This window comes from Salmo salar, chromosome ssa02 (assembly GCF_905237065.1).
Source record: "Salmo salar chromosome ssa02, Ssal_v3.1, whole genome shotgun sequence".
Lineage (NCBI taxonomy): Eukaryota > Metazoa > Chordata > Actinopteri > Salmoniformes > Salmonidae > Salmo > Salmo salar.
Genome location: NC_059443.1, coordinates 46,530,424 through 46,674,602, shown reverse-complemented (window position 1 = coordinate 46,674,602; position 144,179 = coordinate 46,530,424). Strand labels below are relative to the sequence as shown.

Genomic DNA, 144,179 nt, shown 5'->3' with positions numbered 1-144,179 from the left:
TCATGTTACAATCACCTCCAGGCTTTGGACCCTAATCGCATCGATATGGGAGGAGGGGTCCTAGATCTGCACAGTCATGCTCTGGCAGTTGGTCCCACCCAACCAGCCCAGAAATCACAGGGTAGACTTCTTTTCTCCATTGACACGAAGTAGAATATACACTACCGTTCAAAAGTTTGGGATCACTTAGAAATGTCCTTGTTTTTGAAAGAAAAGCAAATTTTTTGTCCATTAAAATAACATCAAATTGATCAGAAATATGGTGTGGACATTGTTAATGTTGTAAATGACTGTTGTAGGTGTACAGAGGCCCATTATCAGCAACCATCACTCCTGTGTTCCAATGGCACGTTGTGTTAGCTAATCCAAGTTGATCATTTTAAAAGGCTAATTGATCATTAGAAAACCCTTTTGCAATTATGTTAGCACAGCTGAAAACTGTTGTCCTGATTAAAGAAGCAATAAAACTGTCCTTTAGACTAGTTGAGTATCTGGAGCGTCAGCATTTGTGGGTTTGATTAGAGGCTCAAAATGGCAAGAAACAAAGAACTTTCTTCTGAAACTCATCAGTCTATTCTTGTTCTGAGAAATGAAGGCTATTCCATGCGAAAAATTGCTAAGAAGCTGAAGATCTCGTACAACACTGTGTACTACTCCCTTCACAGAACAGCACAAACTGGCTCTAACCCGAATAGAAAGAGGAGTGGGAGGTCCCGGTGCACAACTGAGCAAGAGGACAAGTACATTAGAGTGTCTAGTTTGAGAAACTAAATAAGTTTCTAAACACTTCTACATGAATGTGGATGCTACCATAATTACAGATAATCCTGAATGAATCGTGAATAATGATGAGTGAGAAAGTTAGACGCACAAATATCATACTCCCACCAAAAATGCTAACCTCCCCATGTTATTGTAATGGTGAGAGGTTACCATGTCTTGGGGGTATGATATTTGTGCGTTTGTAACTTTGTCAGTCATCATTATTCATGATTCATTCAGGATTATTCATAATCATGGTAGCATCCACATTAATGTAGAAGTGGGAGGCCCCGGTGCACAACTGAGCAAGAGGACAAGTACATTAGAGTGTCAAGTTTGAGAAACAGACGCTTCACAAGTCCTCAACTGGCAGCTTCATTAAATAGTACCCGCAAAACACCAGTCTCAACGTCAGCAGTGAAGAGGCGACTTCTAGGCAAAGTTGCAAAGAAAAATCTCAGACTGGCCAATAAGAAGAAAAGATTAAGAAAGGCAAAAGACACAGACACTGGACAGAGGAACTCTGCCTAGAAGGCCAGCATCCCAGAGATGCCTCTTCACTATTGACGTTGAGACTGGTGAGGGAGCACCCCCCTATCCACATCGAAGGGACAGCAGTGGAGAAGGTGGAAAGTTTAAGTTCCTCAGCATACACATCACAGACAAACTGAAATGGTCCACTCACACAGACAATGTGGTGAAGATGGCGCAACAGTGCCTCTTCAACCTCAGGAGGCTGAAGAAATTTGGCTTGTTACCCAAAACCCTGACAAACGTTTACAGATTCACAAATCGAGAGCATCCTGTCGGGCTGTATCACAGCCTGGTACGGCAACCGCATCGCCCTCAACCGCAAGGCTCTCCAGAGGGTGGTGCGGTCTGCACAACGCAACACCGGGGGCAAACTACCTGCCCTCCATGACACCTACAGCAGCCGATGTCACAGGAAGGCCAAAAAGATCATCAAGGACAACAACCACCTGAGCCACTGCCTGTTCACACCGCTACCATCCAGAAGGCGAGGTCAGTAGAGGTGCATCAAAGCTGGGACCAAGAGACTGAAAAACAGCTTCTATCTCAAGGCCATCAGACTGCTAAACAGCAACCACTAACTCAGAGAGGCTGCTGCCTACATTGAAATCCAGTCACTGGCCACTTAAATTTTTTTTCATCACTAGTCACTTTAAACAATGCCACTTTAAATAATGGCACTTTAATAATGTTATATCTTACATTACTCATATCATATGTATATACTGTATTTTATACCATCTATTGCACCTTGTCTATGCCACTCAGCCATCGCTCATCCATATATTTATATGTACATATTCTCATTCACCGCTTTAGATTTCTGTGTATTAGGTAGTTGTTGGGAAATTGTCAGATTACTTGTTAGATATTACTGTACTGTCAGAACTAGAAGCGCAAGCATTTCGCCACACTCGCATTAACATCTGCTAACCATGTGTATGTGACCAATAATATTTGATTTGATTCAATTTGACATTGATGCGGCTGGCTTCCGGGTTAAGCGAGCAGTGCGTCAAGAAGCAGTGCTGTTTGGCAGGGTCATATTTCGGAGGACACATGGCTCTCGACCTTCGCCTCTCCCGAGTCCATAGGGCAGTTCCAGAGATGAGACAAGATCGTAACTACCAATTGGATATTTTATTTAACTAGGCAAGTCAGTTAAGAACAAATTGTTATTTACAATGATGGCTTACCCCGGGCCAAAAACGAACCCGGACGACGCTGGGCCAATTGTGCGGATATCACGAAACTGGGGAGAAAAATGTGTCACTGATCCCCCCCGGTACTGCTGCTCATTCTGTTCACCAGTTCCAGAGGTCGACATCACCGGCCTTCTAGGCTGCACTGAACTGTCATTACGCACACCTGGTTCCAATTCCTCACTGATTGTGTTTGTATGAATGTGTCCTTTGTTTCCCCATTGGGCTGTTGATTATTGTTCCCATGTCCGTTGGACGTGTGAGTACCTATGCGTTGTCGCAGCCTGTGCTGCGTGTTTTGTGCATTGTGTATTATGGGTCTCGTCCCGTGTCGTTCTACGAGGTTTATCTTCGCTCTTTTGTTTGGGTACATCCCAGTGTTTTGTATACGTGTTTGTTTTATGTGTATTAAAAACCCAGATGACGTATTCCTGCGGCTGTCTCCAAACACTTTACTCCAGCGTGACAAAAGGGGGTAAAAGTAAAAAAATATATTATAAAAATTGACACTACATTATTTACCATTCATTTCTATTGGGCACCAAATCTTCTGAAACACAACCAAAACATAAGCAAATGCATCCAAGCTTGATGTAGTCATTGCATGCTATGAATATGGGACCAAATACTTAAATTCTTACTACTTTAATACACAAGTGAATTTGTCCCAATACTTTTGCTCCCCTAAAATGGCGGGACTATACAAGAAGTGCTGTAATCTCAAAATGGTTCCCCCGATATGTATGAGAATACCCTCTAATTAAAGCTGCCAGTCTGCACTTTAAACTCATAGTAATTGTCTGACTTCAAATCCAAACATTTGGAGTATACAGCCAACAGAAGAGAAAATGCAAAACTGTCCCAATAGTTACGGAGGGCACTGTAAATATGACAATTTTGATTTCCCTTTCTCACGATCATTAGGCAGTTTAGGTTTATGATAGTTTGTGTCTGAGGAAGTGCATGACAGAGCCTGAGTCTGCGAGACAGCGTAGAGACTAGACGTGTGTGTGTGTGAGACAAAGACATGGTGTGTTATGGTGTTTTGTGTACATGGCAGTCCCACAGGAAACTCTAAACAGAGGTCTTTCTCATACAATACAAGCACAGGCCAGTGTTCCCCTGGGAGTCCACCAGCCTCACATACCCCTCCACCTCTTCCACCAGGAACTCCCCCTTCACATACACACATATGCGTACGCACATACACGACAGGAGGTTGGTGGCACCTTAATTGGGGAGGACGGGCTCATGGTAAAGGCTGGAGCAGAATAAGTGCAATTGTATCAAAAACATCAAACCCATGGTTTACATGGGTTTGATGCCATTTGTGCCGTTCCAACTATTATTATGAGCCTTCCTCCCCTCAGCAGCCTCCACTGACATACACACATGCGCGCGCACACACACACACACACAGCGTGCCCCTCTCCTTCACACGCAGCTGTCCACAATGCCCTCCCTCTGTTTATTCATCTCGACCCTGCCACTGATACCCATCTCATTCTATATCAAATTCACCAACTCACTCACTCACTCACTCTTCCCCTGAAAAACTGTTTTCCTTGTCTTCTATTCTTCCATTCTTTTCATTCTGTATCCTGAGTGGAATAATTTGGTTTGGAAAAATTCTTAGACAAGTAGTGGCCCTGAGAAAACTGATCTCTATTCATGCACATAGGCATACTCCTGATGACAATTGACATTGAATCCAAACAAACATATACAGTACCAGTCTTCTTCAAAGTTGCCACCCTTTGCCTTGATGACAGCTTTGCACACTTTTGGCATTCTCTCAACCAGCTTCATCTGGAATGCTTTTCCAACAGTCTCGAAGGAGTTCCCACATATGCTGAGCACTTATTGGCTGCTTTTCCATCACTCTGCGGTCCAACTCATCCCAAACCATCTCAATTGAGTTGAGGTCGGGTGATTATGGAGGCTAGGTCATCTGATGCAGCACTCCATTACTCTCCTTCTTGGTCAAATAGCCCTTACACAGCCTGGAGGTGTGTTGGGTCATTATCCTGTTGAAAAACAAATGATAGTCCCACTAAACACAAACCAGATGGGATGGCGTATTGCTGCAGAATGCTGTGGTAGCCATGCTGGTTAAGTGTGCCTTGAATTCTAAATAAATCACTGACAGTGTCACCAGCCAAGCACCATCACACCTCCTACTCCATGCTTTACAGTGGGAACGACACATGCAGAGATCATCCGTTCACCTACTCTGCATCTCACAAAGACATGGTGGTTGGAACCATAAATCTAAAATTCAGACCAAGGACAGATTTCCAACAGTCTAATGTCCATTGCTCGTGTTTCTTGGCCCAAGCAAGTCTCTTCCTCTTATTGGTGTCCTTTAGTAGTGGTTTCTTTGCAGCAATTTGACCATGAAGGCCTGATTCACACAGTCACCTCTGAACAGTTGATGTTGAGATGTGTCTGTTACTTGAACTATGTGAAGCATTTATTTGGGCTGCAATTTCTGAGGCTGGTAACTAATGAACGTATTATCTGTAGCAAAGGTAACTCTGGGTCTTCCTTTCCTGTCTTCCTTTCCTCATGAGAATTTTCTGGATTGATTGACCATGTCATAAAGTAATGATGACTGTCATTTCTCTTTGCCATAATTTGGATTTGGTCTTTAACCAAATAGGGCTATCTTCTGTATACCACCCCTACCTTGTCACAAAACAACTGATTGGCTCAAACACATTAAGAAAGAAATTCCACAGATGCATTCCAGATGACTCCTAATGAAGCTGGTTGAGAGAATGCCAAGAGTGTGCAAAGCTGTCATCGAGGCAAAGGTTGGCTACTTTGAAGAATCTCAAATATAAAATAGGTTTTGATTTGTTGAACACTTTTTTTGGTTACTACATGATTCCAGGTGTGTTATTTAATAGTTTTGGTGTCTTCACTATTATTCTACAATTTAGAAAATAGTAAAAATATAGAAAAACCTTTGATTTAGTATGTGTCCAAACTTTTGACTGCTACCGTGTATATATATCTATATATTTGTTTTTATACAACGTCATGAAATGAATGTCAATGACCGTAACTTGATAGCCTAATCAAAATGATAGTGTACATCAAGGGACATGATCATGTAGTTGCATCAACACCCAACCTAGTCAAAACCATCAGGACGCTCAGCAGTTTGTACAGTATGTGAATGAGTAAATTATGAAAAAAACAGTATGATCGTATTTATGCTTATGGGGTTTCACTGGTCTTTATAAATGTATGCAGTGTTATCACTATTTTCTCAACAAACAAAAAAACATACAGAATGCTATAAGGCAACCAAAGCAACATGATCACCTATGTCAAGTACTCCCAAACTGGGGTACGTGTTCAAATAAAAAAAACATTTTTTAAAATGTATTTATTATTTTTTATATATTTTTTATTCACATTTTCAAACAGTCCATTTATATTTTCCAGCGGGGCTATACATTTGGGTGATTAAAAAAATAAAATCTCACCTGAGTAGCCTCATTTCCCTGCCAAAAATAAAATTAAACCATCTATTGTTCAGTGAAATAACAACACAATGCCAAATACAGGTAGCCTAGTCAAATAATTAACATCCAATCACATTAACTCTCTCGCGGGAATTACACTAACGGTCCGTATGTAGCCAAGCGTAGCTGCTGCGCATTCCATTTGCCTTGAAAATTGATAAATGGTTAAAAAATAAGGCCCGTATTCATAGAGACACATACCCGCTCTACAAGTAATACCGCTACTACAAGCAGTTCTACACCTGCACCTGTCGATGACACAAGTTGTTCTGCTTCCACGAGCACATCCAATGCTAGCATCAGTAATTCTACATTTGTTGGTAGCCCAGCTAGCATGGACACTGACAGTTGTGAATCTGATGCAGCCTGAAGAGCTACTGCCCACTTACCAGGGAAAGCACCGAACAACAGACAAGGACATTGGACCATCGAAGAGGCGCAAGTATGATGAAAACTACATTGATTTGGGGTTCACTTATATTGGGAGTAGTGCCTTTCCTCAGCCACAGTGTGTTATATGTGCAAAAGTATTATCTCACAACTCGATGAAACCTTCACTCTTGCGCAGACATTTAGAAACAAAACATGCCCATTTTAAAAATTAGCCACAGGAGTTGTTTGAGTCCAGAATTAAGACGACTTTCGAGTAGTAAGACATGTATAAAAGCAACAGATACCATTAATAAGAAGGGGCTATAAGTGTCTTATATGGTGAGCTACCGAGTGGCTAGGACAGGCAAGCCCCATACTATTGTGGAGGACCTAATTCTTCCTGCTGCCTCGGATATGATTAGGACATAGCTGGGGGAAAAGGCCAAAAAAAACTATACAGACAATGACTTCATCAAACAACACTGTTTCACAAAGCATCAGTGACATGGCAGGAGATGTTTTGAAACAATTACTGCTTCGCATACAAGCCAATGAATTCTATGCATTACAGCTGGATGAGTAAACACACATGGCGGGCCTGGCACAGCTCCTGGTATATGTCTGTTACGTTTATGGGGGGTCAATTAAGGAAGACATCCTCTCCTACAAACCACTGGAAACCAGGACAACAGCAGTGGATATTTTTTAAGTATTGGACAGCTTTGTGACATCAAATGGACTTTGGTGGTCAAGATGTGTTGGTATCTGTACTGATGGTGCAAAAGCCATGACAGGAAGACATAGTGGAGTTGTAATGCGCGTGCAAGCAGTTGCTCCCGACGCCACTTGGGTACACTCCACTTAGGTACACTGCAGCATCCACCGAGAGGCTCTTGCTGCCAAGGGAATGCTTGACAGCTTGAAATACATTTTGGACACTACAGTGAAAATGGTTAACTTTGTTAAAGCAAGGCCCCTGAACTCTTGTGTATTTTATGCACTCTGCAATGATATGGGCAGCGACAATGTAACGCTTTTACAACATACTAGAAGTGCGCTGGTTAACAAGGGGCAAAGTATTGACACTTTTTCTTTAATTGAGAGATAAGCTTAAAGTTTTCTTTACTGACGATCATTTTCACTTGTCTGTCTGCTTGCACGACGACTAGTTTCTCACACGACTGGCCTATCTAGGTGATGTTTCTTCTCACCTGAATGATCTGATTCTAGGATTACAGGGACTCTCCGAACCTATATTCAATGTGCGGTACAAAATTGAGGCTATGATTAAGAAGTTGGAGCTCTTCTCTGTCTGCATTAACAAGGACAACACACAGGTCTTTCCATCATTGTATGATTTTTTGGTGAGCAAATGAACCCAACCTTACGGACAATGTCAAATGTGATATAGCGAAGCACCTGAGTGAGTTGGGTGCGCAATTACGCAGGTACTTTCCCGAAACGGTTGTCACAAACAACTGGATTCGTTAACCCTTTCATGCCCTGCCTCCAGTTCACTTACCGATATCTGAACAAGAGAGCCTCATCGAAATTACAACAAGCGGTTCTGTGAAAATGTAATTTAATCAGAAGCCACTGCCAGATTTCTGGATTGGGCTGTGCTCAGAGTATCCTGCCTTGGCAAATCGAGCTGTTAAGACACCGATGCCCTTTGCAACCACGTACCTATGTGAGAGTCGATTCTCGGCCCTCACTAGCATGAAACTAAATACAGACACAGACTGTGTATGGAAAAAGACACTCTCTCCAATACAACCCAACATTGCAGAGTTATGTGCATCCTTTCAAGCACACCCTTCTCATGAACAATTGTTGATGAACAAATAAGGTTTTAAATGTCAGATGGCTAAGTAAAGAGCAAAATTATTGATTATTATTATATTATAATTTGTGCCCTGGTCCTATATGAGCTCTTTGTCACAACCCACGAGCCGGGTTGTGACAAACTCACACTCATTCTTATGTTTAATAAATGTATCGTAAAGTGTGTGTGTGGCAGGCTTACAATGAAGACAAAAAAAAAAACATTTCAGAGTGCGCTGACCCTGGTGCTAGAGGGGGTACGCAGCTGGAGGTTGAATGTTTGAAGGGGTATGGAACTATAAAACGTTTCGGAACCACGGACCTATGTTATTTACATTGTCTCCATTAGGATATCTGTCTCATCCAAGCAATATTCCCACATTTGGCTAATCTCTACCAGCTGTATTATACCATGCTCTCTTTTTCGTCGGACTTCCCAGGAGGTTCACAAAGTGACACTAAGCATTATCACCTCTCCCGCACCTGGTCTTCTCTATAAATCACTTTTATAGGTGGGATTCCCCATAATGGGTTAGACTGCCTTCAAATAGATTCCTCTCTCAGTTATTGTCTTTTCAAATTGTGTTTATAAGTTTCGTGCTGCAACAATCAATAAATGGCAATCTATCCAATCCATAATACTGTTAATAGCTGTCTCGTTTGGAGTATTTTATCAATCATTGACAAAGTAACAATAAAAGCAAGCCATCCTGCATCCTTCGGCCTATAAACACCTTCCTTTGCCACAAACACACACACAGAAGGGAAATTGAAAGTCTGCTATTGAACCCTGGCAATATCAGTGCCCATCCGCATCCTCAGAGACACAATAACTGGAAGTGATTAACAAGGTCTGTGACAGCCATCCCTTCACTGGAAACGCTGCAATTCCTTCTAGAACAACATGCCTCTTTCAAACCAGAGGATGTGGGAGTGACAACTAAAGACTCCTCCTGAAACTATTATGTTCCAGGAAAAAGCTGGATACAAAGCCATAAAGCTCGAAAAGGTGGAGTCTCACTTGTGCTCAACTAAGTTGTTTCTGTTTGGAAAAAAACAATAGCAGTGAAGTGTTTAGGCAGGCAGAGGCATTTGTACTCACATCAAATATGCAATTCACCCCATGGTTGGGGTGAACCATGATACTATATGGGAGAGAATTCAGATGCTGTGGGGCTCTAGGCTAGATTGGATTGTTCCCGCTTCCTAATATGTGTTACATACCAGAAGAATCCCATTCATAAACAAGCTTGAGGATAAACATTTCCATGTGAATCTAATCTTTGATAAACCTCAGGTAATTCTATAAGGGACATCTTCATGACAATACAGCTAGCACATAGCCTATAATACAGCATCTTAACAATCTTCTTTCTATATGTGTGTATAGAACACGTGGAAAGCAGCTGGGGCATCATCATTTATTTGTATTTTTTTTATTTAACCTTTATTTAACTAGGCAAGTCAGCTAAGGACAAATTCTTATTTACAATGACGGCCTACCCCAGCCAAACCCAGTGTCACGGGCGTCGTATGGATTTGACAAAAATGCAGCGGGAGTGTGTATACTCATCATTTTTTTATTAGGCAGAAAGAAGGAAAACCAAAACAAAAACACGCGTACACAAAAACAACGCCGATAAACAGTCCTGTAAGGCTTACAGCTATACAAGGAACAACTACCCACAAAATCCCATAGAAAAAACACCCCTCTTAAATAGGACCTTCAATTAGAAGCAACTAGGAGCAGCTGCTTCCAATTGAAGGTCAACCCAACAAACACCACATAGAAATAGACATACTAGAACTAACATAGAAATAGACTAACAAGAACATAACCCAACAAACCCAGAAAAACTTTAAACAAACACACCCCTGCCACGTCCTGATCAAACTACAATAACAAATAACCCCTTATACTGGTCAGGACGTGACACCCAGACAACGCTGGGTCAATTGTGTGGGACTCCCAATCACAGCCGGGTGTGATACAGCCTATATTTGAACCAGGTTACTGTATTGACGCCTTTTGCACTGAGATGCAGTGCCTTAGACCGCTGCGCCACTCGGGAGCCCAAGGAAAACCTTCTCTATCGTCTTGTAATTAATGTTCTTTGGGAATGTGTAAATATAGTTGCTCGCTCTTTTAGACAATTACGCAGAACGTAGACGGCGGATGTCAGCAAAAATGTTCGTGCTCAGGGACTCGAGAGATGACCTTCGGAGTTTTATGTCCCCTCCTTTTCCCCACAACAGAGATTAGTTTATGTTGTCATTAGTTCCTGCCTATTTCCAGGGACTTGGGAGTTGGGATACTTTGGAATCATGCGGGAACTCAAGCCTTCAATTTTCTCCTCCATAACTAGCTTTCAAGATGCACATAACGTTCTGAGAACCATTATGTTGCTTAGAGGTTGGTGAGAGTGTGGTTGTCCTATGGTTATTTTGCATACAACCTTTCCACAACGTTCTGGGAATGGTTCAGGATAGTTGCTTGACTTTGGAATTTACATTTACGGAACTTGACAAAATAACAATTTTCTTGGTATTTCATTATCAACAGAACGTATCCTAAACGTTCAAACACAGTTACATATAATTACATTTTTGATAATATTCTAGGAACGTTTTCCAACTGGTTTGACATTGGGAATGTTCTCAAATAGTTCAGAGAATGTTAAGAACCAACATTCTTCTGTGGGAATTTTAGTACTTCAGCATAACATTTTCTGCAGGTTTCCTCATGGTTCTATTTAAAGTCATGTTCTCAGAACGTTAAGAAAACTTTCCATATAAACCACAAGAAAACATTAGTAAAGTTCAAAGAACGTTCTAAGAATGTTAGAGAGTGAACGTTATTTATAATAAGGGTTACATGGAGGAAATCGGACATCTCTGAAATGAAAATGGATGGCCTTCACTTCAGTAAAATACATTTGACCTAAACCCTCCCTGAACGCTTGAAAAACAACAACTATACCCAAAATAAGAATTATCACAAAGTGGATAGCAAAGAATGTGTTTACCATTTACCCCCACAGACCAGAGCCTTAGATATGCAGTTTTAGAAACTGTTCTTCGTCCTGTAAGGATTACATAGCTCTGCAGGAATTTTGATAGCACACAGGGCTGTGGGCCAGAAGGTTGTTGGTTCGCAGACCACCGTGGACAAGAGTAGGCGTGGAAAGATCTCCTTTATAGTAAAATAATTGCATGAGTCTATCATCGTATTTGCAGGTCCAAGAAAAAAATTGCCCTTTATAAACATTTCATGCCATTCTACGTAATTTTACATATTAGCGGAATCTTTTTTTACCACACAAATTAACGAAATTACAGGCTAAGAATGGACAGAGAGATAGGCCTATGTGTTCATCTTATCATATTTCTCCAATGCCAAATTAGCAACAAAACTGTCAGTGTTCACAAATAGTTAAATCTGAGACGTAATTAGGAATCAGAGCATGATACTGTACTTTCAAAGGTTTGGCCTACTGACGCATAAAAAAGTACAGTGCATTCGGAAAGTATTCAGACCCCTTCCCTTTTTCCACATTTTGTGACGTTACAGCCTTATTCTAAAATTGACTACATTTTAAACAAAAATCAAAAATCTACACACAATACCCCATAATGACAAATGTGAAAACAGGTTTTTAGCAATTTAGGCAAATATATTACAAATAAAACAAAGTATTCAGACTCTTTGCTATGAGACTCGAAATTGAGCTCAGGTGCATCCTGTTTCCATTGATCATCCTTGAGATGCTTCTACAACTTGGTTGGAGTACACCTGTGGTAAATTCACTTGATTGGACATGATTTGGAAAAGAACACACCGGTCTATATAAGGTCCCACGTTTGACAGTGCATGTCAGAGCAAAAACCAAGCCATGAGGCCGAAGGAATTGTCCGTAGAGCTCTGAGAAAGGATACCCTTCCCCACAGATCTGGGGAAGGGTATCAAAATATTTCTCCAGCATTGAAGGTCTCCAAGAACACAATGGCCTTCATCAATCTTAAATGGAAGAAATTTAGAACCACCAAGACTCTTCGAGCTGGCTGCCCGGCCCAACTAAACAATCGGGGGAGAAGGGCTTTGGTCAGGGAGGTGACCAAGATCCCAGTGGTCACTGACAGAGCTCTGGAGTTCCTCTGTAGAGATGGAAGAAGCTTCCCAAAAGGACAACAATCTCTGCAGCACTCCATCAATCAGGCCTTTATGGTAGAGTGGCCAGACAGAAGTCACTCCTCAGTAAAACGCACATGACAGCCCGCTTGGAGTTTGCCAAAACGCGCCCAAAGACTCTCATACCATGAGAAACAAGATTCTTTGGTCTGATGAAACCAAGATTGAACTTTTTGGCCGGGATTCCAAGCGTCACGTCTGGAGAAAACCTGGCACCATTCCTATGGTGAAGCATGGTGGAGGCAGTATTATGCTGTGGGGATGTTTTTCAGTGGCAGGTACTGGTAGACTAGTCAGGATCGAGGGAGAGATGAACGGAGCAACGTACAGAGAGATCCTTGATGAAAACCTGCTCCAGAGCACTCAGGACCTCAGACTGGGGCGAAAGTTCACCTTCCAACAGGAAGCACACAGCCAAATACAGGTGAGCCAAGCTTGTAGAGGATTATACCCAAGAAGACTCGAGGCTGCCAAAGGTGCTTTAACAAAGTACTGAGTAAAGTAAAGTGTCTGAATACTTGTGTTTTATTTGTAATACATTTGCAAAAATATCTAAAACCTTGTGACACTGCCCTGGATTACTGACCTCTGCCTGCCCTGACCCCGAGCCTGCCTGCCGTTCTGTACCTTTCGGACTCTGCTCTGGATTACTGACCTCTGCCTGCCCTTGACCTGTCGTTTGCCTACCCCCCGTTTGTTCCCCCACGTTTGTTCTTTGAACTGTTTGCATCTGGGTGTTATCCTGAGGTCTGGTAGTACGAACTGGCCATGACTGACCCAGCAGACTCGGACCAGCTCCGCAACGCCATCTCCTCCCAAGGAGCCACCATTGGGAGACACAAGGAGTTACTCCATGGTCTTATTTGTCGGATCCCAGACCTTGGTAGAACACCATGACTGTGCCTTGAATATATTGCTGGAGCAAATCTGCAGATTATCTGTGAGGCCGCCAGCCACAAGAGTAGCTTCCCAGCCCCCCAGTAACACTGCTGTTAGCAGTGCATCTCTCCAGGCCACCCCGGCTTCCCGAGAACTCTGCTTACCTCCTCTGGAATGCGTCGCTGAAGGGTCAGGAACCTGTTGTGCGTGTCTCTCCCAGTGTTCCCTCATCTTCAAGCTGCAGCCCTCGTCCTTCCCCTCGGACGGCTCGAAGATAGCGTATCTCATAACGCTAATGTCCGGGAGGGCTCTCGCCAGGGCAACTGTGGTGTGGGAACAACAATCTGCTGTGTGTTTCAGCCTGGAGGAGTTTGTGGTGAAAAAGGTTTTCGATTCTCTGTTGTCCGGGAAAGAGGCTGCCCAGAAGTTACTCCAGCTTCGCCAAGACTCCCGCAGTGTGGCGGACTATGTGGTTGATTTCCGCACACTGGCTGCCGAGTGTGCCTGGAACCCGGAATCACTGTTCGACACATTCCTTCATGGATTATCGGAGGAGGTTAAGGATGAACTCACAGCCTGGGAGCTGCCTACGGATCTCGATTCGCTCATCGCCTTGACCATCTGGATCAGTAACATAGGAGGGAGAGGAGGTCTGATTCCGGTCCCAATCGCTCGCCCAAGGATTCCACCTTGCCGCCGAGGAACTCTGGAAGTCTCCGGTGTCTAAGTCCGCGAGAGGATCCGAGCTTACCCGTGTTCCCCCGAGAATCTGAGGTCTGCCGACTCGCCTTTTTTGGAGAGCTAGGCTGTCTCCAGCCAAACATTTACACAGACTTAACACCCAGAGTTGTCTGTATTGCGGAACTGCCGGTCATTACGTGTCTACCTGTCCTTTAGAGACCAGGCTCATAAGTAGGTACAAGTACTCTGGTGGGCCATACGAAGAGGTTTTCTTCCCTTACTCACACCCTTCTCCATGCCATCCTGCTCTCTCTGCTTTCTGCTCTCTCTGGGTTCTCATTGACTCTGGGGCCAATGAGAGTTTCATGGACGCCACCCTGGTGTCTGAGCTGGGCATCCCCACTCAGCCCCTCTCCAGTCCCCTGGATGTTAGAGCACTGGATGGGCGCTCTATAGGCAGGGTTACCCACAATACTACTCTATCCACCTGCGTGTGTCCGGGAACCACAGTGAGTCTATACAGTTTATGCTCATCAAGTCTCCTCAGGTTACAGTGGTATTGGAGTTTTGGCTCCAGCAACACAATCCCCTTAACAACTGACTGCTGGTGCTATCGTGGGCTGGAGCCCGTTCTTACATGCACATTGTCTGAAGTCGGCACAGCCTGCCCCGGGACTTCTTTGTGTGGGCTCAGAAGATGCCTCAGACCTTTATGCTGTTCCCGAGGAGTACCAGGATCTCCAGGAGGTTTTCAGCAAGGCCCGGGCCACTTCATTTCCTCTGCATCGACCCTATGACTGCAGGATTGACCTTCTTCCGGGCACTACACCACCCGGGGGATGTTCTCTATTCACTGTTGGGTATGGAGACCAAGGCTATGGAGACGTATATCGAGGACTCCCTGGCTGCAGGGGTAATCCGTCCTTCTGCCTCCCCCGCAGGAGTAGGGTTATTTTTTGTGGAGAAAGACAAAACTCTGCGACCGTGCATCGACTAACAGGGCCTCAATGACATCACCAATAAGAGCCGCTACCCGCTACCACCTTTCGAGCCGGTCCAGAGGGCCACTAAGTTAGACCTGCATAAGGCCTACACCTGGTACGGATACAGGAAGGTGACGAGTGGACACTATGAATACATGGTGATGCCATTCGGTTTAACCAATGCTCCTGCTGTGTTCCAGGCCCTGGTTAATGACGTTCTCCGGGATATGTTCATCTACCTCAACGACATCCTTGTCTTTTCCTGCTCGGCTCAAGAACAAGTTCTCCACGTCCGACAAGTCCTCTGGCATCTCCTGGAGAACCAGCTGTTTGTCAAAGCCAAAAAATGTGAGTTCCATCGCTCCACCATCTCATCCCTTGGAGACATCATCACTGCTGGGAATGTGCAGATGGATCCAGGAAAGGTGATAGCGGTTGTGGATTGGCCCCAACCCACGTCCAGAGTGCAGCTGCAACTATTCTTACGATTTGCCAATTTCTATTGCCATTTTATCCGGAGTTACAGCAACCCTGGCTTCCCGCCTTTCATCACTCACCTCTCCCAAGGTCCCATTCACATGGTCCCCAGTTGCTGACCGGGCGTTCGTGAACCTTATGCACCGTTTCACCACAGCTCCTAATTTGATCCATCCGGACACGTCCCATCAGTTCGTGGAGGAGGTAGAAGCTTCGTACTGTCCCAGCATTCTGCCTTGGTCCTTAAGCTGCATCCCTGTGCCGCCTTCTCCCATCGCCTTAATGCCACAGAGAGGAATTAGGATGTGGGGAATTAAGAACTACTCGCGGTGAAGACGGCCTTGGAGGAGTGGAGACATTGGTTAGAGGGGGCGGAACTTCCATTCGTAGTGTGGACGTATCACAAGAACATACAATATCTCCGCACCACCAAGCATCTCAACTCCAGGCAAGCACGATGGGCCCTGTTGTTCACCCGGTTCAACTTCACCATCTCCTACTGCCCGATGTCTAAGAATGTTAAGCCAGACCCGCTTTCACGCCACTACTGCCAGCTTCCACACCCTCGAACCCAGAGACCATTTCTCCTACCTCGTGCCTGGTGGCTACCCTCGCCCTCGCCTTGACCTGTCGTTTGCCTGCCCACTGCTTTTGTAATGAACTATTGTTTCTTCGAACTGTCTGCATCTGGGTCTTATCCTGAGGTCTGATAGTCTGAATAGTTTCCAAATGCACTGTAAGCTTTAACTGCTGGCTACTCTTCTTCCGTGGCTTAACCCAATGAGAGAAGGTCACAAGCGTTTCTCTACAATCTGGGTTTAAACAGTGAATAGCTTAATCAATTGATAGCGACAGAATTTAATTATTTTCCAAGCAAAGTCAGCCTCTGAATGTCAAAGAAACAAACAGTGATATCTCCATATGCATCGGAGTCACGTCTTTCCCGGGTATTACAGCTTGTTTCTATCATAAAGTATTGTGGACCCAAGGGCTGTTATAGGTCACTTCATATAATCAGATCCATTTTATTTATTTTTTAATCTTAAGCTAAAAAGGGATAGGCCTGTGCTTCTTTTATAAAAGGTAGGCCTATGGCATACCCTCATACCCCCTCAGTTTGAGTCTTGGTTTCAACTTAACAGCTGTTAAAGGACACAGAGGTAGGCTATTTAAAGAGTGCATGGTGTGTGGAGGAATTGACCAACAAATCTATGGATATAGCAGCCTACAGCCTAATTTCTGTCAAACAGGTAGGCCTACCTCTTATTTCTTAAATAGGAAGAAATAGGCTCCAACACAAAGCCCTCTTGTTAAAATGAAGACGGTTTAAATGAATTATGCCTACTCGAATTTGCCTACTTTCAGCTCCATGACCTGTTCATTTCCGATTGATTGTGCCGTGGCTGCTGCTTCAAGTTTTAGCCCCACAATGTTTCTCGAGTCTGGCTTATTGTAAGATCAATAACTCTGATAAATACATCATGGGCAAGAAACATATTGTTTTTATTAAAATAAATTACAGTAGTAGCAAGCTATCAAAGTTGACCTCAGGTCCTCCTCATCTTCACACTCTCCTTCTCAAACTGAACAGAACATATGCTATAGACTAGGCCTAATCAACAACAAGAACAAAGAAACCTTTGACTCTCCTATTGAACTGCCACGTAGCCCTACACAGAGACTATTGCAAATCTGTCAAGGCAGCAGCTACTCTTCCAGGGGTCCAGCGAAATTAAGTCAGTTTATACAATAACATTATTCACAGATTTCACAACACACTGTGTGCCCTCAGGCTCCTACTCCACAACTACCACATACACTACCGTTCAAAAGTTTGGGGTCACTTAGAAATGTCCTTGTTTTCCACAAAAACATAAATGAAATTAGTTGCAAAATGAATAGGAAATATATTCAAGACGTTGACAAGGTTATAAAAAAAATTATGATTTTTAATTGAAATAAAACTTTGCTTTCGTCAAAGAATCCTCCATTTGCAGCAATTACAGCCTTGCAGACCTTTGGCATTCTAGTTGTCAATTTGTTGAGGTAATCTGAAGAGATTTCACCCTATGCATCCTGAAGCACCTCCCACAAGTTGGATTGGCTTGATGGGCACTTCTTACATACCATATGGTCAAGCTGCTCCCACAACAGCTCAATAGGGTTGAGATCCGGTGACAGTGATGGCCACTCCATTATAGAAAGAATACCAGCTGACTACTGCTTCCCTAAATACAGTTGAAGTCAGAAATGTACATACACCTTAGCCAAATACATTTAAACTCAGTTTCACAATTCCTGACATTTAATCCTAGTAAAAATTCCCTGTCTTAGGTCAGAATAATAGTAGAGAGAATGATTTATTTCAGCTTTTATTTCTTTCATCACATTCCCAGTGGGTCAGAAGTTTACATGTACTCAATTAGTATTTGGTAGCTGTAACAGATTTCGTCGTCTGAAGAAGATGAATCATCGGACCAAAACGCAGCGTGGTAAGTTTTCATGCTTATTTTAATAACTGAACACTAAAACAAAAAATAAAGAGAATACTGAAACAGTTCCGTAAGGTGCAAACACTAAACAGAAATTAACTACCCACAAAAACCCTGTGGGAAAAGGCTTCCTAAGTATGGTTCCCAATCAGAGACAACGATAGACAGCTGTCCCTGATTGAGAACCATACCCGGCCAAAACAAAGAAATACACAAAACATAGAAAAGGGCACATAGAATGCCCACCCTAGTCACACCCTGGCCTAACCAAAATAGAGAACAAAAACCTCTATGGCCAGGGCGTGACAGTAGCATTGCCTTTAAATTGTTTAACTTAGGTCAAACATTTCAGGTAGCCTTCCACAAGCTTCCCACAATAAGTTTGGGGAATTTTGGCCTATTCCTCCTGACAGAGCTGGTGTAACTGAGTCAGGTTTGTAGGCCTCCTTGCTCGCACACACTTTTTCAGTTCTGCCCACAAATTTTCTATAGGATTGAGGTCAGGGCTTTGTGATGACCACTCCAATACCTTGACTTTGTTGTCCTTAAAACTTCTTCAGGATTGGTGGGTCCCCTGTCGGACGGTTGAGCTAACGTAGGCTAATGTGATTAGCGTGAGGTTATAACTAACAAGAACATTTCCCAGGACATAGACATATCTGATATTGGCAGAAAGCTTAAATTCTTGTTACTCTAACTGCACTGTCCAATTTACAGTAGCTATTACAGTGAAATAATACCATGCAATTGTTTGAGGAGAGTGCACAGTTTTGAACATGAAAAGTTATTAATAAACAAATTAGGTACATTTGGGCAGTCTTGATACAAAATGTTGAACAGAAATGCAATGGTTCATTGAATCAGACTAAAACTGTGCACATACACTGCTGCCATCTATAGGCCAATATCTAAATTGCACCTGGGCTGGAATAATACATTATGGCCTTTCTCTTGCATTTCGAAGATGGTACAAAAGAAATTGTTCTTTTTTTCTTTGTATTATCTTTTACCAGATCTAATGTGTTATTCTCCTACATTCCTTTCACATTTACACAAACTTCAAAGTGTTTCCTTTCAAATGGTACCAAGAAAATGCATATCCTTGCTTCAGGGCCTGCGCTACAGGCAGTTAGATTTGGATATAATTTTAGGTGAAAATTGAAAAAGGGGCCGATCCTTTAAGTTAAGAGTTTGAAGGCTCTCTTGTTGCATCTTTCCGTCTAAATTAATACTGTATTATCATGACTCAATTCCTAAAAGATCAGCTTAATTTTAAATATGACCTACTATAAACGCTTTGACCACAATGTTCTGTCCAATTGACCATGTGTAAAATCTGGACCATCCCAAATGGAAAAGAATCATGAAAATCAAATAAGAATCTTGTATGGAAGAAGATTATTTGTACAAAAATCTAATAAGATTTTGGATGTTTTTCCTTATTTGTCAGTGGTGTATTTTATTTGTATATGTGTTAACTTGTGCCTTATGACATACACCATTGAATACATGATTAATGTGAATTTCCTACAAAGACATGATATGACATTTGAGACAAATATGAATTATATTAGTCATCTATGAATAGTGTATGTTCTGATAATGTAACCTTTACAAAATAACTGCTTTCCTTATACTGTCCTACCAAGCAAAAAGGCAGTAATTGCTCATAGCGTGGAACTGAGAAAAATGGCTTATTTACCTTGGTTTCACAGTAACTTTATGCAGTTACTGCTAACATGACCCCCATTTTCTTCAAAACAATAGAGGCAGGATACTTGTCCACATGATTAAGCATGTATTTAATGTAGCAAAAATGACTAACTCATTTTTCGACCAAATTAGCAGTTACTGCCTTTTTGCTTGGTAGGGCAGTATAGGTTTCACATGTTTTTTTATATGTTGACTTATAAAAAAACAGACAATTACTCAAAGATAAATACCATTTTTGTATATACATTTTCATGTATGAGTTTCCATGGTTAAGGCTGGGCAGCATCTCCTAATGGACAGTTGTTTTATCTACAGCTATTCCTTTGGTCTCCTATCCAGGGTTTTAACCAAGCCCAGCCTTGCTTAGCTTTGCTCTTTGTCAGTACCAATGTGCTATCGTGAGAATGATTGTTGAGAGATGTCCACTTATTAACTAAATAGATTCACTGCTGCTATCAAAGTCATTCCTCCTTCACCCCCCCTCCTCTCCTCTCTCCTCCTCCCCCTCGTCTTCTCTCCTCCTCTCCTTTTGCCTTCCTCTGTCCTTCTTTCCTCTCCTCCACCACCTCGTCTCCCTTCTACAGTGCCTTCGGAAAGTATTCAGACCTCGACTTTTTCCACATTTTGTTACGTTACAGCCTTATTCTAAAATGTATTAAATAAAAAATAAATCCTCATTAATCTACGCATAATACCCCATAATGACAAAGAGAAAACTGGTTCAGACATTTTTGCAAATTAATAAAAAATATAAAACAGAAATACCTTCACGTAAGTATTCATACCCTTTGCTATGAGACTCGAAATTGAGCTCAGGTGCATCCTGTTTCCATTGATCACCCTTGATGTTTCTACACCATGATTGGAGTCCACATGTAGTAAATTCACTTGATTGGACATGATTTGGAAAGGCACACAACTGTCTAAATGTTGACAGTGCATGTCAGAGCAAAACCCAAGCCATGAGATCGAAGGAATTGTCCGTAGAGCTCCGAGATAGGATTGTGTTGAGGCACAGATCTGGGGAAGGGTACCAAAAAATATCTGCAGCATTGAAGGCCTCCAAGAACACAGTGGCCTCCATCATTCTTAAATGGAAGTTTGGAACCACCAAGACTCTTCCCAGAGCTGGCCGCCCGGCCAAACTGAGCAATTGGGGGAGAAGGGCCTTGGTCAGGGAGGTGACCAAAAACCCGATGGTCACTCTGACAGAGCGCCAGAGTTCCTCTGTGGTGATGGGAGAACCTTCCAGAAGGACAACCATCTCTGCAGCACTCTACCAATCAGGCCTTTATGGTAGAGTGGCCAGACGGAAGCCCCTCCTCAGTAAAAGGCACATGACAGCCCGCTTGGAGTTTGCCAAAAGGCCCCTAAAGACTCTCAGACTGTGGAAACAAGATTCTCTGATCTCTGGTCTGAGGAAACCAAGACTGAACTCTTTGGCCTGAATGCCAAGAGTCACATATGGAGGAAACCTGGCACCATCCCTATGGTAAAGCATAGTGGTGGAAGCATCATGCTGTGGGGATGTTTTTAAGTGGCAGGGACTGGGAGACTAGTCAGGATCGAGGAAAGATGAACGGAGCAAAGTAAGAGAGATCCTTGATGAAAACCTGCTCCAGAACCTCAGACTCGGGCGAAGGTTCACCTTCCAATAGGACAACGACCCTAAGCACACAGCCAAGACAATGCAGGAGTGATTTCCGGACAAGTCTCTGAATGTCCTTGAGTGGCCCAGCCAGAGCCCGATCAAACATCTCTGGAGAGACCTGAAAATAGCTGTGCAGCAACACTCCCCATCCAACCTGACAGAGTTTGAGAGGCTCTGCAGAGAAGAATTGGAGAAACTTCCCAAATAAATTTGTGCCAAGACTGTAATCGCTGCCAACGGTGCTTCAACAAAGTACGGAATAAAGGGTAAAGGGTCTGAATACTTACGTAAATGTGATATATATAAATGGAAATATATATATAAAAGCTGTTTTTGCTTTGTCATTATGGGGTATTGTGTGTAGATTGGTGAGGGGAAAAAAACAATTTAATCCATGTTAGAATAATGCTGTAATGTAACAAAATGTGGAACAAGTCATGGGGTCTGAATACTTTCAGTATGCACTGTTTTTGATGAGACCTTAGAAGGCTTAGCTTACATGTCTCATGTATCTTTTTTATATAATATATGCAACATTTATGCTGTGTCTAAATGTTATGTCAGACATTACAACTGTATTTGCTGCTATATGTATTGCTTACAAGTTCCAGGTAGAAGGGCTCCCGAGTGGCGCAGTGGTCTAAGGCACTGCATCTCAGTGCAAGAGGTGTCACTGCAGTCCCTGGTTTGAATCCAGGCTGAATCACATCTTGTCATGATTGAGAGTCCCATAGGGTGGCACACAATTGGCCCAGTGTCGCTGGGGTAGGCTGTCATTGTAAATAAGAATTTGTTCTTAGCTGACTTGCCTAGTTAAATAAATATATAAGAAGGTTGTTCTCTACCTTTTTTGTGTATTTTAACTGTTGCTTGTATTCTATAATGTGTAAATTGTGAAATGCAGGACTCCCTTGTAATAGAGACCATGGGGACTACCTGTTGGGACTACCTGTTGAAATAAAGGTAAAATATGGGATGTTTATTTTAGTTGACATTCTAAACAAATGGCTACCAATGACTGACTCTTTCTCGCGTAGGAGCATTGGGCCAGTAACTGGTAGGTTGCTGGATCAAATCCCCGAGCCAACAAGGTAAAAATCTTTTGTTTTGCCCTTGAGCATGGCAGTTAACCCCCAACAACAATTGCTCCCCGGGCGCCGATGATGTCGATTAAAGCTGTATGTCCACCAGATGCGCATACGTTTTCCTGTATGTTGTTTTTGCCAGATGTCTAGTCCGCATTTTCCGTACTTGAAGCACAATTGCTTCGCAAGGCTGCAGAATATTTCTGCTAAAAATTATGAATGGAGACACATTGCCAAACAATTGGATTACCTGGTCAGTTGAATGTGAAATAATTAACTGGGAAGTGGAAGCTTACATAAAGTGTCCACTATATATACACAAAAGTATGTATGTATACACCCATTCAAAATAGTGGACACTGCTATTTCAGCCCCACCCATTGCTGACAGGTGTATAAAATCGAGCACACAGCCATGCAATCGCCATAGACAAACATTGGCAGTAGAATGGCCTTACTGGAGAGCTCTGTGGCTTTCAACGTGGCACCATCATAGAATGCCAGCTTTCTAACAAGTCAGTTCGTCACATTTCTGTCCTACTAGAGCTGCCCCGATCAACTGTAAGTGCTGTTATTGTGAAGTGGAAATGTCTAGGAACAACAACTGCTCAGCCCGCGGTAGGCCACACAAGTTCACAGAACAGGACTGCGGAGTGCTGTAACGCAAACGTGTAAAAATTGTCTGTCCTCGGTTGCAAAACTCACAGGCAAGTTCCAAACTGCCTCTGGAAGCAACTTCAGCACAAGATCTGTTCGTCAGGAGCTTCATGAAATGGGTTTCCATGGCCAAGTAACCGCACACAAACCAAAGATCACCATGAGCAATGCCATCCGTAGGGTGGAGTGGTGTAAAGCTTGCCCCCATTGGACTCTGGAGCAGTGGAAACACATTTTCTGGAGTTTAAAAATATATATATTTAACTAGGCAGGTCAGTTAAGAATAAATTCTTCTTCACAATGACGGCCTACACCGGCCAAACCTGGGCCAATTGTGCGCCGCCCTACTCACAATCACAGCCGGATGTGATAAAGCCTGGATTCAAACAAGGGACTGTAGTGACATTTTTTGCACTGATATGCATTGCCATAGACCGCTGTGCCACTCGGGAGTGATGAATCACGCTTCACCATCTGGCAGTCCGATGGACAAATCTGGGTTTGGCAGATGCCAACTGCAAAGTTTGGTGGAGGAGGAATAATGTTCTGGGCTATTTTTCATGGTTCGGGCTAGACCCCTTAGCTCCAGGGAAGGGAAATCTTAACGCTACTGCATACATTGACATTCTAGACAATTCTGTACTTCCAACTTTGTGGGAACAGTTTGAGGAAGGCCTTTTCCTGTTTCAGCATGACAATGCCACCGTGCACAAAATGAGGTCCATACAGAAATGATTTGTCGAGATCGGTGTGGAAGAATTTGATTGGCCTGCACAGAGCCCTGACCTCAACCCCATCGAACACCTTTGGGATGAATTGGAATACCGACTGCAAGCCAGGCCTAATCGCCCAACATCAGTGCCCGACCTCACTAATGCTCATGGCTGAATGGAAGCATGTCCCCGCAGCAATGTTCCAACATCTAGTGGAAAGCCTTCCCAGAAAAGTGGAGGCTGTTATAGCAGCAATGGGGGGGACCAACTCCATATTAATGCCCATGATTTTGGAATGAGATGTTTGACGAGCAGGTGTCCACAAACTTTTGATCATGTAGTGCATCTAGCAAAGTGGTTAGCTTTGTAGTTAGATAGCTAGTAAAGCAACACTCAAGTTGAAAATATTAAACGCATGCGGTACACAGAAAACACCGCAGCGTTGCGGACTGCTCCATTGACAATAAATGACTCCCGCCGGAACGCAGAGTTTGAGTTATCTGGTGGACACGAGGCTTAAGGCAATCCCCCGCAACCCTGACTCAGAGGGGTTGGGTTAAATGCGGAAGACACATTTCGGATTTAATGCATTCAGTTATGCAACTGACTAGGTATCCCCCCTTTCCCTTTCTCTCTCATACAGACGCTGTTGACAATTTAATAAAGCTAGACTTTGTCAACCGTATCTCTCCCACAGCTTCCTAGCCAAAATGACAAGAGTGTGGGTGAGTGGAAAAACAGGAAGTGGATGAGACGCTGGTGGGCAGACTGCGTTCCCGTTTTGCCACCTGGAGACAGACACGTACTCATCAGGACATTGCTCAACACACAACCCATGGTGCAAGCTAGATAGCCTCCCCCCAGTCAGGAAGACAGCCTGGCTGTTTCCTGTTAGTACTGGTACAGGCTGGCTGTCAGCTCACATGTGGTATTGCTGTACTGTACCTGGTGGCAGGTAGCCTAGTGGTTAGAGCATTGGGCCAGTAACTGAAAGGGTGCTGGATCGACTCCCCAAGTGGACAAGGTAAAAAGCTGTCGTCCTGCCCCTGAGCATGGCAGTTAACCATCTGTTCCCTGGGTGCCGCGGATGTCGATTATGGCAGCTCCCTGCACCTCTCTGATTCAGAGGGGTTAGGTTAAATGCAGAAGACACATTTCAATTGAATGCATTCAGTTGTATAACTGACTAGATTTACCATATGAGGCAGCTATTGACCAAGATATGAAGCTCCTTGTCAGTCGTACATATTAAACCATATCTCTTTGTTAACCAGGATGAAGAATGCAGAATTAGCAGCATGTACAGTGTATTTACACATTTACACAGTGTATTTACACAGCATATCCTCAAGTTATAATTGGATTGTGTATAATTTTGTAAATAAAATGAGTAATAGTGAACGTGTTTAACATTCTCGTAGTACACACACACACAAAGTGGGCGGCTGAACTGTCAGCAGTCGGGTGCTTCGGGAGACATTTGAATTCCCAGAAATCCTGTAGTATGTAGATGTCCGATGGAGATCTACCCTGAGCAAATAGCGTGTGATGCAAAACATCGGCTGCTCTATGTAGGTCATATAAAGCGGTGTAGCTACTAGCTAGGATGTCTAAATTACACTCCCACTATTGTAAATAGCTACAAAAACAAGAGCTGTTTTCAATGCAGGAAAACCCAAGTAATTCCCTTTGTAGTGAGTTAACATAAATTGAGTTAGTGCCCTCAGCGAGTGATATCCCAGCTCACGAGGGAGAATGTACTGGTGTATGTAAGTTGCTGAGCTGTTCAAAAGGCTGCCATGTCGTGATTCACTGACTTTCTTGTTTATGACCATAGATTTATACTGAAGTAGTGAGTAAGGCCCCCCTAACACAGATGTAACAGATCTGTTTACACTCAGTCAGAAAGAGTAGAGCGGAGCAGGAGTGGGGGTGGGGGCAGAGGAGGAGGGTTGGTGTCAGTGGGTGCTTTGGCCCCCTTGGCTCCTCCTGACATCTGTGAGTCAATTAGCTGACTGGAGAGAAAACATCCCTGCCCCCTCCACCAAACAACCCTCGGCCAGGCAACAGCCCCAGCCTGCTATCCATACTGAATTTGAATGCAGCCTGCCTGGTGAGAGGTTGGTGGGGGAGGGGTGCTAGTCAGAGCGAGGGGTGGTGGGGGTGAGGAGGTTGGATGTCAAGAATGTGGCTCATGGTCTGTCTTTTGTATTAGACTGGTGCACAACGGGCTGGTCTGCTACACTCTTAGAAAAAAAGGTGCTATCTAGAACCAAAGAGGGTTCTTCGGCTGTCCCCATAAGAGAACCCTTTGAAGAAACCCTTTTGGTTCCCAGGTAGAACTCTTTCCACAGAGGGTTCTACATGGAACCCAAAAGGGTTATTCTATGGGGACAGCCTCAGAACCCTTTTGGAAACCTTTATTCTACAGTAGCTTACCACAGCTCCCCACTGACTCCTATGTAAAAACCAAAAGGCCCTTTTGCTAGCTACCTTTCTAAAGTAACACACAATGTATAAACAGGATGAACAAATTAACCCACCCACAACATATTGATGAAGTCCACTCTTTCTGTTCCTCTATTTATTTTAGCTCTCTTTCTGGCTCACCTCTCAAAATACTGTACATTCACTTTGCTTATCTTTTCCTTCTTCCCCCCGGATGGTGCGTGCCACATTCCCTTCACCGTCCGTCTCCGATGATCTCCTCCTTATCCTTGGGCTAATGCTATGGAACTATGCTTCAGTCACATCGCTAATTATTTAAGCGCCACCACCTCATTAACAGTGTTGGGAGATAATAAATGTTTATGGGCCATTCTTCACGTAGACCGCCATTCATGTCCCTCAGCCCTCCTCCTGCCTGCCTCACGCTCTATCTCCGTTTGTCCACCCTGGTCTCTCTCCCCCTCGGTCTCCTGGTTTCGTCAGGTTTCTGGCTTTTATTAGGGATCGGCGTCCCATCAACGGGACAGTTGTAAATCATGCAGCGCCTTGTCACGATCACAGATTTTAGAGAAACAACAAATATCGGTACATATAAGTGTCTTAGATCAGCTGAAAGCTTAAATTCTTGTTAATATAACTGCACTTTCCAATTTACAGTAGCTATTACTGCGAGAAAAAAATGCCATGCTATTGTTTGAGTAGAGCTCCTAACAACAAAACACTTTTTTTCATCGCAATAGGTTTGATAAATTCACCTCTGAAGGTGAAATGTGTACTTACATTCTGAAATCTTGCTCCGATTTATCATCCAAAGGGTCCCGGAGATAACATGAAGTGTCATTTTGTTAGATAAAAATCATTTTTCATATCCTAAAAAGGTCCATATAGCATGCACGATCGATTTTGTATTTCCACTCGTTCAATTTGCAAAGAAAGAAATCTGTGAAAATCTAACCCTAAACGTTGTTTCAACCAGTCATGTATTCCTCAGAGGTCCTAGAATGTAACTTAGTATATCCTATAGGACACCAACTGTGGTCAGAGAGCAACGCCTTCATGGCACGCCGATCTTCACTTGATCAACTCTAACTTTGTCAAATAAGCACCATTTTTAAGAACAAATTCTTATTTTCAATGATGGCCTAGGAACAGTGGGTTAACTGCCTTGTTCGGGGGCAGAACAACAGATTTTTACCTTGTCAGCTCAGGGACTTGATCTTGCAACCTTTCTACCTTAGCCCAATCGGGGTCAAACAAAGTTAGCTCGATAGCCAATGAGCTGGGCTTTATGGTAGTATCCGGAAACCCTGCATCTGTCGAAAAATGTAGCTGCTAACCTTGGGCGACAGCATGACTTTTCCTTTTGGACAAAAATTATAAGAATATTCAGAGTTATGAAAACTGGTTGTTTTGCAAATTTTGAACTTATAATATGGCTACTAATACTGTCCAAAATCTAAATCAAAGTCCAAGTATACAGATTTGACAATATTCTTGCAGAATAATGTAATATGAATGCAAATGTCTCCTTCACAATTTTCACAAATGTACCTGGGTGACTTCACACTAAATGTCATGTAGTTCGCTCATACTTCAAGTTATCCATCTGAAGCTTTGCACATACACTGCTGTCATCTTGTGGACACTATCGGAATTACAACCAGAGTGAAGGCTAGAAGGGGGTAGAAAAAAAAGATGACGGTAAAAAAAAAAAAAAAGTAGTTCTTTATTTTCTTCTACCAGATCTATTGTGTTATTCTCCTACATTCAATTCACATTTCCACAAGCCTCAGTGTTTCCTTTCAAATGGTACCAAGAATATGCATATCCCTGCTTCAGGGCCTGAGCTACAGGCAGTTAGATTTGGGTATGTAATTTTAGGCTTAAATTGAAAAAAAGGGGGCTATCCCAACTGAATATGAGGACTGTGGAAATGCTGCAGCTGGATGCCGAGCAGGAAATGCAGTGAAGACCGAGAGATACTGTAGGGAACACAAAAATACAATGTTGTGTGGATTGTGGAAATGTCTTCACTACATTATCGGGAGAAAAATGTATGACTCTAGCCACCTTTATACCTGGTTCTAATATGCGTCTTTGTCCTGTGTCCTCATTCTGATTGTGCCTACATTTTTAGGCAGGTGTAGACGATTAAGAGACACACTGAACTGATTTAGATCAGATCTTACAAGTGTAAACAGGCAAGATCAGGACAAGATAAGGATGAAGGACGCATGTTAGCAACAGGTGTAAACAGGGCTAGAGCGATGGTGTCTTTTAAACTGAGCCGAGTGACAATAGGAGAGTGACCGGGAAAACTGGTCACAGATACAATGCACATTCAGAAACAGTAACTCATCACTAGACAGAATGAAACCGGCAGGCATTGATCATTAATTATTTTTTAAATGATTCAGCGTTGATATATATTCTAGGATAGACCTGTTCATTTACAACAGATATCCAATGCCTCAAATAAATCATCTAATTCAGTATCAGGCTTTCCTTACTGACCAGGGCTGTCCCATTGCATAAGGATGGGAGACAGGCGCAAGAATACGTAATGGGGTTTTTAAATTGTTGACCCAAAACAAAAGAGCGAGGTGTAAATCTGTAAAATAATAACAAGTGCACAAAAATACACGTAACACCAAAAACAAAACAGCACAGGTACTCACAAGACCAACGGACATAGGACAATGATCAACAGAGTGCACATATATAAACATACTAATCAGGGAGAATGGGAACCAGGTGTGCGTAATGAGACAAGACAGTGCAGGGTTGGTGGTGATGATCCAGTTCAGTGACAACTAGAAGGCCGGTGATGTAGACCTCCAGAGCTGGTGAACGGAATGAGCAGCAGTACCGGGGGAATCCGTGACAAGGGCACTGTTTTCATTTAGGGATGGAGGCCAGCCTGTAGTATTGATCTCTGGGATTGGCTCATACCCTTTAGCTATTGAGATTGGCTTGATCGATCACACTGCCTACAGAATTCATAAATAAACACAACCTTCATGGCTGAGGTATGGACAGTGTTGGTAAGAACACTGGACTGACATTAGATTAGATTGATATCTCTTATTCTATTCCATGGCGTTTTTTCTATTTACAACTTATATGAATTATTATGAGCTACATAAATCAAACAATGCACCTCAACCACTCAGTCAAACTTGTTTGTTTGATGGGGGTAGTAATGTTGAGAATGCTGCTCATGGGGCTTTCTAGACTATGGTAAGAGATTATAGAACTGAATGAAAACATGCCAAACGTGTGTCCCTAATCAAGGGAAGCTTAGCAGGTTTCCCCCTATCCAAATTTCCCTCACCCACCCCACCACAGTGCTCAAGGCAGGCCCTCCCATCCCCCACCCATCCCCCACCCCCCAGCCTTGATTTAGCCAAACTGCACCCTCAGAGCTGTCTCACTGTACACAACACTCACTTCTGATTGGGCGCTGGGTCCAAGAGGATACCTTGAGTGTATTTATAGACGTCTCTCATTTACCAGAACAATAACAATTCCCCAACCACACCACCACCCCCAAATGAAGAAAGCGCGAGCATAGCCTGGATGTACAGTACTTTTACTTTTGGGTTGTTGTTGAATTGCGGAAGCATGGAATTTTGGGGAAAATTAAGTTCACTTTTCTAGATTCATATTTATTTAAATGTGTTTGGGTAGATTCTAAATAAACTAATATGGCAGCTTAATGACTTTAAAATGTGCTTACCATTATGATAACATTGTGCCACCGAGTAGTAACACCAATGACGGGAACACCAATGACAAATTTGAGGTCATTTAGGATTTTCTTACACGGAGATAAGAATCTCCATATGTTCAAATCTAAGGTTAAAAATAAGTTACAATAATTCACTAAAGTCATATGACTAATCATTTTGATAAGAATGTAATTTCACTTAATTTAAAATGACTAAAACCAAGACACCTTTTATTTAGACACACCAAATTATCAATGGAACCCTCAAATTTATGACATACTAAAAATGTGTGATTAGCTAATATTTTTTTATTTAATATAGATCCCTCACCCGATAACAGTTTTCCACTGGAGGGAATGCTCAAGGTCCATGTATATATTTGTAATTTGTGATTTTCAAAGCAGTAGGGATACATATTATATTTGTATTTTAGTAGCCTTCTTAGGTTTTTTTTATCAGTACAATATATGTGTCACGCCCTGGCCATAGAGAGGGTTTTATTCTCTATTTTGGTTAGGCCAGGGTGGGCATTCTATGTCCTTTTTTCTATGTTTTGTATTTCTTTGTTTTGACCGGGTATGGTTCTCAATCAGGGACAGCTGTATATCGTTGTCTCTGATTGGGAGCCATACATAGGCAGCCTGTTTTCCTTTGGGTTTTGTGGGTGGTTACTTTCTGTTTAGTTCATGTCCCTGACAGAACTGTTTAGCTGCCGTTTGTTTTCTTGAAAGTGTTCTATTAAAAGTTAATGATGAGCACTCACCACGCTGCGCCTTGGTCTACTCCTTTCGACGGCCGTTACAATATGAAATACTTTCGAGCATTCAAAGTAATAGATATGTCTAAATCCCCAAGACATTGCACTACAACTCTACTCATCACTACAGTGGCAAGCCAATTTGCTTGTCCTTAGTACTTTTAACAATACATTTAGGTAAAGTTTTGCAGTATGAAGGAGTTTTATTATGTTTTATCATTGATAAACAGTTAAATATAATCCAAAACATCTATGATATATACCTCTGTGTAATTTTTAAGTGTTTTTCCGAGGGAGGCAAATGCCACCGCAATTCAAGAATGAACCTTTCACAACCTGTAGAAAACACAACAGGAGATTTGAACACAAGACAATAAATATAAGACTATAGCTGTAGGATAATTATTGGTCATCTGGCTAGATCTATACTCTCCCAGCTATGTTTTTAGATGAAGTTAGTGTGATAGCACATGTTGAAAGGGAACAAAAAAATAATGTGGTATCACCTGTGTTTATCCAGATACCCATTATCCAGAATTAACCCATTTACTCAATTCACTCTCAACAATTCACAATTCAAAAATTAACTGTCTAACAATTCACTCTTCTGTGCTTTGTCAATATCTTTAACAGGTGTGCAATTAAATAAAAACAGTGGTACTGGTACAGTTTGATGAATAACCCCACAGTGTATTGTGTGTACCCTGATCAGGCGTGACCCGGTTTCTGGGCATTACAGACAATCCCATTGAAAGAAGTGGCCTTTCAGGTTGAAGCATGTGCAAGCTTTTTCCTAACCACTCCACCATATTGCTTGCTATGATAGCACAAGCTCTCCCAACCAACCATAAGGTTCAATGCTACAGCTCCTGAGCAACCATACCGCTCAATGCTAGCGCTCATTACCGGGCGGAGAGAGCGAGTGTGTGAGAATTAAGGTTGAACTACCTGTTCCTAGATCAGTGTCCACTGGCCAGCTGATTAGCTCATGCTGTGGTGCGGCATAGTTTCCCATCAGGCTTCCTGTCTAATCCCCTGCTTCACTGTAAACACGAGGAAACTCACACAGACTGAGCCCATGAAACCAAGCACTGGGAGTCAGTTAGTTACTGTGGAGTAGATTCATTCAGGCAAGGCCTTGTCCGCTCTGTCAGCTGTTCAATGTCAGATTCAAACTCAAGCAATCAAGGATTCAGGGTCAAAGCTATATCGTTATTCAGATGAAACACGTCAAAATATCAGGAGAACAATTGGTATTGTATGGGGAGGCAGGTAGCCTAGTGATCAGAGCGTTGGGCCAGTAACCGAAAGATTGCTGGATTGAATCACCAAGCTGACAAGGTAAAAATCTGTCCTTCTGCCCTGAACAAGGCAGTTAACCCACTGTTCCCCGGTAGGCAGTCTTTGTAAATAAGAATATGTTCTTAACTGACTTGCCAAAAAAAAAACACTCTTAAAATCGAGAATCCACAGATGTAACATAAAAAATCAAATCAAATCTTACTGGTCACATACACATATTAAGCAGATGTTATTGCAGGTGTAGCCAAATGCTTGTGTTACTAGCTCCAACCGTGCAGTAGTATCTAACAATTCACAACAATACACACAAATCTAAAAGTAAAAGAATGGAATTAAGAAATACATAAATATTAGGACGAGCAATGATGAGTGGCATTGACTAAAATACAGTAGAATAGAATACATTATATACATATGAGATGAGTAAAGCAGTATGTAAATATTATTAAAGTGACTAGTGTTCCATTATCAAAGTGGCCAGTGATTCCATGTCAATGTATATAGAGCAGCAGCCTCTAAGGTGCAGGGTTTAGCAGCCGGGTGGTAGCCGGCTAGTGATGGCTATTTAACAGTCTGATGGCCTTGAGATAGAAGCTGTTTCTCAGTCTCTCGGTCCCAGCTTTGATGCACCTGTACTGACATCACCTTCTGGATGATAGCGGGGTGAACAGGCCGTGGCTCGGGTGGTTGATGTCCTTGATGATCTTTTTGGCCTTCCTGTGACATCGGGTGCTGTAGGTGTCCTGGAGGGCAGGCAGTGTGCCCCCGGTGATTCGTTAGGCAGACCATACCACCCTCTGGAGAGCCCTGTGGTTGAGGGCGGTGCAGTTGCTGTACCAGGCGGTGATACAGCCTGACAGGATGCCCTCAATTGTGCATATGTAAAAGTTTCTGAGGTTCTTAGGGGCCAGGCCGAATTTGCGCCTTCTTCACCACACTGTTTAGATTGTCAGTGATGTGTATGCCGAGGAACTTGAAGTTTTCCACCTTCTCCACTGCGGTCCCGTCGATGTGGATAGGGGCGTGCTCCCTCTACAGTTTCCTGAAATCCACGATCAGCTCCTTTGTTTTGTTGATGTTGAGGGAGAGGTTATTTTCCTGGCACCACTCCGCCAGGGCCATCACCTCCTCCCTGTAGGCTGTCTCGTCATTGTTGGTAATTAAATCAAATCAAATTGTATTTGTTACATGCGCTGAATACAACAGTGACATGTTTACAAAACCTTAACCAACAATGCAGTTTTAAGAAAATACCTAAAAAGATAAGAAATAAAAGTAACAAATAATTAAAGAGCAGCAGTAAAATAACAATAGCTAGACTATATACGGGGTACTGGTACAGAGTCAATGTGCGGGGGCACCGGTTAGTCAAGGTAATTGAGGTAATATGTACATGTAGGTAGAGTTATTAAAGTGACTTTGCATAAATAATAAACAGAGAGTAGCAGCAGCCTTAAAGAGGGGGATCAATGCAAATAGTCTGGGTAGCCATTTGATTAGATGTTCAGGAGTCTTATGGCTTGGGGGTAGAAGCTGTTTAGAAGCCTCTTGGACCTAGACTTGGCACTCCAATACCGCTTGCCGTGCAGTAGCAGAGAGAACAGTCTATGACTAGGGTGAATGGAGTCTTTGACAATTTTTAGGGCCTTCCTCTGACACTGCCTGGTATAGAGGTCCTGGGTGGCAGGAAGCTTGGCCCCAGTGATGTACTGGGCCGTACACACTACCCTCTGTTGTGACTTGCGGTTGGAGGCCGAGCAGTTGCCATACCAGGCAGTGATGCAACCAGTCAGGATGCTCTCTATGGTGCAGCTGTAGAACCTTTTGAGGATCTGAGGACCCATGTCAAGTCTTTTCAGTATCCTGAGGGGGAATAGGTTTTGTCGTGCTCTCTCCTGAGGGGGAATAGGTTTTGTTGTGCCCTTTTCACGACTGTCTTGGTGTGCTTGGACCATGTTAGTTTGTTGGTGATATGGACACCAAGGAACTTGACACTCAACCTGCTCCACTACAACCCTGTCAATGAGAATGGGGGCGTGCTCGGTCCTCCTTTTCCTGTAGTCCACAATCATCTTGTCTTGATCACGTTGACGGAGAGGTTGTTGTCCTTGCACCACACGGCCAGGTCTCTGACCTCCTCCCTATAGGCTGTCTTGTTGTTGTCGGTGATCAGGCCTACCACTGTTGTGTCGTCTGCAAACTTGATGAATGAGTTGGAGGCGTGTGTGGCCACGCAGTCATGGGTGAACAGGGAGTACAGGAGAGGGCTGAGCACGTACCCCTGTGGGGCCCCTGTGTTGACGATCAGCGAAGTGGAGGTGTTGTTTCCTACCTTCACCAAAAGTTTCAGTTTTAACACCTGTAACAAAGGTAGTTATAATGCCTGTAACAAGAGAGTGCTCTGCTTTGTTGTATGTAGTCATCTGATTGCAGCGCCCTCTCGGGCCAATAAGTGACATGGCTGGCTGTTAAGCAATATCCAACCACACACATTGTCACGGCTGTGAATGACTCATGATCTACATTGTGAACAACTGTCTCATCATTCTGGACTGCTGACCCTGTTCCTCAGAAAGCAGATCACTTGTGTAAGGTGGCCTTATTGCACTATGTGTCCGTCACCATGATAATATTAATTATGGCACAGTAGAAAAACATTTTGCAACGGAAATTGAAAATGAGTGTTTCTCATTGGACAAGTTCAGGTATTCTCTCCCGGATGAAGTTTTCTTCTGTTTGGTGGATAATGAATATGACCAAGGGCTTGGGAAAAGAAGTGGTGGTATAAGTACTGATGTATGACAAGGGAGAAAGTTTATTGAGCTGCTCAAAAAGTATCCACATTTGCTATTGTAGGAAAGTGTCACGGTTGTCGTCGGTGAAGGAGGACCAATACGCAGCAGGTACGTGTATGCTCATCTTGAGAATTTATTAACTTCAAAAAATGAACGTACAAAATCACAAAACAAAAAGAACGAACGAACAACTACAAACAGTCTGGCTAGCATAGGCTCAACACAGAACAATCACCCACCAATAACACATACAAACACACCCTAATATATGGGACTCTCAATCAAAGGCAGATAGACAACACCTGCCTTCAACTGAGAGTCCCAACCCCAATCAACCAAACATAGAAACACACACACTAGACTAACCATAGAATTAACTAAACATAAACCAAAACCCGGAAATACTAAATCAAACACCCTTTACACAAACACACCACCCCGAACCACATAAAACAAATACCCCCTGCCACGCCCTGACCAAACTACAAAACAATTAACCTTATATACTGGCCAGGACATGACAGTACCCCCCCCTTAAAGGTGCTACCCCAGAAGCACCTTAACAAAAAATAACCCCAAGCAACACCAACAAAAAGTCCCCTTTTCTAAAGGGAGGGAAGGGAGGGTGGCTGCCGTCAACGACGGCACTGTGCGACACCCCCCCTCCCCAACCCACCTATTTCTGGAGGTGGCTCTGGTTCCGGCCGTTCCAGGCTGTCGGGCCACTCTGGCATCGCCGAGGGGCAGTCGGGCCAGTCTGGCATCGCCGGGGGACAGTCTGGGCAGTCTGGCAGTTCGGGACAGTCTGGGCAGTCTGGCCACTCCGGCAGTTCAGGGCAGTCTGGCCACTCCGGCAGTTCAGGGCAGTCTGGCCACTCCGGCAGTTCAGCGCAGTCTGGCCACTCCGGCAGTTCAGCGCAGTCTGGCCACTCCGGCAGTTCAGCGTAGTCTGGCCACTCCGGCAGTTCAGCGCAGTCTGACCACTCCGGCGACTGTTGACTGACGGGCAGCTCCGACGACTGTTGACTGACGGGCAGCTCCGACGACTGTTGACTGACGGGCAGCTCCGACGACTGTTGACTGACGGGCAGCTCCGACGACTGTTGACTGACGGGCAGCTCCGACGACTGTTGACTGGCGGGCAGCTCCGACGACTGTTGACTGGCCGGCAGCTCCGACGACTGTTGACTGGCGGGCAGCTCCGACGACTGTTGACTGGCGGGCAGCTCTGATGATGACTGTTGACTGGCGGGCAGCTCTGATGATGACTGTTGACTGGCGGGCAGCTCTGATGATGACTGTTGACTGGCGAGGCTGGGTTTACGCACTTGCAGTTTAGTGCGGGGAGCGGGAACAGGACGAGTCGGACTGGGTGGACGCACTTCCGGGTCCGCACGAGAGACAGGAGCTGGAAACCCAGGGCTATGGAGGCGCACAGCCGGTCTAGATCTTACCTCCTGCACAACCCGCCTTGGCTGGATGGAACTAGTAGCCCTGTACGAGCGGGGTGCTCGTACAGGGCAGACTGGGCTGTGCAGGGGCCTGATGGTAGCCGTGCGTAGAGCGGGAGTTGGGTAGCCTGGTCCTCGGAGGCGTACCGGCGACCAGATGCGCTGCGCAGGCATCCTCCTACCAGGCTGGATGCCCGCCCTAGCACGGCACCTGCGAGGGGCTGGAATAACTCGCACCGGACTGTGCGTGCGTATGGGTGAGATAGTGCGCTTCTCAGCAAAACATAGCGCTCTCCACCCCATACGCTCCTCCATATAACCACGGGTAGCTGGCTTCCGGCTCTTCTTACGCCTAGCCAAACTACCCGTGTGCCCCCCCCAAAAATTTTCTTGGGGGTGCCTCTCGTGCTTCTCCATCAGCGCGTCCACTCTGGCCTCGTACCACCGCCTCTCTGCCTTGGCTGCCTCAATTTCCCACTGCGGGCGGCGATAATCCCCAGCCTGATGCCAGGGTCCGGCCCCGTCCAGAACTTCCTCCCAAGTCCACTTCTCCCGCCAGTCCAACTCGAACTCTGTCTGCTCCTTCCTCTGCTGCTTGGTCCTTTGGTGGTGGGTGAAGGAGGACCAATACGCAGCAGGTACGTGTATGCTCATCTTGAGAATTTATTAACTTCAAAAAATGAACGTACAAAATCACAAAACAAAAAGAACGAACGAACAACTACAAACAGTCTGGCTAGCATAGGCTCAACACAGAACAATCACCCACCAATAACACATACAAACACACCCTAATATATGGGACTCTCAATCAAAGGCAGATAGACAACACCTGCCTTCAACTGAGAGTCCCAACCCCAATCAACCAAACATAGAAACACACACACTAGACTAACCATAGAATTAACTAAACATAAACCAAAACCCGGAAATACTAAATCAAACACCCTTTACACAAACACACCACCCCGAACCACATAAAACAAATACCCCCTGCCACGCCCTGACCAAACTACAAAACAATTAACCTTATATACTGGCCAGGACATGACAGTACCCCCCCCTTAAAGGTGCTACCCCAGAAGCACCTTAACAAAAAATAACCCCAAGCAACACCAACAAAAAGTCCCCTTTTCTAAAGGGAGGGAAGGGAGGGTGGCTGCCGTCAACGACGGCACTGTGCGACACCCCCCCGCCCCAACCCACCTATTTCTGGAGGTGGCTCTGGTTCCTGCCGTTCCAGGCTGTCGGGCCACTCTGGCATCGCCGAGGGGCAGTCGGGCCAGTCTGGCATCGCCGGGGGACAGTCTGGGCAGTCTGGCAGTTCGGGACAGTCTGGGCAGTCTGGCAGTTCGGGACAGTCTGGGCAGTCTGGCAATTCGGGACAGTCTGGGCAGTCTGGCAATTCGGGACAGTCTGGGCAGTCTGGCAATTCGGGACAGTCTGGGCAGTCTGGCAATTCGGGACAGTCTGGCCACTCGGGCCACTCCGGCAGTTCAGGGCAGTCTGGCCACTCCGGCAGTTCAGGGCAGTCTTGCCACTCCGGCAGTTCAGGGCAGTCTGGCCACTCCGGCAGTTCAGGGCAGTCTGGCCACTCCGGCAGTTCAGGGCAGTCTGGCCACTCCGGCAGTTCAGGGCAGTCTGGCCACTCCGGCAGTTCAGCGCAGTCTGGCCACTCTGGCAGTTCAGCGCAGTCTGACCACTCCGGCGACTGTTGACTGACGGGCAGCTCCGACGACTGTTGACTGACGGGCAGCTCCGACGACTGTTGACTGACGGGCAGCTCCGACGACTGTTGACTGACGGGCAGCTCCGACGACTGTTGACTGACGGGCAGCTCCGACGACTGTTGACTGACGGGCAGCTCCGACGACTGTTGACTGGCGGGCAGCTCCGACGACTGTTGACTGGCGGGCAGCTCCGACGACTGTTGACTGGCGGGCAGCTCCGACGACTGTTGACTGGCGGGCAGCTCCGACGACTGTTGACTGGCGGGCAGCTCTGATGATGACTGTTGACTGGCGGGCAGCTCTGATGATGACTGTTGACTGGCGAGGCTGGGTTTACGCACTTGCAGTTTAGTGCGGGAGCGGGAACAGGACGAGTCGGACTGGGTGGACGCACTTCCGGGTCCGCACGAGAGACAGGAGCTGGAAACCCAGGGCTATGGAGGCGCACAGCCGGTCTAGATCTTACCTCCTGCACAACCCGCCTTGGCTGGATGGAACTAGTAGCCCTGTACGAGCGGGGTGCTCGTACAGGGCAGACTGGGCTGTGCAGGGGCCTGATGGTAGCCGTTCGTAGAGCGGGAGTTGGGTAGCCTGGTCCTCGGAGGCGTACCGGAGACCAGATGCGCTGCGCAGGCATCCTCCTACCAGGCTGGATGCCCGCCCTAGCACGGCACCTGCGAGGGGCTGGAATAACTCGCACCGGACTGTGCGTGCGTATGGGTGAGATAGTGCGCTTCTCAGCGAAACATAGCGCTCTCCACCCCATACGCTCCTCCATATAACCACGGGTAGCTGGCTTCCGGCTCTTCTTACGCCTAGCCAAACTACCCGTGTGCCCCCCCCCCCAAAATTTTCTTGGGGGTGCCTCTCGTGCTTCTCCATCAGCGCGTCCACTCTGGCCTCGTACCACCGCCTCTCTGCCTTGGCTGCCTCAATTTCCCACTGCGGGCGGCGATAATCCCCAGCCTGATGCCAGGGTCCGGCCCCGTCCAGAACTTCCTCCCAAGTCCACTTCTCCCGCCAGTCCAACTCGAACTCCGTCTGCTCCTTCCTCTGCTGCTTGGTCCTTTGGTGGTGGGTGAAGGAGGACCAATACGCAGCAGGTACGTGTATGCTCATCTTGAGAATTTATTAACTTCAAAAAATGAACGTACAAAATCACAAAACAAAAAGAACGAACGAACAACTACAAACAGTCTGGCTAGCATAGGCTCAACACAGAACAATCACCCACCAATAACACATACAAACACACCCTAATATATGGGACTCTCAATCAAAGGCAGATAGACAACACCTGCCTTCAACTGAGAGTCCCAACCCCAATCAACCAAACATAGAAACACACACACTAGACTAACCATAGAATTAACTAAACATAAACCAAAACCCGGAAATACTAAATCAAACACCCTTTACACAAACACACCACCCCGAACCACATAAAATAAATACCCCCTGCCACGCCCTGACCAAACTACAAAACAATTAACCTTATATACTGGCCAGGACGTGACAGAAAGAGGAACTAAAGGAGAGTGGAGATCACACAGCATAACAATGTCTTCAGCAGTGTTGGGGAGTAGTAAACTACAGTCGTGGCCAAAGGTTTTGAGAATGACACAAATATTCATTTTCACAAAGTCTGCTGCCTCAGTTTGTATGATGGCAATTTGCATATACTCCAGAATGTTATGAGGAGCGATCAGATGAATTGCAATTAATTGCAAAGTCCCTCTTTGCAATGCAAATAAACTGAATCCCCTAAAAACATTTACACTGCATTTCAGCCCTGCCACAAAAGGACCAGCTGACATCATTTCAGTGATTCTCTCGTTAACACAGGTGTGAGTGTTGACGAGGACAAGGCTGGAGATCACTCTGTCATGCTGATTGAGTTCGAATAACAGACTGGAAGCTTCAAAAGGAGGGTGGTGCTTGGAATCATTGTTCTTCCTCTGTCAATCATGGTTACCTGCAAGGAAACACGTGCAGTCATCATTGCTTTGCACAAAAATGGCTTCACAGGCAAGGATATTGCTGCCAGTAAGATTGCACCTAATCAACCATCTATCGGATCATCAAGAACTTCAAGGAGAGTGGTTCAATTGTTGTTAAGAAGGCTTCAGGGTGCCCAAGAAAGTCCAGCAAGCGCCAGGACTGTCTCCTAAAGTTGATTCAGCTGCAGGATCGGGGCACCACCAGTACAGAGCTTGCTCAGGAATGGCAGCAGGCAGGTGTGAGTGCATCTGCACGCACAGTGAGGTGAAGACTTTTGGAGGATTGCTTGGTGTCAAGAAGGACAGCAAAGAAGCCACTTCTCTCCAGGAAAAACATCAGGGACAGACTGATATTCTGCAAAAGGTACAGGGATTGGACTGCTCAGGACTGGGGTAAAGTCATTTTCTCTGATGAATCCCCTTTCCGATTGTTTAGGGCATCCGGAAAGAATCTTGTCCGGAGAAGACGAGGTGAGCGCTACCATCAGTCCTGTGTCATGCCAACAGTAAAGCATCCTGAGACCATTCATGTGTGGGGTTGCTTCTCAGCCAAGGGAGTGGGCTCACTCACAATTCTGCCTAAGAACACAGCCATGAATAAAGAATGGTACCAACACATCCTCCGAGAGCAACTTCTCCCAACCATTCAGGAACAGTTTGGTGACGAACAATGCCTTTTCCAGCATGATGGAGCACCTTGCCATAAGGCAAAAGTGATAACTAAGTGGCTCGGGGAACGAAACATTGATATTTTGGGTCCATGGCCAGGAAACTCCCCAGACCTTAATCCCATTGAGAACTTGTGGTCAATCCTCAAGAGGCGGGTGGACAAACAAAACCCACAAATTCTGACAAACTCCAAGCATTGATTATGCAAAAATGGGCTGCCATCAGTCAGTATGTGGCCCTGAAGTTAATTGACAGCATGCCAGGGTAGATTGCAGAGGTCTTGAAAAATAAGGGCCAACACTGCAAATATTGACTCTTAGCATCAACTTCATGTAATTGTCAATAAAAGCCTTTGAAACTTATGAAATGCTTGTAATTATACTTAAGTATTCCATAGTAACACCACACAAAAATATCTAAAGACACTGAAGCAGCAAACTTTGTGTAAATTAATATTTGTGTCATTGTCAAAACCTTTGGCCACGACTGTACATATAGTTCAACTAGTAATTTAACTACATTTTTCTGTAGCTTGGTGGTAGTTGAACTACATTAAAATCTTGGTCGTTTTTTTCAATAGTTAATTCATTACTTTTTTTACCATGTAGCTAACTACTGGAACTCAAAAATATCAAAAATAATAATAATAACAACAAAAACACAAGAGACAAAGCTACCTACTGGGCACAGATGTCAATTCAACGTTTGTTCAATGTAATTTAATTGAGATGACGTGGAAACAATGTTGATTCAACCAATGTGTGCCCAGTGGGTAAGTACACATGGGGGTTACGCAAATTCAAAGGACACAAATGTAAGAAAGGTACCATCCTGTAGGTTTTTGCTCCAACCCTAATATAGCTCACCTGATTCTAATAATTAGCTGGTTGATAATCAAAATCGGGTTAGTTACAACTGGGGTTTTAGCAAAAACCTACAGGGGGTTTACTCCTCAGGAACAGGGTTGGAGAGCCCTGATATAAATTGACTGTGAAGGATGCCCTTCCATGAAATTATATTAGATGAAGCAAGTATGGAAAGGATTTGATTGTCCTCATACTCAAGCTTTGGATTGCTTTTCCAGTCCAGCAAGCATCAGAAAACCAGTTTTGGCATGCGAGGTAATGAACACCACTAAAGCTTACATCTTTCCCAAACAAACAATGACATGCTTAGACAGGCACGCACACACACACACACACACACACACACACACACACACACACACACACACACACACACACACACACACACACACACACACACACACACACACACACACACACACACACACACACACACAGTGGAGGCTGCTGAGGGGAGGACGATTCAGAATAATGTCTGGAACGGAGCAAATGGAATGGCATCAAACACATGGAACGCATGTGTTTACTGTATCTGATACCATTCCACCCATTCTACTCCAGGCAGTACCACAAGCCTGTCCTCCCCAATTAAGTTGCCACCAACCTCCTGTGACACATAGACACAGATAAAATAAATAAATATTTGCTACATTGCTGAGGGCATGCTCATTGGAAGCTCCTCCCCCATCCCTTAGGCCACAGTTTACAAGGGGAGGGAAGGAAAGACCAGTGGAGAAACATACAAAAATTGCCCAAATTATGTTCTGAGATACCTGTGACACAAAACTGCTGTATATGTATATCCTATAGTCTACGACATGCCTCAAATGTTGGAGACAAGCAATATAGAGGATGTATTCTAATTTATATAGACCAACCATACTCTCCTTTGCATTATAATATTTATTTAACTAGGTAAGTCAGTTAAGAACAAATTCTTATTTACAGACGGCCTACCCTGGCCAAACCCTAACCCGGACAACGCTGGGCCAATTGTGCGCCGCCCTATGGGACTCCCAATCACAGCCGGTTGTGATACAGCCTGGAATCAAACCAGGGTCTGTAGTGACGCCTCTAGCACTGAGATGTAGTGCCTTAGACCGCTGCGCCACTCTGGAGCCCTATGACTAATGTATACAAAGATAGTCAGATTGCATTCTGCACTAGATCAAAACAGAGTGGGCAGTGCAGATTTGATTGGTGTATTCATATCATAGACCTGAATAGGGCACTAACCAATTCTGATGCAAATTTGGGCAAAAGTTTAGGCCCTGCCAGAAAACAAAGACTAGGCAATGCACATGTGAATGTAAAAAAACATGTACATCTACACATGTACATTTGTTTCAGACAGCTATTGCCATGTTGAATGGGGACAGTTAGTAAACAGAAAAAGCCATGTGGATTCTCTATAAAGCCTAACAGACAGGATTTGTGAGTTTTTCAAAGTCCACACACCTGAGGCCAAAAGTCATAAGCACCTGCTTAAAGTGACAATGACAAAGGCAAGCGTTAGGCAAGGGTTCACCCACAAAAGATGTGCTCTACACTAGTGGTTCCCAAACTTTTTAATAGTCTCGTACCCCTTCAAACATTCAACGTCCAGCTGCGTACCCCTTCTAGCACCAGGGTCAGCGTACTCTCAAAAGTAGTTTTTTTTGTCATCATTGTAAGCCTGCCATACACACACCTTACGATACATTCATTAAACATAGGAATGAGTGTGAGTTTGTCACAACCCGGCTCGTGGGAAGTGACAAAGAGCTCTTATAGGACCAGGGCACAAATAATAATATAATAATAATCAATAATTTAGCTTTTTATTTAGCCATCTTCCATATAAAACTTTATTTGTTCATCAAAAATTGTGAATAACTCACAACAGGTTAATGAGAAGGGTGTGCTTGAAAGGATCCACATAACTCTGCAATGTTGGGTTGTATTGGAGAGAGTCTCAGTCTTAAATAATTTCCCACACACAGTCTGTGCCTGTATTTAGTTTTCATGCTAGTGAGGGCCGAGAATCCACTCTCACATAGGTATGTGGTTGCAAAGGGCATCGGTGTTTTAACAGTGCGATTTGCCAAGGCAGGATACTCTGAGCGCAGCCCAATCCAGAAATCTGGCAGTGGCTTCTGATTAAATTCAATTTTCACAGAACCACTTGTTGCAATTTCGATGAGGCTCACTTGTTCAGATGAGGCTCTCTTGTTCAGATATCGGTAAGTGGACTGGAGGCAGGGCATGAAAGGGATAACGAATCCAGTTGTTTGTGTCATCCGTTTCGGGAAAGTACCTGCCTAATTGCGCACCCAACTCACTCAGGTGCTTCGCTATATCACATTTGACATTGTCCGTAAGCTTGTGTTCATTTGCACACAAAAAAATCATACAACGGTGGAAAGACCTGTCTGTTGTCCTTGTTAATGCAGACAGAGAAGAGCTCCAACTTCTTAATCATAGCCTCAATTTTGTCCCGCACAATGAATATAGTTGCGGTGAGTCCCTGTAATTCTAGATTCAGAACATTCAGGCGAGAAAAAACATCACCCAGATAAGCCAGTCGTGTGAGAAACTCGTCATCGTGCAAGCGTTCAGACAAGTGAAAATGATGGTCAGTAAAGAAAACTTTAAGCTCATCTCTCCATTCAAAAAAACATGTCAATACTTTGCCACTTGATAACCAGCACACTTCTTCTGTAATGTTGTAAAAGCGTTACATGGTCACTGCCCATATCATTGCATAGTGCAGAAAATACACAAGAGTTCAGGGGTCTTGCTTTAACAAAGTTAACCATTTTCACTGTTGTGGCCAAAACGTCTTTCAAGCTGTCAGACATTATCTTTGGCAGCAAGAGCGTCTCAGTGGATGCTGCAGTGTACCCAAGTGGCGTCGGGAGCAACTGCTTGCACGCGCGTTACCACTCCACTATGTCTCCCTGTCATGGCTTTGCGCCATCAGTACAAACACATCTTGACCACCAAAGTCCATTTGATGCCACAAAGCTGTCCAGTACTTAAAAAAATCCATTCCTGTTGTCCTGGTTTCCATAAGAGGAAGTCTTCCTTAATTGACCCCCCATAAACGTATCAGACATATACCAGGAGCTGTGCCAGATCCGCCACGTCTGTTTACTCATCCAGCTGTAACACATAGAAAATCACTGGCTTGTATGCGAAGCAGTATTTGTTTCAAAACATCTCCTGCCATGTCACTGATGCTTCGTGAAACAGTGTTGTTTGATGAAGGCATTGTCTGTATAGTTTTGTTGGCCTTTTCCCACAGCATTGTCCCAACGATATCCGTGGCAGCAGGAATAATTAAATCCTCCACAATAGTATGGGGCTTGCCTGTCCTAGCCACTCGGTAGCTCACAATATAAGACGCTTCTAGCCCCTTATTAATGGTATCTGTTGCTATTATACATGTCTTACTACTCGAAAGTCATCTTAATTCTCGCTCAAAAAACTCCTGTGGTTTATTTTTCAAATGGGCATCTTTTGCACATATAACACACTTTGGCTGAGGAAAGGCACTACTCACAATATAAGTGAACCCCAAATCAATGTAGTTCATATTTGCGCCTCTTCGATGGTCCAATGTCCTTGTCTGTTGTTCGGTGCTTTCCCTGGTAAGTGGGCAGTAGCTCTTCGGCTGCATCAGATTCACAACTGTCAGTGTCCATGCTAGCTGGGCTAACAACAAATGTAGAATTACTGATGCTAGCATTGGATGTGCTCGTGGAAGCAGAACAACTTGTGTCGTCGACAGGTACAGGTGTATTACTGCCGGTAGTAGCAGTACTACCAGTAGAGTTGGTATGTGTCTCTACTTTTTTAACCATTTATACATTTTTGAGCAAACGGAATGAGCAGCATCTGTGTTTGGCTGCATACAGACCGTTAGTGGAATTCCCGCGAGAGAGTAACGGTTAATGTGATTGGATGTTAATTATTTGACTAGGCTACCTGTATTTGACATTGTGTTGTTATTTCGCTGAACACTAGATGGTTTCATTTTATTTTTGGCAGTGAAACGAGGCTACTTAGGCGAGAAAAAAAACTTACACAAATGTATAGCCCTTTGGAAAATATAAATGGACTGTTTGAAAATGTGAAGAATTGTTTTTTTTACGAAAATATATATTTTTTTACGTGAATCATTTTCATTTGGTGTACCTCCAACGGCATAACCAGGGGTACGCATACCCCAGTTTGGGAATACCTGCTTTACACAATGGGTTGCTCAAAATACTAAGTTGTTTTCATTCAATTGCAATTGCAGGCTAGGGTCCTTGTGGTGAAAGGAGATCTGAGGCACGTGCATCTGCAGTCAGAGCACACTATCACAACAGCCACTGCAGCCAGTGGCCTAGAATAGCACAGGCATTCCACTGCCCCTCCCCGTCCACACTCAGGCAATGCACAGCAGACTGGTGTGTCACATGGACTCTCAGTGATCTTCGAGATGAAACACACACACACACACAGACACACACACACATGCATACACACTCATGCACTCACTCACACACTCCAGTAGGTATAGACAAATAGACACACACACCACCTACCTATATATTATAATTAAACATTTCCCACTGTAACTCTTATGAATTACATAGTATTTGTGTGTTAAACCAAAACCCAGCAACATCTTAGCAACAAGATATTTTTATTATAACACATTGTTGTCCACATTCATCAAAGAAAGGGAGAAACCATAGCGATAGGCTCCAGAGTGGTGCAGCAGTCTTAGGCACTGCATCTCAGTGCAAGAGGTGTCACTGCAATCCCTGGTTCGAATCCAGGCTGTATCACATCTGGCCGTGATTGGGAGTCCCATAGGGTGGCACACAATTGGCCCAATGTAGTACTGGTTTGGCTGGGGTAGGCTGTCATTGTAAATAAGAATTTGTTCTTAACTGACTTGCCTAGTTAAATAAAAAGTTGACTACTTTAAAATGGCAGAAGCATGGACGTCCTCAATGGCATTGCCCATACTAAAACTGGCCTCTGTCATTCTCTATGGGAGAATCCTTGATTATTAAAAAAATACAGAGGGGGTATTCAAATTGGCTAGTGTGTCACAGTACGCCACTCCTTTTTTCTATGCACATGCACAACTATATTAAGTAGAGACCAATCGGAACAAAGGAGAGGCAACAGTAGCTCCACCTCTCCCTCCCCCCATGCCTTCCCCCAGAGTTTTTTTTAGATGTATAATCCCTGAGTTGACCCAGAAAATAGGCAGTTGTTTCAAGATCTGATGCGGCAATCTGTGCATCGGCCCTGCTTGAGCATGAAGCGTAACCCTGTGGAATACATACTGTAATCTGAAGACACCTCGCTTTGCAGTGCAAAACTAAAATAAAACGTAGCAGTAGCAAAATCCCTGAACTTTAATCCGAGTAGATACGGGTACGTGTTTGTTTTAATGCATTTATTGTAGAATTCGCTGTCTGGCGTTTGTGTGAAGGTCTTGGGGTTGCTGATCCATTGTTTGCCTTTTCGTTGTTTTTAGGAGTATGGGAATAATTAATCGGCAATGCAATTGTAGGCTAGACATATTTGACTGAAATAAAATAGTGGTGTGTATTAACAAAGGGAGGCGGTCGTAGACGTTATGGATGTTATGAATTGAATTTGGGAAGCAATCCTAAATGTTAACAACCATATAATATAGGCTACAGCTGTTGGAGAATGCATAATGCCAATGTATCGCCTCTTTGTTGCAACGTGCATAAAATAACCGAGCTGGTTTCATTGTGTTTGATGTGCACTGTGGAGGGAATATAAACCAAATTATAGTTAATGCATCATCACTAACCGAGACGCATTTTATAATCTATTAAATCAATCGAATATCCAGTTGTAAAGGTAACAAGGTTGATAGTTAGCCTACCTGTGTTTCAATCGGCAAGGCACAAAGGAGTATTTGCAGTGACACTGAGGAAGACATGGAAAGGCTTTCTAGTGTTAGCGAAAAGAGCACAAACCCAGCGGTTCTTGAATAGGACGCGTCTCCTGTGGTTTCACTCTGCCAGTTTAGGACATTGTTGGCTACATTCTTCCAGGAAATAATATTGCGTAATAATGTTTGAGAAATATATCGAAATAAATTGTCTTCTGCCAAATCAACCCGTTTTTCTACATGAACTGCCATAAACTGCTTTTATGCATCCAAACAGACAGGTTCCTCTAGTGCAGCCAAGTCATATGTCCATGGCATGTCACCTATTCACTAATTGGTTTCAATCGTGCCAAATGTAGGCTACTGCATGCTCATTGAACTTCTACCTACCTACATGAGGGGTTGAAAATCAACTGCATCGCTTTAACTGTGTTTCCTCTATGCTCAAAGACAGGAGCCATGGCGGATCATCTAATGATGCCCATGAACCACAGCTCTGTGGGTGGGGGCCTCCACGGCTACAGAATGGGCATGAACGGAGGCCTGCAGGCAGGCCACCAGCAGCACGTAGTGCCTCAGCCTGGCATCCGAGCCCTGCCCAATGGCCAGATGATGCACTACGGCGGGGGACCTCAGCAGCAGGCCACTATGGAGGTGGCCATGAGGCAGCGGCAGGGCATGGTGGGGCCCGTGAACGGACAGCTCAACGGGGCTCAGATGGGCCACCACCAGATGACGTCTGGTAACATAATGTACAACAACGGGCAGGCCCAGCAGCAACACCACCCCCAGCACCATCACATGAGCCAGCAACAGCAGGTCCAGCAGCACCCGCAGCAACAACAGCAGTATATGAATGGTGGTCTCACGTCCCAGCAGCTCATGGCCAGCATGCATCTGCAAAAACTCAACACCCAGTATCACGGACATCCACTGGGGCCCATGAACAGCAACCACATGGGCAACGGGGCAGCCCAGTACCGCATTGGCCCGGCCCAGCTGGCTAACATGCAGCAGATGGCCGGGCCAGCACTGGCCTTGAATGGCATGGACGCAGACATGATTGACGAGGAGGTTTTGACGTCCCTGGTCATGGAGCTGGGCCTGGACCGCGTTCAGGAGCTGCCCGAACTCTTCCTGGGCCAGAACGAGTTTGACTTCATCTCAGACTTTGTGAGCAAACAGCTGCCCAGCACCGTCAGCTGCTGAGTGAGAGAGGACCTGAGTCAATGATGCTGTGAAAGGGCCTGGAAGGGTGGAGAGATTGGAAAGTCTTGAGTAGAGTGTTGCCCACTGGAGACAACTCCGCTTTTTGTGTTGTGCCTTTCACTGTAACTGTGCTAGTTCGCCGTGAAAGGCAGAGAAGAGTGAGCGAGAGACGCTGGTCTGGATAACCACAGTGCTATGGTGTCATTTGTGAAGTGACCAGAGGTGTGGTTCTGTGTTGGGTCGCAGCTCACCTGTATAGGGACATCGTCCTCCCGCATCTCTTCCCTCCAGAGATGAATGTAAACAAAACTGCTAAATTTGAGAAACGACTCTGAACAATGTTAAGACACTTGCCTCCTACCTTGGACTCAATGGCAGTTTAGTAGTAAGATGTATTTATTTATTACTCTCTCAGAGAAATTAATATAGAACAAACCAGAGACCGACAGATCTTCCAGAGAGAGGATCAGGTGCTTTTGGTGTTTTGGGTAAGATCAGGGGAAGTAAACCCCTCAAATTCATTTTTGATCTTCCAAGAGCTTGGATTTCTCTCCAAGAATGGAGATTGCAGTACAAGTAGAATGTAATTTTATGGATTTAAATGGAAGTCCATCATAATTGAATAGCTCACTTTTGGCAAGTATTGCTTTTAGCTGCGATGTTCCCAAACCTACTGCTTGTACTGTATAAATCTGTGTTACTACAGGAAAGTCTATGTAAGATGTAGAACTGCCTTAATTATGCCAATTTATTATTAATTTCTTTACTTTATTTGTGTTTTTTTTTCTTCCCTTTGCGGTCAAGACGGGGGGGATAAAGGGGTTTTGAGGATCAATAAAAATGGCCTGGATATAAGTGTGGCCTGCTTTTACATTCATTGCACAACTCCCTCAGCAGAGGAGAGCATTAAAGGTAACCTGGGGGCTAAAGGGAATATGCCACTTCAGGGCTTTCCAGCCTGCAGGGTCCAGGATATTAAATAACTTAATACTGAATTCATTTATCTCAAAGGTGTCCCTGTTTCTTAGGAATATCTTTATTTCCTTCAAGGTATGCACAGTCTTATGATGACTGAGACATTTACTGCTGTAAGCAGCAAATTGCCTTCAATCCTGTAATGGAAAATTATGACTGGTGTGTTAAAATCAAACTCAAAGGTGCACTGCTATCCACCAAAAAGCTGCATTTTTAAGCTGAATTCTTGACCTTTGATATGGAGAAGGACCCACATTGTGGTTTTAGTCATTGCATTCCTGATCATCCTGACTCCATTAATAAAAATCGATTGAGGAATGAATTTCCTGGTTCCTAGAAGTTACCATAACTCATATCTGTTGCTGGGTAAAAAAGTAGGTGAGATCTAGGCATGTGTATGGCGGGGGAGGTGGAGCGAGCCAGGGTTAATCTACGCTTAACTTGATGGGGGTTTAACTGAATTCATCCCATGTAAATTACTACCCCACGGGCAAAGAGAAGTATGGCACACCTTTAGTGACAGAGAATGCACTTAATGGGTGGTTGGGGAAGCAAAATGAATATAGGTTTGTGCCAAAAACAAATGAAATATACAAGCATGGCTTCCTTAAAGAAAATCTGTATATATATCCCATGCCTTTTGCAATGTTATAGCCACCTGATATCAATTCTAATGAGTTTCTTAGTATTCTATGGGGTTGGAATTTGCTTTTTGCCTCAGAGCATGGAATGCTTGATTGATGTCATGTTATGGGAATATCACCTCCACATCTAACAGTTAAAGGTGCGTTATGCAGAAATCGCTCTGCCATTTCCTGGTTGCTAAAACTCATAGTTGGCCTAATTTCAGTTAGTGACAAAATAAGCTAGTATAGTGTAGTGTCATTGTACCATCAAAGCTGCTGTGAAATATATTTTATATAACCAAAAATATTGTTTCAGCTGTTTGAAGATGGTGTACAAAACTGAAAGTAAAAGACGCAAAAACTAAACGGGAAGAACGGGAAGCGCACAAAGAGCAGATATACTGCTTCTTAGACTTGCTTTCCAGTAGAATGATAATCTATAACTCACATGTATATGTGCATTTGGTCAGGTTGCCCAAAAAGTTACATATTGCCAGTTTAAGATATTTTTTTGCAACTTGATGAGTAACAAGTCCTCGTTTTTGTCTAACTCATTCTAAAAGAGATATCTATTTTCAGTAGTTCAATTGTGTAGAACAAGTCAGCCCTTACTGTCAAATTGAAACATGGAATCAACTGGTGGCTTGCTCTAAATGAAACTCACTTGATCTTAATGTAACTTACATTTGTGTTTGCCAAACACAACAACTCTAGATTCAGCCAAGGGCATGTGGGTTTTACTTGGGTTGTCATGAGAAAGGCTGGGGCATAAGCTACAATTGTGCTGCCCCTCATGGCACCATCCATAGTAATGGTTGCAGGGTCCCTGCCCAGTCTACAGGGTCTTCCTGGAAACTGCCAGGACAGTGCAGGTTGTGCTGAGGCAGGAGGACTAACTGGCAAAACACTGGCTCCACACACTATCTGAAAACACTGCATTGATGGTTTCTTAAGCATTGTTCATCCAGAGTTAAATGGGATTCTGTCCCAAATGCCCCTGTTTGCTCACTCAATCCCTTGTTATGTTTGTTACCTACAGAGGGGCCAGTCTAGACATAGGTTAATCGGGGTGTGACTGGAAGACGTTTACAGTTAGCCAGTCTGTTTCTGTTTTTCTCTTTCTCTCAGACAAGGCAGCCCACCCACAACAACTGCTAGCTACGCAACTTGTCTTCTTCTTGTGTCGGCTTGCTGTTTTCTCTTATGTCAAAGCTCAAAACCCACATGGAGAGAAAGACCAATAGAAACAAAATTCTGCATATAAACACCAAGGAAATTCTCCAATGTGAAAAAAAGTTACATTAAAATCTACTTCTTGAAATTAAGTGGACAGACTTTTTGGTGCATGGGGATTTCTCTGTGGGATTTACCCCTAAGAGGCCCTAGGATTCCTGACAAAGACCACCCCTAAACAATGTTCAGCACCCTCACTTGGGCAGACGGATCACACTGTTGCGTATGGAAACAAGTATAGTGCTAATATTCCTCTCATTCTCTGTTAAACATGGTCCATTCTACACAAGCCTATCCATTTGTATCTCTAACAGCTCCTAGCTTCAGCACCCCCACACTGGGGCTGAAAGATCACTATGGCTGAAATATCAGATTGTTACATCTAGAAATATATTCCAAAGTGTCAATATTCTTCTCATTCTTTGTTACACCTGGTCCATTCTACACAAGCCTATCTTGAACAGCTCCTAGCTTCAGCACCCCCACACTGGGGCTGAGAGATCAGATTGTTGCATCTGGAAATATATTGCATAATGTTAATATTCCTCTCATTCTCTGTTACACATGGTAGTCAATTCTATATACACTTTACATGTCTACCTCCTGAACAGGCCCAAGCGTTCTATTTCCAGGTACTACAGCTGGTGTCGAGGCTTCCCATGAGCTCAGTGTAATCTCAGGGCCCTGCACCAATGAGGGCACAGTGGCCATTCCTAGTCACGCATGGGCTGTGGTCCCCACCCCCAACCCCTCTCTGATAAAGCAAGCTGTCCAGGCCTGCAGGCTGATCAAACATGCTAACTGGATAGTATTTTGCTATGAATTATCTGTCTCATAAAGTGCTAGCAATTCTGTGCAAAAAGTTTTTTGTCATATTTTTGAAATCATTGCATTGGCTCTCGTCTATACGCCCTTATTTGCAGTTGCATCTCATTCTGTAGGCTATTCCCTTTGTAAATATGACATTGAGTAAGCTTCTCTCTGTCCCACTAAAATATCCTATTCAGGGATTTCAATGATGTAGTAGTGATTGGACCGTTGTACTACAATGTTCTACATTACATTCTTACATAACACTATCCAAACATAAATTAGTTGTGGGACTAGTGCCCATTGTTACTATATGACTATATAATCACTATATTATTCAGAAAAAAGTTGACCCTAAAGTTTGTAGTTTAGTTGATTATTTGATGACTAAGTAGAAGCCTCACGGGAAATAGGACAGAACAAACAGGATCAGCTGCTGAGTTATTTATTGATAGCAAGGGGCAGGTTCCTGAAAGCCTGGTTGAATGTGGGAGATTGCATTATCCCGCATGCCTGCATTCTGACTATTTGCAGAGAATGGTTGTTTTAGGGTTGTTTTAGGACCTAAATCTGACTTTACCTATCTCCATCTACAAGGTAAATAAACAAACTGCAGCTTCACTGGTGTGAGATAATTCAGAGGACATCAAATGAAATTGTATTTGTCACATGCTTCTTACGAACAGGTGTAGACTTCTAGTGAAATGCTTGTAAGTCGCTCTGGATAAGAGCGTCTGCTAAATGACGTAAATGTAAAATGTTATTTACGGACACTTCCCAACAATGCAGAGATTTTTTGTGTTACATAATAGAACAATAATAACATGAGGAATAAATACACAATGAGTAGTGATAACTTGGCTATATACACGGGGTACCAATACCGAGTCTATGAGCAGGGTTACAAGGTAATTGAGGTAGATATGTACACATAGGTAGCAATAAAGTGAATAGGCAAAAGGATACATAATAAGCAGTAACAGCAGCATACAGTGCATTCGGAAAAGTATTGAGAAACCTTCCGTTTTTCCACATTTTGTTACATTACCGGCTTATTCTAAAATGTATTAAATACATTTTTCATCAATCTACACACACTACTCCATAGTGAATCAAAAAAATCAATTTTAGAATAAGGCTAACGTAACAAAATGCGTGAAAAAGTCATGGGGTCTGAATACTTTTCCGAATGTGATGAGTCAAAAGAGTGCAAAAAGGGTCAATGCAGATAGTCCGGGTAGCTATTGGTTAACTATTTACTGTAACTAACTACATAGAAGTCTTATGGCTTGGGGGTAGAAGCTGTTCAGGGTCCTATTGGTTCTAGACTTGGTACATTGGTGCCGCTTGCCAGGCGGAAGCAGAGAGAACATTCTATGACTTGGGTGGCTGGAGTCTGACAATTTTTACGGCCTTCTTCTGACACCGCCTGGTATAGAGGTCCTGCATGGCAGGGAGCCCATTACTTGCAATGCTCATGCTTTGAAATCCACCCCATCACGCTCCACGCAGTATTCTTGTTCATGTTTCTATACTTTTACAGCAATGTTTACACTGACTGAGGAAGCCATGTGAGCGTGTTTGTATGTGTGTGTGAGAGATTTTCTTTTCCCCTTGAGAGATAATACCCTTGCTGACATGTGACCGATCAGCCACGTTCCTGCAACCATTGCTGCAACATTTCCTGACATTAGCCGGCACCATCTGCAGAGACCGGGGGGTGCTGAGACGGGGCTTTTCAGCTACGATCGTCTCACAAACAAGGTCGCAGGAGACCAAGGAGAGGGCTGCTCTCCATTCAGCATGCATACCAAGACCTGAGGCAATTAGAGAAGGACCCTACAGCACATCCATTCTGCTGACAGCGAAAGCATTCTGGGAATTCGGGAATTCGGGTACACCAGAGAGGTAAGAGGTGGCCTGAACACTTTATCCCTTTGGTCAACCTCTGGCTGTGTTCACACCTGTCTCGCTACAGCACCTGGCTAGAACCACTGCCCTCAACCTGGACTTAGGGGTAAACGTAACATAGTAAACAAAAATCCAGAACTATTAGTATGATATGTTACGTTTGGTATGGTATGTATTACTTTTTGAATGTCCACCATCCATTTCGTATGAAATGTTACGAATTACAATTTGTATGATACACTACATGACCAAAATTATGTGGACATCTGCTCGTCGAACATCTCATTCCAAAATCATGGGTATTAATATGGAGGTGGTCCCCCCTTTGCTGCTATAACAGCCTCCACTCTTCTGGGAAGGCTTTCCACTAGATGTTGGAATATTGCTGCGGGGACTTACTTCCATTCAGCCACAAGAGCAGTGAGGTCGAGCACTGATGTTGAGCGATTAGGCCTGACTCGCAGTCAGTGTTTGAATTCATCCCAAAGGTGTTTGATGGTGTTGAGGTCAGGGCTCTGTGCAAGGAATTCAAGTTATTCCACACCAATCTCGACAAAGCATTTATGTATGCACCGTGCTTTGTGTACATTTGTGTGCATTGTCATGCTGAAACAGGAAAGGGATGTCCCCAAACTGTTGCCACAAAGTTGAAAGCACAGAATTGTCTAGAATGTCATTGTATGCTGTAGCATTAAGATTTCCCTTCACTGGAACTAAGGGGCTTATTCCTCCACCAAACTTTAGAGTTGGCACTATGCATTCGGGCAGGTAGCGTTCTCCTGGCATCCGCCAAACCCAGATTCGTCCATCGGACTGCCAAGTAGTGGAGCGTGATTCATCACTCCAGAGAATACTTTTCCACTGTTCCAGAGTCCAATGGCGACGATCTTTACACCACTCCAGCCGACGCCTGGCATTGCACATGGTGATCTTAGGCATGTGTGTGGCTCCTCGGCCATGGAAACCCATTTCATTAAGCTCCAGACAAACAGTTATTGTGCTAATGTTGCTTCCAGAGGCAGTTTGTAACTCGGTAGTGAGTGTTGCAACCGAGGACAGACGATTGTTACTCGCTTCAGCACTTGGCGGTCCCGTTCTGTGAGCTTGTGTAGCCTACCACTTCGCAGCTGAGCTGTTGTTCCTCCTAGACATTTCCACTTCGCAATAACAACACTTACAGTTGACCAGGGCAGAAATTCTAAGAACTGACTTGTTGGAAAGGTGGCATCCTAAGACGGTGCCATGTTGAAAGTCACTGAGCTCTTCAGTAAGGCTATTCTCCTGCCAATGTTGTCTATGGAGATTGCATGGCTGTGTGCTCGACTTTATACACCTGTCAGCAACGGGTGTGGCTGAAATAGCCAAATCCACTCATTTTAAGGGATCAAATCAAATCAAATCAAATTGTATTTGTCACATGCTCCAAATACAACAGGTGTAGACCTTACTGTGAAATAATTACAAGCCCTTAATCAAGAAATAGAGTTAAGAAAATATTTACTAAATAAACTAAAGTAAAAAAACGAAATCAATGTGCGGGGGTACATGTCAATGTGATTAATTGTTCAGTCGTCTTATGGCTTGGGGGTAGAAGATGTTAAGGAGCCTTTTGGTCCTAGACTTGGCACTCCGGTACTGCTTGCCGTGCAGAAGCAGAAACAGTTTATGACTTGGGCGACTGGAGTCTTTGACCATTTTTTGGGCCTTCCTCTGACACCGCCTAGAATATACAGTACCAGTCAAAAGTTTGGACACATCTACTCATTCAAGGGTCTTTCTTAATTGTTACTATTTTCTACATTGTGGAATAATAGTGAAGACATCAAAACTATGAAATAACACATATGGAATCATGTAGTAACCAAAAAAGTGTGAGATTCTTCAAAGTAGCCACCCTTTGCCTTGATGACAGCATTGCATACTCTTGGAATTATCTCAACCAGCTTCACCTGGAATGATTTTCCAACAGTCTTGAAGGAGTTCCCACATATGCTGAGCACTTGTTGGATGATTTTCCTTCACTCTGTGGTCCAACTCATCCCAAACCATCTCAATTGGGTTGAGGTTGGGTGATTGTAGAGGCCAGGTCATCTGATGCAGTACTCCATCACTCTCCTTCTTAGTCAAATAGCCCTTACACAGCTTGGAGGTGTGTTGGGTCATTGTCCTGTTGAAAAATAAATTATAGTCCCACTAAGCGCAAACCAGATGGGATAGCGTATCACTGCAGAATGCTGTGGTAGCCATGCTGGTTAAGTGTGCCTTGAATTCTAAATAAATCACAGAGACTGTCACCAGCAAAGCACCCCAACACCATCACACCTCTCAAATTTGGACTCATCAGACCAAAGGACAGATTTCCACCAGTCTAATGTCCATTGCTCGTGTTTCTTGGCCCAATCAGGTATCTCCTTCTTCTTTAGTAGTGGTTTCTTTGCAGCAATTTGACCATGACGGCCTGATTCTCGCAGTCTTGTCTGAACAGTTGATGTTGAGATGTGTCTGTTACTTGAACTCTGTGAAGCATTTATTTGGGCTGCAATCTGAGGTGCAGTTAACTCTAATGAATGTATTCTCTGCAGCAGAGGTAACTCTGGTTCTTCCTTTCCTGTGGCGGTCCTCATGAGAGCCAGTTTCATCATAGAGCTTGATGGTTTTTGCGACTGCACTTGAAGAAACTTTAAAAGTTCTTGAAATATTCCTGGATTGACTGACCTTCATGTCTTGAAGTAATGATGGACTGTCGTTTGTCTTTACTTATTTGAGTTGTTCTTGCTGTAATATGGACTTGTTTTTTTACCAAATAGGGCTATCTACTGTATACCACCCCTACCTTGTCACAACACAACTGATTGGCTCAAACGCATTATAAAGGAAAGAAATTCCACAAATTAACTTTTAACAAGGCACACCTGTTAATTGAAATGCATTCTAGGTGACTACCTCATGAAGCTGGTTGAGAGAATGCCAAGAGTGTGCAAAGCTGTCATCCAGATGGCTACTTTGAAGATTATATTTTGATTTGTTTAACACTTTTTTGGTTACCACATGATTCCATATGTGTTATTTCATAGTTGATGTCTTCACTATTATTCTACAATGTAGAAAATAGTAAAAATAAAGAAAAACCCTTGAATGAGTAGGCGTGTCCAAACTTTTGACTGGTACTGTAGGTCCTGGATGTCAGTAACCTTGGCCCCAGTGATGTACTGGGCCATACGCACAACGCCCTATAGCGATGCAGCAGAATACCACCCTTAGGTATCATCTGGAGGAACTCCAGAACAGCTATCACGGGACGACCGAATCAAGCAACCTAGCTCACATCCGGAGCTCAGGGAACGAGGGAATGTAGACGACAGGGGATTTCAGCATTTTCCTCTTGGCCATTCGGCCCACAGTGACATGGCACCTCCCTGCCAACACAACCACAGCTTGACTTTTCCTCTTGGCCTTTCGGCCCACAATTCCCCACGTGAGGGTGCCAATGCTCCCTGCGCACTTGGTGGTGATCGCCTTGACAAAATCGTCAAAAACTTCCACCACTTTGACCCCGTTCCAGGAAAGCCAAACAACATTCTTAGCAGACATAGAGGATGGCTAACCAAACGCTACGAATGCCAACAGGCTCTACCTGTTGAAGCGAACATCCAACAGACACGTGACAAGGTTCATCCGTCTACAAGAGCAACACGTGCAAAATGACTACGCTAAACTTGCCAAGGTTTTGAAAATAGAATTCAGTGGTTCTGCGACTCGCAAACACAACAGCTCATTAGCTAACAATATCAAACAAGCTCGAAATGAACACCCACAAGCCTACTATCATAGGCTTCGTTCAGCTTACTTTGTCATGCTCACTTAAACAGCAATAGTAGACCTATTAGGATTCAAACTGTTTCTGTCAAACATGTCTCCCAACTTCATCAACTACTTGGGCCCTACTGCCCACGTTGGTTTGTCGATCTCGACACTCCGAGAGCTTGCAAGCACTGCTTTTGAAGCATCAAAAGCAAGCCGGGCTAAAAGCCCAGACAGCTCGATTTTCCATCACTCAAATTGGAAGGTGCCGCATCAGGGACAAGTGCGGTGAAAGATGACGCACAAAGGGGGTGGCTTCCAAGTAACCACCTCACCGATAACCACCGCAGTAACAATGAAGCTATGATGAACGTCCCCAACCTAACAGGTCAACAGCCTCTGGCATGTCAGAACAATGTAGGTTAGGGCCTGAATTTTTTTTCCGGACATGTTCATGAAAAAGTGCTGAAAAATATGTTTCAAATTCATGACCCAGAAACGGTGTCTCCCGTCATGCTGTACTAGAATTATTTCACAGTTTCTGGGTCACAAATTTGAAACATATAACATTCACATTACCCCCGCCCTCACTCAAATCCCTGTCCAGGGACCGCTCGTTCTAGACACAAGCCCGCAGGGTTTGCCTACAGACTTTGATACGGATGTGGAGATGCACAAGGTAAGCAGCGTTGCAACAAATGATTCCTCTCCCATTGTGATAGAGGACACACTGGGTCACGAAGGTGGGTTATCTGTCTTGAAAATCGACACAGATAACAAACTGCTCCATTCTTCCAACCCACTCCACTTTGTTGGGGATATGACGAGAAAAACCAACTCGAACAGGCTATACATTAGCGCAGTCTTGGAGGACTGTTTGACCTGTGATGCTCTGATAGATTCGGGTTCAACAATTTCCCTCATATCTGAAACTTTGCTGGGTGAACTAAAAAGGACAGTGGACCCAGCAAAACGTTGGTTGAAAACGGAATGTTGCGATACGAATCTTCAGTTTCACTCAAGCTACCGCGCCCCTAACCAAGCGTTTCCTGCTTAAACTCAACTTCGAAAGCGTGTCACTGATCCGCCCTGTGTACGTGACTAGCATTGACACTGAAAGGATGCTGATTGGGAAGGTGTAATTGACCGTTTGGTACCCCAAATGGATTGGAAAAGTAACCAAATCTGGTCACAAATAACTATGCCAACTCCGTTGACTTCACAGCATTCTTCCAAGGCTACACGCCATACATTGAGCAACGATGTGGGTTCGACGTCAGCAACTGATGCAACCCTGGTGAACTTGGTCACGAGTCCGCCATTGGTGGCAAATGACAAGGTGACAAGTTCAACTTGCGGAAAAATCCGCAATCAGTTTGAAAATGTTCAACGCAATTTCAAAAACGGCTAACTGCCATCCCCTTTTTCCTGAAAACGTTCAGATTTCCACTGGGAACGACTCCCCAGACAACACTCACCGCTATAGGGGTGTGTGCGCTATCAATCTGCATTGGAACCAAGGAAGTATCTCACTACCAACTGGCTGTCGCCGACCTCCCACATACAGTCTATGTGGGAGCGGACATTTTGGTAAGATTGGGTGTTAAACTTGATACCATACACCAAGTTCTTTGGTCTTTGGTGCAGCCAGACCAACATGCCTTGTCTTTCGACCCGGTGCGAATGGCATCTGGGCAGCCTATTCCTGAAGCTTGCAAGGTGATAACTGAATCCACCATGGTGATTCCGGCAAGAACCACAAAGGTTTCTGTAAGACTGAAACTGACGCCCGGCTACCGGATGGAAGGCACCACTGCGTTCTTCCAACCCTCTCCGTGACTATTTGACTTGGGGCTATCAATGGCAACCCGCTATTGGAACTAAATGCTAGATCCACTTACCTCCTGGTACATAATCTGACTCATGCAGATATTTTAATTCATAGGCACACTCAGCTAGAAACATTGATTGATTACTCCTTCCATCAACGAGATGGACCACATTCTTACCCAACTCGGGACGGCAGGGGCCATCATGAAGTTTGGCCATCATGAAGGGCAATGGTGCAGGACCAAGGTAAACTACGTTGGGCTTCTGGTGGGTGCTGAGGGAATCCTGCCACAGTCTAACAGAATCCAAGCAGTCCACAACATCAAAACACCTACAAACCTTCATGAGATGCGTAGTTTCTTGGGAGTATGTAATTACTCGATTCAATTCATCAAAAACTATGTCGACTTGTCAAAGCCTTTGACCTGTCTTCTTCACAAAGACACCCCATTAGTTTGGGATGTCACTCACGACGAAGCTGTGGCTTCCTTGAAAAAACCTGCTTTGCGAGGTACCCTGCCTGGTGTACCCCAACAAAGACAAGATGTTATTTTTGGAAGTCAGTTTCTCAGAGCACTGCCTTAGTGCTGGGTTGTACGAAAAATATGACAAAGACAAATGTGTGGTTGCTTACGCGAGCGAAAACACTCAACCCTGCTGAACACAAGTACTCAGAATGTGAAAAAGCGCTGCTGTCGACAGTCTGGGCGGTCAACCACTTCACCAGTTATGTCGGCGGACAAATGGTGATCATAGAAACATCACCAGCCTGTGACTTTTCTGAAAAGCCAACAAATCCGTGAGGGTGCTGAACACAACAGCAGAATAGCAGCTTGGCTGATGACACTGCAGAGCCATGATGTAGTAGTCAACTACGCAAAACCGAAAAACCTGCCTTTGTGCAGGGCTTTGCAAGTGAAACTGACTTCGCAACACCCCCGTGTAACGTAGCTCCGCCATTGCCTTCAAACCATCACTACTTTGAAGAGAACGTGTGTCTTGGCATGCCGATGGCATTTGTGAATGGCTGTTCTTACCGCCATCTAGACCACTTGCAAGCTGGTGTGAGATTGGTATGGCACAATGACATTCCATGCAAACCACTTCAATTTCAGCTAGGAAACAAGACCAGCCAGTTCGCAGAAGTGGCGGGTGTGCTTATCACACTGTAAACGGCAGTGAAACACGACTTGTCAGAACTTGCAATCTGCACCGACTCAGACTACGCCAGACTCACCTTCTTACGCCACTTACCGTTATGGAAACAAAAGCACATGACTACTTCAAGTGGCAAAGAAGTGAAAAACAAAGAGTTCATTCTAACTTGCGAAGACCTCATCACCAAATATGGCATACAGGTGTATTGGAAGAAAGTCAAGGGACACTCCAAATCACCTGGTCGTGACAGATTTGGCAATGACCATGTCAACAGCATGGCGAAATCTGGTGCAATTCACGGCACCCCTTGGGTGTTCGATGCTCGACACGCAAAAATCACATGGTATCTGAAGTAACGCGTAGCCATGTAGCACCGCGGGAAACATCTTCGCATGAACATAATGTGTTGCTAACTCATTCATTCATGAATGGTGACCTGGTAGCAATGCAACACCAAGATGAGTCCCTTGCCACTTTGATAGCTTTCCTGTCTGATCCTGTCAATCACCCAGTGTCCGAACTGGCTTTGGCTGCTTCACACGACCTGTGTTCGCTGTACGCAACTAAACAGCACCTCACACTTGTAGATGACCTACTGGTTTATGTTTCAGAAACCGACGCCACATGATGGTGGGTGGTTCCTAAAACACAAGGGTGTGTCTTACCCCTGGAGCTCGATATAGATCGACTGGGTCGGCCCAGTTGCCAGGTCGGCCAAAGGCAACAAGTATCCCCTCACAGTGACTTGGGCAATCACAAAGTGGGTGGAGTGCCTGCCCCCAACCAATGACACAGCGGAAACCACGGCCGTTCTTTTGCTCAACCACGTTTTCAGTTGTTTCGGCCTGCCAGGAGAAACCATGGACAGCGACAGAGGAACCCACTTTGAGAGGCTCCTGGGAGGCTCCTGCCCTGGCGTGGGACTGTACGCCTTGCCTGGAAGCTCCACACCATTGACCCCCGTTGGAGGCTCCGGAACGTTGACCGTCGCAGGAGGTTCCGGAACGTTGACCGTCGCAGGAGGTTCCGGAACGTTGACCGTCGCAGGAGGTTCCGGAATGTTGACCGTCGCAGGAGGTTCCGGAACGTTGACCGTCGCAGGAGGTTCCGGACTGTGGACCGTCGCAGGAGGTTCCGGACTGTGGACCCTCGTCGGTAGCTCTGGACTGGGGACCGTCGCCGGAGGCTCGGGACTGAGGGGGACGCACTTCAGGGTGAGTGCGAGGAGCAGGCACAGGACGTACCGGACTGGGGAGGCACACTGGAGGCCTGATGCATGGAGCCGGCACAGGTTGCACCGGACTGGTGACACGCTCTTCAGGGCGAGTGCGGGGACCAGGCACAGGACGTACCGGACTGTGGAGGCATACTGGAGGTCTGGTGCATAGAGCCGGCACAAATTGTCCCGGACAGATGACAAACTACGCACGGCGAGGGCGGGGAGCTGGCACAGGACGTACTGGGCTGTGGAGGCGCACTGGAGGCCAGATGCGTGAAACCGGTGCAGATGACACCAGACTGGTGTCACGCTCTTCAGCACGCCCACGCTGCAGCTCTCTCATCGCCACCACCTCTCTCCGGAATCTTTCATCAAGTTCCTCCTCCGACTCCCTGACGGTCTGTGGCTCATTCCTCGGCTCCGCCGACCACCCCGTGTGCCCCCCCCACTCCCCCAAAAATTGGGTTTTCTTTTGGGCTGTCTTTGTGGCCGCGAACCCCGGCGTAGTCGCTGTCCTCCCTTCTCTCCTTGCGTCTGCTTCGCCGGCAGGCTTTCGTATCTTGCCAAGCTTTCCTCCCAAGTCCAGGATATTCTCTCCTCGATCTCCTCGTAAGTCAGGAGGCCATCTCCTCCTGGGCACACTGCTTGGTCCTGTTGTAGTGGGATCTTCTGTCACGGTTGTGTGGAGAGACGGACCAAGGCGCAGCGTGCTCTGAGTTCCACATCTTTATTTTTGTGAAACTTACAAAACAAAAAGGAAACAAACAACGAACCGTAACATAAGAGGTATAGCATACACTAACTCAAAATAAGATCCCACAAAGACCAGTGGGGAAATGGCTGCCTAAATATGATCCCCAATCAGAGACAACGATAAACAGCTGCCTCTGATTAGGAACCATAGCAGGCCAACATAGAAATAAACACACTAGATCACCCACCCTAGTCACACCCAGACCTAACCAAAATAGAGAATAAAAAGGCTCTCTATGGTCAGGGCGTGACACAAATGACACTTCCACTGCATCTTCTGTACCAACCGGGAGATGTCGCCGCAGCCACCGCATACACGGCTCATCAATACGTGACAGAGTTGCGAAACCACCTCCAGACTACCTTTGCGTACGCTCAAGGAAAGTTGGAGAGAAGTGCAGAAGGTGACAAGACCTATTACGACAAAAAGGTCTCACACCAGGTGTTCAAGGTCGGGGATAAGGTGTGGTACTACCTATACACCAAACCCACAGGCGTTGCGACAAAGTTCCTACCCCACTGGATGGGGCCACATAAGATTCTGGTGAAGCTGTCACCTGTAGCTCATCAAATTAGAATCAGCAAAGGTCGACAAAACACCACATTAAAGTAGGTCCACAGGAACCAAATCAAGTTGTACACCCCCATGGGAATGGAAGGGGTGCTAGCCAGCACCGAATAGACAGAAACCTAGTCAGAGGTACTATGAAAATTCTTCAGTAGCCTCAGCTTATCCCTTCTAGGAGATCAGTACATTGCACCGAACATCTTTTCTTCTCTTCCCAGCTACAAGATATACGTGTTGTCACTATTGATATTGTCCTGCGCTGTGCTATCCAAAATAGGAAAATCAGAAAAATTGTTGTCAAAACATTTTCAGAAGGCGCCAGAAAGCGGAATGACGTCTCTGCAGTCTCTGGGCGAAAAAAAGCAGGAGTTTTTGTGACACTGGAGTGCGCATGCACGAGACGACTCCATGTTTTTCTTTCAGTCTATGAATGAATATAACGTCGCCCGGTTGGAATATTATCGCTATTTTACGAGAAAAATAGCATAAAAATTGATTTTAAACAGCGTTTGACATGCTTCGAAGTACAGTAATGGAATATTTTGACATTTTTTGTCACAAAATGTGCCCATGCGTTACCCTTCGGATACTGACATGAACGCACGAACAAAACGTAGCTATTTGGATATAACTATGGATTATTTCGAACCAAAACAACATTTGTTGTTTAAGTAGAAGTCCTGGGAGTGCATTCTGACGAAGAACAGCGAAGGTAATCCAATTTTTCCTATAGTAAATCTTAGTTTGGTGAGCACCAAACTTGGTGGGTGTCAAATTAGCTAGCCTGTGATGGCCGAGCTATCTACTCAGAATATTGCAAAATGTGCTTTCGCCGAAAAGCTATTTTAGAATCTGACACCGCGATTGCATAAAGGAGTTCTGTATCTATAATTCTTAAAATAATTGTTATGTTTTTTGTAAACGTTTATCGTGAGTAATTTAGTAAATTCACCGGAAGTTTGCGGTGGGTAGCTAGTTCTGAACATCACATGCTAATGTAAAAAGCTGGTTTTTGATATAAATATGAACTTGATTGAACAAAACATGCATGTATTGTATAACATAATGTCCTAGGAGTGTCATCTGATGAAGATCATCAAAGGTTAGTGCTGCATTTAGCTGTGGTTTTGGTTTTTGTGACATATATGCTTGCTTTGAAAATGGCTGTGTGATTTATTTTTGGCAGGGTACTCTCCTGACATAATCTAATGTTTTGCTTTCGCTGTAAAGCCTTTTTGAAATCGGACAATGTGGTTAGATTAATGAGAGTCTTGTCATTAAAATGGTGTAAAATAGTCATATGTTTGAGAAATGGAAGTTATAGCACTTTTAAGGTATTTGTATTTCGTGCCACGCTCTACCATTGCGGAACGTCTGTCCCTAAGCACACAGCTAGACACTGCCCATATGTTGTCCCAACTCCAAAAGTTCACAGTCACCCAGTCAGAACTAGCAGAGCTCAGGCAAGAAAAACGATTCGTCGGGCCTCTACTCTCGATAGGTGCAACCGTAGGGTCACTATTTGCCCTGGGTACCACTGCCGTCAACGCAGTCAGTCTAGCCACAGTCAAGAAAAATGTTTGGGAGATTACTGAAGAGATGCCACTTATCCAGCAACAGATGAAAGCACAGGCACTCAGGTTGCAACATGTGGGAAAGTCTCTCCAGGACACTATTCTGGTGGTAAACACACATGCTACTCTCCTGAACAAAACCCTCCCGTCTGTAGGAAAGCTAGTAGAGGTCATGAACCATGACTATGCCCATGTCCAATTGGTTCGATTGTTATTGGAAGATTTTCTCTGTGAAGTTAGCTCTTCTGTGGACCACTTGGCCATGAATAGAATCCCCTCACATATAGTGCCCCTCTCAATGGTGCACGACATATTGACCTCAGCTACTACAACCACGATAAGGTCGATACAGTCACATTTGGCCTATAGTCTGGGGTCGGCAATCCCAATACACATTGATGTTGATCGTAATGAAGTGGGATTTTTACTGACGCTGCCGGTTGTTGAACTGGAGAATATCTATAGATTGAAAACGGTTCTAAATGTAGGATTTTGGCGCGACAGTACCCATGTGAAAATCGCCACACCCCCAGTCGTAGCTTTTCAGGAAAACAATCCAGATTTCTATCTCACCCCTAACCTGTTAATGTGTACTCTAACCAAAGACGTCCACTACCTCTGTCCTAGCAAACCGTTCATCGGGATAACACTGAGCGTCTTTGTGGTCTTAAACCTATCACCAGCGAAGAACGCTGTAGAGCCAAACTAACCGCAAGGGATGGGGCCACCACCACACAAGGTGGTAGGGAATCGAGGGTTGGTTAACACACCGTTCGCGTCTGCCACTATGACTTACGAATGCCATGACTCAACCAAACAATTGAACTTCCCCAACCAGACTGTTTTTGTTAAGGTACCAGAGGGGGCGATTATCCACATAGACGACCACGCTCTATACCAACTTCCCGGAGACATGATAGACACAGAGATTGAAATGCCTGATGCTTTTGCTAAGCGTTCCTTTGAGTTACCACAAGCCATTCAAAACCAAATCCACTATGATGGACTGTTGATCTTCGCTTTTAATTAGTTAGTTAGTTGACCCAACTGACTACAAAGCAAAAGATTGGTCTGTCACCCGCTCTTGGACGGTGCCGGACAGTATCCTGACTGTTACCATGATCCTTTGTCTTATTTCCCTTGGTGTTTGCACCTACGACGTACACAGGCGCACACGTGCAATGGAAGACCTAATGAGGTCTTATACTAGGATCACCCGTGGGACAGAAGCGATCCCGATTTTCGGAAAGTTGGCAATATATCCTGAAACCACATCAGTGGGTCCATCCCCAGCCTCCTCTCCCGAATTCGCTAGGTCAGCCCTGTAACGCCCCTAATGTAAGCTTTGTCATTCAGGGTGCCATTTTTCCAAGTGCCTTAACTACCCACCTTCAAGTAGGATCGCCCCAGACATGACATTAGAGACAATGCCATGATAGAGTCAATTAGCCAAGACCTTGGACATATAAAGAACATAGTCCAAATGAGCTGAGTGTGGTAGCTATATTTTGTATATCTTTTGTTTTTATTCATTTTTGTTTAATTTCCTTTGACACTTAGGAAGTGATAGAGCCATAGGCAAGCTCCCCATACAACCACCAGTTAGAGCCATGACGCCGCTCATTTGGGGAAGAAATGTAATGATGTATTGCCTGAGTGTTGTGCGTTATTAACGTCTGCCCAAGTTACTGCCTAGATCCACTAGCCGGGACAACCGGACGATGGGCCGGAACACAGAGCCACCACCGGACCTCCCATGTCCATTCTGGTGGTGATCTGCAGCTTTCAGACATCATACCAGGGTAAACCACCAGGGGGGAACTGCTACGATGATCCACAAACCAGGACATCCGATGGTGGTGGGTTGCAACATGCAGACTCCTTCCAAGTTTAACCCACCAGAGGGGGACTGTCATGACTGGCCTGTTCGGGTCAGGTTACCGTGGACAACACTCCTACAAGAGACATCTCTCACACCCGCCAGAGGGGGAGAGATCGAGAGGTGTTTTTTCTTTTGACACCTCATGTCACTGTAAATCTTAAGGCAGCAGACAAAATCCCTTTGTCCTCTCACTGTGGAGGAATGGAATGTATGATGGGCCTATGGAGAACCTACCTCAGAACAGTAACATGCAATAAATGGACTTTGGGACAATAGGTTTCATCAGCCAAAATGGTAGTAATGACGATAGATGGAATATGAAAATGAATGTCATTTTTGTTATACTATTAAAAGTTAAATAACGACGCTATTAACGAAAACATTGTAACTTGAAGAGTTTTCATAATATGTACCCGATGTTTGCATACTGTACGTTGTGTGGAAAATGTTCAGATCAAAGAGAATGTTTTTGTAAAGATGAAATGTTAAGTTTGTTGTCTAAATTGGATCGGAGTAAAATCTAGACCTTGCCTTGTAACTAGTTATGCCCAGAGAACTTGCCCTAAAGGCAGAAACGCCCATTTCTGACCTGAGGGTATAAAACATGTGAGTTAAGAATTAACATATCAGACTAGGTGTTGGAGGCTATTTAGTAAATGACATTGCCAAAGTCGAGGATCGGTAAGATGGTAGGTTTTACGAGGGTATGTTTGGCAGCATGAGTGAAGGATGCTTTGTTGCGAAATAGGAAGCCAATTCTAGATTTAACTTTGGATTGGAGATGTTTTATGTGAGTCTAGAAGGAGAGTTTACAGTCTAACCAGACACCTAGGTATTTGTAGTTGTCCACATATTCTAAGTCAGAACCGTCCAGAGTAGTGATGCTGGACAGGCGGGCAGGTGCAGGCAGCGATTGGTTGAAGAGCATGCATTTAGTTTTACTTGTATTTAAGAGCAGTTGGAGGCCACGGAAGGAGAGTTGTATGGCATTGAAGCTCGTCTGGAGGGTTGTTAACACAGTGTCCAAAGAAGGGCCAGAAGTATACAGAATGGTGTCGTCTGCATAGAGGTGGATTCGAGACTCACCAGCAGCAAGAGCGACATCATTGATATATACAGAGAAGAGAGTCGGCCCAAGAACTGAACCCTGTGGCACCCCCATAGAGACTGCCAGAGGCCCGGACAACAGGCCCTCAGATTTGACACACTGAACTCTGTCGGAGAAGTAGTTGGTGAACCAGTCGAGGCAATCATTTGAGAAACTATGGCTGTTGAGTCTGCCGATGAGGATGTGGTGATTGACAGAGTCGAAAGCCTTGGCCAGGTCAATGAATATGGCTGCACAGTACTGTTTCTTATCGATGGCGGTTAAGATATCGTTTAGGACCTTGAGCGTGGCTGAGGTGCACCCATGACCAGCTCTGAAACCAGATTGCATAGCGCAGAAGGTACGGTGGGTTTCGAAATGGTCGGTGATCTGTTTGTTAACTTGGCTTTCAAAGACCTTAGAAAGGCAGGGTAGGATAGATATAGGTGTGTAGCAGTTAGGGTCAAGAGTGTCCCCCCCTTTGAAGAGGGGGATGACCGCAGCTGCTTTCCAATCTTTGGGAATCTCAGACGACACAAAAGAGAGGTTGAACAGGCTAGTAATAGGAGTTGCAACAATTTCGGCAGATAGAAAGAATGGGTCCATATTGTCTAGCCCGGCTGATTTGTGGGGGTCCAGATTTTGCAGCTCTTTCAGAACATCAGCTGACTGGATTTGGTAGAAGGAGAAATGGGGAAGGCTTGGGCGAGTTGCTGTGGGGGGTGCAGTGCTGTTGACCGGGGTAGGGGTGGCCAGGTGGAAAGCATGGCCAGCCGTAGAAAAATGCTTATTGAAATTCTCAATTATAGTGGATTTATCGGTGGTGACAGAGTTTCCTATCCTCAGTGCAGTGGGCAGCTGGGAGGAGGTGCTCTTATTCTCCATGGACTTTACAATGTCCCAGAACATTGTTGAGTTTGTGTTGCAGGAAGCAAATTTCTGCTTGAAAAAGCTAGCCTTGGCTTTTCTAACTGCCAGTGTATATTGGTTTCTAACTTCCCTAAAAATTAGCATATCACGGGGGCTGTTCGATGCTAATGCAGAACGCCACAGGATGTTTTTGTGTTGGTTAAGGGCAGTCAGGTCTGGAGAGAACCAAGGGCTATATCTGTTCCTGGTTCTAAATTTCTTGAATGGGGATGCTTATTTAAGATGGTGAGGAAGGCATTTTTTTTTAAATAACCAGGCATCCTCTACTGACGGGATGAGGTCGATATCCTTCCAGGATACCCGGGCCAGGTCGATTAGAAAGGCCTGCTCGCTGAAGTGTTTCAAGGAGTGTTTGATAGTGATGAGTGGAGGTCGTTTGACCTCTGACCCATTACAGATGCAGGCAATCAGGCAGTGATCGCTGAGATCTTGGTTGAAAACAGTAGAGGTGTATTTAGAGGGCAAGTTGGTTAGGATGATATCTATGAGGGTGCCCGTGTTTACAGCATTGGGGTTGTACCTGGTAGGTTCATTGATCATTTGTGTGAGATTGAGGGCATCAAGCTTAGATTGTAGGATGGCTGGGGTGTTAAGTATGTCACAATTTAGGTCACCTAGCAGCACGTGCTCTGAAGATAGATCGGGGGCAATTAGTTCACATATGGTATCCAGAGCACAGCTGGGGGCAGAGGGTGGTCTATAGCAGGCGGCAACGGTGAGAGACTTGTTTTTAGAGAGGTGGATTTTTAAAAGTAGAAGTTCAAATTGTTTGGGTGTAGACCTGGATAGTAGGCCAGAACTCTGCAGGCATATTAATTTAATTAATTTAATCATGTAATTATAAACAGTCAATCATTCGATGAACAGCAGTCGTCACATTAATCAATCCAACGTCACGACAATGGTCTATTTGCATATAGGCATCTTGCAGCTCTGATTGTTTATGCCGCACAGGTCTGTGTGGAGCATGGGCTGAGTAGTGTGTGTCAATGCAATAGAATCCTACTCTGATGTGTTCTGAATCCGTTTTCAATGTCTGGAAAATACGTATTTTTAATGTTTGGAAATACATATTTTCATCAGAACTGAAAATTAACCTGATTTCAACGTCTAGAAAATATGTCTAAAATACATATTTTCAATGTCATTTTGCTCAATGGGTAGAGAATTTCCTAGTCGGGTCTTTCCTACAAGTCTCTGGCATCCCTACTAGAATATCACCACCAGTTAGCTAAACCTGTGGGCATTCTGTTAACGCCATGGTCTCTGCTCACCTCCCTGTCAGCAGTTTAAACCTGACTCACTCATGTTTGTTCAGTGTTTGTGAAACTCACATGATGTGAGCACCACATAAAGAGCAAGGAGCTGGGAGGTCTATAAATAGCTATTTTTTTAAATGAATGACACTGTGGCTACTATTAGACATCAACAAACATAGCCTATAACCTTGGATGGGCCCTGACCATAAGTCATAAGCGTCTTGCACACAGGCACAAGTTTAACTGACACACACGCATATACACACACCTCCCTAATCGGCACTGATCAGTGGGTTTGGTCAATTAACCCTCACATGAACTTTCCTGTTTTTGCTGTGAGGATGTGGTTACATCCGCACTTTTAATGCTTCTGCTGCAATCAATACACGTCACGCACACAGGCCTAACTCTCATTCACACTTTAATTCATTGGAATAATTATCACTTTAAATCAATATCACTTTCCTAGTAAGCTATTTTGTCAGAGAAACATGAAAATAATAGGCTAACTTTGATGTAAGCATTGTTCAATGTAAGCATTGCTTTGGAGAATCTAGCTCACCAGTCAGAAAAGGTACTAAATTCAATAAGCACCCAGGTGTTACGCAACATATGGGCTAATTAAGTTGTAGCATCAATTGGGACACCTCAAAGGCAAAAACCGTATGCAAATAGTATGTCCTCTGCAAATAACATGATTGTGAGTTAATTGTGACTGACTCATGGCAGAACATGTGCCTGAGCCTCAAGGAGACAGGACTAAATCTAGATGGATGGAGCTCACCTGCCCTCTGTTGGTCAACTGTCGTTCATCTAAAATTTCCTGGAGCAATAAAGACTATGATTTCAATATTTACTCAATCTTGAGCCACTATACCAAAACTGAAAATGTTCAAAAAACAATTACTGCATAACTCATGCTATTCACTCATCTTGAGACTTTGGCCTAGATTCAATCAGATCAAGCGTTAATGTCGATAACCAAGGTGTAACTGTGTTGGAGATGTCAAATCGGTGAGCAGCTGTTCTTGATCATTTTCATGAAGCCACACCCGTCCCACTTGTGTTAGAAGTTCAGAACGAGAAAATGTGGGCTATATAGAAATTACACTCCAAATGAAAATCATTAAACAAAATGAGGACTTCTATCAGCCTAATCGAGGTGTAAATTACATCTCACATTCCAGTGTTTGAACTTGTAAACAAGGCTTCATAAGATTTATCTTAATGGCAATATCTGCTTTCGGTATGTGGATTTGACAACTAACACAGTTCGACCACCCAAACACCGCTATGTGGATGTCAGCTAAATAACTTCATGCTATGCCCATACTGTTTACAAATTAAGAAAAGTATGACTGACAGATAAACAGTTATATCTTTATTGAACATTAATACGTATGATAAAGCTCTCAATGTATGAACTCTAATAATATAGTATAAAAATTAAAAAAGTACAAATAACAGTCATTGTAAACATCCATAACAAGATAAAAGCAACAGTTTATCATGTCAGTATTTCTTCAGCACAGTATAGAGTGTTTTAATAACGTAGTGTCATACTGTTTGAAAACCATGCCTCCAAACAAAAATAAATTCAGAACAAATCCCAAACAGCTGGGAGAAACCTCGTTTTTTTTCTGGAATGAATTACACTGAACAAAAATATAAACGCAATGTGCAACAATTTCAAAGACTTTACTAAGTTAAAGTTCATATACAGAAAAGCCCTAATCTATGGATTTCACGACTGGCAATACAGATATGCATATGTTGGTCACAGATATCTTTAAAAGAAAGTAGGGGCGTGGATCAGAAAACCAGTCAGTATCTGGTGTGACCACCATTTGCCTCATCTCTTTCGCAAAGAGTTGATCAGGCTGTTGATTAAGGCCTGTGGAATGTTGTCCCACTCTTCAATGGCTGTGCGAAGTTGCTGGATATTTGTGGGAACTGGAACACGCTGTCGTACACGTCAATTCAGAGCATCCCAAACATGCTCAATGGGTGAAATGTCTGGTGAGTATGCAGGCCATGGAAGAACTGGGACATTTTCATCTTCCAGGAACTGTGTACATAACCTTGCGACATGGGGCCCTGCATTATCATGCTGAAACATGAGGTGATGACAGCGGATGAATGGCACGACAATGGGCCTCAGGATCTCGTCATGGTAAAATGCAATTGTGTTTGTTGTCCATAGCTTATGCCTGCCCATACCATAACCCCACTGCTACCATGGGGCACTCTGTTCACATTGACATCAGCAAACTGCTCGCCCACACAACACCATACACGCTATCTGCCCGGTACAGTTGAAACCCGGGATTCATCTGTGAAGTGCACACTTCTCCAGCGTGCTACTGGCCATCGAAGGTGAGCATTTGCCTACTGAAGTCGGATACGGCGCCGAACTGCTGTCAGGTCAAGACACTGGTGAGGACGATGAGCACAAAGATGAGCTTCCCTGAGACGGTTTCTGACAGTTTGTGCAGAAATTCACAGTAAACCCACAGTTTCATCAACTGTCCGGGTGGCTGGTCTCAAACGATCCCACAGGTGAAGAAGCCAGATGTGGATGTCCTGGGCTGGCGTGGTTACACGTGGTCTGCGGTTGTGAGGCCGGTTGGAAGTACTGCCAAATTCTCTAAAATGACGTTGGAGGCGGCGTATGGTAGACAAATGAACATTCAATTCTCTGGCAACAGCTCTGGTGGACATTCCTGCAGACAGCATGCCAATTGAATGCTCCCTCAAAACTTGAGACATCTATGGCAAAACAGCACATTTTAGAGTGGCCTTTTATTGTAAACCAGCACAAGGTGCACCTGTGTAATGATCATGCTGTTTAATCAGCTTCTTGATATGCCACACCTGTCCAAGTGGATGGATTATCTTGGCAAATGAAAAATGCTCACTAACAAGGATGTAAACAAATTTGTGCACAACATTTGAGAGAAATTAGCTTTTTGTGCGTATGGAACATTTGTGATCTTTTATTTCAGTTCATAAAACATGGGACCAACACTTTACATGTTGCATTTATATTTTTGTTCAGTATACTTATTTCATACAAAACAGCCAAAATGGCTTAATGCAAGTCCATATTTTCAGGGGGGTACAATTTTTTTTTTTACTTGATCAAACAAAAACAAAGAGATCAAAAACAATGTAATAAAAACTCTGGCCTAAAATGGCCATTACAGTAAAAAATGGCTACATACAGGGAGGGCATCATTGGTAGAGGTTGTTGTAAGAGAATATGGAATAGAAGAACAGGCAAGTAACATGATGGATGACGAGGAGATGTGGGCGAGTCAGTCAGTCTGCATATCCAATGCTGCTTACATTTAAAATGTAAATAAGAGAAGTTCGCCACAGGGCTTCTTAGATGCGGCAGAGAAAGAGTGGGATATATGACACCAGGTATCATAGCCTAGTGGCGGATGCGACGTGATGGTTAGTCCAGTAGTATGCAGTGCATTATATCCTGTAGAGGGGAGGGGGGGTGAGTAGTAGTAGTAGGGTTGCGGGGTGGGGGGAGCTCAATTAGGGCGTCCATGTTTGAGCTTGTCGATGTGGAATGTGAGTTTTAGGGCAGGCCCGAGCTTCAAGCCCATGTATTTCATCATCATGTCGCTGCGTAGTAACAACAGGGCTTTGCCATCAATCTCCTGCAACACATAGGAGCGGGATAACATTTTAATTTGCTATGAAGGTTATAAACTCAACAAAACACTTAAGAATTAAAAAATCCTTCCACTAAAAACAATGGCAAAACATACAGTGCATTCGGAAAGTACTCACACCCCTTGACCTTTTCCACATTTTGTTATGTTACAGCCTTATTCTAAAAGGGATTAAATAATTTGTTTCACTCATCAATGTACACACAATACCCCATAACGACAAAGTGAAAACAGTTTTTTATAAACGTTTGCAAATGTATTAAAAACCAAAACAGAAATACCTTATTTACATAAGTATTCAGACCCTTTGCAATGAGACTCGAAATTGAGCTCAGGTGCATCCTGTTTCCATTGATTTTCCTTGATGTTTCTACAACTTCATTGGAGTCGACCGGTGGTAAATTCTATTGATTGGACATGATTTGGAAAGGCACACACCTGTCTATATAAGGTCCCACAGTTGACAGTGCATGTCAGAGCAAAAACCAAGCCATGAGGTCAAAGGAATTGTCTGTAGAGCTCCGAGACAGGATTGTGTCAAGGCACAGATCTGGGGACGACTACCAAAAGAATTCTGCAGGATGAAGGTCCCCAAGAACACAGTGGCCTCCGTCATTCTTAAATGAAAGAAGTTTGGAACCACCAAGACTCAGGAGTGGCTTCGACACAAGTCTCAATGTCCTTGAGCGGCCCAGCAAGAGCCCGGACTTGAACCCAATCAAATATCTCTGGAGAGATCTGAAAATAGCTGTGCAGCGACACTCCCCATCCAACCTGACAGAGCTTGAGAGGATCTGCAGAGAAGAATGGGAGAAACTCCCTAAATACAGGTGTGTCAAGCTTGTAGCGTTATACCCAAGAAGACTCAAGTGTGTAATTGCTGCCAAAGGTGCTTCAACAAAGTACTGAGTAAAGGGTCTGAATACTTATGTAAATGTGATAGTTTTTTTTATTTTTTATAACTTTGCAAAATGTTTATAAAAACCTGTTTTTGCTTTGTCATTATGGGGTATTGTGTGTAGATTGAAAAAAAATACAAATAATGTTTTAATACATTTTAGAATAAAGCTGTAATGTCATAAAATGTGGAAAAAGTCAAGGGGTGTGAATACCTTCCGAATGCACTGTAAGTGTCCCTCTATGCTGAGTGTTCTGTCAGGCTGATACGTACATAGAGATACAATAGAATAGTACTGTTCTATTAAATTCTGTAGATACGTACGTGTTTTCTGAAGAGATCTGCGTGGGGGGCCAGTAGGGGGTCTATGTCTCTGATGAACTGCATGACGTCCTTCACCGTCCACAGGTTGGGGTCCTGGCCACTGAAACGCTCAGAGCCTGTCGGATGGCGGGTCAGAGTAGAGATACAGAGGAACTTTAGTCACCAATCACCAGTGGGGTTTGTTATTATGGGATGACGAGCAACTCCATCTAAAGTGTTACCGTAAAGCCATACACAATCCATCAATTAGCTTGGCTAAAAATGAAATGAAATCCAATGGACAATATCATTTTTGCCTTTAATGACATGCATTCCATTAAAGATAATCCTCTACCTGAAGAGCTGAGATGCAGCAACTTGGTGGGGGACCGCAGGCCCAGAGGCTGCCCTGTCGAGCCCGGGGACAGGGGGCTCTTTTTTAAGTGCTCCGAACCCCCTACACCGTTCACCATGAGGAAGGGCTCACCTGGAACAACATGGACAGGAGAGTCAATCACTACGCCCAAGTGACACACCTGTAGCTTAACTGTAGTCAAAAAGTTTGCTTAGTGGGACATTACTGACTACACCTTGGGCTGTTGCGGTGACCGTATTACCGCCACACCGGCAGTCTTGAGTTAAAATTCCATGCGACTGTTGAGTCATGGTAATCTCATCTTATGCACTCTGGACATGCTTTGGCAATACCCAAATTGCTAATGACCATCAGGTCCTAATGGCCTGGAACTCAGGGCTCTATTGTCCCTCTAACCACTCTGACATCAATGCAAGTGTTATTGAAAATCACTTATCAAAACAGTATTGTGCTTTTAAAACTCACCTCAATGTGATGATCAATTTGAAGAAAGAAGTTCAACAGCAGGTTGAAACTGAGTGTAAAACATGGTTGTTGTGGATGTTGTTTCAAAGCCTAACACAACGAAATGGACAGTGCTTCTAAGGTGATGATTCATTCAAAACACCAATACGCATACATTTATGAGCCCGAAAAATACCCGAATTAAAATTACGATTGTGCTGTTACACAATACATAGCCTACCACATAATGCACATGGCAAAAAAACATAAAACAAAACTGATTTAAGATGTCTGTGGTACATAATTGGTCAAGCCTATACAAATTTGAGTAATCGCCATTGAGTGTGGACTGTATTATTATGCATGCTGGATAGACTGGTTACCTTATGCTACACTCCAAAATGTCTATCCATGAGTCTGGAAGAGAACATAGAGCCCAAGGCGATGCAGCTGGTTGTGCAGGGCGGCTTACAGATAAGCCTACAATTATAGTGAATTTATATTTGATTTTGAATAGCCAGTTAATAGGAAAATTGTATTTTAATATTTTCATAATTAATTGGGTGACATTACCTTTCACTATACAGACTACCTCACCACCATGCGCTTCCATCGCCTCTCTCTCCTTTATTCCTTTCTCGAGTGTGCAGAGGGGCTGTCAACAGTTTAGTGAAATATGTTTTGTTGTGAAAACATGTTACCATCGATTGAAAAACGTATTGGCGGGAAAGTGCACGGCCTCCATTCGAGTGCATGCAGATGACATGTATTTTTTCCCCTCCCCATTTGATAATGAGCCATTCTAAATCTAAACAAATTGTAAGGTTTATATCATTCACAACTAAGTTGCCAAATAACTCTAAACCTAGCGTATAGGACCTGTTCCAAATGATCACTTTTACACTCAACATAACCACTTCATATGCGCACTCGCTCTGGTAAGGGAAAAATATCCTTTCTATTTTATTCAGCTAAGTTCAATTATATAAAATCATATAATATAACATAATGGCACGGGACTTATAAGCATATCTTGTCAGCGAAATGAACAAGACTACAGCCTATGGCATGGAGCATAGCCAGATAACATACAGTATGCCAACTCACATTCTGTTCTTCTGAAATACATTTTCTTCATATCATGTTTCTTTAGACCTGACTAAAATAAATAATGAATTTGTGATGGTGTATATTAAATAAAATATACACCATCACAATAAATCCATTATAGTCAAGTCTAAAGAAACATGATTTGAAGAAAATGTATTTCAGAAGAACAGAATACGAGTTGGCATACTGTATGTTATCTGGCTATGCTCCATACCATAGGCTGTAGGCTTGTTCACTTAGCTGACAAGATACAAGCTGCTGATGAGCGTGCCTTTGGGACAACTACATTTAAAAAAGTCTAATCTTAGACTTTTTAAAATGTAGATGTTCCAAAGGCGTGCGCATTAGCAGCTTGTATGTGGCTTGTATGCAATTTGTATTTGTGGAGGCCTGGAAATGCTAAACGTGTTTCTGTTAATTAACGGTCACTTACCGTGAGACCGGCAGACTTTTGCATTACAAAAACCCGGCTGATCTCCAGTCCTAGCTACACACTAAAATAACAGTTTTTGTTTGTACACAAATGTTTTTCCATTAGAGGTGCATGTTTCTATTTTTATCAATCAAGTTATTTTAAATGAAGCGTTAAGGATTTCCTAAGGAGCTGTACCTTCCGAGGAGAGGCAGAGGTTTTTGGCCAGCTTGTGGGGGAGGGGGCTGTAGTAGGAGTCTTGAAGGAACCGCTTGGAGCCTCTGCCTGGACCCGTTGTGAGGCCCTCCCTAAAACTTCTCCTTTCTGGAGAGAGTCGTAATAGAAAAGAAAAACAGTGAGGAGTGAAAAGCAAATACCTACATACTTGACTCAAATCGACACTGTTGCAATGGTGAAAAGGCCAAAAAGAAACAGACAACCCTTTTCTGTCCTGAACCAACAGTAAAGTCAAGGTTATGCCCCAGTACAGTGTGTGTGCTGACCTGGGTAGGCGTGGCTGTCATAATGCAGGCCCCCTCGGGGGACGGGCTGGCTGCCAAACAGAGGGTCACAGTAGAGGTTGTGACAGAGTTTCTCCAGGAAGCGCAGGACGTACGTGACGCTGTTGACTGTGGGCAGGGTGAGGGTATGGTGCTGCTGGTCAAAGTGGGCTGCATGGGACACAGAGGGCAAGGGTTCGGCTCAGACAGCCAATTCCTCACATTTAGCAGCAATGCCAAGTGAATAGGAGATATAGAGCTTTGGTTTGATCAATTTCAGGAAAAAAGGAACTACCAGTCTGTTTTAACAACTGGTCCTGATGTAGTGCACAGGGAGGCTTGAAATAAATGAAGGAAATGCAAAGACTCTTTGATTATCTCTATAACTAAACTTCTAATAAAGCTTATAGAGAGCATAGCCCATACAGAAAGCAGGTACCAGTCCTTACCTGATATGACCTCTCCTCCGTGACCTGGCTTGAGGCAGGAGAAGACAGAGCTCTGATTGTGGGCACAGTCCACACAGGCCTGGACACACTGCTGTAGCACCGAGGAAACCCGGCCTGGACCAAAGTGGTCAGGCAGCTGCTGCACCCGCCGCCCGTCCAAGTGGGGTCCCACCTTCCCATACTTGTTCAGGTATACACATACTGTGGGACATGTAGGTAGATGCAGGGAGTCACGCACACAAACATAGAGGCATCTAACATTCAGCATGTATACCACTCTGGCTGAAAAAGGCAGATTTGATTTAATGCTCCAAACATATTTAACAATATTACATTTTCATCAACTCACAAGAATGTCCGAGGGCATTCAAGTATTCATAATAAAAGTTGCATTGCGCTCCACAGAAATCCATATGAGTGTTAATTGTAGTGATGAAGTACTACTTTGTGCGTGTGTACCTGTTGCAGCATGCAAGGCGGCGCTGGGGATTGTGGCGTTGTCCAGGGGCACCGTGCTGGTGTCTGGCTCTGGCATACTGCTGTTGGGGGAAACGGGCACAGGGTTGGGCACCACCCGCGGTTTTCTCTGTTTACACAGACACACACACATATATATATACACACAACGTTTAGTGGGGTGGTATGCGCTCATCCATAAAAATAAAATAACTTGTCCCAGGTGCTGGATTAGTTACATTGTACCTAAAAAAATAGAATTGTGTGTGTGTGGTTACCTTGCTGCCAGGCTTGGGTCCTCTCTTTTTGGGGATCTTGATGGACTCCACTTGACCCTCCTGCAGGGCCATCCTCTGGGACCAGTTGGCTGGCAGCCTCCCTCTGGGCCGGGACATGGGTCGCCCTGGGCCTGCCATGGCACCCTCCAGCCAGCCTGCTCTCTTCGCCCAGCCCAACTAAACACAGAGGAGGAGTGAGAGGACAATGTTAGGCTTAGGTCAACCACTCTAGATATCAATTGGAGGGCAAACATGACCTTTCTCAGTAGCAGTGGAATTAGAATATAAGTTAATTCTTGACCAATAAGGTCGTTATTATAAAATAGTTTTTGGGTGCTGCGACACAGGATGTAACAACCAACCCTACCCCACCCACCCTTCCCAACCATGACTCCCCAACCCGGGTCCTTGGTCTGTACCTTACTCCCCGGTTTGGGGCCTCTCTTCTTGGGGACCTTGATATGTTCCAGTCCCTTTCCGGGCGGGGGGGCCTGTGTTCCTACTCCGGCCCCCTTCTGGCCCCAGGGCCCTGTCAGCTTGGCTTTCCTGCGGCCTGGCTTGCGTCCCCGTTGGCCAGGCGGCTGTCCTGGCATGGGGTGCATGGCTGTTCCCTCGCTACCGTCTGAAAGGCAACTGAGGGTCTTGGGTAGCGCTGCTGTCCCCAGAGACAGAAAGAGTGATAGGGGGAGTGTAAAAAAAAGAAGTTCAAATAGGACGTTATGGAATCAAACAAATGCAATTTATCCTCTAGTCTAGAGATCAATATATCCATTGAAGTTATGTCATTCATTATTTCCTTCATTCATTAAAATGCAGCCTGACAGGAAACAATGAATGTCAGATTCAGGAAGTAGCATCAAAGTAACATATAACCAACCAGGAAAGAGCAGCGACTTATTCAAAATCATGACAGACTCAATGACATAACCAGCCAGTGATAGGCAATAATGCCTCTAACAACACAACACAGCAGGAGTGGTAGACCCGGCCACACACAAGTGCACATAGACAGCCTTTGTGTTAAGGAAGGCCATGGTGACCCAGTTTGCTTTCAGCTGTGGAACAAAGAGGCAACTTGTTTTATACACTTGTGTTACACTCTCTTACTGCCCTGCCGTCATCGAGAAGGATGAGAGACAGACAGAGAAAAAGTGTTGCCAGGACCACAATTACAAATTCCATCTAGACACCGTTGCCTTAGAGCACACAACAAACTATTCCTGTCTTGGCTTAAACATCAGCACCACAGGTAACTTCCATAAAGCTGTGAACGATCTGAGAAGCAAGAAGGGCCTTCTACGCCATCAAAAAGACACATAAAATTCAACATACCAATTAGAATCTGGCTAAAAATCTTGAATCAGTTATACAGTGCCTTCAGAAAGTATTCACACCCCTTGACATTTTCCAAATGTTGTTGTGTTACAGCCTGAATGTAAAATGGATTACATTTAGATGTTCTGTCACTGGCCTACACACAATACCCCATAATGTCAAAGTGGAATTATGTTTTTCAAAATGTGTACTAATTAATAAAAAAATGAAAAGCTGAAATGTCTCAAGTCAATAAGTATTCAACCCCTTTGTTATGGCAAGCCTAAATCAGTTCAGGAGTAAAAATGTACTTAACAAGTCACATAATAAGTTGCATGTGTGCAATAATAGTGTTTAACATGATTTTAAATGACTATATCATCGCAGTGCCCCACACATACAGATAATTGTAAGGTCCCTCAGTCGAGCAGTGAATTTCAAACACAGATTCAACTATAAAGACCACTGAGATTTCCCAATGCCTCGCAAAGGGCACCTATTGGTAGATGAGTAAAAAAAAAAGACATTGAATATTCCTTTGAGCATGGTGAAGTTATTAATTACACTTTGGATGGTGTATCAATACCCCCAGTCACAATTTTCAAACCTTCCATAACAAAACCATCACCTATAGAGAGATGAACCTAGAGAAGAGTCCCCTCAGCAAGCTGGTCCTATGTTCACACACAGAGCCCCTGGACAGCAACACAGTTAGACCCAACCAAATCATGAGAAAACAAAAAGATAAATACTTGACACGTTGGAAAGAATTTACCAAAAAACTGAGCAAACTGCAATGCCATTTGGCCCAGAATACCTGACCACTGAGACTGACCCAAAATTAAGGAAAGCTTTGACTATGTACAGACTCAGTGAGCATAGCCTTGCTATTGAGAGGCCACCGTAGGCAGACCTGGCCCTCAAGAGAAGACAGGCTATGTGCACACTGCCCACAAAACGAAGTGGAAACCGAGCTGCTCTTCCTAACCTCCTGCCAAATGTATGATCATATTAGACACACATATTTCCCTCAGATTACACAGACCCATGAAGAATTCAAAAACAAATCAAATTTGTATAAATTAAAAAATATTTTTATAAACTCCCACATCTATTAGGTGAAATACCAGTGTGCCATCACACCAGCAAGATGTGTGACCTGTTGCCACAAGAAAAAGGGCAACCAGTAATACACAAACACCAATGTAAATATAACCCATATTTCTGTTTATTCATTTTCCCTTTTGAACATTGTTACAACTCTGTACATAGCCATAATATAACATTTTAAATGTCTCTACTCCTTTGATACTTTTGTGTGTTTAATATTTACTGTTCTTTTCTGATTGTTTATTTTACTTTTGTTTATTATCTATTCACTTGCTGTGGCAATGTAAACATACAGTATGTTTCCCATTCCAATAAAGCCCTTTGAAAGGAATTGAGAGAGTTCTTCACTGAGATAGATATCAATGGCAGAACTTGCAATGAGTGATACAAAGCAAACAACTCACTTCACGCACACACACACAATAAAAGGGTGAGACAAACAAATACAGACCTTGCACAACAGAGGCTCCTAAGCTTTGTGAAGTGGTTCTGATTACAACCCAATCAAGCCCAGACAGACAGACAAAGACAGTGAAAGTAGACGGTAGATTTCCTCTGCACTAAGTTACCCGTGTGACTCGTCCTCTCTGCACATTTCCTTCCTCTCTTGAGTTTTGATACACTTGCAAGGCCTCGCCAATTGGGACCGGACAAGACCAAATTCCTCATAAACCGCAGGCAATTACTCTCGCTCGTTGTAATCTCTGTGCAATTCTCACCAGAAGAAAAAGCTAACTAGTAGCCTACCGAGGCCCATCAAGCAGAACATGCTGACACTGCCTGGGAAATAATAGCAGTAGCAATAAAGACACAGACTGCCAACAGCTGTCAGATATGGTGTTAACATTTATCTTTAAACCTCACACCCTTCCGTTCTTAGGGGCCAGGCCAAGTCTAAATCACACACTGCCTAAAGTGTACGAAGCAACGATGGCGACAATATGTGCAGCATGCAAAGTTACACATGAATGCAGACACTCGCACTAACACATGACTTGGCCTGTGGGGCAATATACCAGACTTGGGTTGAAATACATGTGTATTTGACTATCTGTTATTTAAAATACTTTTTTTCTGTGTATTTGAGTATTTTCAAATACACAGCTTAAAACAAGTACTTTTATTTGAGTATTTGAACGGTTATTTGTAAAAAATAAAATAAATACTCTACCAAATTGTAATTGATAATGTTTGAAATATGTTTTTGGAAATACTATTTTCAAATACCTGGGTTAAACGCATGGGAGTGTATTTGAGTCAGTGTATTTTCAAATACTTTCCGAGAGTATATCCAAATATACATTAAAATATTAAACTTGTCTTTTCAAATATATATTAGAATACATAATTCACTTACATTTTAGTCATTTAGCAGATACTCTTTGAAGAGGTAGGGTTTCACATGTTTATGGAAGAAAATACACAACGCTGTTCTAGCTTGGTGAAAGGACAGAGAAGAGCTTGGACTGGGCTGGTGGGAGCTGCCAAGAGACCAGAGGTACATCGCATGTATGTGAAAGTAATTGAGACATTTGAAATGGTATTTGAACCCAGGTTTGTAAAATACACACACCCATAATGGTACGCACCGAAAAAGTCTGCAGGTTATAATTATACTCATGTACACGTCAGTATCAGATACAGTGCCCATCATAAGTATTCACCCCCACTTGGATTTTCTTCACATTTTGTTGCGTTACAAAGTGGGATTAAAATAGATTTCTTTTGTCACGATCTACACAAAATACTCCTTAATGTCAAAGTGAAAAGAAAATTCAATAAATGTTTACAAATTAATTAAAAATAAATAACAAAAACATCTTGGTTATATAAGCATTAATTTGTTATGGCAAGCATAAATAAGTTCAGGAGTAAAAATGCGCTTAACAAATCACATAATAGGTTGCACAGACTCATTCTGTGTGCAATAATAGGGGGTAACATGATTTTTGAGTGACTACACCATCTACACTACATAACCAAAAGTATGTGGACACCTACTCGTCGAACATCTCATTCGAAAATCATGGGCATTAATATGGAGTTGGTCCCCCCTTTGCTGCTATAACAGCCTCCACTTTTCTTCCAAAGGCTTTCCACTAGATGTTGGAATATTGCTGCAGGGACTTGCTTCCATTAAGCCACAAGAGCATTAGTGATGTTGGGCGATTCGGCGCTCCAATTCATCCCAAAGGTGTTTGATGGGGTTGAGGTCAGAGCTCTGTGCAGGCCAGTCAAGTTCTTCCATACCGATCAACAAACCATTTCTGTATGGACCTTGCTTTGTGCATGGGGGCATTGTCATGCTGAAACAGGAAAGGGCATTCCCCAAACTGTTGCCACAAAGTTGGAAGCACAGAATTATCTAGAATGTCATTTTGTATGCTGTAGCGTTAAGATTTCCCTTCACTGGAACTAAGGAGTCTAGCTCGAACCATGAAAAACAGCCCCAGACCATTATTCCTCCTCCACCAAACTTTACAGTTGGCATTATAAATTGGGGCAGGTAGTGTTCTCCTGGCATCCGCCAAACCCAGATTCATCCTTCGAACTGCCAGATGGTGAAGCGTGATTCATTACTCCAGAGAATCCGTTTCCACTGCTCCAGAGTCCAATGGCGGCGAGCTTACACCTCTCCAGCAGGACGCTTGGCATTGCGCATGGTGATCTTAGGCTTGTGTACGGCTGCTCTGCCATGGAAACCCATTTCATGAAGCTCCCGACGAACAGTGGCACTTTTGGAACTCGGTAGTGAGTGTTGCCACCGAGGACAGACGTTTTTTACGTGCTATGCGCTTCAGCACTCGGCGGTCCTGTTCTGTGAGCTTGTGTGGCCTACCACTTCGCGGCTGAGCCGTTGTTGCGCCTAGACATTTCCACTTCACAATAACAACACTTACAGTTGACCGGGGCAGCTCTAGCAGGGTAGAAATTTGACGAACTGACTTGTTGGAAAGGTGGCATCCTATGCTGGTGCCACGTTGAAAGTCACTGAGCTCTTCAGTAAGGCCATTCTACTGCCAATGTTTGTGTATGGAGATTGAATGGCTGTGTGCTAGATATTATAAAATTTGAAGGGGTGTCCACATACTTTTGTATATAGAGTGAATGTACCTCACACACTCAATTATCTTTAAGGTCCCGCCGTTGAGTAGTAAATTCTAAGCACAGATTCAACCAAAAGACTAGGGACCACTTTTTTACAAAGCAAAGACTGAATATCGCTTTGAGCATGGTGAAGTTACTAATTAGGCTTTGGATGGTGTATCAATACACCCAGAACATGTGCAGACCAGCTGGCTGGGGTGTTTACAGACATATTCAATCTCTCCCTATCCCAGTCTGTTGCCCACACTTGCTTCAAGATGTCCACCATTGTTCCTGTACCCAAGAAAGTGAAGGTAACTGAACTAAATGACTATCGCTCAGTAGCACTTACGTCATCATGAAGTGCTTTGAGAGGCTAGTTAAGGATAATATCACCTCCACCTCACCCTACACACTCCATCAGACCCCCGATGCAAAAAGAAGGAAGTTACCCCACCTAAATAATGCAAAAGTTACATTTTAACATTCATGAGAAAAGAGAGTCAACTAATAAAGCAGCGGACCATTTTGTGGTGCTGTAACGTAAAGCTGCGACCGCAGCGCAATCAATAGGAGGTGAACAGCGCCTGGTGTTGAAATTATAGCCTCGCTAACTTGTTATGCAAGAGGCTCACAGGAATAGATAATCTTCATTTTAATTTGACTTTATAAACAAGAGGGTTTAATTGCAACCTATTTCTTCCGAGCCTTACATAACATAACTTGGCTGAGGCTTGGCTATGGCTTAACTGCAACTTTCAGAAGAATTTTTTTGGGGAGTTTTTCAATTAGGCCTGCTTACAATTGCAACTTTACAAAAATGTAGCATCCTACATAAAACAATCATGTAAAGAAAAAAAGGTGATGTCTGCAAATGACTGTCTGAATGTCTTTCAGGAGTCTCGGGATAGCCTGCTCCTGTAATGACAGAACAGAAAATACTGTCAGCATGAGACCTAAATAGCCTAAGTATTTAGTATTTGCTAAGTCATATAGGCTAGTTACTTACTCAATGGGAAAAGTTACATTTCTTCTCGGACACGATCTTGTTGATGGCGGGTGAGATGGATGTGATTTTGATGTGCAGGCAGTCCTCGATTGACTTGTGTGAAAGCCGGTTTCTGTCGTGAGTCTAGATTGCGTTCATAGAAGGACTCGCAAGTGTAAGTTGATCCAAACATTGTTAGCACATAAAATGCAAGTTTCTTTATTGTGCTGTATTCCTCTGAGCTTGCCAACCAAAACGCACTCAGGGACTCGGTACTCCTGATTCTTCAACGTGCGTAAGCGCAGCCTTCCAGATGAAAAGTCCAAATCGATCTACTCAAGCTTCCTAGTAAAGGCCTCAAGTTTTTCCACCATGTCCACGACTGTTTTCCCTCTTCCTCGTAACTGCAGATTTAACCCGCTTAAAGTGACAGAACAGATCAGCCCAAAAAAAGAACGGAGGGGAAATCCTAATTTTCCAGAATGTGAAGGTGGTCAGCTGCTGCACATATTTAGCTTTTTCTGAGAAAATCGACAACCTGGTCATGCAGCTCACAGAACCGGTCCAGCGCTTTTCCTTTACTCTTCACCCGCTTTGAGGATAATACAGTGCCACTGATGCGGCCCGCTACCAAGGACTGCCACCATTGTTCCAAGATGGCCACCATTGTTCCTGTACCCAAGAAGGCAAAGGTAACTCAACTAAATGACTATCGCCCCATAGCACTCACTTCAGTCATCATGCAGTGCTTTGAGAGACTAGTCAAGGATCATGTCACCTCCACCCTACCTGACACCCAAGACTTCAATTTGCATACCGCTCCAATAGATCCAGACGATGCAATCGCCATCACACTGCCCTACCCCATCTGGACAAAAGGAATAGCTATGTAAGAATGCTGTTCATTGACTACAGCTCAGCATTCAACACCATAGTACCCTCCAAGCTCATCATTAAGCTTGAGGCCCTGGGTCTCAACCCTGCCCTGTGCAATTGGGTCCTGGACTTCCTGACGGGCCGCCCCAGGTGGTGAAGGTAGGAAACAACCTCTTCACTTCGCTGATCCTCAACACTGGGGCCCCACAAGGGTGCGTGATCAGCCCCCTCCTGTACTCACTGTTCACCCACGACTGTGTGGCGATGCACGCCTCCAACTCAATCATCAAGTTTCAAACGACACAACAGTAGTGGGTTTGATTACCAACAACGACAAGACAGCCTACAGAGAGGAAGTGAGGGCACTCGGAATGTGGTGTAAGGAAAACAAACTCACACTCAACGTCAACAAAACAAAGGAGATGATCGTGGACTTCAGGTAACAGCAGAGGGAGCATCCCCCCTATCCACATCGACGGGCCCGCAGTGGAAAAGGTGGAAAGTTTGAAGTTCTTTGGCGTACACATCACAGACAAACTGAAATGGTCCACCCACACAGAATGTGGTGAAGAAGGCACAACAGCACCTCTTCAACCTTAGGAGGCTAAAGAAATTTGCCTTGTCACCTAAAACCCTCACAAACTTTTACGGATGCATAATTGAGAGCATTCTGTCGGGCTGTATCACCGCCTGGTACGGCAACTGCACCGCCCACAACCGAAGGCTCTCCAGAGGGTGGTGTGGTCTGCACAACACATCACCAGGGGAAAACTACCTGCCCTCCAAGACACCTACAGCACCCAATGTCATAGGAAGGCCAAAAAGATCATCAAGGACAACAACCACCCAAGCCACTGCCTGTTCACCCTGCTACCATCCAGAAAGACTCACAATCATTGGCCACTAATAAATGGATCACTAGTCACTTTAATAATGATGTTTATATATCTTGCATTACTCATCTCATATGCATATACTGTATTTTATACCATCTATTGCATCTTGCCTATGCCGCTCGTTCATCGCTCATCCATATATTTATATATTCTTATTCCATCCCTTTACATACATGAAGGGAACTCTCGTGCGCCAGCTGTGTGGTTAGTGAGAAAGTGCATGTTGCAAATGTACGCTCCCTTACTAGACGTCCGACTACGTCCAATAAATCCGCGGACGGCGTCGGGCCGCTCACGGGGGCCGGATCTTCCAGGAAGTCATCGAACGGAGTCTCTCGGACCTTCCGCTTCCGTTTAATAAAATTTTCAAATTTTGGTCATTTCTTTGCAGTTCCGGATTATTCCACGGGAGGGCGAACGGAATCATATTGCAAATGTAACATATATCACCAATCACGACACGGCTTTTTCTCCTAAACGGAAAAGAATTCAAAGACGAAACTCGGTCTGCGTGGGTTTGGCATAATGGGCAGTTGGCCCCGAACAGGATGGAGTCGAGGCCTCGACGCTTTTCGAGTTAAGGCTATTTTTCTGGGATTAAAAGTCAAACAGGAAAATAGAGTGCTGATTTGACCGCTTCACATCAAACTACATGAGCCTACGGTGTCAGGAAAAAAGGAACCATGCATTTACCAATGTTCATTTCAGAGAAATTGTACAATGACACATTGGTGATATTCAACAATAGGAGGGGTTTTTTTCGAAAAAGTTACATATCCAGTTGCAGCGTGTTCAGATGAGTCCGTTAAGGCGGGTTTCGGAGCTCTGCAAGATTTCTATGATTTTCTGTGATTTTCTGAAACAACACACACTTGTTCAACCCTCTGTAAATAAGTCAGTTCTTAACATAAAGACCTAAAACTCAATATTCTATAAGAGCCTAACGTTCAGATTCCTGTGTCAACCAGAAGTGCCTTAAAATGGTGTCATAGGGGCTGTTTTGAAGGGTTAAAAAGGTCAGATCTTTCCACAACTTCATATGTGTGACTAGGCAACCCTCATGAACTGTAATTCAGTCATATATCCCATCAGATGTCAAAGAAAAGCTCTCTCACACACACACACACACACAGCAAGGACGGAGTGACACAGTGCGGTGCTTAAAGACACAAAGAGCCTGCAATGGCATTACCATTATCTCTAGGCTGTGCCGAGTTCAATGAGACGCCCCGCTTGACCGTAGCTCGTTCGGTCTGAGCACAGTGACCGTGAGAAAACTAGGCCCAAAATGATGCCTGCACCAATATGTCAAGTGCTTTTGGGTGACAGTGAGAGAACCGTTAGGGTTAGAAGCACAATTCAACCTCAGGATCGTTCCTGAGGTCCTCCCGATCTGTGCAAGCCTAACCTTGACCCTGTGGCATTAACCCTTCACAGTAAAAAGAAGGTGTTTAGATCAAAAAGTGTGCAATGACTTCTCTCTCCATAGGAATACATTGACAATTCTCCTAAATTCAACCTGAAGTCTATGTGGGTTATGAATGCCTTATGAACCTGTCTTCTATAACAATCCATCAGGCTACTGTGCGGTCTACCTGTGTCGATTCTAAGGTTCCTGGAGCAACCGGAAGTTGTTAAAATCACCCTAGAGCTATTGTCATATAAGCAACCTGCAGATAGTGAAAATCACGCAACTCAACCATCTGTCATTCAGTCAATTTTTAAGGTAGAGAGTTCATATTCAGGATTCTGTTTATGTGTACCCCAAAGACAACGTGTGTGGAGCAAGAGCTTCCTGTGACAACCGAAAGTTGTTAAAAACAGCCTAGAGCAATTGTCATATAAAACGCACATAGTGAAAATCACGCAACTCAACCATCTGTCATTCAGTCAATTCTTAAGGTAGAGACTTCATATTCAGGATTCTGTTTATGTCTACCCCAAAGACAACGTGTGTGGAGCAAGAGCTTCCTGTGACAACCAGAAGTTGTTAAAAACAGCCTAGAGCTATTGTCATATGGCCAACCAGCAGATAGTGAAAATCACGCAACTCAACCATCTGTTATTCAGTCAATTCTTAAGGTAGAGACTTCATATTCAGGATTCTGTTTATGTCTACCCCAAAGACAACGTGTGTTGAGTAAGAACTTCCTGTGACAACCGGAAGTTGTTAAAAACACCCAAGAACTATTGTCATATGGCCAACCAGCAGATAGTGAAAATCACGCAACTCAACCATCTGTTATTCAGTCAATTCTTAAGGTAGAGACTTCATATTCAGGATTCAGTATATGCCTACCCCAAAGACAACGTGTGTCTATTCTTTTTGCAAAAAAAACTAAAACACACAATTTGGCCATAGGGACATAGTGTGGGGCTTAGAGGCTTATACCGCCTTCAATAGTTATTTTCGTTCAAACGATTCAAGAACCGTCAGACCTAGAGCTCCGAAATTTTAGAAACCTGTTCTAGAGCTCAAGTCGATAGTGCACAGTGATTTATGTGGCTCTAGAAGGTTCTCAGACCGAGAAACCGCCTCGTGCATTTGCAATATGTTCAATTCATTTTGAATATCACGGACATGGCGACATGTAGAAATGTCCCAGAGTCGCAAGACTAGGTGCATTGAAACCGCCTCGGCCCATAGAGACGGACCCCAATGTCTCTGTCCGATAGCTCATTCAGGGACCCCGTAGTAACGCCCTGAAAAAGTGGATTTTCAGCACCAATTAAGGCCATTGCTCGGGCACCGAATGACCTATCTAGCCGAAACTTGGGATTCGGGGTCGCCTCACATAGGCCTACACATATTGTCAGAGCTGGACCCGCAGCTATAACGTAACTATGTGTTTTATGTTTTTTTATGATTGAAATTGAAAGCACTGTGAATTATGGGCCTTCTCTGACATATGTGATAGTTGGCTTCTATACGAGTTGGAAAAAGTGGATTTGGTGTCAGATGGTATCAGTTTGGTGTCAGAATGACATCTAATTGACTGATGGACGCTGACTGCTGGGTGACGAGCAATGGAGAGGAACCACAGTCACTGCCCGGCCATCCCGAGTTCATCGGGCCAGTCAATTATGCATTTCTGCAGTATTTTTGAGCATGCATAAATTCGTGATGCTAAATGCCCATTGAATCATATTGCAAACGTAACGCACAATATTGCAAATGTAACGTGCATTTGCAATATGATTCAACAGCAAAAATATCACCAAAGTTGACATGATGAATCATATTGCAAACGTAACGCGCAATATTGCAAACGTAACGCGCGTTTGCAATGATTCAACAGCAATAAATATCACCAAAGTTGACATGATCAACCATATTGCAAACGTAACGCGCAATATTGCAAACGTAACGTGCATTTGCAATATGATTCAACAGCAAAAAATATCACCAAAGTTTACATGATGAAATCAACACAATGAGCGATAGAGAGGAACCACAGTCACTGCACGGCCATCCCCAGTTCATTGGGACAGTCAATTATGCATTTCTGCAGGGTTTTTGAGCATGCCAAATTCGTGGTGTTGAGGCCCGTTGAAACATATCGGTAATGCGCATCCATGCACATGGTGACCCGAAATGGGTTACCAGGATTAATTTTTTAGAAGGGTTTTAAATGCCTTTAGGGGGGTGCAAGGGGTCCATGGTTGGGTAGGGAGCACCTTCCATCAGTGCCCATCCAATATTTTGGACAAATGTAACGCGCATTTGCAATATGATTCAACAGCAAAAAATATCACCAAAGTTTACATGATGAAATCAACACGAGCGATGGAGAGGAACCACAGTCACTGCACGGCCATCCCGAGATCATCGGGCCAGTCAATTATGCATTCTGAGCATGTCAAATTCGTTAAAAATGTTTAAAGCAACAGAGTCCCACTTCTCCCTCATCATACATGACAAGTAGACTGTCTGCATTGATTCATGGCTTAACATAGGGCTATATATCATTTGGGCAGTATAAATGCCATTTGGACTATGGTTCACTGACTTTTGGGTTTGGAAACCGACTTCCTATGATCGTACATGGCAAACGGACAAACATCCTGATTTGGCACATTCAATACTTTCATACACGTATAATTGACAAAAAAAGAATTGGACATTTCATTTGCACATTTCTAATGGCATTTGGCAAAAAAAAAAAAAAATATGTCACTTTTGACTTCCTATGAAATCATATTCCAAATGCACAAATCATATGCCTTATGCACAAGCAAATATGTCACTTTTGACTTCCTATGAAATCATATTCAAAATGCACAAAACATATGCCTTATGCACAAGCAAAAACAGCCCAAAAAATTATGTCAATAAATTATGTCAAATGTATGTCTATACAGCTCTTATACATGTGTAATTGACATAAAAATTCAAAAAAAATCAAAAAAAACGGTCCAGAAACCACTCTTTAAGGGGTTGAAAAGTTTTCAAAAAATATGTCATTTTTTCAAAATTTGACTCTTGAATTGTGTTACATTTGCAATATGAAAATTCACAGCTGAGAGCTCTAGCCATCTATTGAAAATTTGCTGTGATTTGGCACATTCGATACTTTCATAATTGACCAAAAAAAGCATTGGACATGACATTTTGCAAAAAAAAAGAAAAAAAAAAAGTCACTTTTTTCCTATGAAATCATATTCAAAATGCACAAATCATATGCCTTGTGCACAAGCAAAAGCAACCCAAAAAACGACGTCAATAAAAAAACGTCATAAGCATGTTCATACAGCTCTTATACATGTGTAATTGACATAACAATCGAAAAAAAAAATCGAAAAACGGTCCAGAAACCACTTTTTTAAGGGTTGATACGTTTTCAAAAAAAATATCATATTATCAAAATCTGACCCTTGGGTGTAGACTTGGGTATCATTTGCTGTATGAAAATCCACGGTGGAGCGCGCTCGCCATCTATTGGAAATTTGGGGTGTTACAATTGGCAATTGCCATCGGAAAATTGCCATATGATTGGCCCGGAGATGGACCGCTTTCGGTGGTATTTACAATCGTGTGTATGATTCGTGCTATGCCAATATGTTCCCATGTTATTTTGTCCAAATTAGGGGGGTTTTCCCTTACTTAGATTTGTGTGTATTAGGTGGTAGTTGTGGAATTGTTAGATTACCTGTTACATATTACTGCACTGTCGGAACTAGAAGCACATGCATTTCGCTACACTCGCATTAACATCTGCTGACCAATACAATTTGATGTCTCCCTGACAAAGTTGATTATGCACATTACGTTATCCATTACATCTTTTAGCTCACCATTTAGTCTGGCACACAGCACACTGATGTTTGGGGGGCGATTTCCTTCAACCTGCAGACCAGGATGTGTCTGCCCACCATAAAAGAAGCCTAGTCGGTAACCACAATATTTACTTTTTCGAATGGCAGGCATGCTGCGTAAACAATTCTTACAGCTTTGTGAATATGATGTCCCCGGTGGTGTGTCCTTCGGGCGGGAATCCGTGCCAGCAGCTCTTATTTAAATTCCTTTCCATCAAAATAACATACATATACACACACACAAATAACTGTGCTACATCGGTGTTGTCAGTACACAGCAAGCCAGGGCAAAATGCTCAGACTGATTGAGCCCCTCCAGAACGATCCTATGCACATCATCTGCCAGTGCATGGACAAGGCAGCCGGCTGTTGATCCAGACAGGGGCATCTGTTTGACAGATACAATTATGCTATCCAAATAAAATAAAATGTTATTGGTCACGTACACATATTTTTCAGACGTTATCGCTGGTGTGGAGAAATACTTATGTTTCTATCTCCAACAGTGCAGTAATACCTAACAATACACACAAATCCCCAAAATAAAAGACAGGAATTGAGAAATATCAGAACGAGCAATGTCAGAGTCCGGAATATAAATATATACACTGAGTATGAGCCTTGACTAGAATACAGAATATTCACTCAGTGGCCAGTTTCTTAGGTGCACCCATCTAGTACCAGTCTGAATTCTTTGGGGCATGGAAACATTGCTCAAATTGGTATCAAGGAATCTTACGTGTGCCAGGAAACCATTCCCCACACCATTACACCACCAGCCTGTACTGTTGACACCAGGCATGACGGGACCATGGACTCATGCTGCTTACGCCAAATCCTGACTCTGCCATCAGTATGACGCAACAGGAACTGGGATTCATCAGACCAGGCAATGTTTTTCCACTCCTCAATTGTTCAGTGTTGGTGATTGCGTGTCCACTGGAGCCACTTCTTGTTTTTAGCTGATAGGAGTGGAACCCGGTGTGGTCGTCTGCTGCAATAGCCCATCCGTGACAAGGACCGACGAGTTGTGTGTTCCGAGATGCCATTCCGCACACCACGGTTGTACTGCGCTGTTATTTGCCTGTTTTTGGCCCGACTGTTAGCATGCATGATTTTAGCCATTTTCCTTCGACCTCTCATCAATGAGCAGTTTTTTTTGCCCACAGAACTGCTGCTGACTGGATGCTTTTTGTTTGTTGCACCATTCTCGGTAAACCCTAGACAAGTTTCTCTCAAACTCGGTCCATGGGACCCCATGGGGTTCACGTTTTGGTTTTTGCTTAACACAACCGATTAAAATGATTCAATTTTGATGATTAGTTGAATATGAGTCAGCTGTGTAGTGCTAGGGCAAAAAACTAAACGTGCACCGCTTGGGGTCCCGAGTACAGAGTTTGGGAAACCCTGCCCTGTCGTGCGTGAAAAGCCCAGGAGACCGGACATTTCCGAGATACTGGAACCAGTGCGCCTGGCACCGACAATCATACTACGCTCAAAGTTGCTTAGGTCACTCGTTTTGAACATACTAACGTTCAGTCTAACAGTAACTGAATGCCTCAATGCATGTCTGCTTTACAGTATATAGCAAGCCATGGCCACGTGACTCACTGTCTGTAGGAGCAAACCATTTTCATGAACAGGGTGGTGTACCTAATGAACTGTCCACTGAGTGTACTTATGAAGTTGGTAAAACAGGATGTAAACATAATTTTTTAAAGAAGTGACCAGTGTTCAAAGACTATATACATAGGGCAGCAGTCTCTAAGGTGCAGGGTAGAGTACCGGGTGGTAGCCAGCTAGTAACAGTGACGAAGTTCAGGGCAGGGTAATGGGTGGAGGCCGGCTAGTGGTGACTATTTAATAGTCTGATGGCATGGAGATAAAAGCTGTTTTTCAGTCTCTCGGTCCCTGCTTTGATGCACCTGTACGGTCTCTGCCTTCTAGATGGTAGCAGGGTGAACAGGCCGTGGCTTGGGTGGCTGAGGTCTTTGATGATCTTCTTGGCCTTCCTGTGACACCAGGTGCTGTAGATGTCAGTGTGTCCCCAGTGATGCCTTGGACTGACCACACCACTCTCTGGAGAGCCATGCGGTTGCAGACAGTGCAATTGCTGTACCAGGCGGTGATACAGCCCGACAGGATGCTCTCAGTGGTGCATCTGTACAACTTTGTAAGGGTTTGCGGGGCCAGGCCAAATTTTTCTGTTTGGATGGACCATTTCAGGTTGTCAGTGATGTGCACACAAAGGAACCTGAAGGTTTTCACCCCATCGATGTGGACGGAGAGGTTATTTTCAAGGCACCACTCAGCCTACAGTGAGGAGGTGAGGATCTTGGCGGTCTCGTTGTTGTTGGTAATCAGGCCTACCATTGCTGTGTCGTCTTCAAACTTGATGATTGAGTTGGAGACATGTGTGGCCATTCAGTCATGGGTGAACAGAGAGTATCGGTGGGGGACTAACAACGCACCCTTATGGGGCACCTGTGTTGAGGATCAGTGTAGCGGAGGTGTTGTTGCCTACCTCCACCACCTGGGGTCGGCTCCACCACCTGGGGTTGACCCAGTTGCACAGGGCAGGGTTCAAACCCAGGGCCCCCGAGTTTAGTGATGAACTTGGAGGGCACTATGGTGTTGAAGGCTGAGCTGTAGTTGATGAACAACATTCTTACATAGGTATTCCTCTTGTCCACACATGCACTGGTCTGCACATGTTAACACGCTTAAACGTGAAGGTGTTTAGCTTGTCCGGGAGCAAGGCATCGGTGTCCGTGACAAGGCTGGCTTTCCCTTTATAATCCATAATATACTCAATTTAATAACAAACAAAAATAATAATTTTGGTCAATCAGATGCACCATTGAGAGCATTCTGTCGGGCTTTATCACCACCTAGTATGGCAACTGCAATGCAGTGAATACCCCCTAATCAAGACACATTAGTGTTTTATGTCTCATACATTTTGGGAAATTTTCTTCAACTTTGACAAAGTATTTTGTTGAGAAATAATGACAATTTAAACCATTTTAATCCCACTTTAATGTGAAGAAATACAAGGAGGGTGAATACTTATGATAGGCACTTTACATAAAGCAGCAAGAGAGACCGTGTTAAAAAACAAAATACGTACTTACAAACACACACATACTCATAACACACACACACAACCCCACCAACAATACATAAAGATACACAATGTCAAACATAGCTATTTAACCTCCTAAACACTAAAGAGCTCACTATCGCCACACCTGCCATGGACTCAACATTGTGAAGGAGCTCAGTGCTGTCAAACACCCCTCAACATACTTTATTTTTCTAATCCTCAGATGGCAGGGTTTGTTCTGCTGCAGAGGATAAGTTCATTAGAGTTACCAGCCTCAGAAATTGCAGGCCAAATAAATGTATCACAAGTTCAAGTAACAGACACATCTCAACATCTGTTCAGACGAGACTGCGTGAATCAGGCCTTCATGGTCGAACTGCTGCAAAGAAACCACTACTAAAGGACACCAACAAGAAGAAGAGACTTGCTTGGGCCAAAAAATACGAGCAAATTTGAGATTTTTGCTTCCAACCGTCGTGTCTTTGTGAGACGCAGGGTAGGTGAACGGATGATCTCAGCATGTTTAGTTCCCAACGTGAATCATTGAGGAGGAGGTGTGATGGTGTGTGGGTGCTGTGACACTGTCTGCGATTTATTTAGAATTCAAGGCACACTTAACCAGCATGGCTACCACAACTTTCTGCAGCGATATGCCATCCCATCTGTTTTGTGCTTAGTGGGACTATCATTTGTTTTTCAACAGGACAATAGGACCTCGAAGGCTGTGTAAGGGCTATTTTACTAAGAAGGAGAGTGATGGAGTGCTGCATCAGATGACCTGGCCTCCATAATCACCTGACCTCAACCCAATTGAGATGGTTTGGGATGAGTTGGACCAGAGTGAAGGAAAAGCAGCCAAGAAGTGCTCAGCATATGTGGAACTCCTTCAAGACTGTTGGAAAAGCATTCCAGGTGAAGCTGGTTGAGATAATGCCAAGAGTATGCAATGCTGTCATCAAGGCAAAGGGTGGCTAGTTTGAAGAATCTAACACTTTTTTGGTTACTATGTAGAAAATAGTAAAAAATAAAGAAAAACCCTTGAATGAGTAGGTGCGTCCAAACTTTTGACTCGTACTGTATATTGCTTATATACTTTTCGGGATTGAAAAACGTTTTCAGTGTAAACTTATTAAACAACTAACACTAGAATGTATACAGACCCCTTGACTTTTTCCACATTGTTATGTTACAGCCTTATTCTAAAATGGATTAACCTCTATGGGCTAGGCGGGACGAATTCGTCCCACCTACGTAACAGCCAGTCTAATCCAGTGGCGCGATTTTTGAATCGTTTGAAATACTATTACTTCAATTTCTCAAACATATGACTATTTTACAGCTATTTAAAGACAAGACTCTCGTTTATCTAACCACACTGTCCGATTTCAAAAAGGCTTTACAACGAAAGCAAAACATTAGATTATGTCAGGAGAGTGCCCAGCCAGAAATAATCAGACACCCATTTTTCAAGCTAGCATATAATGTCACCAAAAACCCAAACCACAGCTAAATGCAGCACTAACCTTTTATGATCTTCATCAGATGACACACCTAGGACATTATGTTATACAATACATGCATGTCTGTTCAATCAAGTTCATATTTATATCAAAAAACAGCTTTTTACATTAGCATGTGACGTTCAGAAAAAGCATACCCCCCGCAAACTTCCGGGGAATTTACTAACAGTTTGCTAAATTACTCACGATAAACGTTCACAAAAAGCATAACAATTATTTTAAGAATTATAGATACTCCTCTATGCACTCGATATGTCCGATTTTAAAATAGCTATTCGGATGAAGCACATTTTGCAATATTCTAAGTACATAGCCCAGCCATCACGGCTAGCTATTTAGACACCCGGCAAGATTAGCCTTCACCATAATCACATTTCCTATAAGAAAAATGTTCTTACCTTTCCTGTTCTTCGTCAGAATGCACTCCCAGGACTTCTACTTCAATAACAAATGTAGGTTTGGTCCCAAATAATCCATAGTTATATCCAAATAGCGTCGTTTTGTTCGTGCGTTCTAGACACTATCAGAATGGTAATCCACGGTCGCACGCATGGCGTGACAAAAAATGTCTAAATATTCCATTACCGTACTTCGAAGCATGTCAACCGCTGTTTAAAACCAATTTTTATGCCATTTATCTCGTAGAAAAGCGATAATATTCCAACCGGGAATCTGCAATAAACTAAACAGCCGAATTAAAATACTCCACGGGGTCTAATCGCGCACGCGCCTCATTCCATTGTCACCTAATGGGATACTTGAATAAGGTGATAATCTGTTTCAGCCTGAGGCTGCCTCGTCAACCTTCATGATTTTCCCGGCTTCTGAGAGCCTATTGGAGCCCTGGGAATTGTCACGTTACAGCTAAGATCCTTACTCTTCAATAAACAGATGCAAGACGCACGACTCCTTGTCAGACAGGCCACTTCCTGCATGAAACCTTGTCAGGTTTTTGCCTGCCATAGGAGTTCTGTTATACTCACAGACACCATTCAAAGAGTTTTAGAAACTTTAGTGTGTTTTCTATCCAAACCTGAACAATAATATGTATATTCTAGCTTCTGAGTTGGTGTAGGAGGCAGTTAAAAATGGGCACATATTTTTTCCAAAATTCTCAATACTGCCCCCTAGCCCAAACAGGTTAAATAACAATTCTCAGAAATCTACACACAATACCCCATAATGACAAAGCGAAAAACAGGCTTTTAGAAATGTTAGCAAATGTACACCACTGTTCAAACGTTTGGGGTCACATAAAAATGTCCTTGTTTATGAAAGAAAAGCAATTTTTTTGTCCACTAAAATAACATCAAATTGATCATAAATACAGTGTAGACATTGTTAATGACTATTGTAGCTGGAAACATTCTTTATGGAATATCTACATAGGCGTAGAGGCCCATTATCAGAAATCATCACTCCTGTGTTCCAATGGCACGTTGTGTTAGCCAATCCACGTCTATCATTTTAAAAGGCTAATTGATCATTCGAAAACCCTTTTGCAATTATGTTAGCACAGCTGAAAACTGTTATGATTAAAGAAGAAATAAAACTGGCCTTCTTTAGACTAGTTGAGTATCTGGAGCATCAGCATTTGTGGGTTCGATTACATGTTAGTCCCTCCGATAGCATAAACCATGGCAAAATGTGTAGAATTGCAGGAAATTAGCTTTAAAACAGCACATTTTTGTCACTGTGGCCAACAGGTGGGCCTCTAAAATTTTAGATTGCCCTTTATTCATTTCAACTTACCCTTCAGCAGTGTAAAACCCTGCCTCAATCTGCTGTGCTGCTGTCCTCTCCTTCACCCTCTACTCTTTTCCAACTCTTACTCCTCTACTCTCATTTCCTGCCCTCCTTCACTCTCCTCCCCTCTGCTGACAAGACAATGTAAACAGCACGCCTTTCACAGACAGCACCTTTTCCCTATCGGTTTTTCTCCTACTTTCTCTCAGTCTCTGGTTATCCTGGATGCCCCCTTTGCCTTGGCCCCTTTTAGTGCCAGCATGAGGCCCACATAGTGGGGCATACACACGCATAGCTTTGCCTGATCCCCCCCCTTCACAGTCCTGTGCCAAGGTCTCATAAAACACACTCTTACAAAAGGAACCCATTCTCTTTCTCTCCCTTCTGTTCTTCCTCACTCATTCACTCAAATTATGTCTTCCTCCAACACAAGAGAAGGAATTTCAAAGGTGCGTTCTATTGACCTAATAAACCACTCCTCATTCAAAGGACATTTCAGAGCCTTTAACTTCAGATTTGAATTCTAAAATGTGATTTTACATGAATCAATAATGTTAAAGTCAATACCACAGGTATTAGACCACATCAATGACCACAATATAAATAGCTGACAAGTCTACAGGGTGACACAAACAAACACACATACCATACATACACAGAGACACGCACAGACCTTTGGTGCCTGGCGGCTGCAGGTTGTCCCCGGTGAGAGAGCACCAGCCCACGGGGAAGATGTCCCGGGAGTCGTAGCGGCAGTAGTAGTCGAAAGCACCCCGCCAGCCGTCGAAGGTGACCAGCACCTCCACGCCACGCAGCGCCCCCACCGTGGCCGGACAGATGAAGTGGGGGTTCTTGCGGTCCACCGCCTCCAGCTTCATGCCCACCTGGAAGGAGTTCTGCTCTGGGGCTGGGGGCTCCTGCTGGGGTACGAGGGAAAGGGAGTTGGCAGGGACGGGAGAGGTCAGTGACAACAGAGTAGGTAAATGTAGGATTATCCAGATGAAATGTGAAATAGTTCGGAAGCTTTATTTAGTTGGAAAATGTATATGATCACGTATGATGTTGTGATCCCAATGGTGAGTATGGAAGAGGAAAACAAATTATTGTTGTCTATCAACAATGACAAGCCACCTGGATCTGACAACTTGGATGGATTACTGACGATAATAGAGGTCGATATTGCCCCTCCTATTTTCCATATCTTCAATTTAAGCCTACTAGAAAGTGTGTGCCCTCAGGCCTGGGGGGAAGCAAAAGTCATTCCGCTACCTAAGAATAGTAAAGCCCCCTTACTGGCTCAAATAGCTGACCAATCAGCCTGTTACCAACATTTAGTAAAGTTACAGAAAAAAATTGGTTTGACCAGATACAATGCAATTTTACAGTAAACAAACTGATAACAGACTTTCAGCAAGCTTATAGGGAAGGACATTCAACAAGCACAGCACTTATACAAATGACTGATTAGCTGAGAGAAATGTATGATAAAAAGATTGTGGGGGCTTTTATTAGACTTCAGTGTGGCTTTTGACATTATCAATAATAGTCTGCTGCTGGAAATGGCTTTACACCCGCTGCTATATTGTGGATAATGAGTTACCTTTCTAACAGAACAGAGGGTGTTCTTTAACCTGTTATGGCTAGGGGGCAGTATTTTCACGGCTGGATAAAAAACGTACCCGATTTAATCTGGTTACTACTCCTGCCCAGTAACTAGAATATGCATATAATTATTGGCTTTGGATAGAAAACACTCCAAAGTTTCTAAAACTGTTTGAATGGTGTCTGTGACTATAACAGAACTCAAATGGCAGGTCAAAACCTGAGAGATTCCTTTACAGGAAGTGGCCCGTCTGACCATTTCTTGAACTTCTTTGCCATCTCATTCAATTATAAAGGATCTCTGCTCTAACGTGACACTTCCTACGTCTTCCATAGGCTCTCAGAGCCCGGGAAAAAACAGAATGTCGTCATCCCAGCCCCAGGCTGAAACACATTATCGCCTTTCTCAAGTGGCCGATCAAGGGACTGTGGGCTTAGGCGCGTGCCCTGGCCGCCCCCGTCTTTGTGATTTTTCCTCTGTTTGCCGAAAAGGAGATTCCCGGTCGGAATATTATCGCTTTTTTACGAGATAAATTGCATAAAAATTGATTTTAAACAGTGGTTGACATGCTTCGAAGTACGGTAATGGAATATTTCGAATTTTTTTGTCACGAATTGCGCCATGCGCACGACCCTGATATACCATTTCGGATAGTTTCTGGAACGCACGAACAAAACGCCGCTATTCGGATATAACGATGGATTATTTGGGACCAAACCAACATTTGTTATTGAAGTAGCAGTCCTGGGAGTGCATTCTGACGAAGACAACAAAAGGTAATCAAAATTTTATAATAGTAAATCTGATTTTGGTGAAGGCTAAACTTGCCGGGTGTCTAAATAGCTAGCCCGTGATGGCTGGGCTATGTAGTTAGAATATTGCAAAATGTGCTTTCACCAAAAAGCTATTTTAAAATCAGACATATCGAGTGCATAGAGGAGTTCTGTATCTATAATTCTTAAAATAATTGTTATGCTTTTTGTGAACGTTTATCGTTAGTAATTTAGTAAATTGTTAGTAAATTCCCCGGAAGTTTGCGGGGGGTATGCTAGTTCTGAACGTCACATGCTAATGTAAAAAGCTGTTTTTTGATATAAATATGAACTTGATTGAACAAAACATGCATGTATTGTATAACATAATGTCCTAGGTGTGTCATCTGATGAAGATCATCAAAGGTTAGTGCTGCATTTAGCTGTGGTTTGGGTTTATGTGACATTATATGCTAGCTTGAAAAATGGGTGTCTGATTATTTCTGGCTGGGTACTCTGCTGACATAATCTAATGTTTTGCTTTCGCTGTAAAGCCTTTTTGAAATCGGACAGTGTGGTTAGATAAAGGAGAGTCTTGTCTTTAAAATGCTGTGAAATAGTCATATGTTTGAAAAATTGAAGTTTTTGTATTTTTGAGGAATTTGTAATTCGCGCCACGCCTATCATTGGATATTGGAGCAGGTGTTCCGCTAGCGGAACGTCTAGATGTAAGAGGTTAATGGAAGCCTCTCCAACATAATCCAGGTAGAATCAGGAATTCCCCAGGGCAGCTGTCTAGGCCCCTTACTTTTTTCAATCTTTACTAACGTCATGCCACTGGCTTTGAGTAAAGACAGTGTGCCTATGTATGCGGATGACACGACACTATACACGTCAGCTATTACAGCAACTGAAATGACTGCAACTCTTAATGAGCTGCAGTTAGTTTCAGAATGGGTGGCAAGGAATAAGTTAGACCTAAATATTTCAAAAACTAAAAGCATTATACTTGGGACAAATCAGTCACTAAACCCTAAACCTCAACTAAATCTTGTAATAATGTGGACATTGAGCAAATTGAAAAGACTACAATCCAGGGTTACGCCAAGCAGTTTAAACTGTCATGGTCAAAACATATTGATACAACAGTAGCTTAGCTGAGGAGAAGTCTGTCCATAATGAAGTACTGCTCTACCTTCTTAACAACACTATCAACAAGGCAGGTTCTACAGGCCCTAGTTTTGTCGCACCTGGACTACTGTTCAGTCGTGTGGTCAGGTGCCACAAAGAGGGACTTTGGAAAATTGCAATTGGCTCAGAATAGGGCAGCACGGCTGGCCCTTGGACGTACACAGAGAGCAAACATGAATAATATCCATGTCAATCTCTCCTCGCTCAAAGTAGAGGAGATTGACTTCATCACTACTTATAGTTATTTGTGAGAGATATTGACATGTTGAAAGCACCGAGCTGTCTGTTTAAACGACTAGCACATAGCTCAGACACCCATGCATACCCCACAAGACATGCCACCAGAGGTCTCTTCACAGCCCCAACTCCAGAACAGACTATGGGAGGTGCATGGTACTACATAGAGCCATGACTACATGGAACTCTATTCCACATCAGGTAACTGATGCAAGCAGTAGAATCAGATTTAAAAAAACAGATAAAAATACACCTTATGGATCAGCAGGGACTGTGAAGCAACACAAGCATAGGCACAGACACATGCATACAATACACACATGATAACATACGCACTATACACACACAAGTACACATGGATTTTGTGTGGTAGATATGTGGTAGTGGAGTATGGACCTAAGGGTACACAGTGTGTTGTGAATTCTGTTATGAATATATTGTAATGTTTTTAAAATCGTATAACTGCCTTAATTTTGCTGGACCCCAGCATATTATGTGCGAAATGTGCAAATTAATCCCAGAACAACAGCAAAGGACCTTGTGAAGATGCTGGAGGAAACAGGTACAAAAGTATCTACATCCACAGTAAAACGAGTCCTACATCGACATAACCTGAAAGGCTGCTCAGCAAGGCAGAAGCCACTGCTCCAAAACCGCCATAAAAAAGCCAGACTACGGTTTGCAACTGCACATGGGGACAAAGATCGTACTTTTTGGAGAAATGTCCTCTGGTCTGATGAAACAAAAATAGAAATGTTTGGCCATAATGACTATCATTATGTTTGGAGGAAAAAAGGGGATGCTTGCAAGCCGAAGAACACCATCCCAACCATGAAGCACAGGGGTGGCAGCATCATGTCGTGGGGGTGCTTTGCTGCAGGAGGGACTGGTGCACTTCACAAAATATATATAATAATATATAATATATAATAATATATATCATGAGAAAGGAAAATGATGTGGATATATTGAAGCAACATCTCAAGACATCAGGAAGTTAAAGCTTGGTCGTAAATGGGTTTTCCAAGTGGACAATGACCCCAAGCATACTTCCAAAGTTGTAGCAAAATGGCTTAAGGACAACAACGTCAAGGTATTGGAGTGGCCATCACAAAGCCCTGACCTCAATCCTATAGAACATTTGTGGGCAGAACTGAAAAAGCAGGTGCAAGCAAGGAGGCCTACAAACCTGACTCAGTTACACCAGCTCCGGCAGGAGGAATGGGCCAAAATTCACCCAACTTATTGTGGGAAGCTTGGGAAAAGGCTACCCGAAACGTTTAACACAATTAAACAATTTAAAGGCAATGCTACCAAATACTAATTGAGTGTATGTAAACTTTGGACCCACTGGGAATGTGATTAAAGAAATAAAAGCTGAAATAAATCTCTACTATTATTCTGACCTTTCACATTCTTAAAATAAAGTGGTGATCTAACTGACCTAAAACAGGGAATTTTTACTCGCATTAAATATCAGGAATTGTGAAAAACTGAGTTTAAATGTATTTGGCTAAGGTGTATGTAAACGTCCGACTTGAACTGTACCTCTACTGGTATACCATCAAGCCCTGGTGTTTTTCCTGACTGAAAAGATTTTTCCTCAGGAAGTTCTGTAAGTTGGCCTTCACACAGGTCTTTCTTTAAATGTGTTAATTTTACATAATTTTTATAATTATTATAGAAATCCTTACAGTTAACATCATTCAGTGGAAATGGAGGAGACAGAAAATAAAACATTTGCTTCCGCTTTCAAAATATCATTTGGTGAATCATGGATGACTCCATTTGTAACGAGTTTCTGTAAATTCTTTTTGGTAGCATTTCTATGTTGAACATTCAAGAGAAATTGTGTACAATTCGCTATATATTTCTGTAATACATTACACTTGATCGTTCTTGAATAAGTACCTCCATTTCTTTTTCCTCTAACCTATTTTGTGCCTCTATAGTACAGTTGCCATTACTATCTACCTGCGCTGTTACTTCCTCTATTTCCTTTATTAGTCCAATCTCTTTTGACCTAAACTGCTTTTGTTTAATGATGAGTATTGTATTGAATGGCACATTTAAGTGTCCCATACAATAAGGGAACTGCTGTACCTATGAGGTGCAAAAAATGTATGAATTCTTTTGTCTTAGTTAAGAACAATTTGTGATCCAATAGGGCTTGATAAAATGCCCAATATCCCCGTCCATGTGGAAGTTCTGTAAGAGTTATAAGGTCAATCTGATGGTGGTCCGATCGCATTCGGTCTCCCATTAACACTTTTTTTTACATTGATGCCAGCAAGAAGCCTCCTCCATGTATATCTCACTAGGTTAGGGTTTTACAGCCTCCATATATCCACTAGTTCTAATGTATCTCCTTAAGTGCTTGAGGGGGATAGTTTGTAATGTGATTTCCTTTAAGATCCATTGAGGTACTTAAAACCATATTATAATCTCTCACCATAATAATAGATTGATTTGTTGCTTGTGATCTCAATAGATTATTATATACATTTTCAAAGTGTGGATTATCATTATTTGGCCCATATAGATTAATTAGCCAGATCTGTTTTTGGTCCAATAGCATATTTAAAAGAATCTTCCTTGCGGATCTGTTTGCACAGTTTGCACAGTTTGCACAATCGGATCAAAAGTTGCATTAATTAGTTTAATCACCCCTTTTGAGTTTCCATGACAAAAATATATTTATCCCGCCCAGTCCTTTTCCACCCAACCTCATCAATATTTGTAGGATGAGTTTCCTGTAAACAATAGATATTTTATTCTTTCTTTTTTAGCCTTGTAAAAATGTCATTTTTTTTATGATCAGCTAAGCCATTACAATTACAACTGGCTATACTTATTTCCCCACTTACCATAATGATACAATTATACTTACCACAACCAATGTTTGTAAACTTACCATTAAAATCACAACGATGATTAAGTGTCAATATAGCTGTACCATAATATTTACACTGTTAGGCATACTGTAGCTGCAACTTTGTAAACCTCCAATTGTCCTAATATTCCACCCACTAAAACCTTCCCCCATATCTAGGTCTGTTGTCACTAAGACCATCAGACCATCTCCCTGACTCATGTCGTGCCCCTAAGGAAAACACTTGGCGTTGGCCAGAGGGGAATGAGGGCAGTCCCATGATAACATAAATATCTATGAGGGTGCTATATAAGATAACTAACCAAATAACACACGGGAAAAGTAAAAAAATAAATAAATAGTAACAATAGATAATATTGATAGAAATAATAACAGCACAATCTTATAAATGCATGCTCATATTTAGAAAATCCTAGCAAAGGCTATAAGCATGTCAGCCCAGCCTGCTTAGTTCACTGGATACAATTGTATGTGAACCCTTAAGAATTACCTGGATTTCTGCATAAATTGGTCATAAAAATTGATCTGATCTTCATCTAAGTCACAACAATAGACAAACACAGTCTGCTTAAACTAATAACACACAAACAATTATAATTGTTCATGTCTTTATTGAACACACAGTGTAAACATTCACAGTGCAGGTTGGAAAAAGTATTTGAACTCATGGATTTAATAACTGGTTGACCCTCCTTTGGCAGCAATAACCTCAACCAAACATTTTCTGTAGTTGCGGATCAGACCTGCACAACGGTCAGGAGGAATTTTGGACCATTCCTCTTTACAAAACTGTTTCAATTCAGCAATATTCTTGGGATATCTGGTGTGAACCGCTCTCCTGGGGTTATGCCACAGCATCTCAAATCGGGTTGAGGTCAGGACTGACTGGGCCACTCCAGAAGGCGTATTTTCTTCTGTTCAAACCATTCTGTTGCTGATTTACTTCTGTCTTTTGGGTTGTTGTCCTGTAGCATCACCTAACTTCTGTTGAGCTTCAATTGGTGGACAGATAGCCTTACATTCTCCTGCAAAATGTCTTGATAGAACTTGGGAATTAATTTTTCTGTCGATGATAGCAAGCTGTCAAGGCCCTGAGGAAGCCCCAAACCATGATGCTCCCTCCACCATAGTTTACAGTTTGGGATGAGGTTTTGATGTTGGTGTGCTGTGCCTTTTTTTCCTCCACACATAATGTTGTGTGCTCCTTCCAAACAACAACTTTAGTTTCATCTGTCCACAAAATATTTTGCCAGTAGTGCTGTGGAACATCCAGGTGCTCTTTTGCAAACTTCAGATGTGCAGCAATGTTTTTTTTGGCTTCTTTATTCTTGTTTAGTGTTTTACGTATTGTAGACTCGTCAACAGAGATGATAGCATCTTCCAGAGATGTCTGTAAGTCTTTAGCTGACACTCTAGGATTCCTCTTAACCTCATTGAGCATTCTGCGCTGTGCTCTTGCAGTCATCTTTGCAGGACAGCCACTCCTAGGGTGAGTACTTTTAGAGATACTTTTGAAACCCTTTCCAGCTTTATGCAAGGCAACAATTGTTAATCTTAGGTCTTCTGAAATCTATTTTGTTCGAGGCATGGTTCACATCAGGCAATGCTTCTTGTGAATAGCAAACTCAAATTTTGTGAGTGTTTTTTTATGGGGCGGGGCATGGCAACTCTAACCAAAATCTCTCACATACTTTTTCCAACCTATACTGTGAATGTTTAAATTATGTATTCAATAAAGACAAGAAAAATACAATAATTTGTGTTATTAGTTTAAGCACACTGTGTGTCTATTGTTGTGATTTAGATGAAGTTCAAATCTATGCAGAAATCCAGGTAATTCCAAAGGGTTCACATACTTTTTCTTTCCACTAATAAAAAAATATACATATATATACAGCTCAAAAAAAATAAAGGGAACACTTAAACAACACAATGTAACTCCAAGTCAATCACACTCCTGTGAAATCAAACTGTCCACTTAGGAAGCAACACTGATTGACAATAAATTTCACGTGCTGTTGTGCAAATGGAATAGACAACAGGTGGAAATTATAGGCAATTAGCAAGACACCCCCAATAAAGGAGTGGTTCTGCAGGTGGTAACCACAGACCACTTCTCAGTTCCTATGCTTCCTGGCTGATGTTTTGGTCACTTTTGAATGCTGGCGGTGCTTTCACTCTAGTGGGAGACGGAGTCTACAACCCACACAAGTGGCTCAGGTAGTGCAGCTCATCCAGGATGGCACATCAATGCAAGCTGTGGCAAGAAGGTTTGCTGTGTCTGTCAGCGTAGTGTCCAGAGCATGGAGGCGCTACCAGGAGACAGGCCAGTACATCAGGAGACGTGGAGGAGGCCGTAGGAGGGCAACAACCCAGCAGCAGGACCGCTACCTCCGCCTTTGTGCAAGGAGGAGCACTGCCAGAGCCCTGCAAAATGACCTCCAGCAGGCCACAAATGTGCATGTGTCTGCTCAAACAGTCAGAAACAGACTCCATGAGGGTGGTATGAGGGCCCGACGTCCACAGGTGGGGGTTGTGCTTACAGCCCAACACCGTGCAGGACGTTTGGCATTTGCCAGAGAACACCAAGATTGGCAAATTCGCCAATTGCGTCAAACTGACGCAAATGGGCCGATAACAGTGAGGGACTTACATTCACAGATGAAAGCAGGTTCACACTGAGCACATGTGACAGATGTGACAGTCTGGAGACGCCGTGGAGAACATTCTGCTGCCTGTAACATCCTCCAGCATGACCGGTTTGGCGGTGGGTCAGTCATGGTGTGGGGTGGCATTTCTTTGGGGGGCCACACAGCCCTCCATGTGCTCGCCAGAGGTAGCCTGACTGCCATTAGGTACCGAGATGAGATCCTCAGACCCCTTGTGAGACCATATGCTGGTGCAGTTGGCCCTGGGTTCCTCCTAATGCAAGACAATGCTAGACCTCATGTGGCTGGAGTGTGTCAGCAGTTCCTGCAAGAGGAAGGCATTGATGCTATGGACTGGCCCGCCCGTTCCCCAGACCTGAATCCAATTGAGCACATCTGGGACATCATGTCTCACTCCATCCACCAACGCCACGTTGCACCACAGACTGTCCAGGAGTTGGCGGATGCTTTAGTCCAGGTCTGGGAGGAGATCCCTCAGGAGACCATCCGCCACCTCATCAGGAGCATGCTCAGGCATTGTAGGGAGGTCATACAGGCACGTGGAGGCCACACACACTACTGAGCCTCATTTTGACTTGTTTTAAGGACATTACATCAAAGTTGGATCAGCCTGTAGTGTGGTTTTCCACTTTAATTTTGAGTGTGACTCCAAATCCAGACCTCCATGGGTTGATAAATTGGATTTCCATTGATTATTTGTGTGATTTTGTTGTCAGCACATTCAACTATGTAAAGAAAAAAGTATTTAATAAGATGATTTCTTTCATTCAGATCTAGGATGTGTTGTTTAAGTGTTCCCTTTATTTTTTTGAGCAGTATATATATATATATATATATTTATTAGTGGCAAGAAAAAGTATGTGAACCCTTTGGAATTACCTGGATTTCTGCATAGATTTGACCATCTAAATCACAACAACAGACACACAGTGTGCTTAAACTTAGCAAGACCAGTTCTTTATGTCCATTACATGCAAGACATATTTCATGTAGTCCTCATTACATCATGTTTTATTCAGACAAAAAAAATTAAGGAAAAAGAAACAGATTCTAACGGCCGCCAATGACTGCATGTAAAAACCTATCTTAGGCATCACACTACCCATAAAGGAATACACAAGTTAAACTTACAATTGACTCTGACACAGCCATAGCATGATAGCCAAGAATACATGCAGTACTGAGAAACCAGAACGAGTAAACCTGTAAAACTAACCCTCTCTCCATCCATACACATTTAGATTTTTATTCCAGTGTCGTTGCGCTATCACCTCGGCTGTTTACACCTAGGCCTATATCATTAGGATCAATAAAAGGTAGCATAAATAGCTTAAATAGAAATATTTAATATACTTCTCGCTTAGAGAAGTGCTTCCATAAGCCAGTGGTGTTAGTTCTACCGTTAACTTGAATCAGTTTTTCTGCAACCATAATAAATACAAATGGCCATCAATGGAAAGTTTAGCTACATAGGTGTATATGCTGGGAAAGGGAGTGTGTATATGTGTACAGGTATGCTTTATAAAGAGGTCTATATCGAGAGCGTGTGCTGCTTTGTGACAGGTACCTTGTGGAAGATGCGTGCTGGGGCCATTTCGGCACCGTTGAGTGTTTTTAGAAGGAACATGGGCCAGGAAGATGCGTTCAGACGGAAGCCTGTGGAAGAGGTACAGACGCTTTCAAAAAAACTCTCATCCATACACAGTAGACGAGACCATTCATTAATGTGCATGGGGTGGGGCCATAGACATCTTTTGATATTAGCTGACACCTAGTGGACATTTAGAGAATTGCACCAAATCACACTATTACACACAGGTGTATATACTTGTATTTTTTTATTTATTTACCTAGGCAAGTCAGTTAAGAACAAATTCTTATTTACAACGACGGCCTACAACGGCCAAACCCGGACAACGCTGGGCCAATTGTGCGCCGCCCTATGGGACTCCCAATCACGGCCGGTTGTGATACAGCCTGGAAACCAAATACAGCCTAGAATACAGCCAAGAAGACAAACTGACGCAAATGGGCCGATAACAGTGAGGGACTTACATTAATTTGTCCAATAAGAAACTCTCGTTTCATTACAAAAATATTTTCCGTTGCACGTGTTGCTACAGTGTGCACTAATTAATAGACCCTAGTATTCATCAGTCTGCTGTAAATCTAACTGAGGAAGGTAAGTAGCACTGTGTGATCGCAAACAATTTAATGATCCAAGATTTAAAAAAAGAATAGGGCACATCATATCCATAATGGGTATGTAGTATCGGAGTGTGTGACGGTGTGTACGTGTGTGAAAATGTGTTTCTCTCTCCTCCTCACCCAATGGCGGCTGCAGCATGCCCGCGTTCTTCTCGCAGTTGCCAATAGGCTGGATCTCCGACGAGTCCACCAGGCGCCAGAAGTCGTTCTTGTTGTCGGAGCCATCGAGGCGCAGGCGCAGCCGCGATCCCGTCAGGCCCACCACTGTAGCAATGCAGGTGGACGTTGTATTCCGAGGGTCCTGCGCCTCCAGCTTCATGCCCGCCTTGAACTCATTCACTGGAGGTGTTGCGCCCTGGAGAGGTAGGGGAAGGTCAGAGAGGCATGCAATGATGCTGGACAGATTCAACATGCTGAGATAGGAAGACAGCATCAAGCAAGACTATGTATCGAAGGTGAGTTGAACTCACGCTGTGGTGACGAGGTAGCCCTGCACGCAACTTGAAATCAGTGTCACCCCTCGACCCAAGAGGGAATTTCTTCTTAGCCTAATGGTTCCCTAAAAAAAATCCTGCCACTTAGCAAATTTCAGGTCTTGTGAGTGGAAATTTGAATGTTGTGAGCATTCTGTGCAACTTGCACACGTTTACTGTGAACACTGGCTGTACCCGCTTTAATGATAGTTTTAGTCAGTGGCCAAGCAGGCTATTAGGGCATAATATAGGCCTATGAAAAAGGCCTACAAACAAAACCAATGGAGCAAATGCATCCCATAACATTTTCCCATGGAAATAGCTAATGATTTCTATTATATACACTACCGTTCAAATGTTTGGGGTCACCTAGAAATGTCCTTATTTTTTAAAGCACATTTTTTTGTCCATTAAAATAACATCAAATTGATCAGAAATACAGTGTAGACAATGTTAATGTTGTAAATGACTATAGTAAATGGAAACGGCAGATTTTTTATGGAGTATCTACATAGGCATACAGAGGCCCATTATCAGTAAGAGGAACTGCCTAGAAGGCCAGCATCCCGGAGTAGCCTCTTCACGGTTGACGTTCAGACTGGTGTTTTGCGGGTACTATTTAATGAAGCTGCCAGTTGAGGACTTGTGAGGCGTCTGTTTCTCAAACTAGACACTCTAATGTACTTGTCCTCTTGCTCAGTTGTGCACCGGGGCCTCCCACTCCAATTTATATTCTAGTTAGAGCCAGTTTGCCAGTACGAGATCTTCAGTTTCTTGGCAATTTCTCTCATGGAATAGCCTTCATTTCTCAGAACAAGAATAGACTGACAAGCTTCAGAAGAAAGTATTTGTTTCTGGCCATTTTGAGCCTGTAATCGAACCCACAAATGCTGATGCTGCAGATACTCAACTAGTGTAAAGAAGGCCAGTTTTATTGCTTCTTTAAATCAGAGCAACAGTTTTCAGCTGTGCTAACAATTGCAAAAGGGTTTTCTAACGATCAATTAGCCTTTTAAAATTATAAACTTGGATTAGCTAGCACAAGGTGCCATTGGAACACAGGAGTGCTGGTTGTTGATAATGGGTCTCATCTACATAGGCGTACAATCCAATAAAAAATAAATTCAGCCGTTTCCAGCTACAATAGTCATTTACAACATTAACAATGTCTACCCTGTATTTCTGATAATTTTTATGTAATTTTAAAGGACAAAAAAATTAGCTTTTCTTTCAAAAACAGGGACATTTCTAAGTGACGTCAAACTTTTGAATGGTAGTGTGTGAGGATATATACACACACATATACACACTAAGACAGAGAATTTCTACTAGGATTAAATGTCAGGAATTGTGAAAAACTGAGTTTAAATGTATTTGGCTAAGGTGTATGTAAACTTCTGACTTCAACTGTAGATGCTGCTCATTGTCATTGGTGAGACTTTGGCTGCCAGGTTTAACTTCTATCTCATATTGCTTGTTGGTCATAATTCCTACAAACTGTAAATGCCATGCCTTAGAATAATTTTGCTCTGAGTCATTTCAGGAGCAGAACTTTCACATAGGATAGTAGCATGCCCTGACATTTTGGTGAGGAGGATATACTGTAGTCTGATTAGGGGGGCTTACCTGTCTGAAGCAGTGTGCAGGTGCAGCACTAGCACCTGTTTCCTTCAGGTATTTGTCCCAACTGAAGTGCCCTGTGGGACAGAAAAAGCACAATGGCTGCTTTTTGTTGTCTACCGTTATATGTTTTTGTGTGAGTGTGTGTGGTTTTGGGGTTCAGTGTTATGGTATGTGCTAGTGTTAAGGTGTCCCCATGCCTCCCAGCCGAAACTGTTCGGAAAAGTTTGTGCATATATTATGACATCATTTTGGGACGCGTTTGTTCGTTTTGAACTTCGGTAAGGTTTATTTTTTTCAGTTGTTCGTACACACATTTTTTTCTTGAGGCAAGCCGAAGTCGGTAGCCGAAGTCTACGCCCCTTCGTTGGTCAACAGTAGGGATTCTCCAGTAAAGTCTGCTGTCATTCAACGAGAGACGACTCATTTTCATGCACATTTTTCATTGAGAAATACTGCACCAAACATCTCAGTTAGATGTAAAATTGCACGACTAAGAAGTCCTCTGCAAAAACTTCAAAATTAATTACAGATTTCTTGAATCATCTTAGATTAATTATGACTATTTTGAGGAAGTGTATACTGGCTACAGTGTCTCAAAATGGACAAACAGTACTATTACCGCTTTTTTCTCATTTTTCAAGCGAATGTATTTTGAAGTAGAATGCTTAGCCGACTTCGGCTAGCCGCCAGCTGAACTGAAGCATGCTGACGCCTTTAGAACAGTGTTATAACCAGGGGTTGGAACTGGTTCAGGGAACAGGCATTTTTTTGTAGTCCCACAAACAAACAAAAAATCGAAGCAAAGCCCTCACTCAGAAACATATTCCAATGTCTGCTTGCAAGCTGAAAATCTTTGCCAGGGTGTGTTTAGCCTACCTGCCCCTCCCCCATCGAAGCATAGGCCACTGTACTGATGTTACAAGCGTGATTCAGAAGATGGGGAGAGAGATTTTTAATTAGCTAGAGAAGAATAGATTAGCTTTTCCAATGCTAGTTAAGGACACTATAGGCCTAGTTATCACGTTTCGCGTTAAATTTATTAACTACAAAAAGGTAAGACATGTTTTTAATTCTGGTGCCGCTCTGCGCACACAAGCTTGTTAATTATCTAGCTCCAGCTTGTTAGCTATATAGGTCAAAGGACAGTCAAAGTTCCTCTATAGAAGCCGCTCCTCTTAGGTATAATTCTGGGGATTCAGATAATGCATGTCATAAGATGCCCAGCGCTTCAAGCCTCCTCCTCAACTCTCTGTTGCTCTCTCCCCACCCCGTAAAATTTCAGTCGCAATAATTTAATGAGCTAAATGTAAAAAAACAGTTGATTTAACAGGCTAAAAAAGGACCAGAAAATATGAACAAGTACTTGGCATTTGAACCGGTTCAGAACTTTATTTTGCTGGTAGGAACAGTGGAACGGAACTAACAAAAATTGTGTTTCTGTTCAGAATGAAACAATTGGAAAATCATTTTGGTTCCAACCCCTGGTTATAACTGAATATGAATGTGTTTGATTAAGGATGTTGTTTTCATTCAGCAGAAAGTTGGTGTGTGTGGTAATGTACCTCCTTGGTACTGCGATGGGACCCGGGAGGGACGGCCACTTCGGGCATGCTTGATCTGCCTGCCATCTTTCCACTCAATAGCTAGAGGAGAGAGCAGGGCACAACGTTTCAGAGACACCATTCAATTACTCAACTATCTATTCATAACTAGAAGAAATTCACTTGATCTTTAGCAACTGTCAATGAGATGTGTGAGTCCAAACTATCACATCAGCATCTGAGACTTCTATACACACATTAAAGTAGCCTAAATATAGGACCCTTCTTGAGCAGCATCATTAGAAGATGTACATTATGCTTTTCAAATGGACAATTGCATTCCATTTCTTAACATGACATTACCTTTTTGTGGCACTGGCTTCCTCATGTCCAGTAATACTGACTAAGTTCAAGACACAATAGTCCACTCTAAAGAAGGGAAACGAGAGGGGGAAACAACATTGAAGTAAACACAAACCATTTGATACTTCCCCCCTTCATGTTAGGTCAAAATTTAGGTCCAATTTGGACCTTTCTTCTACATTGTTGTGTTCTAGAAGCCAGTCTGATGTAGCCTATACTAGTGCTAGCCTGGTTAGCCTTTTAAGGGTGATTCCAGCATTATGGACATTACATTTGCACGCAAAATCAAAACTTTAATTTCTAACCGAATGGACAAACAAAATATAATATATGTGTATGTCTGTAGCACCCCTTTAGGGGAAGTGTATACCTCCAAAATAACTGACTTCTAAATATTGGCATGTTGGAGAAATAAAGCAAAAATTACCGTTATGGATGTTAGTGTCTACGGTGTCCAATACATTTTTTATATTTTGACCAACGGGTATGTTACCTGTGTAGTTACTCCTCTAAGAAAACCAATGGTCCAAACCGCATGTCTCTATCATAATCCATGAAAAGTTTATTGTAGTTCTTACTCTTGTAGGTTGGCCAAGATTAGGGTGACTCAATGGAGGCTAGAGAAGAAATGTGGTCAAAAATCTGGAAAATAGGACTGCGTCAGCTAGGCTGGATGCTGTGCGAGAACTAAGGCAAACTGACAGGTTCACTGTTGAACTTATCTTTCTTCTCAAATCCAGAGGACATAAAACAATAGAGGTAAGAAAGATATTGATTTTGAAACATGACATGTATACTGAACAAAAATATAGATGCAACTTGTAAAATGTTGGTCCCATGTTTCATGAGCTGAAATAAAAGAACCCCAGAAATTATCCATACGCACAAAAAGCTTTTCTACTTTGCTAAAATAATCCATCCACCTGACAGGGGTGGCATATCAAGAAGCTGATTAAAACAGCATGATCATTACACAGGTGCACCTTGTGCTTGGGACAATAAAAGGCCATTCTAAAATGTGCAGTTTTATCACACAACACAATGCCACAGATGTCTCAAGTTGACAGAGTGTGCAATTGGAATGCTGACTGCAGGAATGTCCACCAGAGCTGTTGCCAGATAATTTAATGTTCATTTCTCTACCATAAGCCGCCTCCAACGTCATTTTAGAGTTTGGCAGTACATCCAACCGGCCTCACAATCACAGACCACGTGTAACCACGCTAGCCCAGGACCTCCACATCTGGCTTCTTCACCTGTGGGATCGTCTGAAACCAGCCACCTGGAAAGATGGTGAAACTCTGGGTTTGCACAACCAAAAAATTTCTGCACAAACTGTCAGAAACCATCTCAGGGGGAAGCTCATCTGCATGCTCGTCATCCTCACAAGGGTCTTGACCTGACTGCAGTTCGGCGTCGTAACCGACTTCAGTGGGCAAATGCTCACCTTCGATGGCCACTGGCACGCTGGAGAAGTGTGCTCTTTACGGATATTTGCAGATGTTAACGTTGTGAACAGAGTGCCTTCCAAGGTGGCGGTGAGGTTATGGTATGGGAAGGCATAAGCTACAAAAATATAAATGCAACCATTTCAAAGATCTTACCGAGTTACAGTTCCTAAGTAAATATGTCAATTGAAATAAATTATGAATTTCACATAACGGGGAATACAGATATGGACATTTTGGTCACAGATACTTTATTAATTTTTTTTAAGGTAGGGGCGTGGGTCAGAACCTGTCAGTATCTGGTGTGCAGCGCGACATCGCCTTCGCATAGAGTTGATCAAGCTGTTGATTGTGGCCTGTGGAATGTTGTCCCACTCCTCTTCAATGTCTGTGTGAAGTTGCTGGATATTGGCGGGAACTGGAACACGCTGTCGTACACGTTCCAGAGTACCCCAAACATGCTCAATAGATGATATGTCCTGTGAGTACGCAGTCCATGGAAGAACTGGGACATTTTCAGATTCCAGGGATTGTGTACAGATCCTTACGACATGGGGCCGCGCATTATGCTGAAACATGAGAGGATGGTGACGGATGAATGGCGCTCACAATCTCATCAGTGTCTCTGGGTATTCAAATTGCCATCGATAAAATGCAATTGTGTTTTTTGTCCGCAGCTTATTCCTGCCCATACCATAACCTCACCGCTACCATGGGGCACTCTGTTCTAGAGGTCGACCGATTAATCGGAATGGCCGATTAATAAGGGCCGATTTCAAGTTTTCATAACAATCGGAAATCGGTATTTTTGGACGCCATTTTTTTTTATTTAACCTGTTGGGGGTAGGGGGCAGTATTGACACGGCCGGATAAAAAACGTACCCGATTTAATCTGGTTACTACTCCTGCCCAGTAACTAGAATATGCATATAATTATTGGCTTTGGATAGAAAACACCCTAAAGATTCTAAAACTGTTTAAATGGTGTCTGTGAGTATAACAAAACTCATATGGCAGGCAAAAACCTGAGAAGATTCCTTACAGGAAGTGCCCTCTCTGACAAGATCTTGTTCTTCTTGTCTCTGTTTATTGAAGACTGTGGATCTTTGCTGTAACGTGACACTTCCTACGGCTCCCATAGGCTCTCAGAGCCAGGGAAAAAGCTGAATGATATCGAGGCAGCCCCAGGCTGAAACACATTTGCGCTTTTGGCAAGTGGCCGATCAGATAATGGGCTTAGGCGCGTGCACGAGTCGACCCCGTGCTTTATTTTCTTTTGTCTGTTTACCTAAATGCAGATTCCCGGTCGGAATATTATCGCTTTTTTACGAGAAAAATGGCATAAAATTTGATTTTAAACAGCGGTTGACATGCTTCGAAGTACGGTAATGGAATATTTAGAATTTTTTTGTCACGAAATGCGTCGTGCTCGTGACCCTTCTTTACCATTCGGATAGTGTCTTGAACGCACGAACAAAACGCCGCTATTTGGATATAACAATGGATTATTTGGGACCAAACCAACATTTGTTATTGAAGTAGAAGTCCTGGGAGTGCATTCTGACGAAGAACACCAAAGGTAATAACATTTTTCTTATAGTAAATCTGACTTTGGTGAGTGCTAAACTTGCTGGGTGTCTAAATAGCTAGCCCTGTGATGCCGGGCTATCTACTTAGAATATTGCAAAATGTGCTTTCACCGAAAAGCTATTTTAAAATCGGACATATCGAGTGCATAGAGGAGTTCTGTATCTATAATTCTTAAAATAATTGTTATGCTTTTTGTGAACGTTTATCGTGAGTAATTTAGTAAATTTTTTGTAAATTCACCGGGGTATGCAAGTTCTGAACGTCACATGCTAATGTAAAAAGCTGGTTTTTGATATAAATATGAACTTCATTGAACAAAACATGCATGTATTGTATAACATAATGTCCTAGGTGTGTCATCTGATGAAGATCAAAGGTTAGTGCTGCATTTAGCTGTCTTCTGGGTTTTTGTGACATTATATGCAAGCTTGAAAAATGGGTGTCTGATTATTTCTGGCTGGGTACTCTGCTGACATAATCTAATGTTTTGCTTTCGTTGTAAAGCCTTTTTGAAATCGGACAGTGTGGTTAGATTAACGAGAGTCTTGTCTTTAAAATGGTGTAAAATAGTCATATGTTTGAGAAATTGAAGTAATAGCATTTCTAAGGTATTTGAATAACGCGCCACGGGATTCCACTGGCTGTTACGTAGGTGGGACGATTTCGTCCCGCCGACCCTAGAGAGGTTAACTAGGCAAGTCAGTTAAGAACACATTCTTATTTTCAATGACGGCCTAGGAATGGTGGGTTAACTGCCTTGTTCAGGGGCAGAAAGACAGATTTTTACCTTGTCAGCTCTGGGATTCAATCTTGTTACAGTTAACTAGTCCAATGCTCTAACCACCTGCTTTACATTGCACTCCACGAGGAGCCTGCCTGTTACACGAATGCAGTAAGAAGCCAAGGTAAGTTGCTAGCTATCATTAAACTTATCTTAGAAAAAACAATGAATCAATCATAATCACTAGTTAAACTAGTAATATCAACCATGTGTAGTTATCTAGCCTGTCCTGCGTTGCATATAATCGCATATAATCGCTTGCTCCAACCATAAAGATCAATGCCTTCCTTAAAATCAATACACAAGTATATATTTTTAAACCTGCATATTTAGTTAATATTGCCAGCTAACATTAATTTATTTTAACTAGGGAAAATGTGTCACGACTCTTGCAACAGAGTCAGGGTATATGCAGCAGTTTGGGCCGCCTGGCTCGTTGCGAACTAATTTGCCAGAATTCTATGTAATTATCACATAGCATTGAAGATTGTGCAACGTAACAGGAATATTTAGACTTAGGGATGCCACCCGTTAGATAAAATACGGAACGGTTCCGTATTTCACTGAAAGGAAAAACGTTTTGTTTTCGAGATGATAGTTTCCGGATTCGACCATATTAATGACCTAAGGCTCGTATTTCTGTGTGTTATTATGTTATAATTAAGTCTATGATTTGATAGAGCAGTCTGACTGAGCGGTGGTAGGCAGCAGCAGGCTCGTAAGCATTCATTCAAACAGCACTTTTGTGCGTTTTGCCAGCAGCTCTTCACTGTGCTTCAAGCATTGCGCTGTTTATGACTTCAAGCCTATCAACTCCCAAGATTAGGCTGGTGTAACCGATGTGAAATGGCTAGCTAGTTAGCGGGTACGCGCTAATAGCGTTTCAAACGTCACTCGCTCTGAGACTTGGAGTAGTTGTTCCCCTTGCTCTACATGGGTAACGCTGCTTCGAGGGTGGCTGTTGTCGATGTGTTCCTGGTTCGAGCCCAGGTGGGAGCGAAGAGAGGGACGGAAGCTATACTGTTACACTGGCAGTACTGAAGTGCCTATAAAAACATCCAATAGTCAAAGGTATATGAAATAAAAATCGTATAGAGAGAAATAGTCCTATAATAACTACCACCTAAAACTTCTTACCTGGGAATATTGAAGACTCATGTTAAAAAGAACCACCAGCTTTCATATGTTCTCATGTTCTGAGCAAGGAACTTAAACATTATCTTTCTTACATGGCACATATTGCACTTTTACTTTCTTCTCCAACACTTTGTTTTTGCATTATTTAAACCAAATTGAACATGTTTCATTATTTATTTGAGGCTAAATTGATTTTATTGATGTATTAAGTTAAAATAAGTGTTCATTCAGTATTGTTGTAATTGTCATTATTACAAATAAAAAACACAAATTGGACGATTAATCGGCATCGGCTTTTTGGTCCTCCAATAATCGGTATCGGAGTTGAAAAATCTTAATCGGTCGAACTCTACTCTGTTCACAATGTTGACATCAGTAAACTGCTCCCCCACACTGCGCAATACACGTGGCCTGCAGTTGAGGCCGGTTGGACATACTGCAAGCTTCTTGATATGCCACACCTGTCAGGTGGATGGATTATCTTGGCAAAGGAGAAATGCTGACTAACAGGAATATAAACAAATTTGTCCATTACATTTTAGAGAAATAAGCTTTTTGTGCGTATGGAACATTTCTGGGATCTTTTATTTCAGCTCATGAAACATTTTTTGTTCAGTGTAAATAAATAAACTTTTTTTTTCAGTGGAACCAACGATTTAGCAGGAGTGTTGCCCTTTCGAAAAGCCATGAAATACGACTTGACTGAAATATATTTGAGACTTGGCCACCTGTAATGGTCAAAATTCATACAATTTCCTACTTCTAATTTTCAAAAAGCATGAACTCCAACATATAGACCGTAAGCATAATTATGGATGTGTTTCATTTGGAAATGACTTACTTTGTGGATGCTCAGGTTGACTTTCCCACGGATTCGCTCTTAACACTCTCCCCTTCTGTCGGCCAGGCAGGGGGTCAGCGTTGGAGGCAGACGACCTCAGTCACCCACCAAAACACACTTAGGGCTCACTGTTGACACAGCAGCTATGGGAGAATCAGAAAACATTATAGCCAATATAGGGTATTCATTTCAAGAGGTCACCATATATTTTGGATCTTAAAAATTCTGTGAATTAATTTATTTTCACCTTTATTTAACTAAGCAAGTCAGTTAAGTACAAATTCTTATTTACAATGATGACCAGGCTGGGGATGTCTGGCTGGCTATCCTTGACTTGAGGGGCTTTGGCCCCTAACCCTGAGCCTAGGTTAATTACCAGTTGGCTACACACACAGGTCATTAGGTCAGACAAACAAACAAGTGGCTGAAATTATATTGGTCCTTAAAGTAGACTCGATTTGTTTAGCATCAAGACACAGCAGTCACAGCTACTCACAAATCCATTGTTTATAAAATGCATGCAGCCAGGACATTGAAATGAATAGCAGATAAAGGCAAACTGCCTAATTAATGTATATTTACCAAGTAGCCACGCTAATCACACCAACCATTTAAAGATATATTAACAACAAAGTAACCTTGCAGCCTTACTGTTTTTTTCTCCTAACTGGTTTAGAATAACAGATGATTATTCATACACACCAGCAGCAGTGCATCAGTAACTGTATCAAGCTAGCAAACTAGGTAGCTACATAATTTCAGCTGGCAATCAAATAGACTTCTAAATTAAGCAAGCCTTAAACTCAGTTACTGAAAATTTGCATGCTAGCAACCATTAGCTAAGTTTACATTGGGCTGACAAGTGGTCATAAATAACGGTTTCAAATATGCAATACTAAGCTATAGCGGTTTCAAATATGCAATACTAGACTATAGCAATGGAGGAGACAAAAACAATCATAATATGCAATAAAAAACCTTATAAGATCATAACAGTCTTCAGTTGGTTCTCTCAATAGAAGTGCGCCTTTTTCCCAACTCCCTCCTTTTTCCTTCCAAGAAAAAAATGACAGCGGCATTAACTACTAGGTAGGACAGACCAGCTCGCTTCTACGACCACTATTAATGATAATGACCCACGTCAATGCTGTACTAGCTGTAAGGAAAATGAGCTACCATCATTAGTCCGTGTAATATGACTAAAATACCGATTTTTAAGTTAGCCTGGCTAACATAAGATATCAAGGTTCCACACAAAGCCAACACACGGGACTCCCCTCAGGGGCAAAAGCCAAGCAATGCATCACGTTAGCTAGAAATTCAGCCAGCAAATATGTGCATTTAATAGTGAGAATATGAAGCGGTACCTACCTCCAACCTAATAACAGGGGCATGCTCGAACAACCGCTAGCTAGCACCGTCAACACCGCATGCTAACGGGCATCCTTTATGTTAGCTATCCATAGTTGGCTTGATTATAAATACATCAATAAATGCTAGATAAATTACCGGCTAAAAAGTGTTTGTTAAAAACAGGACAGCGTGTAAACAATATATTCGAGTCTGTTTACCTTGCTTTGAAATGTTTGTGGATTGAGCTAGTGGCTGTCCGCCATTTTTTTTCTTCTTCTTTAAATTTGTATTGGCGGATAGCAAACGTGAGGCGCATACACCGCCACCTACTGTACTGCAGTGTGAGGTTTCTTCTTCGTCTGTGGGATATATCAGCGGTTGGCATCCAACGTTATGGTGCATTACTTCCACATACTGTACTGGAGTGTGGGCCAGAGACAGGGAGAAACTAAATCCTACCTGCCAGCCCCGTTGCTCTTAAAAAAGATAACAAAATATTTAGTAAGAGTAATGACATTCTACTCAATATACTCTAAACTAATTTCATGTATCCCCTTCTCCCTCATACTAGATCTCAGCTTCTCTCTTTCCCCTGATACTGCCCACACTGTAGCAATACATCAAATCAAATGTAATTTATCACATGCGCCGAATACAACAGGTGTAGACCTTACAGTGAAATGCTTACATGTTCCACAGTCTCTGTTTCTTGGCAATAATCACACTTTCCCATTGGATGCTTTCCTATCACATTTAAGGACTTATTCAACTGGCTGTGTCCCACCCTGTTACGACTTCCGCCGAAGTCGGTCCCTCTCCTTGTTCGGTCGACGTCACCGGCCTTCTAGCCATCGCCGATCCACTTTTCATTTTCCATTTGTTTTGTCCTTGTCTTACACACCTGGTTTCACTCCCCCAATTACTGGTTCATTATTAAACCCTCTGTTCCCCCATGTTTGTTTGTGAGTGATTGTTTGTATGTAACACGGTCCGTTATTGTGGGCTAGATTATTGCATTGTATTATTGATTCGTTGAGTAAATTACGTGTATTACTCATATCTGCTGTCCTGCGCCTAACTCCTCTACACCAGCTACACACAGGCTTATTACAGAATCACTCACCACCAAATGGAGTCAGCAGGAGCAGACGCCCTCCCTATGGCGGTAGAGGAGCACGTCCAGCAACACGCGACCATGTTGCAACGTCTGGGCACCGCCATGGATCGCTTGCTGCAGACGATGGATCGTTGGGAGAGAGGAGGAGGTCTTCCAGCGCCTCCACCAGCCCCACTACAGCAGACCCCACTGTCCACCCCTCCTTCACCCAGTGGCATTCGGCTCGCGCTCCCGAGGGAGTATGATGGGACGGCTGCCGGATGCCAGGGGTTCCTACTCCAGCTGGAACTGTACCTGGGCCTGACTCCTCTACACCAGCTACACACAGGCTTATTACACACCCTTAATAACCTTGTAAAAAAATTGCCTCCTCTCTTCTGTCCCTTCCTGCCGTCCTCCCCTCCCTTGCTTTCTTATGTACTTCAAATAAATGCCTGCCCTTAGTATCTCTATTCCACTGCTCCTGCCATCTCTGCACCATCACTGTCCATATCAGGCTTTTTGCCTCTGCCTTGCTCATTGAAACTACAACATCAACATTCCCACTTCTAAGTGCTTGTTTAGCCAGTACATCAATTGCCTCGTTCCCCTCCACCCCCACATGGGCTGGGTCCCAAGTAAATCTTATCTGTATACCCATCTGTCTAATCCTGCCATGGGTTTGTAGCACCTCATAAAGCAGATCTTGTCTACTATGTGACCTAGAGGACTGGAGACTCATCCAACACTGCACATGAATCAGAGCAAATAACTACTCTGTCTGGCTTGACTTCCTCCACCCACTGCAAGGCCAACAGTATGGCCATCAGCTTCGCCGTATATTCAGCCAGATGATCTGTAATACGTTTCCTGCACTACAAATGCTGACCCAGTACGTCATGTCCTTTGATCTTTTGAACCATCTGTGTAAATGGCCACAAAATCCTGATGCACAGTATCCAGATGTCTCTTAAACAAATCAGATGGATCAACACCATCCCTATCTTTGTGTAGTCTCTCCAACACTTCTAGATCAACTACTGGAGGCGAGAGTAGCCATGGTGGATTTACAGGAATAGCTACCGTTGGACTAAACTCCCTTCCATACAGTCACATCTCCTTTGCCTGGATATTTCCCACCAACCCAAGCTCATGTTCTGTCTTCGTTCATGTTCCCAGCATGCCTGTAAAACCCCTTTTGCAGGATGAGACACCCCATGTCCCTGTAGGTTTACCCAATAATTCATTGCCAGCTGCTGTCTCCTAATCTGCAATGGCATATCCCCCATCTCCACCTGTAGTGCAGCCACTGGGGACGTCCGAAACGCCCCACTACATATTCTGAGTCCTTGTCCCTGTATGACATCTAGCCTTTCCAATAATGTCTGGGCTGCCGAACCATACGCTATACTGCCATAATCTATTACAGATCGGATCAATGCAACATACATGGTCCTCAATGAGGAACGCCCAGCCCCCCACCCCTTCCCCGTCAGACAGAGCATCACATTTAGCACCTTCTTACACTTTCCCACCACTCTCTCAATGTGTTCTGCCCAGGTCAGTCTAGTGTCAAATTATACCCCAAGGAACCTGAATGTCCCCACCCTCTCCAAGTTTCTCCCATATAACCTCAGGCATACCTCATCTCCCACCTTCCTCTTGGTAAAGAACACTGTCTGAGTTTTCTCTACAGAGAACCTGAATCCCCACAATAATGCCCACCGCTCTACCTCAACAATTGCTTCCTGTACCTTGCTGACTATGTATGGCACATTTCGTCCCCTCTTCCATAAGGCCCCATCATCTGCAAATAACAACCTCCCAATATCCGTCAGTACCTGAGAGTAAACATCATTGGTCATGATTGAGAACAACAGAGGACTAATCACCTTCCAAAGAGGAAATCCTTTATCCAGTTGTACGTTCTTCCTCCTACCCCATAATATCAAGCCTGATTAACAATCCCTCCTTCCACATCATATCATACGCTTTCTCCACATCAAAAAAGACAGCTACAACAGTCTCCTTGTTCACCTGAGCCTTCCTGACCTCTGCTTCCGAGTGGCGCAGCGGTCTAAGGCATTGCATCTCAGTGCAAGAGGCATAACTACAGTCCCTGGTTCGAATCCAGGCTGTATCACATCCGGCTGTGATTGGGAGTCCCATAGGGCGGTGCACAATTGGCCCAGCGTCATCCGTGTTTGGCTGGGGTTGGCCGCCATTGTAAATAAGAATTTGTTCTTAACTGACTTGCCTAGTTAAATAAAGGTTAAATAAAAAATAATAATTATACGCAGAGCACTGGGTCCATAGTTCCCCTTCCCTTCCTGAACTCACTCTGATGTGGCGATACTAGCCCCCTGCTCTCCAGGAAGCAAGTTAGCCTCTCCGTAATCATACGTTCAATAATCTTACATACATGTGATGTTAAAGCTGTTGGCCTCGTTGGGTCCTTTCTTGGCTTCTGAATTGGTACCACTACTGCCTCCTTCCAACTGCCTGGCAGTTTCCCCTCCTCCCACACTGTGTTGTACAACACCAATACCTTATCCAGTCCCTCATCACATAGATGGGACAACATAACATAGCACACCTCATCTTTCCCAGGTAAAGTTAACCCAGCCTTACCTATTGCCCTTTTCATCTCTGCCATGGTAAATGGTGCATTCAATGCATCATTTACATCCTCCCTCCTTTCCAGCACTCCAGGATGCTGCTCTCTCGTTCTCTCTCTCCCCCTCTGCCGCTCTTCTGACAAATTTGTAGAGCTATGCACTTCGACAAACGCTTTGGCCATCATCTCTGCCTTCTCCTCATCTGTTACTGCCACATCCTTCCCACTCGTCAACACTGGAAATTCCCACTCCCTTCTGACCCCACTCATCCTCTTAATCATCCCCCACACTTCTCCCACAGGTGTCGCCCTTCCAATGGTGTCACAGAACCAACGCCAACATGACCTCTTTGCCTGACGAATAGTTCTCCTCACCAGGTCCTGGGCCTGCTTATACTGAATCAGATGTTGGAAGTTATGCTTCCTTTTCAGTACTCTAAATGTCCTGTTTCTACTCCTCACCATTTCCCCACACTCCTCCGTCCACCATGGGAGTGCTTTCCTCCTCCTCCTCCCTGAACTCTTAGGTATAGCCTCAGTAGCTGCCCCCACTAAAGCTGTTCTCACCCAGTTATTCATACTATCCACATCCCGTTCTTATCCACCCGAGCCATCACCTGCTCACTCAGCTCCTGAAACTGATCCCACTTTGCCCTTCCAAACACCCACCTGCCAACTCCATCCACTGACACCTCCTCCTCTCTCCGTCCTACTGTGCATACTATGGGGTAATGGTCACTCCCTACTGTCGACTCCTCCCATACCTCCAACTCACAGATTCCTGCCATCACACTAGATACCAGAGTGAGGTCCAAGGCAGACTCTTTCCCTGTGGCTACATCAATCCTGGTCCCTCGGCCATCATTCAGGCACACCAGATCTTTCATTTCTATTAGATTTTCCATCACTTGGCCAATTCCATCCATCCGTCCCCCTGTCCACCCCAGAGCGTGTTGTGGGCATTAAAATCCCCACACCATATTACTTTACTTCTGTCCTGGCCCTCCACCCTCTCCAGCACTACCAGGTCCAATATCTGACACGGATTATAGTAGTTCACTACCACTATCACCCCTCCTATCAACCACACCTCCACCACCACATATTCCTGTTCAATACCTCTGCCTAGCATCCTGTAGGGAGGTTCTTGCTTTATGAAGGTGGCACAACCCCCCCTCCCCCTACATCTCTGTCCTTACGAACCACTACATATCCCTGTATGATAAACTCCACATTCAGTTTGAGCCATGTTTCCTGCACACAGATCACATCAGACTTAGCTGGCACTATCTACAATGAACTGCTTGAACTCCTGCCCATTAGCCAACAGGCTTCGAGCATTTCATTGTAGTAATACCACCATAACTAAGATCCAATAATACATGACTCCACCCTCGGCTGATTGAGGTCATCTCAAACCTCTTCCCATGTCAACTCTGTCATACTCAAATGTCTCCCAGCAGCTTTCACTATTATCTGGATCCTCTCTGTTTAAGACTCTACTTTAGCAGTGCTATTGATAGCTCCATTTATGAACGTCACCAGCTTTCTCTTATCTATGTATACCATAATCATCTCCCACCTACCCCGTAATCCGCGGTCTAGATTAGAGGTCGACCGATTATGATTTTTCAACGCCGATACCGATCCCGATTATTGGAGGACCAAAAAAAAACAATACCAATTAATCGGACGATTTATATATATATATATATATATATATATATATATATATATATATATATATATATATATATATATATATTTGTAGTAAATGACAATTACAACAACACTGAATGAACAATGAACAGTTTTATTTTAACTTAATATAATACATAAATTAAATCAATTTAGTCTCAAATGAATAATGAAACGTTCAATTTGGTTTAAATAATGCAAAAACAGAGAAGAAAGAAAAATGGAGAAGAAAGTAAAAGTGCAATATGTGCCATGTAACATTTAAGTTCCTTGCTCAGAACATGAGAACATATGAAAAGTGGTGGTTCCTTTTAACATGAGTCTTCAGTATCCCAGTTAAGAAGTTTTAGGTTGTAGTTATTATAGGACTATTTCTTTCTATACCTTTGACTATTGGTTGTTCTTATAGGCACTTTAGTATTGCCAGCCTAATCTCGGGAGTTGATAGGCTTGAAGTTATAAACAGCGCTGTGCTTCAAGCATTGCTAAGAGCTGCTGTTTGAATGAATGCTTACGAGCCTGCTGCTACCTACCACCGCTCAGTCAGACTGCTCTATCAAATATCAAATCATAGACGTAATTATAACATAATAAACACAGAAATACGAGCCTTTGGTCATTAATATGGTCAAATCCAGAAACGATCATTTTAATTTAGAAAACAAAACGTTTATTCTTTCAGTGAAATACGGAACTGTTCCTTATTTTATCGAACGGGTGGCAACCCTAAGTCTAAATATTACTGTTACATTGCACAACCTTCAAAGTTATGTCATAATTATGTAAAATTCTGGCAAATTAATTACTGTCTTTGTTAGGAATAAATGGCCTTTCAACAGTTCGCAACGAGCCAGGCGGCCCAAACTGCTACACATACCCTGACTCTGCTGGCACTGAACGCAAGAGAAGTGACACAATTTCTCTAGTTATTATTGCCTGCTAACATTAATTTATTTTAACTACATATGCAGGTTTAAAACAATATACTTGTGTATTGATTTTAAGATAGGCATTGATGTTTATGGTTAGGTACATTATTGCAACGATTGTGCTTTTTTCGCAAATGCGCTTTTGTTAAATCATCACCCGTTTGGCGAAGTTGAAGTAGGCTGTGATGCGATGATAAATTAACAGCCACCACATTGATTATATGCAACGCAGAACAAGCTAGTTAACCTAGTAATATCATCAACCATGTGTAGTTAACTAGTGATTACGTGAAGATTGTTTGTTTTATTATAAGATAAGTTTAATGCTAGCTAGCAACTTACCTTGGCTCCTTGCAGCCACAAGGTCCTCGGCGACGACGACCGCCGAGCGCCACCCGGCCGAGGAGGGGCACCATTTTCTGTGGATACTGTGACAGTACCCCTCCCCTGACGCGCGGCTCCCGCAGCCCGCCGACGCCGGCCTCGGGGACGGCCCGGAGGGCGAGGCGCCGGCCGGTCCGGACGGAGACGATGGAACTCCTGGAGCATAGTGGGATCCAAAATGTCCCCCACCGGAACCCAGCACCTCTCCTCCGGGCCGTACCCCTCCCAGTCCACGAGGTACTGCAGGCCCCCTACCCGACGTCGGGAGTCCAGGATGGCCCGGACTGTGTACGCCGGGGCCCCCCCGATGTGGGGGGGCGGAGGGGGGGGGGGGGCGGAGGGACCTCCCGCACCTCAGCGTCCTGCAGTGGACCAGCTACCACCGGCCTGAGGAGAGACACATGAAACGAGGGGTTAATACGGTAATATGAAGGGAGTTGTAACCTATAACACACCTCGTTTATTCTCCTCAGGACTTTGAACGGCCCCACAAATCGCGGACCCAGCTTCCGGCAGGGCAGGCGGAGGGGCAGGTTCCGGGTCGAGAGCCAGACTCTGTCCCCCGGATTATACACGGGGGCCTCACTGCGGTGGCGGTCAGCGCTCTCCTTCTGTCGCCTGATAGCCCGCTTCAGGCACTCCTGGACAGCACTCCAGGTCTCCTGAGAGCGCTGTACCCATTCCTCCACCGCAGGAGCCTCCGTCTGGCTCTGCTGCCAGGGCACCAGGACCGGCTGATAACCTAATACAACCTGAAAAGGTGACAGGTTAGTAGAGGAGTGGCGTTGAGAGTTCTGGGCCATCTCGGCCCATGGCACGAACCTCGCCCACTCCCCTGGCCGGTCCTGGCAATACGACCGCAGAAACCTGCCCACATCCTGGTTGATGCGTTCTACCTGCCCATTACTTTCGGGGTGGAAACCCGAGGTCAGGCTGACTGAGACCCCCAGCCTCTCCATAAACGACCTCCACACTCTGGAAGTGAACTGGGGACCCCGATCAGATACGATGTCCTCGGGAACCCCGTAGTGCCGGAAGACATGGGTGAATAGGGCCTCTGCAGTCTGTAGGGCCGTAGGAAGACCGGGCAACGGGAGCAGACGGCAGGACTTCGAGAACCGATCCACAACAACCAGGATCGTCATGTTCCCCTGAGATGGCGGGAGATCCGTGAGGAAATCCACTGAGAGGTGAGACCAAGGTCGCTGTGGAACGGGGAGGGGCTGTAGTTTCCCTCGAGGCAGGTGCCTAGGAGCCTTGCACTGGGCGCACACCGAACAGGAAGAGACATAGTGTCTTACATTCTCAGCCAAGGTGGGCCACCAGTACTTCCCTTTCAGGCCTCGCACTGTCCGTTCCACCCCAGGATGACCCGAGGAGGGTAAAGTGTGGGCCCATCGGATCAGGCGATCGCAAACACCAAGCGGAACAAACTTCAGACCCGTGGGACATTGAGGCAGAGTCGGTTCTGACTGAACCGCCCGCTCGATGTCCGCATCCACCTCCCATACCACCGGCGCCACTAGACAGGACGCAGGGAGTATGGGAGTGGGATCGATGGTCCTCTCCTCGGTGTCATAGAGACGTGACAGTGCGTCGGCCTTCCGGTTCCGAGAACCCGGAATGTATAAAAGGGTAAACTGGAACCTAGTAAAGAACATAGCCGACCTGGCTTGATGAGGATTCAGTCTCCTCGCTGCCCGGATGTACTCCAGGTTACGGTGGTCGGTCCAGATGAGAAAAGGGTGACGTGCCCCCTCAAGCCAATGTCTCCACACTGTCAAAGCCTTGACCACGGCTAACAACTCCCTGTCCCCCACATCGTAGTTGCGCTCCGCCGGGCTCAGCTTCCTAGAAAAAAAAGCGCAGGGGCGGAGCTTCGGAGGAGCGCCCGAGCGCTGCGACAGAACTGCTCCTACCCCAGCCTCGGACGCGTCCACCTCCACTACGAATGGCAAAGAGGGATCCGGATGCGCCAGCACCGGAGCGTCAGTAAACAGAACCTTCAGATGACGGAAGGCCCTGTCCGCCTCCACCGACCACCGCAGCCGCACCGGACCCCCCTTCAGCAGTGAGGTAATGGGAGCTGCCACCTGACCAAAACCCCGGATAAACCTCCGGTAATAATTGGCCAACCCCAAAAACCGCTGCACCTCCTTCACCATGGTAGGGATCGGCCAATTACGCACAGCCGTAACGCGGGGTCACATTCCATCACCACCCCTGTGGTGGAAATGCGATATCCTAGGAAAGAGACGGCTCATTTGGAGAACTCACATTTCTCAGCCTTGACGTATAGGTTATTCTCCAGCAGCCGCCCAAGCACTTTGCGCACCAGAGCCACATGCACGGCGCGTGTGGTGGAGTAGATCAGGATGTCATCGATGTACACCACCACACTCTGTCCGAGCATGTCTCAGAGAACCTCGTCCACAAAGGATTGGAAGACAGCGGGAGCATTTTTTAACCCATACGGCATGACGAGGTACTCATAATGGCCAGATGTGGTACTAAATGCGGTTTTCCACTCGTCTCCCCCTCGGATACGCACCAGGTTATACGCGCTCCTGAGATCTAGTTTGGTGAAGAAGCGCACCCCGTGGAATGACTCCACTGCCGTAGCAATGAGAGGTAGTGTGTAACTGAACCCCACTGTGATAGAATTTAGACCTCTATAGTCAATGCACGGGCGCAGGACTCCCTCCTTCTTCTTCACAAAAAAGAAGCTCGAGGAGACGGTGATTTAGATGGCCGAATGTATCCCTGTCTCAAGGACTCAGTGACGTATGTCTCCATAGCCACTGTATCCTCCTGAGACAGAGGATATACATGACTCTTAGGAAGGACCGCGTTAGCTTGGAGGTTTATCGCACAATCCCCCTGTCGATGGGGTGGTAATTGAGTCGCCTTCGTTTTACTGAAGGCGATAGCCAAATCGGCATATTCAGAAGGAATGTGCACGGTAGAGACTTGGTCTGGACTCTCCACCGTAGTTGCATCGATGGAAACTCCTACACACCTACCTGAGCACTCCCTCGACCCCCCCTTAAGAGCCCTCTGTCTCCACGAAATCTGAGGGTTGTGAGTGGCTAGCCAGGGGATTTCCAGTACCACCGGAAACGCCGGGGAGTTGATGAGGTATAGGCTGATACGTTCCACATGACCCCCCCCCACGTCGCCATAACCAGTGGCACAGTAACCTCCCCCACTTGGCCGGACCCTAGCGGTCGACTATCTAGGGCGTGCACAGGGAAGGGGTGGTCCAGCTGAACCAGGGGAATCCCTAACCTATTAGCGACCCCCACGGTCCATAAAACTCCCAGCTGCACCTGAATCGACTAGTGCCTTATACTGGGAGTGAGGGGAAAAATCGGGAAAACAAACGGAAGTGTACATGTGGTCGACAGGGGGCTCTGGGTGTGTCTGGTGCTGACTCACCTGGGGGGTCGATGTAGTGCTCTGCCTGCCCTCCGGACTCCCAGGTGGACCCCTCCAGCACCGGTCCGCAGTGTGTCCTCTGCGTCCACAGTGGGTGCAGGAGAGGCCCCCCCCCCTCCGGTCTTCCTCGAAGCAGCTCCTCCTATCTCCATGGGCAGTGGAGCAGGAGGGCTGGGAGGTGGAATGAACAGACCCCGACTAGAACGTCCCCGGGTAGCCAGCAGGTGGTCCAGCCTGATGGACAAATCCACCAGCTGGTCGAGGGTGATGGCGTGGTCCCTATAAGCCAGCTCCCGGCGGACATCCTCATTGAGACTGCAGCGATAGTGATCCATCAGGGCCCGCTCATTCCACCCCGATCTTTATGCAGTTACTGCTAACATGACCCCCATTTTCACCAAAACACAATACAGTAGAGGAAGGATACGTGTCCACATGATTAAGCATGTATTTAATGTAGCAAAAATTACTAAGTAATTTTCGACCAAATGAGCAGTTACTGCCTTTTTGCTTGGTAGGGCAGTATACTCAAAATATGTACTGTACAGGGGTAAAATAAAACCCATACGGGAAAGGGAAAATTAACATTAATTCACACACACTAAAAAAACATTACTAACAAAAATATATACACTCCCACTCCTTCAAAAACTAAAATACAATGCTCAAGCTCTAGGGCCTGAGAGGGTGGGACCACACCACACAGTACTCCAGGAAGTTCTTCAGATGTAAAATCTTTTAATCCCCAAAATAGTTCTGCTGCAGAAACAATGATATCGATATTTCTTAACTTCCTTTCAACTTGTGTAGTTGTGTTTATCACTATCATTATAAATGACACAAAGTCCACTTCCTTCATATGAAGAATTTCTGGGTTTCTTTCTTCTTCTTCTTTGAGGTTTCTTCTTCTTTGAGGTGTATTGCCACCACCTACGGTACGGTAATGAACAAGAAAAAAATAAATCTCTTTATGTCGTGGAAATATTCGGTCAATCATATTTCATAAATACCGGAGCCTGTGAGTTCAAATATACTTTTATTACAACATAACAAAAGCCTTGCTGGTTCATGAATATAACTGCCTTTCCAGTCTTGGCACACACGTTTTATACATTATTCCTCCTTACGTCACACCCATAACAACTCGCCATAATGACTCATCCCCTCTGGCATTTAGCCACCGTTATCTTATTGCCTTGCACTAAGTTTAGTTTGGTTTCATATTAGGGCATGGAAACCGTCTAGCCACAGAAATAGTTCAAAAAGACAGACCTGTTCTTGACTAAGACAGGTGCATACATGTAGGACCCTAGCAACAGTCTTTGGTACTTTACAGAAATAACCAGACATGTCATCCTGCTAACTCCTCTGAAAGTGACACCCATGTTCTGGGAAAGACCCAAGAGGTGTAACCATAGCAACAGTACATAGTAGGCCATAACACAGTTACAGGAATAACCAGTCGTGTCCAACCCCCAGACAGGTGCATGTCTAATTGTGTCTAATGACCCAGAGCACATACAGAATGCACTAGTTTTGCTGGCTCCTTCTGAAATAAATAATTGCCACATATGTACTGGAAAAATCTCAATAACTCTTACAATACAAAAATAAAATACATTAAAAAAACATCCCACTCCTTCAATCATAGTCCAAATCACATCCCTACACAGGGTCAGGGGCCTGTGAGGACTGAACATTAGTCGACAGGATTCCTTATAATGCCTCTGCTGTAAAATCCCAGACTCCCAAAAAACGCTTAGCCACACTCACAACGATGCCTATTTTCTCAGATTTCCTCTTTGTTTCCACCGTGCAGATTATAACTGTAACCCTCTCACCAGGGTCGAATTTGACTTTCACGATATTACCTTACTTAGAATATCTGAACAGCATGGGATATTAGGTGAGAATGACATCTCCAGCAAGAATCCCTATTGTAAACTCGCTAGGGTGATGACAACTAGGGTATTAACTTTAGATAAAATTATTATAGATTTTTGTTATTATATAAGGATATGCTTTCACATGCATTTTAAATGGCACTGAAACAGTAAATGACTCCGCCATGGCAAAAGACAAGGTTCAAGATGTATATTATCACATTTTCAATGAACCACATCAAAAGAAATGACAATAATAAACCCCAATGATTTTTCACAACCCATGTCCATATTACTGGCAAGCTTGCTTAAACCCGATGGCGCGCGTTGGAGCTAAAAAAAAATGATGACACACATAAAGTCCCGAAGCACCCCACTGTTGTGGTTCTCACTACTTGTAGATATTTCCTCAGTGATGTATAGCAGTTCCGTGCAAGTGTTCTCACAAGATCCACAGCAAGCATAGCTATCAATGCAGACAGTACTCCTTAGCAGCAACAGATATCCCATGGAAACATGAACTCGTTAGTCTTCCACAAGCAATTCTCAACAGGTCTCACACGATGCTAGGCTAACCTCGAGCTGTCAAATCCCTCCCCGATGAGATGGTAGTGTAGCTCTCTTCACGACAACAGACACAGGTTGGTTCCTTGAAACGGGCGTTTATTGCCTTGCACGTCTTTTTCTCCGATGCATCCACGTCACGCCGTGAGAACTCGTTGGCTGCTTGTCCTGAAAAGAGGTTCTTGAATCCTAAAATCCCTTGAAAGTCCCTTTGCTAAAATCCCTTGAAAAGTCCCTTTTCTTAGCCTCTGCCATCAACAATTATGACTCAGACTAAGATCTGTTAGATTGCACACAGTCAATTAACAAATTCCGTAGCAGTAACACAACAGAGAACGTTAGTTCTGGGATGGAACATAAAAACACAAACAATGGCCTAACGTTAATTTACCTGTTACATCACATTTAAATTATTATCTATACATCAATAAATCATTTATTTATTTACTACATCAAATAAACCATTAATTATGTATTAATTCAGCTTTCGCACCATGCCGTCTGCACTAGGATGAGCTTCTACAACCCTGGCAAGCTTCCACACGTTTCTTGGTGAAGTCCTTTGAATTCCCTGACAAATTTCTGGAGCATGGCGATGGCTCTCACTGCTCTGGACCAGTCAGAAAACTTAATGAAGTGATTTGCTATTGAATTCACTTCTTTCGTCTTGACTGCGTGGACATGGGCCTTGCGAAGCTCAGGGTCGGTTGTTTCTACTTCTCCCACCATTTCCTCTTCTCGTGGAAGACCCGCTGCCAAAGAAAGTCGGGTCCTTTCAGCCAGTTAGACTCTTTCAGCTGAACTGCACTTAGCCCTCTTGAGGTGTAGTCGGCTGGGTTATTTTCAGAGCTGACATATTGCCATTGTTCAGGGTTTGTGTTTGATCTTATGCGTTGGATCCGGTTTTCTACAAACGTGTGAAACCTTTTGGCGTCGTTGTTCACGTAGCCAAGGACCACCTTTGAGTCCGTCCAGTAACACTCTTGCAGGTTTTCAATCTCGAGCTCTCGTTTGACGACATCACCATTATGGACTGAAGTCACAGCTGACGACAATTCAAGTCTTGGGATAGTCGTTAGTTTGGTAGGGGCTACTCTTGCCTTACCCATGACAAGTGAGCAACTGATGTGTCCTGTTTCACTTATAGCTCGGAGATACGAACATGCACTATATCCATTGAGACTTGCATCTGTAAAGTTGTGAAGCTTGTGACGCTTGACCTCGCCAAAGCTTGATGAAAGGTAGCTTCTTGGGATCTTCAGGGCTGCAAGGTGGGGCAAATCTTTAAGCCATGACTGCCATTGTGGCAGAATGTGCTCGGGGAGATCTTCGTCCCAGCTTACTTTGTCTCTGCATAGCATCTGAAGGATATTTTTGCCAACTAGTAGGAAGGGAGCCACAAACCCCAGCGGATCATAGATGGAAGCGACGGTTGAGAGAACACCTCTCCTTGTCAGTGGATTTTCCTTAACTACGACCCTGAATTGGAATTCATCTGTTTCGACGCACCACTGAACTCCAAGTGCTCGCTCGATGTGAAGTTCTCCTAGGGCCATGTCTAGATCCTTGGTTTGGGCATGTTCTGCAAGTGGTATAGCGGCAATCACTTCTTTGTCGTTGGACACGAACTTGTGCAGCCGAAGGTTTCCTGTTTTGCACAAGGCTCTTGACTCTTCCACCAAATGTATGGCTTCAGCAGGTGACTTTACGCTTATTAAGCCATCGTCAACGTAAAAGCTTCTCTGGATGAACTTGATGGACTCTTCACTGAACCTTCCATGACCCTGCAATGCCAGATGCTTGAGTCCAAAGTTGGAGCAGCCATGGGATGAAGCTGCCCCAAACAAGTGCACCTTCATTCTGTACACAGAGGGTTTGGAGTCTAGATCGCCTTTGTCCCACCAAAGGAACCTTAGGTAGTCTTGGTGTTCCTTTGCAACGTGAAACTGATGAAACATCTTTTCAACATCACACATTATGGCGACTGGACCTTTTCTAAATCGACATAGCACTCCAACTAATGTGTTAGTCAGGTCTGGCCCGGTGAAGAGATGATCGTTTAGGGAGGTTTCTTGACAGCGTGCCGAACAGTCGAAAACCACATGGATCTTCCCAGGTTTGTGGGGGAGGTAGACTCCATGGTGCGGAATGTACCATGCTGGTTGGTTATCAAGTTCAGGCTGTGGAACCTTCTCAGCATCTCCTCGGGTTATTATGTCATTCATGAAATGGACAAAATCCTCATAATACTGCTTATTTCTCCTCAGATGTCGCTTTAATGAGGTGAGCCTATGAACTGCACATCGTTTATTGTCTGGGAGATTAGGTTTGTCCGTCTGGAAAGGAAGTGGGAGTTCATAGTGGCCGTCTTCCTTCTGCCTTATACTTTCTTTCACTTTAAACAAGAAGAGAAGGTCTTCCTGAGAAACTGGGTTGTCATCTGCAGTGTGATCTGCAAAATCAGATTTGAGGACATTGATTATGTCTGTTGGATTGATCTCTTTGACTTGAGTTTTGCACACAAAGTGTACTTCTCTCTTCAGCTCAACTGATGGCTGCACGGCAGGTGTCACTTGTCGCACTATGATTCTGTGACTGGTTCCTATTGCATCACCGTAGTCACTTGCTTGAGTCGAGCAGCCAACAATGCTCCAGCCGAGATCAGTTCGCTGTGCATATGGATGATTTTCTTCACCGGACAGGATCTCCCTTGGAAGAAGGGCTTGTTGACAGTTATAGCCGATCAGAAGGCCTACTTCGCAATCCAGTGGTGGTGGAATCTTGTCTGCCAATTATTCTAGAGGAGGCCATTTTAGAGCTGTTTCAGCAGTTGGAATGTGCGACCTGTCTGCTGGAATGAATTCTCGTGTGAAAAGTGGTGGCAATGGGATCCTTTTCTTTAAGTTGTACCCTCTCACTTGTAGACTTGTCCGTTTCTGGCAGGGTATGACTGTTGACCTTGTAGACATTGTGGACAGCCGCAAACTGACATTCTCATTGTTTGTGTTGAGGTCTTGGGCCACTTCATCTAGGATGAAAGTTGTATCGCTTTGCGTGTCTAAGAGCGCATAGAGGAGAACTTCTTGATCTGTCTGTTTTGTGGACGAGACCCAGACTGGTATGATTGAGGACGTTTGTGTGCTTAGGCCTTCTTGTATGACTCTGTTGGTAATTGCTGCTGAAGCTATTTCTTTGGTGGCTGCTCTGTGCTTTGAGTAGTCGTCTACCTTTGGAGGTGTCGACCTTTGATGTTCCTTGAACTTGTCATCATGCAAACATATCGGGTGTCTCTTCTGACATCTTTCACACGTACTCTTGTTATCACATGTTCTTGAGTGATGACCAGTCTTCAAACATCCAAAGCAAAGCTTTTCTGCTTGCACAAACTTGACACGATCTTGAACCGTCTGTTCACTGAACTTTCTGCACTTGATGAGGACATGTCCTGTTCTTTTGCAAAAAAATGCATGATGGGATGTTGCTCTGTGTTGTGTTTGTGGACAGTGTCTTTGCTTGAATGGTTTGACTTCGTGGATGCTTTGGTTTCTCGCTTTCCACACTCTTGAGCGCTTGTATTGAGGATATAGGATTGCAAGCGAGATCTGCTTCCTTTGATAGAAAGTCTACAAACACCTTGAATGGTGGGTACCCAGCGTTTGCTTGTCTGACTTCCATCGTTTTGCGGTTCCAACTGGAAACCAGCCAATCTGGCAACTTCAGCAGAACCTTTTGACTCTCATTGCCGTCATTGAGAACCTCCAATGTCTTAATGTGGGGCATTGCAGCCTCGCAGCTCTTGAGAAAGTCTGCAGAGTCTCTTAGTCTCTTAGTTCCCAACCATCCGAGCTTATCTTTGGCCATCCATGCAGCTTGTCTCTGAAGGACTTCCCAATTATGAATGGGTCTCCGAAACGTTTTTGCAACAGCTGCCAGGCTGAGTCGTATGCTGCTTCAGTGCCTAGTAGGAAAAATCCTTCAACAGCTTTCTTTGCGGCACCACCTAAGTACTTTCTTAGGTAATACAGTTTTTCATTCCTTGGAATGTTTTTCCTGTCTATTAATGTTTTGAAAGATAGCTGCCAGTCTTTGAATTTCAAAAGATCTCCAGTGAATAATCCAGGCTCTGGTGTTGGGAGACAATTGGCATTTATAGCTTCTGCTAGCACATTGACCAGATCAGAGCTGTTCTGCACTTGATGCATGGACACTGAAGTTGGTGGAGCTTGAGGAACCAATTGTGGATTTTGGGGACTAAGAGCTTGACTTGTAACTGGTAGAGGTTGAGGAATGAATGAGGGACTTGAGGCATAGAGGGCTTGCGTTGTGACTGGTAGAGATTGAGGGCGGTCTGGAGGAACTGTGAGGTTCCTGTTTGGGATAGGGGGCAGTATTTTCACGGCCGGATAAAAAACGTACCCAATTTAATCTGGTTACTACTCCTGCCCAGAAACTAGAATAGATTTGGATAGAAAACACTCTAAAGTTTCTAAAACTGTTTGAATGGTGTCTGTGAGTATAACAGAACTCATATGCTCAGGTCAAAACCTGAGAAGATTCTATACAGGAAGTGCCCTGTCTGACAATTTGTTCTCCTTCTAGGGCATCTCTATCAAAAATACAGCATCTCTGCTGTAACGTGACATTTTCTAAGGCTTCCATTGGCTCTAGGAAGGCGGCAGAAAGTGGAATGAGAGCTCTCCAGTCTCTGGGCGAAAAACAGCAGGGGTTTTTGTGAGTGGTCCTTCTGAGAACAATGACACTGAGGCGCGCGTGCACGAGACGACTCCATTTTTTTTCTTTCGCTATTTTACGAGAAAAATCACTTAAAAATTGATTTTAAACAGCGTTTGACATGCTTCGAAGTACGGTAATGGAATATTTAGAATTTGTTTGTCACGAAATGCGCCGGCGCGTCACCCTTCGGATAGTGACTTGAACGCACGAACAAAACGGAGCTATTTGGATATAACTATGGATTATTTCGAACCAAAACAACATTTGTTATTGAAGTTGAGGTCCTGGGAGTGCATTCTGACGAAGAACAGCAAAGGTAATCCAATTTTTCTAATAGTAAATCTGAGTTTAGTGAGGGCCAAACTTGGTGGGTGTCAAATTAGCTAGCCGTGATGGCCGGGCTATCTACTCAGAATACTGCAAAATGTGCTTTCACCGAAAAGCTATTTTAAAATCTGACACCGCGATTGCATAAAGGAGTTCTGTATCTATAATTCTTAAAATAATTGTTATGTTTTTTGTGAACATTTATCGTGAGTAAATTAGTATATTCACCGGAAGTTTCGGGTGGGTATGCTAGTTCTGAACATCACATGCTAATGTAAAAAGCTGTTTTTTGATATAAATATGAACTTGATTGAACAAAACATGCATGTATTGTATAACATAATGTCCTGGGAGTGTCATCTGATGAAGATCATCAAAGGTTAGTGCTGCATTTAGCTGTGGTTTTGGTTTTTGTGACATATATGTTTGCTTTGAAAATGGCTGTGTGATTATTTTTGGGAGGGTACTCTCCTGACATAATCTAATGTTTTGCTTTCGTTGTAAAGCCTTTTTGAAATCGGACAATGTGGTTAGATAAAGGAGAGTCTTGTCTTTAAATGTCTTACTCACGTTGGCCATGGAGAAGGAGAGCCCACAGTCCTTTGTAGCGGGATGCGTCGGTTGCACTGTGTTATCTTCAAAGCAGGCGAAGAAAGTGTTTAGCTTGTCCGTAAGCAAGACGTCGGTGTCTGCGACATGGCTGGATTTACCTTTGTAGTCCGTGATTGTCTGTTGACCCTGCCACATACGTCTCATGTCTGAGCCATTGAATTGTGACTCCACTTTCTCTATATACTGACATTTTGCCTGTTTGATTGCCTTACGGAGGGAATAACTACACTGTTTGTATTCGGCCATTTTCCCATTCACCTTGCCATGGTTAAATCTGGTGGTTCGCGCTTTCAGTTTTGTGCGAATGCTGCCATCTATCCACGGTTTCTGGTTTAGGTAGATTTTAACCCCTGTGCGGCCTCTGTCCCGTATGCGTAACAAAATTTAATAAAATCTTTTTTTCATTTTTTTTTTCAAATTATATCGTTTTATAGATACACCTCTCCTGAATCGAACCACGTTGTCCGATTTCAAAAAGGCTTTACAGCAAAAGCAAAACATTAGATTATGTTAGAGGAGTATATCGTAAAAGTAGCCACATAGCCATTTTCCGACCAACCACATGCATCACAAATAACCAAAAAACAGCTAAATGCAGCACTAACCTTTGACAATCTTCATCAGATGACACACCTAGGACATCATGTTACACAATACATGCATTATTTTGTTCGATAAAGTTCATATTTATATATAAAAACAGCATTTTACATCGGTGCGTAACGTTGACTAACTATTTTCCCTCAAATGCATCCGATGAAACAGAGCTACAAATTACTAAATTACTATTCGAAAACATTTTAAAAATGTAATATTGTCATTCTAAGATTTATAGATGAATATCTCTTGAAAGCACCTGTAATGCCAGATTTAAAATTAACTTTACTGGGTAATCATACTTTGCGATGAAAGGGGATGCGATACTCTGAAAAATAGGCTAACGTTACAGGTCAGCGCCATCTTGGAACAATCGCATATCACATCTAGTCTTGTATACTATTGTCAATAATCCCTTACCTTTGGTTGTCTTCATCAGAAAGCACTTCCAGGAATCCCAGGTCCACAACAAATGAATTTTCGTTCGAAAAAAATACTCCTTTATGTTCCAAGAGCTTGTTCTTGTTAGTGCGTCTGAAGGCTGATCCAAATGCTCCGTCGGCCACGGGACAGCCATTTCGAGAAAATGCATTTTTTTTCCATTTAGGTTCGTTCAAACATGTCAAACGTTGTATAACATAAATCTTCAGGGCGTTTTTCAACAAGAGAGCCAATAAGATTCAAGGAGGATGATTGCATTGTCTTTCAAAACGTTTCGAAAGGGGAGGGTAACCAGGGGCGCCGGCGTCATAATGGTGATGGCCCTCTCCGTGTGACCACGTTCCACAGCGTGTCATTCTGTCAGTTTTCACAGTAGGAGTCTCAAATCACTTTGTAAAGACTGGGGACATCTAGTGTAAGCAATAGGAAGTGCTCAATGAACCATAGCTCACGGTGTGATTAATAGGCAACGTGATGAAGTTGAGTTCGCAATTCAGAATTCCACTTCCTGTTTCCATCTGTCTCGGGGTTTTGACTGCCATATGAGTTCTGTTATACTCACAGACACCATTCAAACAGTTTTAGAAACTTTAGGGTGTTTTCTATCCACAAGTATTAATATATATGCATATCCTAGCTTCTGAGTTTGAGTAGTAGGCCGTTTAAAATGGGCACGAATGTTTTTCAAAATGCGCTGTGGCGCCCCCTATCCTAGGCGACCGTCAAGAGGTTAATAGTCACAGTGAGTACAACATCTCCTATACACTTCCTGATGAACTCAGTCACTGTATCCCTGTATTCATTGTTATTCTCAGACGCTACCCAGAACATATTCCAATCCGCGTGATCAAAACAATCTTGAAGCATGGATTCCGATTGGTCAGACCAATGTTGAATAGACCTTAGCACGGGTACTTCCTGTTTGAGTTTCTGCCTATAGGAAGGGAAGACTAAAATTGAGTCGTGATCAGATTTGCCGATGGGCGGGTGGGGGAGGCCTTACGAAAAGTTGAGTAGCTGTGGTCCAATGTTTAACCGGCGCGAGTACAACAGTCAATGTGTTGGTCGAACTTTGGTAGCGTTTTTCATCATATTTGTTTTGTTAAAATCCCCAGCTACAATAAATACGGCCTTAGGATATGTGGTTTCCAGTTTGAATAAAGTCCAGTGAAGTTCTTTGAGGGCTGTCGTGTTATCGGCTTGAGGGGGAATATAAATGGCTGTGACTATATCCAGAGAGAATTCTCTTGCGAGGTAATACGGTCGGCATTTGATTGTGTGGTATTCTATGTCAGGTGAACAAAAGGACTTGAGTTTTTGTATGTTAACACAATCACACAATGAGTGGTTAATCACGAAACATACAACCCCGCCTTTCTTCTTCCCGGAGAGTTCTTTATTCCTGTCTGCATGATGTACTGAGAACCCAGATGGGTGAATGGATGGGGGACAGTATATCCCTAGAGAGCCATGTTTCCGTGAAATGTTACAATCCCTGATGTCTCTCTGGAAGGAGATCGTCGCCATGAGCTTGTCAACTTTATTATCCAGAGACTGAACATTAGCAAGTAATATACTTGGAAGAGGTGGATGGTGTGCACGCCTCCTGAGTTGGATTTTAAACCACTCTTCTACGCCGGTGGTGTTTTGGATCAGCCTCTGGAATAAGTTAAATTGCTGTGGGCGGTAAGAACAAAGGATCCAAATCGGGAAAGTCGTATTCGTGGTCGTAATGCTGGTGATTTACCACCGCTCTGCTATCCAAAAGTTATTTCCAGCTGTATGTAATAAAAAAAAAAAATCTGGGCTAATAATGTAAGAAATAACGCACAAAAAAACGAAATACTGAAAAGTTGCTTAGGAGCTAGAAGCAGAGCAAACATATCCGTTGGCACCATCTTATAAGTCAGCATACTGTCAAACGACATCAGGAGGGCTAGCTCGGAACATTTGAAAATGGATTTCAAAGAACTGATTTTAGCATTAAAAAAACTCCAAAAAACGGCCAATCATTTCATGTCCATCGTTGGGCCGCTGGTGTGAAAGATTCAGCAGACTGCTGGCATTACACATCTGGCTAAAAGACTACTGTAGCTCTGCTGGAGTCACTTTTATTGATAACTTTGACACCTTCTGGAAACGGAAGATACTCTACAGGAATGACGGAGTCCATCTAAATCATCTTGGCTCCTGGACCCTGTCCACACATTTCAAGGCTGCGTTGAAACAATGACTGGTAAATGATCCAAGACCAGCTCAGTTAATCCCTACCATTGTGACAATGAGTCGTCATAATGCTGCATCAAATGTACATGATCTTAGGGTCATTGGCAAACACAATGTAAGTCATTTAATAATTACTTATTGCACCGAATACATCTGTTTATCCTACAGCTATTGTAAGCAGTAATCATGAACCTATCAACCAGAGTTACACTGTTAGCACTGTGGTGGTGTGCAATAGTAGGAAGACCACTTTATGCAGCTCACCCTGCACTATCAACTGCAATGTAAATAACATGAGTAAGTCTACCTCTGATACGCTTCCCAGTAAAGCATTAAAAACAATCAAGCAACCCAGAAAAGTGCTAAAAAATAGCCCATATTAACATATGTAGCCTAAGAAACAAGGTCCATGAAGTCAATAACGTGCTTGTAACAGAGGACATTCATATTCTGACTATCTCTGAAACTCACTTAAGATAATACCTTTGATGATACAGTGGCAGCAATACATGGTTATAACATCTACCGAAAAGACAAATGCCCACGAAGGCGATTTTGCGGTCTATGTTCAGAACCACATTCCTGTAAAGCTTAGAGATGATCTAATGTTAAATACTGTCGTGACGTTGTATTAGTTAATGTGACGACTGTTGCTCATCGAATGATTAACAGTTTATAATTACGTGATTAAATGAATTAAGCAATGAATCAAGCAATTATTAACTCATTAACCTGGGGCACCATGGGAAAATTAGTTTTATTGAGTTTCTATTTCCCAAATTAACTCAAAGAATATCAGAATATCGATTTTACAACAGTCGC

General features: G+C 43.7%; 2 protein-coding genes across 14 annotated transcripts; one reads left to right on the top strand and one right to left on the bottom strand.

Annotated features, from left to right (window-relative positions):
* The first annotated feature begins 46,719 nt into the window (after nt 1–46,719).
* On the top strand, nt 46,720–49,915 carry cited4b (Cbp/p300-interacting transactivator, with Glu/Asp-rich carboxy-terminal domain, 4b). Of its 2 annotated transcripts, none has more exons than XM_014169248.2 (2): nt 46,720–46,916; nt 47,860–49,915. In XM_014169248.2, exon 2 carries the CDS (start codon nt 47,869–47,871, stop codon nt 48,616–48,618), a length of 750 nt encoding a protein of 249 aa, XP_014024723.1. In that variant the 5' UTR covers nt 46,720–46,916; nt 47,860–47,868; the 3' UTR covers nt 48,619–49,915. The 2 variants fall into 2 exon arrangements, with proteins under 2 accessions (XP_014024723.1, XP_014024729.1); XM_014169254.2 differs by having other exon boundaries at nt 46,730–46,916; nt 47,864–49,915.
* A 23,285-nt stretch (nt 49,916–73,200) lies between these two features.
* LOC106584189 (Scm polycomb group protein homolog 1) lies at nt 73,201–122,155 on the bottom strand. Of its 12 annotated transcripts, none has more exons than XM_014169207.2 (18): nt 122,030–122,155; nt 120,459–120,601; nt 115,155–115,303; nt 114,662–114,727; nt 114,320–114,400; nt 112,761–112,831; nt 110,782–111,016; nt 110,021–110,109; nt 99,782–100,028; nt 79,569–79,804; nt 79,150–79,326; nt 78,875–79,001; nt 78,416–78,616; nt 77,970–78,137; nt 77,665–77,790; nt 75,480–75,611; nt 75,146–75,261; nt 73,201–73,908 (listed from the first exon to the last, which is right to left on the bottom strand). In XM_014169207.2, the coding sequence occupies exons 4-18, from the start codon at nt 114,684–114,686 to the stop codon at nt 73,780–73,782; spliced, it is 2,160 nt and encodes a 719-aa protein (XP_014024682.1). In that variant the 5' UTR covers nt 114,687–114,727; nt 115,155–115,303; nt 120,459–120,601; nt 122,030–122,155; the 3' UTR covers nt 73,201–73,779. The 12 variants fall into 12 exon arrangements, 10 of the variants coding, with proteins under 10 accessions (XP_014024682.1, XP_014024687.1, XP_045560954.1 ...); XM_014169212.2 differs by having other exon boundaries at nt 115,155–115,278; XM_045704998.1 differs by lacking the exon at nt 122,030–122,155 and adding an exon at nt 121,437–121,713 and having other exon boundaries at nt 115,155–115,278.
* Nucleotides 122,156–144,179: the final 22,024 nt, after the last annotated feature.

What these genes read in the sequence shown, in the direction of transcription:
- cited4b (XM_014169248.2), top strand. Translation starts at nt 47,869, where the DNA reads ATGGCGGATCATCTAATGATGCCCATGAACCACAGCTCTGTGGGTGGG.
- LOC106584189 (XM_014169207.2), bottom strand. Translation starts at nt 114,686, where the DNA reads ATGAGGAAGCCAGTGCCACAAAAAG. An exon ending in CAGCACGCATCTTCCACAAG is followed by an intron (nt 100,029 to 110,020) that starts GTACCTGTCACA and finishes CTCGTACCCCAG; the next exon opens with CAGGAGCCCCCAGCCCCAGA. An exon ending in GCAGCCGCCAGGCACCAAAG is followed by an intron (nt 79,805 to 99,781) that starts GTCTGTGCGTGT and finishes CTCTGGGGACAG; the next exon opens with CAGCGCTACCCAAGACCCTC.